This window comes from Ranitomeya variabilis, chromosome 2 (assembly GCF_051348905.1).
Source record: "Ranitomeya variabilis isolate aRanVar5 chromosome 2, aRanVar5.hap1, whole genome shotgun sequence".
Classification (NCBI taxonomy): domain Eukaryota; kingdom Metazoa; phylum Chordata; class Amphibia; order Anura; family Dendrobatidae; genus Ranitomeya; species Ranitomeya variabilis.
In genome coordinates, this window is record NC_135233.1 from 344,412,353 (window position 1) to 344,556,531 (window position 144,179).

The window sequence follows — 144,179 nt, forward strand, 5'->3', positions numbered from 1 at the left end:
TTCCATTATATCCTTCCTGAGCACCGGTGCCCAAAACTGGACACAGTACTCCATGTGCGGTCTAACTAGGGATTTGTACAGAGGCAGTATAATGCTCTCATCATGTGTATCCAGACCTCTTTTAATGCACCCCATGATCCTGTTTGCCTTGGCAGCTGCTGCCTGGCACTGGCTGCTCCAGGTAAGTTTATCATTAACTAGGATCCCCAAGTCCTTTACTTTACTTTATTCACATAATCCCTTTTAAAGACCTTTCCCTTTTACTTGGGTGCCCAGGGCCACGGATCGGGTCGCCGCCACCGTGACACATCCCCTTTAAGTACCGGACCCAGTACCGAATACCCCACGGCCTTGGCGAGTGTTCCACAAGCAGGTGGCAAGGTGCACCTAAACGTCTGGCCCCGCCATGGAGCACCAATCACCTGTGCTTAGTTTGAACAGTCATTCTGTGCCTACAGTCTTTCAGATCCCCCCAGAACATCCTTTTAATGTCTATCGTCAAGTGTAATCAGTCTCTTGCAGCAGACACCGATTAGAGAAAGTGGTGGAGTATCTTTTTTTCTAATTTCCTGCTCTCTGCTGTCTGTCATACCGCATTCAGACTAAACAGAGAGGTTAGAAGAAATTAGATAATGGCAGGTGCAATATAACCTGGGAAGTGAGGAAAGTTCCAGCTCCTATAGTTCTGGCAGAATACCAATAAATAAGAACCCCTTAATTTACATGAGCATAAGAAGCAGAACAGTTCCAGGACATATTAGACTGGTATGTACACCAAATGAAGTTTAACGTTCTGTGTGAGATGAGGACAAGACCGTGTTTTTCTACTGATTTTGCTTGAAAGGACCCAAGTAGGTTTTTAATAAAAAAAGTAAATGAATTAAAGAAATATACACAAGAGTGATCCAGTTATCTTGTAATACTCCTTACTTGGGCACTTATCCTCAAGCAGATTTTATTCTATACGGGCGTCATGGTGGGAGACAAGCGGCCTTACATCATTGTCCTTGACCTTCTATTCTCGAATTAGTTCTGACATCAAAGTGCACATTCTGGCGTGCGTCCCATCTCTTTCCTGCCATTTAAGCAACACAACAGTTCCCTTCACTAAATAAATCACTGTGGAAGGAAACTTATTTATTTAACCTGTGACACGTTCCTGATAAATCCTATCTGTCGTTCAGCGGCTTCTCAGGGCTCAGAATCGGCCTCTTGGTGCAGATTTTGGCGCAGTAGGGCTATGTGCACACGTTGCGGATTGGTGTGCGGATTTTTCCGCACTGTTTTTGCAAAATCCGCAGGTAAACTGCACTGCCGATTACCTGTGGATTTACTGCGGTTTTTGTGCGGATTCCTATTATGGAGCAGGTGCAAACCGCTAAGGAATCCGCACAAAGAATTGACATGCTGCGGAAAAAACACCGCTGCATTTCCGCGTGTTTTTTTTCCGCAGCATGTTCACAGCAGATTTTGTTTTCCATACGTTTACGCATGGAAAACTGCTGCGAATCCACAGAGTCAAAACCGCTGCGGATCCGCAGCAAAATCCACAATGTGTGCACATAGCCTAAACAACATGCGCCTCTATGGAAAAGAAGGCTAACATTACGGTTAGTCGGAGCCCGTTGCGGTGGAGTACGTTACTTATGGTATTGACTGAAACCAATGTCCCCACTGCCATGAGATCTTCCCGCAGCTCCTTCCTTGTTGTCCTTGGGTTAGTCTTGACTCTTCGAACAAGCCTGGCCTCGGCACGGGAGGAAACTTTCAAAGGCTGTCCAGGCCGTGGAAGGCTAACAGTAGTTCCATAAGCCTTCCACTTCCGGATGATGCTCCCAACAGTGGAGACAGGTAGGCCCAACTCCTTGGAAAGGGTTTTGTACCCCTTGCCAGCCTTGTGACCCTCCACGATCTTGTCTCTGATGGCCTTGGAATGCTCCTTTGTCTTTCCCATGTTGACCATGTTTGAGTGCTGTTCACAAGTTTGGGGAGGGTCTTAAATAGTCAGAAAAGGCTGGAAAAAGAGATAATTAATCCAAACATGTGAAGCTCATTGTTCTTTGTGCCTGAACTACTTCTTAATACTTTAGGGGAACCAAACAGAATTCTGGTGGGTTGAGGGGTTGAATAATAAATGACCCTCTGAAAAAACTTTTCACAATTTAAAAAAAAATAAACAAAGAAATAACATTCTTTTTTGCTGCAGTGCATTTCACACTTCCAGGCTGATCTACAGTCCAAATGTCACAATGCCAAGTTAATTCCAAATGTGTAAACCTGCTAAATCGGCAGGGGGTTGAATACTACTTGTAGGCACTGTATATTGGCCCTAGGTTACAGAGGAAATGCAACACTCCGGCACCATAATTACAGGGAGAAGTGTCATCAGTGCTTCCTATTACTCCATACACAGCGATTGAGAAAACATGGACGGTAATAAACCATCTCTGCCTTCTCTATGGGGAGTCTGACAGCTCCTGACAGCCGGAACGCTGCTCCCCAAAAGTCTTTGGGTGGTCCAGAAGCGGTTTAAAAGTAACGATCCTTTTAATTTATTTTTTCCCTAAATCAATAGCACACATAAGATATGCAATAAAGTTTCTTATTTTTATCAGATCAATCTGTTTCTTTCTCCCCCTGGAGGGATTATTCACTATTTCGCAGGCAAAAGTCTGTCTTCGGTGACTACAGACTTTCCATTACTCAGATAGATGACAGTTGGTGCTCACGAAGGTCTATGGAGAAGGGGAGGAGCTAGAGGAAGACCACAGAGATTCTGCTGCAAGTTCTCCTATAACAACAGTTACGCTTTACATAAGTGACCTTAAAGAGAATCTGGCAGCAGATTTTTGCTATGTAATCTGAGGACAGCATGAGGTAGGGGTTAAAACAATGAATTCAACTATGCGTCACATGTCCGGCTGTGTGCTGTTGTTTGCTTACACTGAAGCTTTAATCACCTGGTGATTATCATTGTCTGGACCACAGCAGCGTGGGCATGCTACACTGGCTCCGCCCCCTCCTGTGATGAGCAGCTCACTGTCTATAAACTCTGTACATAGACAACCTGGCGTGAGGGGAGCTAGCTTTCTCAGCTCGGCTGCATTGCTAACTCTAAAAACTGTGATTGTGTCACAACTGCTGTACCCAGTAATCTTCGTGATACATCATTGGATTCAGAGTCTCTACCCCTACATCAGGCTGCTCTCAAATGGGTAGCAAAAAACCTGCAGATGGATTGCTTTTAAGGTGGATAAACTGTAGGATCTCTCCGACTGCCAACCTTCAGTCATCCTCCGGTAGAAATTGGGCCACATTTAAAGCACCAACAGGTCAAGTATGTTTTTGTGCCGGACACAACCTCAAATGGACGCAGCGTCCATCTGAACTGCATTAAAGGGAATCTGTCACCTCAAATTGGCGGGCTATGTAAATGCCCTGTGTCCGGTCAGATGGGCGTTTTTTCGTCTTCTTTCCTCCACCCCATCCTTCCCTGTTGTCCGCAATATTTTTGGGAATTTGAGGTGTCCTCCATAGTTGGCGCGTGCGCAGTGCAATCTTCGATCGCGCACGCGCAGTATGCTTTGCACAACTGCGGGCAAAGCCGAAAAGCATTACTGTGCATGCGCCGCCGCACTATGTCCAGGGACACAGCGAAATACTTCTGGGACATAGTGCGGCGGCGCATGCGCAGTAATGCTTTTCGGCTTTGCCCGCAGTTGTGCAAAGCATACTGTGTGTGCGCAAGGCAAGATGGCATTGCGCACGCGTGAACTATGGAGGACACCTACTCAAATTGCCGAAAATATTGCAAACAGCGGGGAAGGATGGGGTGAATGAAAGAAGAGGAAACACCGCCCATTGGACCGGACACAGGGCATTTACATAGCCCCCTTAGTATGTTCAATCATACACAGATTAGTACTAATAAGGTATTTTTGTGAGGACACGGGCAGTGGTCCAGTGTCCTATCACTTAGACCAATGAACCTGGTTTAAAGACAAAAAAGCATCAACCAATGGCGCTTATCAGATGCCCAAATACATAAATCGGTGCCTTGGTTGCATTGATATTAGCAGTCAATCATATAATGAAAAAAACGGGGAGGGGTGCAAACAATTGGAAAAAGATAATAATGGAACAATCTCACCAATTGTCGAGGATAGGCGAGATGGAGCCCCCGTTGTGCTTCTATGGAGAAATCCGTTATAGCACGACCTCAGGAGACAATTCCCTGTCCATCCCTGCGGGGCTATCAATGAGTCTCAATCCCCAAGCTCCTGCCCTGACAAGGACAGTCCACAGCTACCCCTACAATATAACAAGCCCTGCACTCTCCCTATTAGAAGGTACCAACGCGTTTCTTTGCAAGCAGGATCATCAGGGGACTAGCTTGCATGGGAGATAAAGTGCTTCAGTGCTACAGATAGAGCTGCCACCCTCTATATGTCTATATGTCTGCAGTCTAGTATAGAGGGTGGCAGCTCTATCTGTAGCACTGAAGCACTTTATCTCCCATGCAAGCTAGTCCCCTGATGATCCTGCTTGCAAAGAAACGCGTTGGTACCTTCTAATAGGGAGAGTGCAGGGCTTGTTATATTGTAGGGGTAGCTGTGGACTGTCCTTGTCAGGGCAGGAGCTTGGGGATTGAGACTCATTGATAGCCCCGCAGGGATGGACAGGGAATTGTCTCCTGAGGTCGTGCTATAACGGATTTCTCCATAGAAGCACAACGGGGGCTCCATCTCGCCCATCCTCGACAATTGGTGAGATTGTTCCATTATTATCTTTTTCCAATTGTTTGCACCCCTCCCCGTTTTTTTCATTATATGATTGACTGCTAATATCAATGCAACCAAGGCACCGATTTATGTATTTGGGCATCTGATAAGCGCCATTGGTTGATGCTTTTTTGTCTTTAAACCAGGTTCCTTGGTCTAAGTGATAGGACACTGGACCACTGCCCGTGTCCTCACAAAAATACCTTATTAGTACTAATCTGTGTATGATTGAACATACTTAGTGGTACTTTTTATTGACACGTTTTTGGTGACAATTTTTCTAAATATTTCTTATCGTATTTATTAAAAGTTATGTTTTAATTCCTGCTTGAGCTATAATTCCCTAATTTTGGTAGGATCATGTGATTTATCATACATTATTATTTATTGCTATTTTCACATTTACATAGCCCGCCAATTTGAGGTGACAGATTCCCTTTAAGTCGCATCGTAATATCTCCATCAAGGAAATTGTGTCCAGAAGCCAAGAAAGCGCTAGTCCAGTGTGAATCCAGCAAATTAGGTGTTAAAACACTGCAAAAGTGATTGTAGCCTAAGGGTATGCGCACACGCTGCGGATTTTGCTGCGGATCCGCAGCGGATTTGACGCTGCGGATCCGCAGCAGTTTTCCCAGTTTACAGTACCATGTAAACCTATTGGAAAAAAAAACCGCTGTGCACATGCTGCGGAAAATTCCATGCGGAAACGCAGCAGATTATTTTCCGCAGCATGTCAATTCTTTGTGCGGATTCCGCAGCGGTTTTCAACCAGCACCAATAGGAAAGTGCAGTTGAAAGCCTGCAGAGGAATCCGCAGAAGAAACCACGAGAAAATCCGCAGCATGATCTGCAACGTGTGCACATACCCTAAGGCTTCCTATATAATGAGGCATGTGAGCTAGGGATCTTGTGATGTCAATGTGCCTCGTGATTTTCGGGGTAAAAAAAAAATCCCACGAGGTTGCAGGAAAAAAATAAACAGCGTACCTACATCATGCCGCAATTTGGAGAAGCCATAAACAGAGGAAATAAAACGAGTTGTGTATATTGTATTCAATAAAAATAAAATCTGCCATTTGCTTTTTTTTCTCCGAAATACAAGTAAAAAAAAATGCAAACAAAAAAATCCACAAAAACAGGTTTATAAATGGAAGACTCGCTTTAAAAAAAGGAAAAAAAAACATTGAACAAATTTGTTCAGGAATATCATAACCATCCTTGCAGCGCTTTCGTCCACACACGAGGCCAGCCCGCAAGTAACAAGCGCAGACCAGTCTGCAGGCAGAAAGGAGCCACATCCAGCGTGGACGCCGCTTAGAATTCTGGGACTGATAGTTCCCCATTCCGCATAGTGATGAGGATGAATGGCAAACTAAACTACATTTCCCGTCGTCCTTCAACAGTGGGCGTCTATTGGTGTGTAGCTCGGCGAATGAGTTCTCGTTTAACTCTGCGCAGTGCATCCTGGACAATGTAGTCCAGATTATGCATTCTGTTGGGTAATAGAGTATCAAAAAAACTACAACTGCCATGAGGTCTGGAGTGTAAAGAATTGTGCTGTCCAGATGAAATGTAAAGCTCAGTAACTCGTCCGCAAGGCGCCCCGGTCTTGCCAGGTAATAATGTGCTGCAGAACTGCTTTTCGTGGTAAAATGTCTCTTTATTTTATAGGCGGGGAATGTGTCATCATAGCTGCACTGAATTGCATTGCTACTACTTACAGTTATAATGCATCTGTTTTTTTTTGTTTGTTTGTTTTGCTTTTTCGCGTTTTTATGTTACAGTGGCTAACTTTGCAAAACCACAACTCCAAGCATGTCTTTAAAAGCCAGGAACTGCTGAGAGGTGTAATCTCACATTAAAGGGAACCTGTCACCACGTTTTTGGAAGATGGGATAAAAATAGAGTTAAATAGGGGCAGAGGTGGGCGTTACATTAGTGTGTGTGTTATGCGTTTATTACCAACCTAAGTTGCCGAAATAACTTTGCAAAGTCTCCGTTTTCGCCTGTCAATCAGGCTGGTCAGGTCGCATGGGCGTTGTCTTCCCCCAGATTTGGCGTAGTTTTCCGTTGGTGGCGTAGTGGTGTGCGCATGCCCAAAGTCCGGAATCCTCTTCCAGGGGATTTAAAATAGCGCGGTGTTCGTTATTGCATTGGTGATCGGTGGGCGCGGCCATCTTCCTTTGGCCGCGCGTGCGCAGAAGCGGCGCTCTGCTGGCCGCGGCTTCAGGAAAATGGCCGCCGCGATATCCATCTGCGCACGCGCGGCATCCCGCGGCCATTTTCCTGAAGCCGCGGCCAGCAGAGCGCCGCTTCTGCGCACGCGCGGCCAAAGGAAGATGGCCGCGCCCACCGATCACCAATGCAATAACGAACACCGCGCTATTTTAAATCCCCTGGAAGAGGATTCCGGACTTTGGGCATGCGCACACCACTACGCCACCAACGGAAAACTACGCCAAATCTGGGTGAAGACACCACGCCCATGTGACCTGACCAGCCTGATTGACAGGCGAAAACGGAGACTTTGCAAAGTTATTTCGGCAACTTAGGTGGGTAATAAACGCATAACACACACACTAATGTAACGCCCACCTCTGCCCCTATTTAACTCTATTTTTATCCCATCTTCCAAAAACGTGGTGACAGGTTCCCTTTAAAGGGAACCTGTCACCACGTTTTTGGAAGATGGGATAAAAATAGAGTTAAATAGGGGCAGAGGTGGGCGTTACATTAGTGTGTGTGTTATGCGTTTATTACCAACCTAAGTTGCCGAAATAACTTTGCAAAGTCTCCGTTTTCGCCTGTCAATCAGGCTGGTCAGGTCGCATGGGCGTTGTCTTCCCCCAGATTTGGCGTAGTTTTCCGTTGGTGGCGTAGTGGTGTGCGCATGCCCAAAGTCCGGAATCCTCTTCCAGGGGATTTAAAATAGCGCGGTGTTCGTTATTGCATTGGTGATCGGTGGGCGCGGCCATCTTCCTTTGGCCGCGCGTGCGCAGAAGCGGCGCTCTGCTGGCCGCGGCTTCAGGAAAATGGCCGCCGCGATATCCATCTGCGCACGCGCGGCATCCCGCGGCCATTTTCCTGAAGCCGCGGCCAGCAGAGCGCCGCTTCTGCGCACGCGCGGCCAAAGGAAGATGGCCGCGCCCACCGATCACCAATGCAATAACGAACACCGCGCTATTTTAAATCCCCTGGAAGAGGATTCCGGACTTTGGGCATGCGCACACCACTACGCCACCAACGGAAAACTACGCCAAATCTGGGTGAAGACACCACGCCCATGTGACCTGACCAGCCTGATTGACAGGCGAAAACGGAGACTTTGCAAAGTTATTTCGGCAACTTAGGTGGGTAATAAACGCATAACACACACACTAATGTAACGCCCACCTCTGCCCCTATTTAACTCTATTTTTATCCCATCTTCCAAAAACGTGGTGACAGGTTCCCTTTAACCAGTGAGCCGCAGGCGGCAGAATGCTATAAATGTACTGACAAACTGGGTTTTATACTTTTTCTCGTGGTTGCCCTCGGTAACAGACTACAGTTGGGGTCTGCTCTGTAGTCAGATACCTTAATCTACCCCGTATGTCCAGCGGTGGTCAACCAAATGTGTTTGAGGGCCTCCATACGGTAGATTTAATTTCTCTCCCCCTCCCTGACGTAAAATAAACTTCTGCTGGGAATGTCCAGTCCCTTTACCCAACGATCCACTGGTAATTGTGCACAGATGTGACAGCCGCACTATTAACATGCGTGGGTAGGAGGTGATTCCACGTAACATTGCTGTGTGACCTATACCAGTAGCCAACATCCCGATCACGGGACCCCCGGCTGGTGCCGCGGCTTCTGCTCTCTGGCAGTGTTGACCTTACATCACTGAGATGTGACCCAGTCTCCCGCACTCCCCCTGATTGATCGGGCTGTAGGCGGTGTTTCACCGCTGATGTTCGAGCGCAGTCCAATATTTTACACGCACCCAGAGACTTGATCAGATCTGAGCTGCTCCATAGTATAACATTGGGCCAAGTGCAGTCTGATAAAACATTGGATAGCACTCATGCTAGTTATGCGCTCGTGACCCGTACCTACCGTGCCGGCACTGGCTCTCCCGGGGAATAGCATCATGTGAGGTCGCGCGGTCCCTGTGGCCAATCTGCTCTGGCTTCACCCTCTCCTCCTTCGGACATAATTGACATCCGGAGGGATCAGCCGGGGCTCTCGCTTCCTCTGTCTGATTTGGTACGCGATCCCCAGGAGGGCGAGTACCGACACCACTGGAACGGCGCCGGTGGTGAGTATAGGTTTTATTATTTTACTGGGGGGGAGGGAAATAAAAGCAAAGTCACAGTAAGAGGAATTGGAAATTCCCTCAAAAATTTTCAGCGCAAAAAAAAAAAAAGGGGCAGCAGTTTAGGATGTATCCAACCCATGTAATAAAGATGGCGGCAACACAGGTGCAAAATTCTGATGAGACAACCGCCCACAGCCTACCTATCCATGGAAGGGGTGACTGCTTAGTATTAAAATTGTACAAAAACGGCTTGTATAGGGCGCTGGTCACACACAGGTAATGCACAGTGTCGGGCTTACAGCTTATTAGTGACGCCCATACTAAGATCAGGCGGCTGCCCAGCACTAAGTGCACACCATGAGAACAGAAACGCTAGTTTACAAGGCTAAAAGTGCTGGGCTTGGCTGTACCCTGAATATAAATAACGTGCCAAAAAATATATATGGGGTATATGGACAGCCCACCTGATCTAATAGTATGGGCGTCACTAATAGGCTGTAAGCCCGACACTGTGCATTATCTATGTGTGACCAGCGCCCTATACAAGCCTTTTTTATGTGCAAGCCAATACTAAGCAATCGCCCCCTCCATGAGCTGGGAGGTTGAGAGTGGTTGTCTCATCAGTATTTTGCAGAAAACTTTGAAATAAATATATAATCAGGGTTTCAAAACCATTCTCATAATAATCCCTATTCAAAAAAAATGTTTTATTGATTAATAGAACCCACAATTGGTTCACACCACAACAATAATTGTTGTGGTGTGAACCAATTGTGGGTTCTTTTAATCAATAAAAAAAAATTTTGAATAGGGATTATTATGAGAATGCTCATCAGTATTTTGCACCTGTGTTGCCGCCATCTTTATTACATGGGTTTGCTGCATCCTATGTTAGTTCTGAGACCTGGGCAGGTAAATACTGCTGCCTTCTTTGCTGGTGGGTAGGGGGGTTTACATAGGAGAAAAATCACTGACGTGTGAAGGAAGTATTAAGGTCGCCACACATATTGGGCAATGGTTGGTCATATGATTGGCCATCTGACAGCTGTCAGTTCCAGGACTATGGACACGAATGCTTGGCTCAGCAGAATGAAAAAAAATTAGTGAAAGCAAGGAATAAAAGAGGAAATAGTGTCTGCAAATGTTAACTTTGGGGGAACAACAGCACAGTTTACAACAATCACATATTAGAGTTGAGTAAAATGATTCGTAGAACCCTAATCCAGCGGCCATGTTTATAGTCCTTGTGGCCGCGTGACCAAAGTTCTGAAAACCTTCTTCTACCTATCTCTTGACTCCTCAATTCCCTGACCTCCAACTTCACAGCACTGGTCACTACTGAGCCAGTACATAAAGTGCAGCACAGATTCATCTCACATACGACTCCACAGCACTGGTCACTACTGAGCATGTACATAAAGTGCAGCACAGATTCATCTAAACTCAGACTCCACAGCGCTGGTCACTACTAAGCATGTACATAAAGTGCAGCACAGATTCATCTAAACTCAGACTCCACAGCGCTGGTCACTACTGAGCATGTACATAAAGTGCAGCACAGATTCATCTCACATACGACTACACAACACTGGTCACCACTAGCAGCACAGATTCATCTCACATACGACTCCACAGCACTGATCACTACTGAGCATGTACATAAAGTGCAGCACAGATTCATCTCAACTCCACAGGACTGGTCACTACTGAGCATGTACATAAAGTGCAGCACAGATTCATCTCACATACGACTCCACAGCACTGGTCACTACTGAGCATGTGCATAAAGTGCAGCACAGATTCATGTCAGCTAAAAGCTGAGATCCTTAGATCAGGAACAGAACAGACTTAGGACATTTCATAACTTTCCCAAATTCTTATGAAACTACAGCACATCCTGTACTGAACCCAATGTATTATGTATTTTAGGAGTTTGTCGGTCCATTTTATACCGACTTCACCAAAATGGACTTCGACTCCACATCCCTGCTAATCAGGGAAGCTGCATGGTAGGAGAAGGTTCACAGGACTTCGGTGGGCCACGCACTACCGACGTGGCCACTGGACTAGATTTCTGCAAATATTTTTGGTCAACTTTAGAACGTATGTTATGGAAATGCTGTACATGCTATTTTAGTTTTGGACAGAATGTGCAACTTTACTTTATATCGGAGTAGTTCACAATTAAACCATAACGATAGAAAGCAGATAGACCTCGGCTGTCTGTGGGTATGGTAAGCCAAACCTCCAACTCCGACTCTACTGCTCTAATCCTCGGGATCTGTGAGCAGCTTCTCTCCTATGTAAAACTGTATAATTTTGGCCTCATTCACACATCTGTTTTTCATGCCCTTTATAGTCTATGGGATTGACCATACGTGCAAGACAAATTATGAAACGAGTGTCTGCAAAAAAAAAAAAATGGAGACGTCCTTTTTTGATCCAAAGAGTCATGGACAAACTTGCAAATGCTCATCAATGGGTCATCAAAAAATAAATGGACAGTATGTAGATGTCATCTGACTGCTGTGCTTTTTTACTGTTTACTGGGTAGGGAAAGCTTGCAAAAAAAAATTATTTTTTTTGTATGCAAGAAAAACGGATGTGACACTGATGATAGAAAGTGAACACACTGACCAAAACTGGATACAGCCCAGTGATGAAAAACTCTCCTGTTTTTTTTACTTATGACATAAAAATCAGATGTCCTAAAGAGGCATTACTTTTGGCCTTTTGTAAAATTCTTGTTCCCTGAGCGGTGATCACGATTCCTTACACGCTTTCAGTGCTTACGTTCCCTTTCCTTATGATAATGGTTTTGGATCTGGTGCATTTTTTTCATCGTGAATATTCTTGGGTTCCAGTTTCTGGCATTTAGAAAGAAAAATCAAAACGGATCCAGAACAAGGAGATGGGAAGCCATCTGTATGGGAAAGTTTTCCTGTTTTTCCCATGTCTCCTGCTCTGGGTGAATAGAGATGACCAAAAAAAGATTTCCACGACCTCGTTTCAGTATCCTCTGCTGTACTCTGCGGTTGTTGGACCTGGGCAGTGCTAATCTATTTGTTCTTCTCTAATGGTGAAAAATAATGCTTTGCTACTTACCGGTAGCGGTGTTTTTTGGATACCATGACAGCACCTCTATAATCGTGGTGCTGTCATGGGAGACCGAATAAATGCTTAGCTACTTACTGGTAGAGGTGTTTTTCGGATACCATGACAGCACCCTTATCTTGGTGCTGTCATGGGAGACCGAATAAATTCTTAGCTACTTACCGGTAGCGGTGTTTTTCGGATACAATGACAGCACCACGATTATAAGGATGCTGTCGTGGAAGACCGAATAAAAGTGCAAGGCCGACATATCTCCTATATTTCACTGAGTGCCACCATATTTGCGTAGACCTCCTACTACAGCGCCAGGTTCTCCTACATTTTGCATTTTGGACCATAGGCGCTCATTTGCTGCCTCTAGTGGATAATCTCCGTAATGCAGAATAATGGAAACCGTTACTTGCAGATTTCACTTTTTCCAGGGTAAAATTGTCAGCAAAACTTTAACATGCACGTTACTTTGCAGATTTGCAGAGCCTGTGGAGGCCATAAATGGCTTTTTGTAGCCTCAGTCGCTTTCACTGTATTGCAGTGTAATAACTTACGTTACACCATGTGTTTCTCGTCTTTCCAGTTAACCTTTAACCCCTATTTGTAGACGATTCAGGAAAACACGCCAACACTCTGGTTTACTCATCAATCATATTTTATGCTTCCTCAGCAACCTTTGATATCTGAGGAGTAAAGATTCCCGGTTCTTCGGTAAGAGCTGGCTTGGAAGACGCCACCAGAGAAGGTTTGTAGGTTTATTTCTTTTAATTCCTAATTGTTAGTATACTTTTTTATGAATCTTTTTGTGAAATTGCGTTGCACTCCTTGCCTAGGAGCTCAGCCACTGTTGTTAGACTGCAGAGGTGGTCGGTAGTGATGAGCGCAAGTTCTCGTTACTGGACGTCTGCTGTCTCTTCGTTTAGGATCTGTAAGATTGACGGAGTAGTAGTTGTCATTCACGGCCACGCTCCATTTCATCCTGACTATTAGGAACGGGGCTCAGAACCCCCCATTGTGTTGATCTTTGGGGCCTCACCGATAATTTATCATTTATCCTGTAGAATAGAAAATCTTTTAATACGTTTGATCATTGCTTTACAACGTAGGCAAGATTTAGGGTGGTCCCGACAGTCTCTACTTATTGGCTGCTGCATTTATGTGACCTCTGCAGCCAGTGATTGTCCGCAGAGGTCATGTGTTTGGTAGAGAGATCAGTAATTATCAGTAGCGGTCATTTGAATGATGCATGAGACATCCAGGAAATGAGCAGAGACCGTCAGCAGCACCGTAGCAGTAAGTGATTGAAATTTCTGTTTTTGTTTTCTTTTTTGTTTTGTTTTTTTATTAACTAATTTCACGCTTTTGGTCATGTTTCATATATCAGAGACAATATTTGAAAGAGCTTGCCACGGTTTTATCACTTATGTCAACTGTAAGGCTATGTTCACATGTTGCTTTTTCTGCAGGCAAAACCTGCTTTCTTGGCAGTGAAGAAGCTGCTTACGAAAAGCGGGTTTTGCATCTTTTTTTTTATTTTTGGTGTTTTTTTGTTTTGTTTTGTTTTTTACTGCATTTTTTTTGGTGCATATTATATGTCATTTGTCTGTTAGTTTTATTCACCAAAAATGCAGTAAAACACCTGGTTGGGTTTTTGCACATACTCAGTTTTCTATGGTGAAAATAACGCTGTAAAAACGCTGAACGTGGCATGCTGCAGTATTCCAACACCCAGCAGTTTTCCAATTCAGACAAGAAAAAGAAGCAATTGTGATTTCTGAAATCTCATACCTTTTGCTGGTAGTGTAAAAAGCCGCTTGTAATTTGCATTAAAAAAAAGCAGCAAAAACACAAAGTGTGAACATACCCTTAAAAAAAACATTCAAAGAGGGTTCTGTCTTGTTAATTCGGTAAAGTTGCAAAGTAAAAGCAAGAACCATTGCTGCTTACCTCTTATAAAAGGATTATTACTTCTATGGTTTAATGCTCAGTGTCTAGGTTACCGGCCACCTCTGCAGCATAGCAGCAGTGGGCAGTTTTCCATTTCTGAATAATCACTTGCTACCTGGCCCAGGTTGATGAAGAAAGGAAGGGTGGAAAGGATACTCCGACTGGCGCCCATCGTCTGTAGTCAGCACCTCAATCCTGCTGGTCTGGTGGTATAATCATTCAGCGTGGGGATCGCGTGGTCGGCTGCATTAATCCTATTTCCCAGATCGAGGGTAGCACTGTGGCATTGCAGTGAGGATAATGCGATATTGCTGAGTCAGCTGTCCAAGTTAATCTTTAATATAAAGTCTTCAGAGCAGAAGAAAGCGGCTGAGACTGTGCAGAGGTCGTCTGCGTCCCTTCTGCTGTGTAATTCTGCCGGTAATGTGATTACGCGGGGGGCCCGGTCTGTCGGTAATGTGATTACGCGGGGGGCCCAGTCTGCCGGTCGCTTTTGATGTGCACTTTAAGATCATTAGGGGGGCATGGCTGAGGCAGCACCAGGCTGACGTATTAGCCGTGCCCGGTGGGCTTAGTGTAGCCAGCCTGTGCCTGCTCCATGGCCGCTGAGCTTTGCCTTCCGTCTTGGACAGATTAGACGACTACTGGCCTGGAGCCAAATTCTTTGGGTGTAAGTTCAGTCCACGCAGTTTGGTGTCTTCATGGGAACACGGTGACATGCGGGTCAGCTCTGCTGACATGTTAATAGCTTGTTGCTGGAGTGGTGACACAATTGGCAATGACATTTCAGATTTTTTTTTTTTTCCTGTCCTTCTTTCTGCTTATTTAGTCCTGTATTTAGCAGTTTACCCCCTTTCTCAGTAACTCTGTGATTTTCCGTTGGTCGCTCTCCTGCCCTTTACTTCTGTCTGGCACTGTTGCTTACCATGTTCTCATGACTTTACGTCCCGGGACAGCATGTGGTGTCGTAGGCTGGCATGGCTCTATCCACAGGCCAGGGGGCTTCTAACCAAGGGGGTTAAACGACAGCATCGATGGACTCCCAGATTGCAGAGATCTATTCCTTCGGCGGTACGATGGCTCAGCACAGCCTCGGAGGCTCAGGAATGCTCGTGGCTCCTGCAGGCGGATCATTTCGGTAAGTTTACACTTTTGGGAAATATGTTACTATCAGTCACTATTGACTCATCCAATTTCGGAGGTTTTTTACTCCTTTACCATCCCCCTGTCTTTTCCTTTGCCGGCCCCCCCATCCCTTCCTTTGCCATCTGTTCCTTGTATATGTGATGTATGGGTGGGATCTTACCCCACCACCTGCCCCAGATCTCTTTCTATTGATCACTAGATTCCTCATCACCCCCATCATATCACCATCTGAGAACCGTCATTCCCCTCCAGGGGTCACTCAACCCCCTTTCCCATTAAGGTCCTACCACAATGTCTATCCCCGTTAACCTGTGTGTTGATTTCCGGTCCATGACTGACGGTGCACCAGGCTCTTCCCGGCCTCATCTCGTTGTGGTCCTGGCTGCTCCCCACCATTGCCTTAGCTGTAAATTTATCCCGGGCTGCAGAATAAGAGATGCTGCTTACCATTTACTTGCACAAAAAATGAGTCTTATAGTCTGAAAAATGTTGCATTGTTTCCATTATTCTTGCTTCTTAACAGAACTGCTGTACTCCGGCACTTGCATGCGCTTTGACTACGTGTGGCTCCGGGATCACTGCCGCTCAGCCTCTTGCTATAACACCAAAACCAACCAACGCAGCCTGGACACGGCCAGCATCGAGCTAGACATCAAGCCAGCACAAGTGCGAGTAGATGAGACCACTCTGTACCTAACATGTAAGTCTTCAGCATAAGAGTTAGTTACAGGGAACATTTCTCCCATCTTTAGCCACAATCTGACTGTCCTTAAAGGGGTTATCCGGGCTGAAATAAAAGCCTCTTTATTACTCATGAATCGTCACGAGTCCCCTCCATTCCCCATGTAGTTGGGTGGTCACATGCCATGTAGACTCACCTGACTTCTCTAAATGGAAGAGAAGTAAAAGAACCTGGATAAGACTAGTCGGCACATGATCGCCCACGTGCATGAGGATTAAATATATGCACACAGCAAATTGTCACAGTTCGGCTGTCTGGTGTCACAGAGAGTGCCTGCAGATTTTTCATTTCAGCTCAGAAAATTCCTTTAAATAGAATATCTAGGATTGGGAAAAAAAAACCACAACAAAGGTCCTGCATTTTTTACATAAACAGCACCACTATTGTTGCTGGACTGTGTCTAGTATTAATAGCAGATCAGTGATGCCCGGCATTTCCAAGGATCAGGTGTTCTCAGTGTCTTTATGCAGCACGACCTATAGTACTACACTATTATTGTTCCTTCTCATCGCAGGGCCGGACGGACACATGACCCGGTACAGCCTGGAGTGGCTCTCGCAGCACAGCTATGAAGGACAGAAGCAGCAGCTCGTGCAGCCCAGGGTATTGTGGAATGAGAAGATCTATAGAGAAGCAAACGTCCCTGCCGTCAGCTACTCTGCTTTCCTGGAGACAAATGAGGGGCTGAGAGACTTTCTACAGAATTTCCTACTTTATGGTATTGCTTTTGTAGATGATGTTCCAGCTACTCGAGAAGACACGGAGAGAGTGGCGGAGAGGATAAGCCACATCCGGTAACTTCACGCTATGGAAGCGCTTTATGTGTTTTATTCAGCTACGTAAATAGTGAACGATAAAATAAGGATAAAGGGAAGTAAATGCTGAGCACAGGGATGGTAAACCACAGCCATCATATTGTTATATCTGAATTTTCCTGTTACCTACTAGGGGGGGCTTCAAAACTCCCAATGTTATTTTGGACTGAATTGGGTAGTCCGTGCTTAATATTTCATTATTTTAAAGAGGCTTTGAAAAATTTAGCCAAGAGTGAAGATTGGGTTAACTCTCCCAGCACTACATTGATACCCTCGACGAACTGGTTATTTCCCGCATTCATTGAATGCCATATATCATTTACGGGCTGTATGTGCCCCCCATTAATGCTGAGGACAGTGATTGGCTGCAGGGGTTCTGTGAATGATGTGCATTGTGATCATTGCAGGAGGTAAGCAAAGATCAGCAGAGCCATCTAGAGTGTGCGTGAGATTGAAGTGGTTGAATATAGGGTTTTTTCTTATTTCTACAATTCTCTTCCAAATCCTTTTAGAGGTTACAATTCCTTTTTTTTGCTAATATCTAGTCATGTAACCTTGTACAAATACATCTGTCCACCCCTTATAGCACCCAGCCTGTCTTGTAAATCATTGTCATACTTTAACTTCAACAGGGAAGAAAGGAGAGAAACTTCTATTACAGTTACTGATGATTACTGCACAGCTCTTGTCACACAGATATACTGTAGCAGATGACAGTTCAGACTTATGGCTGCATACCTATAAACTATTAGCTTATTTAGGTGACTATATAGAGGAGGATAATCAGTGTTACCAAAGCAGGCAGATATTTCTAGTGTCTTATATCAGAGCTGACTGCATGTGTTATTATGATGCCAGTATTTGTACATTATTATGATTATTTCTGTATTTATAATTTCTCTAGAGAGACCATTTATGGTAAAATGTGGGACCTCACTTCTGATTTCTCACGAGGAGACACTGCATATACCAAACTTGCCCTGGACCGTCATACTGACACTACTTATTTTCAGGAGCCTTGTGGGTAAGTTGATTTAGCTTGGAAATTATAGGAGCACTATTGTATCTAAAAGGGTCACCCGACCCTGATTTTTGTTTTCTATCTACCCCAGAATGCTCAAAATTAACACAGTGATGTATTCTGGGATTAGCCCTTTAAAGCACTTTGTTCTGCTGCTCCATGCATTGGACTGCAAAGTCAAGGATCCTTATGGTATTAAAGGGGTTGTTCCAACTTCTGTGCTTGGGATCAGTGTGGTTTACAGGTGCCAGCCTCCGCATTGATTAGCATGTTATCGTCACCTATCCCGTGGAACGATGATGACATGCTAATTTGAGACAACCCCTTTAAAGGGGTTTTCCCACAAGCAAAGTACTTTTTAATTAAGCGATCTTGAAATAAAAATAAGTTCCACAATTGGAGGTGTTCATAAAAAATGCTCCTGCGCTGAGATAATCCCATAAATGTGCCCCTGCTGTGTACTGTGAAATGGCCGTGTCTGACCGTACAGGAACATGGTGTGATCTTGGTTTGAACAGTCATTCTGTGCTGACAGTCCCTTAAAAAAAAAAAAAACTTTACAAGTTTGGTATTGCTGTAATTTTACTGACCTGGGTCATTTTTATTGCATATTAGACACTGCAAAAACTAAATAACAGCGGATTAACAGTTATTTATTATTTCTTTTCACCTTGTACCGCAATAGGAATTTGTGTCTCCCATTTTCCAACACATTATATAGTAAAATCTATGGTATTATTCAAAACTGCAATTCGTTTTAACAGAAAAAGAGGCCCTGTTTATGGAAAAATTTAAATGCAAAAAAAAAGAAGCCGTGAAAAATTGCCCAGTCATGAAAGGGTTAAAGGGTTATCCCAATCACCAAGATCCTAACTCAATATATAGTAGATGTAGTAATAATACTATTAGCAAATACCTCCAATTAGAAATGTAGTATAGTTCTTCTGATTCACGATGTCATTTACCCCATGTGCAAGGCATTGCAGTAGCTTAGGTATCCATAGTTACCACCACTAGCAACTCAATATATGAGTGGTCGTAACCATGGATACCTAAGCTACTGCAATGCCCTGCACATGGGGTAAGTGACATAGTGAATCAGAAGAACTATACTACATTTCTAATTGGAGGTATTTGTTAATATTATTACTACACCTACTACTTATTGGGGTAGGATCTTGGGCATGAGAATACCCCTTTAAGTTACTTGTGTTTTGGTTCTACTAACTGTAGACCACCTTAATCCCTTTCATGATCTAATCCTTAGATTTGCAGAAAATCCAGGATTCTGCGGTTCCTTAATCTCAGCCACATTTTTCATTACTAGAGCAGAATTCTCGGGGAGTTATGAAAACAATATTGCTGTTCTTTTACATCATCAAAGTACATTAGGGTTAATTTTTAACATTTTGATTTTTTTGGGGGGGGCAGGAGACTTGTTTTATCCCTATACATTACTATTAGTAATCCACGCGTTTCGGTGTTGCAGAATGCAGCTCTTCCATTGCCTGCGGCACGAAGGCACCGGGGGGCGCACTCTTTTGGTAGATGGCTTCTTTGGCGCCGAACAGGTGCGACAACATCACCCCGAAGAATTTGAAATCCTCAGTAACATTCCCCTGAGGCACGAGTATATTGAAAATGCCGGAAGGAGCCACAATCACATGGTGGGGATTGGACCAGTATTAAATGTTTACCCTTGGAATAAGGAGCTTTATATGATGAGGTAGGTGGCTCCTCACTGCGGCACATCTGCCCTATGTTACTCACCAGTTCATGGCTCCTCCATACTTGTTTGTATGGCTTTGAAGGCAGGGAAATGACGGGAACGTGTCCTGGTGGTTCTCCTGAAGAATTGGTGCAGCTGCGAAACGCGCTCAGAATAACCCGCATGATCTAATCCTTCATCACGTCTTCCGGATTTCTTGACTCTTGCATAGCATTGCAGACTATTACTCCTATCCTCCACCAGTTGTTCTTTTGTTCTTGTTCTGCTTTTTACTTTTATTTTTAACCAGTTCATGACAAGAGATAGAGAGATTATATTTTTTTCTTCATAAATAGGTACCAATAAAAGTAAAATGAATTGAGACATCATTAGGTTGTGTTTTTGAATATCCATATTGAATTAGGAGCCCCATATAATGCTCCATAAAGTTTATGATGGGCCCCATAAGATGCTCCATATTAAAATATGCCCCATATAATGCTGCACAAAGGTTAATAATGGCCCCATAAGATGCTCCATAGACACATTTGCCCCATACAGTGCCTCATAAAGGTTAAGGGCCCCATAAGATGCTGCATAGAGATATTTGCCCAATATAATGCTGCACAAATGTTGATTATGGCCCCATAAGATGCTCCATAGAGATATTTGCCCCATATGCTGTTGCTGCGATTAAAAAAAAAATTACATACTCCCCTTCCGTCACTCAGGGCCCCGGCACTTGCAATATTCATCTGTCCTCGTTCCATCGCTGCGCGCCGCTCCATCTTCAGCATCCTCTGCACTCACGTTCAGGCAGATGGTGCGCACTTCCCACGTCATCCCGCCCTCTGACCTGAGCGTCACAGTAGAGGACGCGGAAGACGGAGCCCGGCGGTGGAACGAGGACAGGTGAATATCGCGCAGTGCTGCTCACCCTCACCATTATGCTCTCCTGGTCTTCTCTGGGCACTAACAGCTTCCTCTTTTATTGAGCGGTCACCGGTACCTCTCATTATAGTAATGAATATATATATATATATATATATATATATATATATATATATATATATATATATATATATATATATATATATACAGAAAGAGATAGATATATGTGTGTGTGTATATATATAATAGAGAGAGAGAGAAAAAGATAACAATAAACAGCACCAAAAGAAAAAAAGGGGTGCAAAAAATCCTTCCAGGTGTGTACCAAACCTCATGCTATAGTCCAAAAAAACGAAGGCAGCACTCCAATAGAAAAAATAAATGTGATTTATTGGCCCATGTGCGACGTTTTGGTCCAAGATGTGGACCTTTCTCAAGCTATGTGTATATATACATATATATAATTTTTTTTTTTTCTTTTTTCAGGTACAACAACTATGATCGAGCCGTCATTAACACAGTACCCTACGATCTAGTGCGACGATGGTATTCTGCTCATCGCACCCTCACCACAGAGCTGAGGAAGCCTGAGAATGAGCTGTGGGTAAAATTAAAACCAGGCAAGGTGAGCGGAGGGGAAACGGAAATATCTAAACTTCGAGGATTAATCCATCTCAACATGTAATGGGGGCATCATCAACTGGGAATGAAATTTTATGCATTCTGTGACTACATGAATTCCTTATCTACATGTATGTATAGGTTAGATCTTCTGTAGACTCTTCGGGCTGGTGGCTTTTCCTACAATTTTCCTTAGGGATGCTTTCCCATGCTGACATGATAACATTGCATAGCTGCTGAAAATTGCTTGTGGTCATGCTACTATAAACCCTTAAAGGGTCTTTATAATTTGAAGTAACTTTCCAGAATAAGCTCCCCTGTGTGTGTGTGTTCATGAAGAATAACACTATTTCTGGGCATTTTATAACTTGAATCCTACATTTTCACCAGTTTTTCTCTCTGCAAGCTCTTTCTCTTAATTTGCAATTCACTCTGGGCTGGTGGGAGGAGACGAGCTGCTAAGATCTTCCTTACACACAGCACACACGGATAAATTCCTGCTCTTCTTTCCTTTTTTTAATTCAGATACAGTTTTATTTATTCAAATTCAAGGTACAAAGCAATAAAACCCAATTCGCAATGAGAACAACATTAACAATGGTCATTAGTTTCAGAAATTTCTTCCCTCTCTCCCCCCCCCCATTACATACAAGAGCAGCGAATAATGCATGGTGTAACCTACATTCGGGGTCATCTTCTCTCCACCCAAGGTGTCCACAGTGTCTCAAATGTTCTTATGCCTTTTCTCTTAACATAAATGTTTCTTTCCATATTCACAATAGAGTCAGACTGTCTGAAAAATTCAATGTTGGCGGATCTACATTTATCCAGTATCTGGCGATTAGTTTCAACGCAATATGTAGTAATCTAGCTATTGCCACCTTATATTTATTATGTACCTGGACCTCCTCCACATATCCCAGTATACACACCACAGGATCCCTCTAAATCCTACAACCATACGCTCCTCCTATGGCATTAAGCACCGCTGTCCAATATGGGTTCAGACATGGACACTGCCATAACAGATGGAGAATTCCAGCCCCCTCCACCCGGCACCGAGGACACTCAGAAGTCTGTCTCAGACCTGCTCTATACAGCCGTTCAGGAGTCCTATATACTCTATGGAGCACATATATCTGCGAGAGTCTGCCCGGGTCACTCGGCGATAATTTGGGTATATATTCCATAGTCACTTCCCATTTACCTTCCTCTATCCTTCCCAATTCCTCCTCCCATTTCCCCTGTTCTCTAATAGGATAATTCTATGCATTAGATCCTTATAAATGCCCGACACTACCCCTTTTGTTCCCCCCTCTGCGCAGACATAATCAATATGTCCTTGTGAATCTCCATATTTATCGTCTTGCTCTGTAACATAAGCATGCCGAAACTGCCCATATTGAAATCTGCAGACCTCCGGTAGCCCATAATCCTCCTGCAACTTTCCAATGTGCACCTGTCCCTTCGTATCCTGCACCTGAACCATGTACTGTATTCCCAGTCTCATCCAATTTTTAAATTCTCCATTTTAACAAATTGCGATAGAGTCTCGTTTTGCTATATTGGGGAAAAATTTGTCAATTGCTCCAAACCCCTAATCTTTATTTTCTCTTCGCCACGACAGCACCCACTGAGAGAGGGGATCCGCCCCTAGGAACAGGAAACCCTACGGAGAGATAAAAGGGGCGGTCCCCCTCGCTCCCACAGTTTGGTTTCCTGTTCCTACAGGAATCCACGGAGAAGAGGATGCCCAGCCTGGATGCCGCTTGCGCGGTTTACCTGAGAGGACGGCAAGGGCTCCAGAGCTGGATGCAGCGTCGGGGGTTCCTTTTCAGCTTCCCCCCTCTGCTGGCAGGCGCCGTGAGGCCAGAGCTGTGGGAGTTTCTGGCTCATGGGAATCCACCCGGGGATCGTCTGCGGGACCAAGCGCGAGAGGACCGCTTGTGGAGCGTTCTGGCAGCGTGGAGGTCCATTGTTTCCCCGGGAGGATTGCGGTATCCTCCGGGGTGAGGGAGGAGACAGACGGCACCTGCGCTGATTCCGGTGGCAGCGCAGGCGCTTAATGCAGGGCCGCGACCCGGAAGTGGTTAGCACTTCCGGGTTCAACCGGAAGAAGATGGCGGCCCCCATATGAAAAGGACGCCGGCGCATCGCCCCGGCGTCCACAATGGATTCATCGCAGATCCCTGCGATGCTTTCTGTAGAAGACACCGCCGCATCTACCCCACGTACTCGTGGCAGCAGCAGTCGCTCTAAGCAGAGCGGATCCTCAAGGAAAAAGTCGGACCAGGCTGGTCCTTTGTCTCGGTCTCCCCCTCGTCAATCGGTACTGTCAAGGCTTCACTGGGGTAAGTGTGCATCTACCCACATAGGCTGACTAGTGTTCCCTTTTCCTTCTACACACCCTAGGGAAAGAAAACTGAAAAAACGAAACACAAACAGTGTGCATTATGTCTCCAGCCCCTCCCGGATAGTTACCAAAAGAGGCTTTGTAAGTTATGTATTGATTCCACCTTGCGGGAGGAAGCCTCAGTTAAATCAGAGGACATCAGGCTTCTAATCAGACAGGAGTTACAAGCCTTACATAGTATAGATAAAGAACCGCGTGCCAAGGGTAAAAGAGGATACGAATCCCCTATATCTGATCCATCCTCTGACGTGGAGAAAGCAGACTCTGATATTTCCCACGAATATGTATCCTCTGAGGAAGACCAGGATACATGCTTTCCCACCGACAGTATTGACAACCTTGTCAGGTCTGTGTGTAATACGATGGGCATCGAGGATTCTAAAGTCCCCAGAACACAGCAGGATATTATGTTTGCCGGCTTATCGGAAAAGAAAAGGTCTTCTTTTCCGGTGATAGCAGCAATAAAAACTTTAGTTAAAAAAGAGTGGGAAAGCCAGGGCCAAAGAGGATTGCCTCCGTCCTCAAAAAGACGGTACCCCTTCAATGATGAAGAGTTTTCGACATGGACAAAAGCACCCAAAGTGGACGCTGCGGTAGCATCCACATCAAAAAAATCCTTGCTACCTGTGGAGGATTCTGGCTCATTACAAGACCCGTTAGACCGTAAAGCCGACTCACTATTAAAAAGAGCCTGGGAGTCGTGTACGGGAGCCTTCAGGCCATCTATCTCCGCTACTTGCACCGCCAGATCTATGTTGGTCTGGCTGAGTGACTTGGAGGAAGGACTTAAAAATGGTCTTTCTAGAGACAAACTGTTGTCCTCTATACCCTTAATTAGAGGAGCTACAGCTTTCCTGGCGGATTCATCTGCCGACTCTATACGCCTGGCGGCCAAATCAGCAGGTCTCACAAATGCGGCACGTAGAGCCCTATGGCTCAAGGGCTGGAAAGGCGATCCCCAGACGAAGTCCAAATTGTGTGGCCTCCCATGTCAGGGTGAGTACCTGTTTGGTACCAAACTGGACGAAATATTAACTAAGGCGGGAGAAAGAAAGAAAGGCTTCCCTAATAATAATTACCTTCCATTCTATAGGAAAGCATTCCGGAAGCCCATATTTAATAAAAGAAAAGATTTTAAAAACCAAGATCGCTGGACCCCTAGAGACACCAAACAGAGGGGTGCATTCTTTGGGAAGCTCCCTTTTAAAACTGAAGACAAGCCCCGTTAAGGCAGATCTACCTGTGGGAGGTAGATTATCCTCCTTCTCAAACCAATGGAGAAGAATAACATCGAACGTTTGGGCAAATAGCCTCGTCACCTCTGGCTTAAAGTTAAAGTTTGCCCGAGTCCCTTCGGACTCATTTCTATTGACTTCTTTAAAATCACAGTCTCAACAGGAAGCATTACAGCAAGAAGTAATGAATCTTCTATCCAAAGGAGTTTTGGTGGAGGTTCCATTTCTTCAGCAGGGGAAAGGGTTCTATTCCCCGCTATTTCTAATTACAAAACCTGATGGATCATTCAGAACCATCATAAATCTTAAAAAGCTGAACACCTTCTTAGAAAATCAAACCTTTAAAATGGAATCTATTCGATCCACCGTAAAACTCCTGTTTCCCCATTGCTTTATGGCGGTTCTGGACTTGAAAGATGCGTATTACCATCTGCCAATCTTTAGAGAACATCAACAGTTTCTCCGCGTAGCGGTTGTGTTGAATGGTTGTGTCCGGCACTTTCAGTATACGGCAATGCCCTTTGGGCTATCAATTGCTCCAAGGGTGTTCACTAAACTAATGTCAGAGGTTATGTCTTATCTAAGATTAAAAGACACACTCATAATCCCGTACTTAGACGACCTGCTAGTAGTGGGAAGATCCCCCTCACAATGTCAGCAAAGATTATGTCGTATGATTTCATCCTTGCAGGACTTAGGATGGTTAATAAATTGGGAAAAATCTAGGCTAATCCCGACTACTCGCCAGGTATTTTTGGGAATTATATTAGATTCTGTAAGTCAAAAATGTTTTCTCCCGGAAACTAAACAGATAACAGTTAGGAATAAAGTTCAGTCTATACTAGATAAATCTATAATTTCCCTCCGTGAAGGCATGTCCTTGCTTGGCTCCTTCACGTCATGTATCTCAGCGGTTCCATGGGCCCAGTTCCACTCGAGGTGCTTACAGTATACAATTTTACATGAGGAGATAAAATTACAAGGGCGGTTAGACGGTAAAATTTCCCTTTCTAATGACGTAATCCAATCCCTAACCTGGTGGCTACAACCAGATCATCTAGTTAGCGGGGTTCCCTGGGAGGTTAAACCCTCAAACATAATATTTACGGATGCCAGCCCTCATGGCTGGGGGGCACACTTGGGGGACCAGGTTGTCCAAGGGTTGTGGTCGGTTACGGAATTAGGCGACTCATCTAATAAAAAAGAACTAAAAGCCATCTATCATGCCCTATGTGAATTCCTCCCACAGTTGCAGGGAACACATACCAGGGTACTCTCAGACAACATGACATCAGTGGCTTACGTCAACCATCAAGGCGGAACGAGATCAGGCACTCTCATGTCTATAACCGAAAACATCTTGACTATAGCCGAAAATCGTCTTCTGTCCTTATCAGCACTTCATGTCCGAGGGATAGACAACGCAAAAGCAGACTTTCTCAGTCGTCATACCCTCCATCAGGGGGAGTGGGTGTTAAATCGTCGGATATTCAAGATGATAACTATAAAATGGGGTATGCCCGACATAGATCTCTTCGCTACAAGAGACAACAGGCAAGTAAAAACATTCGCCTCAATGTTCCGATCCGACAACCCCGATATTCTCGACGCCCTCCAGATCCCGTGGACATTTCAGAAAGCATATGCCTTTCCCCCAATGGTTCTTCTTCCAACGGTAATCAGGAAGATAAGAGAGGACAGAGCGAATATAATCTTAATTGCCCCATTTTGGCCAAAGAGACCATGGTTTTCCCTGCTCAGAGCCATGTCCGTCTCGGATCCATGGATTCTCCCAGAGAATCAAGATCTGCTTTTCCAGGGGCCCTTCAACCACCCTCATGTGAAGGGTCTACGGTTGACAGCCTGAGATTTGAGAGGCAGCTATTAAAGCTAAGGGGCTTCTCTGAGAAAGTAATTGATACCCTATTGCTGAGTAGGAAAAGATCCACTACATCAATATATGTGAAAGTATGGAAGAAATTTCTAAGCCTCTATCCCTCAGCCCTGTCAAAGGAAATTCCAGTCTCTATTATTCTTGAATTTCTTCAAAGAGGACGTGATTTAGGCCTTTCAGTTAATACCTTAAGAGTGCAAATTTCTGCGTTAGGGGCTTTGTATAGTCACAACGTTGCAGGAGATAGGTGGATATCCAGATTCATTTCAGCCTGCCAGAGGGCAGAACCAGTCCATATTCCCCATTCACCGCCTTGGGATGTTAATCTGGTCCTTGAAGCCTTAACAGATCACCCATTTGAGCCTCTACATTCTGCTCACATTAAACATGTCTCCCTCAAGACGGCTCTTCTTGTCGCCTTAGTGTCGGCAAGAAGTGCCTGTATGTCACTTACCCTATCAGTAGATCCTCCGTTTATGTCAATATTGCCAGATAGGATTGTCCTAAAAACAGATCCTTCCTACTTGCCTAAAATGTGTACTAAATTCCATAGATCTCAAGAAATTCTTCTTCCTACCTTCTATGATAACCCTACAAATCAGGAAGAAGAAAAGTACCATACTTTAGATGTGAGAAGGGCTGTAATAACCTATCTAGATAGGACTAGTCCCTGGAGGAAGAGCAGGGCTCTCTTTGTTTCCTTCCAGGGTCAAAGGAAAGGAGCTGGTGTTACGAAAGGCACATTATCCCGATGGATTCGGGAGGCGATATACCTGGCCTATTCGTCTAAAGGGGAAGATCCACCTGAGACTGTAAAGGCACATTCCACCCGGGCGATAGCATCATCCTGGGCAGAGCGAGGGGAGGTTCCAATAGAACTTATATGTAAGGCCGCAACCTGGTCGTCTCCTACTACCTTCTATAGTCACTATAGACTAGATTTATCTGCCTCCACTGACTTGTGTTTCGGTAGATCAGTTCTTAACACAATAATCCCCCCCAAATAACTATCTCTGAAAGTCTCTCAGTGGGTGCTGTCGTGGCGAAGAGAAAACACCGGATTACGTACCGGTAATGCTCTTTTATAGAGCCACGACAGCACCCCTTCACTTCCCTCCCTTATATATATTAGTTTGCATATGAGCACTATTAAGGGTGATTTGGTTCGTGTAAATATACGTACCGTATTTTCCGGCGTATAAGACGACTTTTTAACCCCCGAAAATCTTCTTAAAAGTCGGGGGTCGTCTTATACGCCGGGAATCGTCTTGTACGCCGGTGTATATGGTGGGTGGGGAGGGGGAGTGATCCTGATGACGAGGGGGCGTCACACAGGAAAGTGAGTAATCCCCATTACCTTATCCTAGCGGTGCAACGTGGGGGTGTCAGTGCTGGGAGCGGCTGTGTTCTGGTGCGGCGGCTCCTCTTCTGTGTGGGGCCTCTGTGCTGTGGGGTGGCGGCGGCAGCGGCGTATCTTTATCCAGTTGGGGCTCCTCCGGCATCTCCTTAGCCCTGGAGGCCCCGCCGCAACTCCATCGGTGCAATGTGGTGGCCTCCGGGAAAATGGCCGCTGCTCAGATTCAGATCTCGTGTCCCGAGATTTCGGGACGAGATCTGAATCTGAGCAGCGGCCATTTTCCCGGAGGCCACCGCATCGCACCTATTGAGCTGCCTCCGGGAAAATGGCCGCTGCATTGCACCGATGGAGTTGCGGCGGTGCCTCCAGGGCTAAGGAGATGCCGGAGGAGCCCCAACTGGATAAAGATATGCCGCCGCCACCGCCACCCCACAGCACAGAGGCCCCACACAGAAGAGGAGCCGCCGCACCAGAGCACAGCAGCCGCCGCACCAGAGCACAGCAGCCGCCGCCGCCACTCCCAGCACTGAGACCCCCACGCTGCACCGCTACGATAAGGTAATGGGGGATACTCACTTTCCTGTGAGACGCCCCCTCGTCATCAGGATCACTCCCTCCCCCCCCAAAAGGCACATATTCACCGGCCCTATAAGACGACATAGGGTGTATAAGAAGACCCCCGACTTTTAAGAAGATTTTATATTTTAACTGGTAAAGTTGGGGGGTCGTCTTATACGCCCAGTCGTCTTATACGCCGGAAAATACGGTAATTTAGTTGAGATAGAATGTTAATATAGAATGACATACTAAAACTGGTGGGCGGTTCCTCGCAATCTCTGTAACCCAAACTGTGGGAGCGAGGGGGACCGCCCCTTTTATCTCTCCGTAGGGTTTCCTGTTCCTAGGGGCGGATCCCCTCTCTCAGTGGGTGCTGTCGTGGCTCTATAAAAGAGCATTACCGGTACGTAATCCGGTGTTTATCAGCGATAAAGTAGGATACATCAAACCCATCTTCCTAAAACTTCCTGCCTCCAACCCCTGAACCAAGGGATCCCTCCCCATCACCTGCACCAAGACCCTTTGTATTGAACATGTCACAGACACATCCCTCCACCCTCATCTGTTGCCCCTGAGCAGCTAAGGCTATGTGCACACGTTGCGGATTTGGCTGCGGATCTGCAGCGGATTGGTCGCTGTGGATTTGCAGCAGATTTCCATGCGGTGTACAGCACCATGTAAACCTATGGAAAACCAAATCCGCAGTGCACATGCTGTGGAAAATACAGTGCGGAAACGCTGAGGTTTTTTTGTCAATTCTTTGTACGGATTCTGCAGCGTTTTACACCTGCTCCTCAATAGGAATCCGCAGGTGTAAAAACGCAGGTGAAATCCGCACAAAAAACTGCGTTTTACCTGCGGATTTTTCAAAAACTGAGCTGAAAAATCCGCAACATGGGCACATAGCTTAAGTAATAAATCCAAACGTTCAGAAGCGCCAGTCCCCCTCCATTCTTGGACCTCTGCAATATCTTACTGCGCTTCTTTCGTTAGTTAGCACACAGAGAGAAGCAGCAGAGGAGGAAATTAGACACAAATACTGAGCAGTATAGATGAGAATCCAGCTCTGGATGAGGTAAAAGACTTGTTGGAAAGCTCAGCACGATCTTTCTGTGTCTTTCTTTTCCTCACTCCTCCTTCCTTTCCCTCTTTGCAGTATATAACTTGACATCTCACTGAGCTGACAGTTCGTCTTGTCTTGAGGTGGATGGAGTTGAGTTGAGGCAGGGGTGAGGTGAAGAAGTGGCTCATAAGTGGAGAATGGAGCCAAAATTCTCCGATAAGATATATTACAAAGTTTCGTATATTTGCCTGTCGTATTGATCTTTGTTACTTTGTTCTATAAACATTTCCATAACTGTCTATGGACATGAAAGGCATAGCTGCAATACCACGCACAACTTGTGAACAAGTGTGGTGCTGTTTTCTGAAGAATGCCTCCAGTACTGTACTTTATTTAGTAAATCCTACATGTTTTTTTTTTCTTACCTACAGTATTTATATTTCAAAAACTACGAGAGGAAGGATAAATAAGGGAATGACGAAAAAACCATGACGAGTTCCAAAACCACAGAGAGTTGGATATTTTCTGCTCCAAAATCTGTGTGAACACTTCCCTTATTCTTCTGGGAGATAAGCAGTTGTTAGAGAAATGTGCCTTCTGGGAATAGATGATAAATGTGATTTGTAGGATATCCCCTTAAATTATGCCACTTAATGATCAGGCCAAAAAGGCATTTGATAACCAAGCAAAAATTTTTTTTTTTTTTTTTGTAAATTGAATTTGCACACCATGCATGCACACGTCTAATGGTGTGCAAGCAAATGCATTTCCCTATTGTGTTTTTTTATTTTATTATTTTTTGTGTTTATTTTTTATCTATAATATTAAAAGGAGTTTTATTCAGTCGCCATGACAGCACAACGAGAGAGGGGATCCGCCCTTCAGGGACAGGAAACCTACAGACATAAAAGGGCGGTACCTCTCCCTCGCATCAGTTGGTTTCCTGTCCCTGACAGCGGAACCTCTTCAGGCAGGCCTTATGAAGAAGGTCGAAGATTAGAAGGAATCCCACTCCTGACAGGCCGATACAGGTGGCAGGGGTCCCCCACCTCGGCTTAGCCAGGAGACTGGAAGCACCACACGGCAGGGGAACTGTTTGTGTCGGTGGCGGCAGGAAGAAGCAGCCTACATGTCGGGGCTGGCTTTTATGGTGGTCTACAGAGCCGGGTACCTGGTGATTATGGGGGCTCCTCCTGGGTAACTGCGCCTGCCGGGACCCTGCCGTCTGTCCGCGTCTCCGGGAGGCATGTGCATCGGTCGGGGGCGCCGCTCGCATCCTCGGTCGCGTCTCGCTGTGCTGGCTGCAGCCGCGGCCGGAAGTGACGCGGCTGGGCGGCGCGGTGTGATGACGCGACGGGGCATGCGCAGTTGCGTCCTTCCGGCCAATGGCGACGCTCCGGCGTTTTGGCCGGTTAGATCCCGGGGGAAGCGGCGATTGCGGCGGTCGCGGGCGGGGCCCAGGGGTAGAGCGGACCCTGTTGGTGGTGCCGATCTCGCCACTTCCTCTCCCTGCTGACCCCCATCCGGGGGTGGTACCTTTTCGGGGGCATTATTTAAGCGCTGCATGTAGGCCACAAGGTGTTCCTGGCCATTTCCCTGCATAATGGAATCGCCAGACGGAACTTCACAACAGCAGCAGCAGTGCAATGTGGAATCGGAGGAGCCTGCGGTGATCTCCCAGCGCCGATCCAGTGGCAGCAGTCGCACTGGTACAACCAGAAAGACTCAAAAGTCGGATAAGTCCTCAGGCCGTAAAGAAAACCCGGCTAGAAAGGACCCCCCGTCTACGGGGAGGAAATGCTTAACTAAATCCAAGCATAGACAGTGTGCCGAGTGTACTGAACCACTCCCTGATGGCCATAAAAAAACACTGTGTAGATCCTGTATACAGCGCCTGGTTGAGGAGGAAGCCCCTAACCTCACTTCTACACTAAGACAATTGGTTAGGCAAGAAGTGAGAGGCTCCATGAAGTCGCATAAAAAGGAGGCCAAAAAGAAAAAAGAAGAGATCCCCAGTCTCGGTGTCAGATTCGGACTCGAATGGACGGAGTTCTGACTCTCTCCCATCATCGGTCTCATCAGAGGACATAGAGTCCAGTCGAGCCTGTCTATCGCTCGACAGAATAAATAACTTAGTAAAAGCAGTCAACAACACGATGGGGATTAAGGAACCTCAGTCAGAATGTTCCATTCAGGATATCATGTTCAGGGGTCTGGATCGGAAATCCCGGAGGTCCTTTCCTGTAGTGGAAAAGATCAAATCATTGATTTCAAGGGAATGGAAGAAGCCCGAAAGGAAAGGGTCACTTCCTCCAGCCTTCAAAAGGAGGTATCCCTTTGAGGAGGAAGCATCATCCTCATGGGACAAAGTTCCGAAGCTGGATGCGGCAGTAGCCAGAGCATGCAAGAAAACGTCTCTTCCGTTTGAGAACTTGGGGATTCTGAAGGACCCTTTAGATAGGAAAGCTGATGTGTTCCTTAAGGGTGCTTGGGAAACAGCAGGTTCCCTGAGACCAGCAGTCGCAGCCACTTGCACAGCTCGGTCGCTGATGGTGTGGCTCGGACACTTGGAAGATCAACTCAAGAACAAGGTCCCCAGGAACGAGATCTTAGCCTCTATGCCCATTATACAGGACGCTGCTGCTTTCCTTTCTGATGCGTCGGCGGATTCTGTTAAACTTGCCGCCAGATCTTCTGCCTTGTCCAACGCAGCCCGAAGAGCGCTGTGGATTAAGTGTTGGCCGGGAGATTTACAGGCCAGGTCGAAGCTCTGTAACATTCCCTGCGAAGGATCACATTTGTTTGGGCCAGTGCTGGACGATCTACTGGATAAGGCCAGAGATAATAAAAAACGGTTTCCTTTCCTAAAGAGACCCTTCTTTAGACGGGACTATAATAGAGGCTGGTCTAACCATAGAAGATCTAACCGAGAATCAAACAGAGAAAATACCAGATTTGACAACACCAGGAGAAGAGGTAGAGGATACATGTTTAATTCCTCCCGAGACTATAAAAAGCCCCAATGACTGGCGGACCAGGTGGGGGGTAGGCTTTTGGCCTTCTACCCTGCCTGGATACAAATCACTAATAGTCCTTGGATTCTGAGCATCATAGAAGCAGGTCTAAGATTCGAATTCCATCAAGTCCCTCGAGATAAATTCAAACTGACACCCATTCGTTCTTCTCCTGCAGAACAATTGGCTTTGGAATCAGAGGTTCAGGAGCTTCTACAGAAAAGGGTCCTAATCAAGGTGCCTGTAGAAGAAAGAGGTAAGGGGTTCTATTCCCCTTTGTTCCTGGTCAAAAAACCTGACGGATCCTTTCGCACCATTATTAACTTGAAAGGCCTCAACAATTTTCTGTTAATACCGTCCTTCAAGATGGAATCTGTGAAGACGGCAATAAAGCTTCTTTTTGAAAACTGCTTCATGGTTGTCTTGGACCTTAAAGACGCCTACTACCATGTCCCAATACATGCAGATCATCAAAAATTCCTTAGGGTGGCGGTTTCACTTGTTGGCACAGTAGAACACTTTCAATATCGGGCACTTCCTTTTGGTGTCGCAGTCGCACACCGTGTATTTACCAAAATCATGGTAGAGGTTATGGCGCACCTGCATGAACAGAACATAGTAATAATTCCTTATCTGGATGACTTCTTGATTGTGGGTCATTCAGAATCACATTGTAAAGTCCAACTATAAAGAGTGATTGCAGTTTTGCACAAATTAGGATGGATTATTAACCGTAAAAAATCCCGGTTGCAGCCCTTAAAAACACAGGAATTTCTAGGTCTAGTTATAGATTCTAGTCGGCAAGAATGTCGCCTTCCAGAGTCGAAGGTTGATAGTATATATCAGCTCGTCACGAGGGTGATGAATAATCCTTTAGTCTCTGTAAGAAGTGCCATGTCACTCTTAGGTTCTCTTACGTCCTGTACTCCGGCGGTTCTTTGGGCCCAATACCACACCAGAACACTGCAGTGGGATGTCCTACATAACTCACGCGGTCCAGGGGTTCATCTTGACAGCAAATTCTTGTTATCCATTGAGTCCATCCGTTCACTAAATTGGTGGTCTCGCGTGTCAAACTTATGTAGAGGAGTTCCCTGGACTAACCATGTAACTAAAATAATTACTACTGATGCTAGCCCCAAGGGATGGGGGGCACACTTAGACAATAACTGGGCCCAGGGGCTTTGGTCCCATTCAGAACAAGACTCGTCTTCCAACCTCAAAGAGATTTTGGCGGTAGAGCGTGCTTTAAACAGTTTTCTTATACCCTTACAAGGGTCATCACGTCAGGCTGTTCTCGGACAACCAGGTAACCGTAGCCTACATTAATCATCAAGGGGGTACGTGGTCCAGTTCATTAATGGAGGTCGCAGATCGTATTTTCCAGGTGGCCGAGAATCACCTACTTTCCCTCACGGCACTTCATATAAAAGGGAAGTTCAACACCATGGCCGACTATCTAAGCCGCAACAAACTCAGGCAGGGGGACTGGTCTTTAAGCCCGACCGTCTTCAATCAGATCGTGCGCTTATGGGGATGTCCGGAAATAGACCTCTTTGCCAGCCAAGAAAACAAAAAACTACCTCAGTTCTGCTCCCTAAATCCCAGAGACAACCCGTACGCAGTGGACGCTCTCCTGATACCATGGCACTTCGGTCTCGCATATGCGTTTCCCCCTCTAAACTTAATACCAATAGTTCTGAGGAAAATTCGGGAAGACAGGGCCCGGATAATCTTGATAGCCCCGTTTTGGCCCAGGAGATCATGGTTTCCTTGGCTGAGGAAGATGTCCGTCACTCAGCCATGGATTCTCCCAGAATTGACAGATCTCCTCTCTCAGGGCCCAATACTCCATCCACGAGTAGCCAACCTACACCTAGCAGCGTGGAATTTGAGAGGTCGCTGCTGAGGGGGAAGGGGTTCTCTAGACATCTGGTAAATACGCTCCTTAAAAGTAGGAAAACCTCTACAACTAACATCTATGTCAGGATCTGGAAGAAGTTCTTGTCAGTTTCGGGGGCACAAATTGACCAGGAACCTTGCATCAATCAAATTCTAGAATTTCTACAAAAAGGTTTAGAATTAGGCTTAGCCACTAGCACTCTTAGAGTCCAAGTTTCAGCTCTAGGGGCGCTATACAATTCTAATTTGGCCAGCAATTACTGGATTTCTAGGTTTTTTAAGGCGGTTACTAGATCCAGACCTATTATTAAGCAAAGGATAGTTCCATGAAATCTAAATTTGGTTCTTTCAGCTTTAACGGAAACCCCGTTTGCACCCATTGATAGTATTCCAATCAAGATCCTGTCAATTAAAACAGCCCTCTTAGTTGCTCTCACGTCCACAAGAAGGGTTAGTGATCTGCAAGCGTTATCTAGACAACCGCCATACATGCAGTTTAGAGAGGATAGAGTTATTATGAAACCTGATCCCCTTTATCTTCCTAAAGTTGCTACAAAATTTCATAGGGTACAGGAGGTGGTTCTACCGTCATTCTGCTCCAATCCCTCTAATGATAAAGAACGTAAATTTCATTCCCTAGATGTGAGAAGATGCCTCCTTAAATACATTTCAGTTACAGATACCTGGAAAATAGATAACTCCCTTTTTATATCTTATCAGGGGGTCAGAAAGGGTCTTAGAGTATCAAAAAACACGTTAGCCAGATGGATCAGGGAGGCGATTTCTCTTGCTTATACGGCAGGTGGCGTGGAGATCCCAGAGGGTATAAAAGCTCACTCCACTCGAGCTGTAGCAACATCCTGGGCGGAAAGATCTGAGGTGTCGATTGAAGACATATGTAAGGCGGCCACATGGTCTTCTCCATCTACTTTTCTGAGACACTATAGGCTAGATCTGGGTAGCTCCTCTGACCTCACGTTTGGGAGAAGGGTACTTGAGGCTGTTATCCCTCCCTAATCCTCTTACTTCTCTGAAAGTCTCTCGTTGTGCTGTCATGGCGACTGAATAAATACGTACGCTACTTACCTGGTAGCAGTGTTTTTTCAGGAGCCATGACAGCACCCTTATATTCCCAACCCTATTCCGTCTCGGATAGCACAAACACTTTTGTTTTTTCTCTTTTAATTGATATGTGCACTTACTTAATATATTGTATCAAAGTTTATGCTGTTTCTGTGTTACTAACCAAGGTGGTCCTCTCATGCTCTGGAACTAACTGATGCGAGGGAGAGGTACCGCCCTTTTATGTCTGTAGGTTTCCTGTCCCTGAAGGGCGGATCCCCTCTCTCGTTGTGCTGTCATGGCTCCTGAAAAAACACTGCTACCAGGTAAGTAGCGTACGTATTTTTTGTGATTGTATGGGAAAAAATCAACAACGTGTGGTGAAGTTTTGGTTTTTTTTGGTTTGTTTTTTTTAGTGGTGTGGATTTATTTATTTTTTTTATTTATTATTAGTTTATAATTGTATACATATACAAGAGTAAATATGCTCCACCACACATTAACAGCGCTGATGTGGGTCTGCTGGGGCCCAGCAGTAGGAATGAGCGGACCCGTAGAATTTCGGGTTCGAGTATGCAACCCAAACTTTATTCCAAAGTTCGGATTGGGTACCAAAAGAGTGCCCGGACTTGGACCAGAACGCAAGCCCCATTAAAAAGAAAGAGATCCTGATCTTATGAAGTGAAAAATTCTCTCTTCGCCGAACATTGCAACTGGCTTCCTGGAGAATTCCGTGTTCAGAATTTGGCAGCGGACACTAACCGGTAGAAACCCTAAACTTTTTTAAATTTTGGGTTCACTCCTCTCTACCCGCCATCCCTTCTGTTCCCGGCAGACACACCAGAGATCATTGGGCCGCCAGGTCCCATAGAAGCGTTGGCAAAGCGGATACTTCTATACTCTATACTGTTGCCAGATTTTGCCCTACCCGTAAAAAAAAAAATGGAGGCATCTGATTTTTTTTTTTTTTTTTTTTTTATCGAGGCTAAGTAAACTTATACAAATTATTCTGGCTGTAATTATCATTATCTTATACTTTGCTGTGAATGCAGCTGATGTCTCCATATCAGAATTATGGGCTGTATGACCTGGATAAATCATAACGATTTATTCTGGTTTTCCAATGTGTCCGTAAAAAAAATAAATAAATATTGCTTGGCCTAAGCTGTCCAGAAAAAAATAAATAATGTCAAGTTGGCAACCGAGCACTATGTAAAAATTGGTAAAAGAGAAGACAGAAGTGGTACTACACCGCGTCTGTCTTCTCCATGAAGTCCATCTCTGCTCCTGTTTCTGCAATCCCGCCTCCTCTGTCCAGCACTTAGATATTCTGCTCTCCGCCATGAATGCCTTAGAGGGGTACTAGTGAACGGCCGTTACTCCATAATTACCACACGCTGTGAGGGGCCATCAGACAGGGCACTGCTGCTTGTAGCATGATTTGTGAATTTCAAGTTTAGCAGTTTCTCTCTTACAGGATGCCACGAAGAGGCGATGCTGATTGTGGCTTGTGTGCTGAGCAGGATGTGGAGATTTCTGTAAATTTAGTTTTTCGGTTATTGCTATCATAATGGAATATCTTGTGATAAAAAATGATATAAGAAATACGGGGGGAGGACGTTCAGTTTACATCACTTACATGTGAGGTCTTGATGTTTGCGTGACAAGCTGATGTTTTCATCGATACTGTTTTTGGGTATGTACAATGTTCTGATCACTTTTTATGTATTTTTGAAGTGACCAATAATGGCTCTATGCATAATATATATATTTTTTTTTTCAAAATTTTTGTGTGTGGGCTTCTCAGGAGCAATGCGATGACAACAAAGGAGCATTTAGTAAGCCCTCAGCTGCCATGGCAAACAAATGACTCCACAGCCTAGATCAGTGCTAACTCCGATCACACTGTCGGCACCTGGTTCATCTTGTGTTGGGAAGGGGATAAGTTCATTTGTAAAAACGTGTTCATATATTCTGACTTAGGGTACCGTCTCACAGTGGCACTTTGGTCGCTACGACGGTACGATCCGTGACGTTCCAGCGATATCCATACGATATCGCTGTGTCTGACACGCAGCAGCGATCAGGGACCCTGCTGAGAATCGTACGTCGTAGCAGATCGTTTGGAACTTTCTTTCGTCGCTGGATCTCCCGCTGTCATCGCTGCATCGGTGTGTGTGACACCGATCCAACGATGCGTTCGCTTGTAACCAGCGGCCCTGCGCTTAGTAACCCGATGTTTACCCTGGTTACCCGGGGACTTCGGCATCGTTGGTCGCTGGAGAGCTGTCTGTGTGACAGCTCTCCAGCGACCACACAACGACTTACCAACGATCACGGCCAGGTCGTATCGCTGGTCGTGATCGTTGGTAAATCGTTTTGTGTAACGGTACCCTTAGAACTGTGCAGTTTTTAGTTCGTGTCACTGCTTTTGCATGTTTTTGGCATTTGTTTTTTTCTTTTCGCTTTCTATCAAGTGTGACTTTCCAAGAGACTGTGATACTGCAGATTTTCTGTGCAGATTTACATACAGAAAATCCAGAGCGGAATACCGGAACCACGCATATGCTTGAGATTTCAGCTAATCTTATCCCTGTGCTGAGGATCTTTGTTGCACTGAAATTGACTTGTGGTCATCGTGTCCAACCCCCCGCTCAATGCAGGATTCACTAAACCATCTCAGACAGATGTCTGTCCAGCCTCTGTTTGAAGACTTCCATTGAAGGAGAACTCGCCACCTCTCGTGGCCGCCTGGTGCACCCATTGATCACCCTCACTGTCAAAAAGTTTTTTCTAATATCTAATTTGTATCTTCTCCCTTTCAGTTTCATTCCATTGCTTCTCGTGTTTCCATGTGCAAATGAGAATGATCTCTCTACACTGTGACAGCCCTTCAGATATTTATAGACAGATATTAAGTCTCTTCTTAGCCTTGTTTTTGCAAGAAAACATTCCCAGATCCTTTAACCGTTCTTCGTAGGACATACTTTGTAGTCTGCTCACCATCCTGGTAGCTCTTCTCTGAACTTGCTGCAGTTTTTCAACGTGTTTTTTTTTTTTAAATGTGCTGCCCAGAACTGGACACAGTATTCCAGATGAGGCCTGACCAAGGAGGAGTACATGGGGATAATTACTTCACGTGATCTAGACTCTATGCTTCTCTTAATACATCCTAGAACTGTGTTTGCCTTTTTTTGCTGCTGCATCACACTGTTGACTCATGTGCTGTCTGTGATCTATTAGTATGCTCAAGTCTTTTTCACACGTGCTGTTGCTTAGTTCTATTCCTTCCATTCTGTAGATGTAATTTTCAGGTTTTTTTCTTGCCCAAATGTAGAATCTTGCATTTCTCCGTTAAATACCATTCTATTAGTCGCTGCCCATTGGTCAAGCTTATCTAGATCCTTCTGAATCCTTTCTCTGTCTTCTCCAGTGTTAGCTATCCCTCCTAGCTTTGCATCATCTGCAAATTTGATTAGTTTACCTTCAGTTCCCTTATCTAGATCATTTATAAAAATGTTGAACAACACGGGCCAGGACAGAGCCTTGTGGTACCCCACTTGAAACACTCTTCTAATGGGATGTGCAAACATTTATCACCATGTTTTAAGTATGATCACTGAGCCAGTTATGAATCCACCTAATGGTAGCCCTGTCAATCCTATACTTGGTCATTTTTTCAATAAGGATAGTATGAGTTACCGTATTTTTCGAACTATAAGATGCACTTTTACCCTCCAAAAATGTGGAGGAAAATGGGGGTTGCGTCTTATAGTCCGGATGTGCCTGCTCTGGATGGGGAGGTGGGGGAGATGCAGCGGCAGAACAGCGGGTCACCGGAGGCAGGAGCCGGCGGCTGCAGCTAACTCCTGTGCCCGCTGCTAAAGAGAAATGAATATTCACTGCATTCCACACCCATGGGAGTGGAAAGCAGTGAATATTCATTTCTCTTGAATAGCAGACACGTTGTTAGCCTCAGCCGCCGGCTTCCTGCAGCCATGTGCCCACTACTTAAGGGAATGAATATTCACTCCTCTCCACTTCTATAGACATGGAATGCAGTGAATATTCATTCCCTTTAGTAACGGGCACAAGTGAACGCCTGGCAGCTGCAGGAAGCCGGCGGCCGCGGCAGGACGGAGATGGGGGCTCTGTATACCAGGATAGGGTTGAGGAGGCCTTGAATACCAGGATAGGGTTGAGGAGCCTTTGCATACCAGGATAGGGTTGAGGAGGCTTTGCATACCAGGATAGGGTTGAGGAGGCTTTGTATACCAGGATAGGGTTGAGGAGGCTTACCATACCAGGATAGGGTTGAGGAGGCCTTGCATACCAGGATAGGGTTGAGGAGGCCTTGCATACCAGGATAGGGTTGAGGAGGCTTTGCATACCAGGATAGGGTTGAGGAGGCCTTGCATACCACTCATACTATCACTTGTTATTGACCCTGGACTGTGACCTGACTTACGGCTTCGTCTTTTCCCTTGGTTATCTACGTACTCTCCTGGTATTGACCCCGGAACGTCTGACTCTTCTGCCTCTTCGTGAGTAGTGACTAGTATCATACTTTTCTTTTTTGAAGATGTCTTAGTAGTGGACAACCCCTATTAAGCTGTTTTTTCAGAGCGAATGAGGAGTTCAGGCTGCAGGGGATGAGAAGAAGTGGCTCATAAATTGTGAAAGCAGTTTTCTCTGATAAGATATATTACAAAGTTTCTTGTATCCAGTTAATTTATGCAAAGTGTTTAAACAACCCTGACTATCATAATAGACTCTGTAATTGTAGGTGTTACTCTAATCCTAAACGAATTCTTCTCATTTCAGGTACTGTTTGTGGATAACTGGAGGGTACTACATGGACGAGAGTCCTTCACCGGTTACCGACAACTCTGCGGTTGCTATCTCACCCGGGATGATGTCCTGAACACGGCACGATTACTGGGCCTTAAATCCTGATCATAAAATGATTAAAATATATTTTTTGTCAAATCATTTCAACCTAAGGGTTAACCCTACTGAACTGGCCCCATTACATTAGTTGGTCTTCCTTTCGAAGACTTTCAAAGTCATAAAGTATTTCTCATTTTCACTCCGCAGTTCACGTTCCTGTTGTCTAAACACAGGCTTTTCTATTATACAGTTTTTAATTACAGTCAGATAAATCAGTGAATTATTTACCGTCATTCGTCAGTTCCCTGTATAAATTCTGGTATGCCCGTGTTAATGTACCGTCATCCCGACAATGTGGTCGCACAAGCGGATGCAGCACTGAATCCGATCAGTGTTGAGTAATTATATGGAGACTCAAGGGTATGTGCACACAACGTTTTTTTCAGGCAGGTTTGGAGGGGGTCCGCTCCGAAACCCACCTAAAAACGGGGAAAAAAAGGCTCAAAAGAATGAACGTATCTATTTCTATATAAAAGTGACTTGCTGTATATATGTTTAGATTTTTGAACGTCTTTAAGCCACTTAAGGTTACTAAAGATGCCAAGGGTGAATTAAAAAAAAAAGTCCATAAAATGCCTATTTAAAAAAAAAAAAAAACGCCCCAAAACTGCTCAAAAAATGCTAAAAAAAGTTGAAAAATCATTCTGGAAATAACTAAAAAAAAATGCTGCTTAAAAAACGCTTTAGGGTTACAGATATCAAGGGGAAAAAAAGCAATTCCTGAAACTTCTGCTTGAAAACCAACATTTTTTGGCCACTTGAAAAAGACGCCATGTGCACATACCCCGAGCAGGCCAAATTCTTTTTACGAGCAAAATGATGGGTTTAGTTGGCTGCTAAGAGGAGCTGCATATGGTAATGCATGAAACGTATGACATTCCTAGGGTCAGGATGATCGGCTGTCTGGGACATTCTGCTCGTCAATAATCACTAGCCTACGTTAGATAATTAAGTGCCTTGTTCTATTGTATAGCCTTATATCTCACTGCCTACTGTCCTGTTATTAGATGGCAGATTACTAATGTGAAATAATGGTTTAAACATACCGTAATTGTTTTTCTGTTTTTTTTTGTTTTTTTTTCACATTCTCGTAATTTCAGCTTTGAAAGTTCTATGAAGTTTTTAGTAACTTTGGAAACCACTTGCACCACTTCTCAGTTACATCTTGTACTTTACTACCTTTATATAGTAGTAAAGAAAACCGGCAGCAGGATATCTTCACTTTGCTGTCAGACATATATAAGAACTTGGACCCCGATTAATCATGTCTGGCATTTTGCACACCAGTCTTGATGAAGTGTGTTAGTGTTAGATGCACCAAATTCATTAAGAGGCATACCTTCACAGATGGTAGTAAAGACAGACGGCGAACGGCTGGTTTTTATACACTGGGGGCAAGGGGCCAGATATTATACACAGAGGGGCGAGAGGCCGGTTGTTATAGACCAGGGGCTAAGGCCCAAATGTCATACCCCAAAGGCTGGATTATTGTACCCCGGGGTGAGAGACCGGTAGTTAAAAACCAGATGCTAAGGCATGGATGTCATACTCTGAGGGTGAGGGGCTGGATATTATACACCGGGGGTGAGAGGCTCGTTGTTATACTCCGAGGGCTAAGGCCCGGATGTCCTACTCAGGAGCGAGGAGCGGGGTATTGTACGGGGAGGGCAAGAGGCCGGATCTTATACACCAGGGGTGAGAGGCTGGTTGTTATACATGGGGTACTAAGGCTCAGATGTCATACTCCAGGGTGAAGGGCCTGATATTTTACATGTGGGGTCGAGAGGCTGGTTGTTATAAACCAGGGGCTAAGGCCTGGACGTCATACTCTGAGGTTGAGGGGCTGGATATTATTCACCAGGGGTGAGAGGCTGGTTGTTATACACGGGGTACTAAGGCTCGGATGTCATACTCCAGGGTGAGGGGCCTGATATTTTACATGTGGGGTCGAGAGGCTGGGTGTTATAAACCAGGGGCTAAGGCCTGGACGTCATACTCTGAGGTTGAGGGGCTGGATATTATTCACCAGGGGTGAGAGGCTGGTTGTTATACACGGGGTACTAAGGCTCGGATGTCATACTCCAGGGTGAGGGGCCTGATGTTTTACATGTGGGGTCGAGAGGCTGGGTGTTATAAACCAGGGGCTAAGGCCTGGACGTCATACTTTGAGGTTGAGGGGCTGGATATTATTCACCAGGGGTGATAGGCTGGTTGTTATACTCCGGGAGCTAAGGCGAGGACATAATACTCCAGGGAGAGGAGCAGGACATTATACAGGGAAGGCGAAAGGCCGTATCTTATACACCGATGGTGAGAGGCTGGTCGTTATATACTTGTGGGGGGGGGGGGGGGGCTAAGGCTCAGATGTCATACTCTGGGGCCAAGAGGCCATTATAAACCTGGCGTGAGGGCCCGGATGGTTATACACGGGGTTGGGTAGTGAAGGGCTAGTTGTTATACATAGGGGCTAGGGCATGGATGTTATAAATCAAGGGCGAGGAGGCGCTTGTTATACACAGGGGCAATGGTACTGAAACCTAAATTCAGTGATTAAGGTGTTAGATCCGGATTTTTGATCCATATTGTATGTTTCCAGCCTATTGTATACAAATAAGTTTAAACAAATAAATGTATGATAAAGTAGACATTCTCACACACAATCCATGTTCTTTTTTATTTTTTGGCCAAGTCACTATTTATTTTTAATTCTGTCATTCAGATACTGACATTACAATATCATTTTGCATGTTACCTACATCAATAAATGGTGAAAATTGTTGAGTGATGAAAGTTTTTTTGTGTATTTCCCAGGTGGTAGGAAAAATCCTTTTTATCTGGTGTGTGCAAATGCATGTTTACTGTGAAAAAAAGGAAACCATGAAGGAGCCGGTGCTGACATCAAGGAAACACTCAGCAGCTGTAAGGGGGGGAACTCCAGCATTCACATGTAAGAGACACTGGAGACCACAGACCACTGTGCGAGTCATATATAGTCATATATAACACTTCTGACCTCTAAGAATGGCTTTCTAATTTAAAAAAAAAGTCTGTATGTTTCCATCTGAAATTCTGTGTTTTTACAGCATTTATGCTGTTGTTGTTACCAGACAGATTGGCCAAAGTAGTTTGGGGTTACATGTCCATAGCGGTGCCACCATGGTGGTCCATGTTGGACAACATGTCATCACATTTCAATAGTCGGAGACACCATGGGTACAGTACGAATACTGAATTTTAAATTGATTTTCTGGGCTGGAAAATGCATGAGGGTAATGGGGCTAATTCAGAAATCTATAAGCTTCTGTTTCTCTCCAGCAGAGGGCTCTCTGTCTCCTTCACATCGGGTTCCTACGGTAACCCAGCGCACTCCCGCAAATGCATTCTCCCTCACCTTTTAGGCTAGCTCAGGTAGCTGCAAGCTGCCAGAATATTTAGGTTGTTGGCGTCCGTGGCACCATTCTGTTACATCACAAGAGTGAGTCTCCTGATCTATTCAATTCTGGCACAAAGGATCTCTTAACCTACTCAACACCTCTACATCACTGAGCTCTGCTACATCACCACAAAGAGTCTCTTAACCTATTCAACTCTACATCACTGATCTCTGCTTCATCCCCACAAAGTCTCTTAACCTACTCAACTTTACATCACTGATCTCTGCTACATCACTACAAAGAGTCTGTTACGCTACTTAACTCCCCTACATCACTGAGCTCTGCTACATCACTACAAAGAGCCTCTTAACCTACTCAACTCCCCTACATCACTTAGCTCTGCTACATCACCGCAAAGAGTCTGTTAACCTACTCAACTCCCCTACATCACTTAGCTCTGCTACATCACCGCAAAGAGTCTGTTAACCTACTCAACTCCCCTACATCACTTAGCTCTGCTACATCACCGCAAAGAGTCTGTTAACCTACTCAACTCCCCTACATCACTGAGCCCTGCTACATCACCACAAAGAGTGTTAACCTACTCAACTCCTCTACATCACTGAGCTCTGCTACCTTACCACAAAGAGTCTCTTAACCTACTCAACTCTACATCACTGAGCTCTGCTACATCCCCACAAAGAGTCTCTTAACCTACTCAGCTCTACATCACTGAGCTCTACTACATCACCACAAAGATTCTGTTAACCCACTGTACTTTACATCACTGAGCTCTGCTACATCACTGCAAACAAAAGGAAGAAAAAAACCTGCCTAGATAAATGGCAAAGCTTCAAATCAGCATAAACATCAAAAAGAGAATTTGGAAGCTATTTAGCCATAAAATCACAGAACTTTATTAAAGACATACATACAAAAAATGAATTAAAAAGGAGGCAGAGAATATGCAAATAGAGAACCACCAAGAGGTAAGATGATACAATGGTGTTTACATGAAATAACAAATTAATGAACTAGTGTTCTATACAAAAAATGCGCAGGATTCAGGTATAATTAAGTCCATAAAACGTGCTTCCCTTCATAAAAGTAGTTAGGGGTACTGTACGCATATGTATATATAAACACCCAAGCTTATTAATGATATTATGTCCTACCAACATAAAGTGGCTATGTGCTTTTATATTGAGACTATAATAAATCTTTCAAAAAGACGTTTGTCCAAAAAAAAAAGCCGGCTTGATATGTGTATAAAAATATAGTGGCCTAATGCTGTAACAGCTTGCTGCTAGTTGCAACAGTACATATAAATAAACCTAATCTTATATAATATAGTGTGATAGCCTTCATAAAGAGGATATAATCCTTCACATATCATAAGTTTATTTCATGACAACACATATCAGGCTTAAAGTGCAAGATAATGGCCCAAAAATAAAAAAAGGCTTAAGCACACGGCTAGTTCACATATAAAAGACTTTGCCAAGTGACATGTATTGCTTAGACGAAGCAATACGCGAAACGCGCGTCGGGCTGCTGCTACCATCATAGAGGTAATACCCCAAGCTATTATATTTTTTCCCCCTCATACATGTCACTTGGCAAAGTCTTTTATATGTGAACTAGCCGTGTGCTTAAGCCTTTTTTTTATTTTTGGGCCATTATCTTGCACTTTAAGCCTGATATGTGTTGTCATGAAATAAACTTATGATATGTGAAGGATTATATCCTCTTTATGAAGGCTATCACACTATATTATATAAGATTAGGTTTATTTATATGTACTGTTGCAACTAGCAGCAAGCTGTTACAGCATTGGGCCACTATATTTTTATACACATATCAAGCCGGCTTTTTTTTTTTTGGACAAACGTCTTTTTGAAAGATTTATTATAGTCTCAATATAAAAGCACATAGCCACTTTATGTTGGTAGGACATAATATCATTAATAAGCTTGGGTGTTTATATATACATATGCGTACAGTACCCCTAACTACTTTTATGAAGGGAAGCACGTTTTATGGACTTAATTATACCTGAATCCTGCGCATTTTTTGTATAGAACACTAGTTCATTAATTTGTTATTTCATGTAAACACCATTGTATCATCTTACCTCTTGGTGGTTCTCTATTTGCATATTCTCTGCCTCCTTTTTAATTCATTTTTTGTATGTATGTCTTTAATAAAGTTCTGTGATTTTATGGCTAAATAGCTTCCAGATTCTCTTTTTGATGTTTATACATCACTGCAAAGAGTCTCTTAACCTACTCAACTCCCCTACATCACTGAGCTCTGCTACATCACCGCAAAGAGTCTCTTAACCTACTCAACTCCCCTACATCACTTAGCTCTGCTACATCACCGCAAAGAGTCTCTTAACCTACTCAACTCCCCTACATCACTGAGCTCTGCTACATCACCGCAAAGAGTCTCTTAACCTACTCAACTCCCCTACATCACTGAGCTCTGCTACATCACCGCAAAGAGTCTCTTAACCTACTCAACTCCCCTACATCACTGAGCTCTGCTACATCACCGCAAAGAGTTTCTTAACCTACTCAACTCCCCTACATCACTTAGCTCTGCTACATCACCGCAAAGAGTCTCTTAACCTACTCAACTCCCCTACATCACTTAGCTCTACTACATCACCGCAAAGAGTCTCTTAACCTACTCGACTCCCCTACATCACTGAGCTCTGCTACATCACCACAAAGAGTCTCTTAACCTACTCGACTCCCCTACATCACTGAGCTCTGCTACATCACCACAAAGAGACTCCTGTCTTATTCAACTCTGCCACATTGCTGAGAATTGCTAAATTGCCACAGTGAGTTTCAGGACTTAATCAATTCTGCATAATTACTGGGCTTTCCTACTTCGTCACAAATGGTCTCCTGCCCTACTTGACTCTGCTACATTGCCACTGTGAGTCTCCTGATCCATTCAAATCTGCCACATCCCTGAGCTCTTCTACTTTGCTCAACTCTAATATATCTAAATTGAGCCATGTGACATACCCAGTGCTGCTACATCGTTGGGCTTTACTCTACCACTTATACATTCCATATAGGACTCTGTGATATACTCTGTTCTGCTTCGTTACTACACTGTGCCTCTATCACAACTCTGCCTCCTCAGCCTCCGGGCTTCCTACAGGAGTACTAGTCAATTCATCCAGCTGTCATCCAGTCTCTACAGCCTCTATTGTTCCGCTGGGACTGCTCTGCTGCACCAACACCATCAGTCCATGCTGCCTAACATCTGCTCAATCCGACCAAGGGCTTCAAGGATTCACTTTTTCAGGGGAAACATAGAAGCCTAATTCAGAAGGCTTGTCTGCAAATGCCATCCTGACCACAGATCTATTCACCGACCCATATGCATCATAGAGTCCATCAGAGCAAAAATATCTGCCAATCAAGATCCATGAAGAGATGGGATAATAACCCCTATGGGCACTGGCAGGATCGAAGATAATCTGATAACTTGTCTGACCAGTCACGTGAACAATAGCAAAGCAACTATTGGAGAAGGGGTTTAGGGCTAAAATGCAATTGCTTTACACCCTGACTTTCTTAGATTACGTACAGTTACCTTTTCCTATGTTGTACCTTTCTAACACCTTTCTAACATCTGTATGTAGCAGACCTAGGGGTCTTGCTTAATGTTGGCAGCCCTTAGACTAGAATATAAAACTTTCACACACGGTAGTAATACTATATACAGGTGCTTCTCGCAAAATTAGAATATTATCAAAAAGTTAATTTATTTCAGTTTTTCATTACAAAAAGTGAATCTCATATATAGAGTCATTACAGAGTAATCTATTTCAATTGTTTATTTATGTTAATGATTATGGCTTACAGCTAATGAAAACCTAAAAGGTTTTATCTCAGTAAATTAGAATACTTTATAACACCAGATTGGAAATTATTTTAAAATCTGAAATGTTGACCTCTTGAAATGTATGTTTAGTAAATGCACTCAATCCTTAGTCGGGGCTCCTTTGGCATCAATTACTACATCAATGCGACGTGGCATGTGCGCGCAATAGCGGAGTGTGAAATCGCGATTCACCCGCCGCTATTAACCTGTTAAATGCCGCTGACAGCGGCATTTAACTACCGCTTCCGGCCGCGCGGCCGGAAATGAGCGCATCGCCGTCCCCGTCACATGATCGGGGGGTCAGCGATGTGTCAGGACAGTAACCATAGAGTTCCTTGAGACCTCTATGGTTACTGATGCCGGCCTGCTGTGAGCGCCATCCTGTGGTCGGCGCTCATAGCAAGCCTGCAATTCAGCTACATAGAAGCAATCTGATGATCGCCTCTATGTAGCAGAGCCGATCCAGTGGTGCCAGCTTCTAGCCTCCCATGGAGGCTATTGAAGCATGGCACAAGTTAAAAAAAAAGTTTTTAAGAATATGAAAAAAATAAAAAAAAATGTAAAAGTTTAAATCACCCCCCTTTCGCCCCATCCTAAATAAAACAATAAAAAAAAATCAAATCTACACATATTTTGTATCGCCGCATTCAGAATCGCCCGATCTATAAAAAAAAAAAAAGCATTAACCTGATCGCTAAACAGCGTAGCGAGAAAAAAATTTGAAACGCCAGAATTACGTTTTTTTTTTGTTGCCGCAACATTGCATTAAAATGCAGTAACGGGCGATCAAAAGAACGTATCTACACCAAAATGGTATAATTAAAAAAGTCAGCTCGGCACACAAAAAATAAGCCTTCACCCGACCCCAGATCACGAAAAATGGAGACGCTACGGGTATTGGAAAATGGCGCTTTTTTTTTTTTTTTTTAGCAAAGTTTTACATTTTTTTTCACCACTTAGATAAAAAATAACCTAGACATGTTTGGTTTCCATGAACTTGTAATGACCTGGAGAAACATAATGGCAGGTCAGTTTTAGCATTTAGTGAACCTAGTAAAAAAGCCAAACCAAAAACAAGTGTGAGATTGCACTTTTTTTGCAATTTCACCACACTTGGAATTTTTTTCCCGTTTTCTAGTACAAGACATGGTAAAACCAATGGTGTCGTTCAAAAGTTCAACTCGCCCCGCAAAAAATAAGCCCTCAAATGACCATATTGACGGAAAAATAAAAAAATTATGACTCTGGGAAGGAGGGGAGCGAAAACGCAAAAACGAAAAAGGGCCGCGGCGGGAAGGGGTTAAAATCCGAAATGTTGACCTCCTGAAATGTTCAGTAAATGCAATCAATCCTCGGTCGGGGCTCCTTTGGCATCAATTACTGCATCAATGCGGCGTGACATGGAGGCGATCAGCCTGTGGCACTGCTGAGGGGTTATGGAAGCCCAGGTTGCTTTGATAGCAGCCTTCAGCTCCTCTGCATTGTTGGGTCTGGTGTCTCCTCTTCCTCTTGACAATACTCCATAGATTCTCTATGGGGTTAAGGTCAGGCGAGTTTGTTGGCCAATCAAGCACAGTTATACTGTTGTTTGTAAACCAGGTATTGGTACTTTTGTCAGTGTGGACAGGAGCCAAGTCCTGCTGGGGAATGAAATTTCAATCTCCAGAAAGCTTGTCGGCAGAGGGAAGCATGAAGTGCTCTAACATTTCCTGGTAGACGGCTGCGCTGTCTTTGGTCTTGATAAAACACAGTGGACTTACACCAGCAGATGACATGGCTCCCCGAACCATCACTGATTATGGAAACTTCACACTAGACCTCCAGCAGCTTGGATTGTGGCCTCTCCACTCTTCCTCTAGACTCTGGGACCTCGATTTCCAAATGAAAAGCAAAATTTACTTTCATCTGAAAACAACACCTTGGACCACTGACAACAGTCCAGTTCTTTTTCTCCTTGGCCCAGGTAAGACGCTTCTGGCGTTGTCTATTGGTCATGAGTGGCTTGACACAAGGAATGCGACACTTGTAGCCCATGTCCTAGATACATCTGTGTGTGGCGGCTCTTGAAGCAATGACTCCAGCAGCAGTCCACTCCTTGTGAATCTTCCCTTCATTTTTGAATGGCCTTTTCTTAACAATCCTTTCAAGGCTGCGGTTATCCCGGTTGCTTGTGCACCTTTTTCTACCACACTTTTTCCTTCCACTCAACTTTCCATTAATATGTTTGGATACAGCACTCTGTGGACAGCCAGCTTCTTTAGCAGTGACTTTTTGTGGCTTACCCTCCTTGTGGATTGTGTCAATGACTGCCTTCTGAACATCTGTCAAGTCAGCAGTCTTCCCCATGATTGTGGAGCTTCTGAAACAGACTAAGGGACCTTTTTAAACACGAAGCCTTTGCAGGTGTTTTTTGTTAATTATTCTAATTTACTGAGATAATGACTTTTGGGTTTGTATTGGCTGTAAGCCATAATCATCAACATTAACAGAAATAAACACTTGAAACTTTTTGTATTGAAGAACTGAAATAAATTAACTTTTTGATGATATTCTAATTTTGAGAGAAGCACCTGTATTTCTTTCCCTCCCAAATCTGGTAGAAAGTCTTCCCAGATGACTGGAGTGTGTCTGGGAATTTCTGCCCCTTCATCCAGAAGAGCATTTGTGAGGTCAGAGACTGATGTTGGACGACAGAACCAAAAAACTTGCCAGCATCTCCATATAGTGTGAACAGGTGCACGCGGCAATGACCGTATAACATGCAAAAAAAAAGGGAGGGGACACAGCAGCACTCTGTAGGGACCATTATATTTGCGAAAACGAGATCTAAACTATTTTGTTGGTGAATCAACTGTACTAAGAATATAAAACAAATAAGAAAAAGCTCTTACAAAAAAATGAATAAATTGGCCAATTCATGTGTGCCTGTCAACCACGGCAAGGTGGGACCTATCATCCTAAAACATGCCTCTCTTGGGCTATAAGCCTACAGTGTGAATGGGCAAACATGCCTCTTGGGTTTTAAACCTAGACATTTAAATGGGCTGCTAGGAACCGGAGCTAAACCAACCTCTTTATTCATCAGTACATCGTCTGTGACAGAAGGGGGCTGGCCACAACTCAAGTCATTGCTGACAGAGGAAACTTCTCTTCCAATCAGCCTAGTGCCAACAGTTATGATTCCACCACAACAAAAAATGTTCAGAACTCAAGTAGCTGTAAATCGCACCCACTATTAACCTTAAAGGGAATCTGTGAGCAGATTTTTGCTATGTAATCTGACAGCAGCATGATGTAGGGGCAGAGACCCTGATTCCAGTGATGTGTCACTTACTTGGCTGTATTTTGCTGTTACAATAAAATTAGTGCTTTATCAGCAGGACATTATCATTACAGGACTAGGTGTCTTGTGCCTCCTAGTCCAACCACTGCTCCACCACTGATTAGCAGCTTTCCGTCAATGTACAGTGTACACAAAAATCTGCCAATCAGTAGTGTGAGCGGGGTTTTCCACAGTTCAGCATTCTGAGCTCTGCTACATCTCCAGAAGAGAAAACTGTGATTCTGTCACACCTGCTGAACTTAGTAACGTAAGTGACATGGCGCTGGAGTCAGGGTCTCTGCCCCTACATCATGCTGCTGTCAGATTACATAGCAAAAACCTGCTGACATTCACTTTAACCCCTTCATGACCCAGCCTATTTTGGCCTTAATGACCTTGCCATTTTTTGCAATTCTGACCAGTGTCCCTTTATGAGGTAATAACTCAGGAACGCTTCAACGGATCCTTGCGGTTCTGAGATTGTTTTTTCGTGACATATTGGGCTTCATGTTAGTGGTAAATTTAGGTCGATAATTTCTGAGTTTATTTGTGAAAAAAACGGAAATTTGGCGAAAATTTTGAAAATTTCGCAATTTTCACATTTTGAATTTTTATTCTGTTAAACCAGAGAGTTATGTGACACAAAATAGTTAATAAATAACATTTCCCACATGTCTACTTTACATCAGCACAATTTTGGAAAGAAATTTTTTTTTTGCTAGGAAGTTATAAGGGTTAAAATTTGACCAGTGATTTCTCATTTTTACAACAAAATTTACAAAACCATTTTTTTTAGGGACCACCTCACATTTGAAGTCAGTTTGAGGGTTCTATATGGCTGAAAATACCCAAAAGTGACACCATTCTAAAAACTGCACCCCTCAAGGTGCTCAAAACCACATTCAAGAAGTTTATTAACCCTTCAGGTGTTTCACAACAGCAGAAGCAACATGGAAGGAAAAAGTGAACATTTAACTTTTTAGTCACAAAAATGATCTTTTAGCAACAATTTTTTTATTTTCCCAAGGGTAAAAGGAGAAACTGGACCACAAAAGTTGTTGTCCAATTTGTCCTGAGTACGTTGATACCTCATATGTGGGGGTAAACCACTGTTTGTGGGCACGGCAGGGCTCGGAAGCGAAGGAGCGCCATTTGACTTTTTCAATGAAAAATTGGCTCCAATCTTTAGCGGACACCATGTCGCGTTTGGAGAGCCCCCGTGTGCCTAAACATTGGAGCTCCCCCACAAGTGACCCCATTTTGGAAACTAGACGCCCCAAGGAACTTATCTAGATGCATAGTGAGCACTTTAATCCCCCAGGTGCTTCACAAATTGATCCGTAAAAATGAAAAAGTACTTTTTTTTCACAAAAAATTTTTTTAGCCTCAATTTTTTCATTTTCACATGGGCAACAGGATAAAATGGATCCTAAAATTTGTTGGGCAATTTCTCCTGAGTACGCCGATACCTCATATGTGGGGGTAAACCACTGTTTGGGTGCACGGCAAGGCTCGGAAGGGAAGGCGCGCCATTTGACTTTTTGAATGAAAAATTATCTCCATCGTTAGCGGACACCATGTCGCGTTTGGAGAGACCCTGTGTGCCTAAACATTGAAGCTCCCCCACATGTGACCCCATTTTGGAAACTAGACCCCCCAAGGAACTTATCTAGATGCATAGTGAGCACTTTAAACTCTCAGGTGCTTCACAAATTGATCCGTAAAAAATGAAAAAGTACTTTTTTTTCACAAAAAAATTTTTTTAGCCTCAATTTTTTCATTTTCACATGGGCAACAGGATAAAATGGATCCTAAAATTTGTTGGGCAATTTCTCTTGAGTACGCCGATACCTCATATGTGGGGGTAAACCACTGTTTGGGTGCACGGCAAGGCTTGGAAGGGAAGGCGCGCCATTTGACTTTTTCAATGGAAAATTAGCTCCAATCGTTAGTGGACACCATGTTGCGTTCGGAGAGCCCCTGTGTGCCTAAACATTAGAGCTCCCCTACAAGTGACCCCATTTTGGAAACTAGACCCCCCAAGGAACTAATCTAGATGTATAGTGAGCACTTAAAACCCCCAGGTGCTTCACAGAAGTTTATAACGCAGAGCCATGAAAATAAAAAAATATTTTTCTTTCCTCAAAAATGATTTTTAGCCCGGAGTTTTTTATTTTCCCAAGGATAATAGGAGAAATTGGACCCCAAATGTTGTTGTCCAGTTTGTCCTGAGTACGATGATACCCCATATGTGGGGGTAAACCACTGTTTGGGCGCACGGCAGGGCTCGGAAGGGAAGGCACGCCATTTGGCTTTTTGAATGGAAAATTAGCTCCAATCATTAGCGGACACCATGTCGCGTTTGGAGAGCCCCTGTGTGCCTAAACATTGGAGCTCCCACACAAGTGACCCCATTTTGGAAACTAGACCTCCCAAGGAACTAATCTAGATGTGTGGTGAGCACTTTGAACCCTCAAGTGCTTCACAGAAGTTTATAACGCAGAGCCATGAAAATATAAAATTATTTTTCTTTCCTCAAAAATGATTTTTTTAACCCACAATTTTTTATTTTCCCAAGGGTAACAGGAGAAATTGGACCCCAAAAGTTGTTGTGCAGTTTCTCCTGAGTACGCTGATACCCCATATGTGGGGGTAAACCACTGTTTTGGCACACGTCGGGGAGCGGAAGGGAAGTAGTGACGTTTTGAAATGCAGACTTTAATGGAATGCTCTGCGGGCGTCACGTTGCGTTTGCAGAGCCCCTGATGTGCCTAAACAGTAGGAACTCCCCACAATTGACCCCACTTTGGAAACTAGACCCCCAAGGGAACTTATCTAGATGTGTGGTGAGCACTTTGAACCCCCAAGTGCTTCACAGAAGTTTATAACGCAGAGACGTGAAAATAAAAAATGTGTTTTCTTTCCTCAAAAATATTTTTTTAGCCCAGAATTTTTTAATTTTCCCAAGGGTAACAGGAAAAATTTGACCCCAAAAGTTGTTGTCCAGTTTCTCCTGAGTACGCTGATACCCCATATGTGGGGGTAAACCACTGTTTGGGCACATGGCGGGGCTCGGAAGGGAAGTAGTGACGATTTGGAATGCAGACTTTGATGGAATGGTCTGCGGGAATCATGTTATGTTTGCAGAGCCCCTGATGTGCCTAAACAGTAGAAACCCCCCACAAGTGACCCCATTTTGGAAACTAGACCCCCCCAAGGAACTTATCTAGATGTGTGGTGAGCACGTTCAACCCCCAAGTGCTTCACAGAAGTTTACAACGCAGAGCCGTGAAAATAAAAAATCATTTTTCTTTCCTCAAAAAAGATGTTTTAGCAAGCAATTGTTTATTTTCACAAGGGTAACAGGAGAAATTGGACCCCAATATTTGTTGCCCAGTTTGTTGTGAGTACGCTGGTACCCCATATGTGGGGGTAAACCACTGTTTGGGCGCACGTCAGGGCTCGGAAGGGAAGTAGTGACATTTGAAATGCAGACTTTGATGGAATGGTCTGCGGGCGTCACGTTGCATTTGCAGAGCCCCTGATGTGCCTAAACAGTAGAAACACCCCACAAGTGACCCCATTTTGGAAACTAGACCCCAAAAGGATCTTATCTAGATGTGTGGTGAGCACTTTCAACCCCCAAGTGTTTCACATAAGTTTATAACGTAGAGCCGTGAAAATAAAAAATAATTGTTCTTTCCTCAAAATTATGTTTTAGCAAGTATTTTTTTATTTTTGCAAGGGTAACAGGAGAAATTGGACCCCAATAGTTGTTGCCCAGTTTGTCCTGAGTACGCTGGTATCCCATATGTGGGGGTAAACCACTGTTTGGGCGCACGTCGGGGCTTGGAAGGGAGGGCGCACCATTTGACTTTATGAACGCAAGATTGGCTGGAATCATTGGTGGCGCCATGTTGTGTTTGGAGACCCCTGATGTGCCTAAACAGTGGAAACCCCTCAATTCTAACTTCAACACTAACCCCAACACACCCCTAACCCTAATCACAACTGTAGCCATAACCCTAATCACAACCCTAACCCCAACACACCCCTAACCACAACCCTAACCCCAACACACCCGTAACCCTAAATCCAACCCTAATCCTAACCCTAATCCCAACCCTACCCACAACTGTAACCCCAACACAACCCTAACCCTATCCTTAACCCTAACCACAAGCCTAATCTTAACCCTATTTCCAACCCTAGCCCTAATTCCAACCCTAAGGGTACCGTCTCACATAACGATTTACCAACGATCACGACCAGCGATACGACCTGGCCGTGATCGTTGGAAAGTCATTGTGTGGTCGCTGGGGAGCTGTCACACAGACCGCTCTCCAGCGACCAACGATGCCAAGGTCCCGGGTAACCAGGGTAAACATCGGGTTACTAAGCGCAGGGCCGCGCTTAGTAACCCGATGTTTACCGTGGTTACCAGCGTAAAAGTAAAAAAAAAAAAACGTACATACTCACATTTTGGTGTCCTTCAGGTCCCTTGCCGTCTGCTTCCCGCTCTGACTGAGTGCCGCCGTACAGTGAGAGCAGAGCGCAGCGGTGACGTCACTGCTGTGCTGTGCTCTCACTTTCCGGCCGGCAGACAGTCAGAGCGGGAAGCAGACGGCAAGGGACCTGAAGGACACCGAAATGTGAGTATGTACGTTTTTTTTTTTTTTTTACTTTTACGCTGGTAACCACGGTAAACATCGAGTTACTAAGCGCGGCCCTGCGCTTAGTAACCCGATGTTTACCCTGGTTACAAGTGAACGCATCGCTGGATAGCTGTCACACACAACGATCCAGCGATGACAGCGGGAGATCCAGCGACGAAAGAAAGTTCCAAACGATCTGCTACGACGTACGATTCTCAGCAGGGTCCCTGATCGCTGCTGCGTGTCAGACACAGCGATATCGTATGGATATCCCTGGAACGTCACAGATCGTACCGTCGTAGCGATCAAAGTGCCACTGTGAGACGGTACCCTAACTCTAATTCCAACCCTAACCCTAAGGCTATGTGCCCACTTTGCGGATTCGTGTGAGATTTTTCCGCACCATTTTTGAAAAATCCGCAGGTAAAAGGCACTGCGTTTTACCTACGGATTTACAGCGGATTTCCAGTGTTTTTTTGTGCGGATTTCACCTGCGGATTCCTATTGAGGAACAGGTGTAAAACGCTGCGGAATCCGCACAAAATTGACATGCTGCGGAAAATACACAGCGTTTCCGCACGGTATTTTCCGCACCATGGGCACAGCAGATTTGGTTTTCCATAGGTGTACATGGTACTGTAAACCTGATGGAAAACTGCTACAAATTCGCAGCGGCCAATCCGCGGCCGATCCGCTGCGGATCCGCGGCCGATCCGCGGCAATCCGCTGCGGATTCGCAGCCAAATCCGCACTGTGTGCACATGCCCTAACCCTACCCCTAACCCTACCCCTAATTCTAACCCTAATTCTAACCCTAGTTCTAACCCTAACCCTAGCAGAAAAAAAAAAAAAATATTTTATTTATTTTTATTATTGTCCCTATGGGGGTGATAAAGGGGGGTCATTTACTTTTTTTTCATTTTGATCACTGCGATAGGCTATATCGCAGTGATCAAAATACTTCTGAAATGAATCTGCCAGCCGGCAGACTCTGCGGGCGCAGTGCGCATGCGCCCGCCATATTGGAAGATGGCGGCGCCCATGGAGAAGCCGGACGGACATCGGGAGGCCCGGTAAGTATGAAGGGGGGGGTGATCGGATCACGGGGGGGGGACCGGAGCACAGGGGGGGGGACCGGAGCACAGGGAGGGGGCACCGGAGCACGGGGTGTTGTGAATTTGCTTTTTGCTCCCTCTAGTGGTTACTAGTTTTTTGACTCTGGTTTTTCTGTCATTCCTTTTATCCGCACCTGGGTCGTTAGTTAGGGGTGTTGCTATATAAGCTCCCTGGACCTTCAGTTCAATGCCTGGCAACGTAGTTATCAGAGCTAGTCTGCTGTGCTCTTGTCTACTGATCCTGGTTCCAGTTATATCAGCTAAGTCTGCCTTTTGCTTTTTGCTATTTGTTTTGGTTTTGTATTTTTGTCCAGCTTGTTCCTAATCTATATCCTGACCTTTGCTGGAAGCTCTAGGGGGGCTGGTGTTCTCCCCCCGGACCGTTAGACGGTTCGGGGGTTCTTGAATTTCCAGTGTGGATTTTGATAGGGTTTTTGTTGACCATATAAGTTACCTTTCTTTATTCTGCTATCAGTAAGCGGGCCTCTCTGTGCTAAACCTGGTTCATTTCTGTGTTTGTCATTTCCTCTTACCTCACCGTCATTATTTGTGGGGGGCTTCTATCCAGCTTTGGGGTCCCCTTCTCTGGAGGCAAGAAAGGTCTTTGTTTTCCTCTACTAGGGGTAGCTAGATTCTCCGGCTGGCGCGTGTCATCTAGAATCAACGTAGGAATGATCCCCGGCTACTTCTAGTGTTGGCGTTAGGAGTAGATATATGGTCAACCCAGTTACCACTGCCCTATGAGCTGGATTTTTGTATTCTGCAGACTTCCACGTTCCTCTGAGACCCTCGCCATTGGGGTCATAACAGTTTGCCAGGCCAGTATTAAATGTTTAATGCATTGCAGAAGAGGGATTATAAGAAAGAAGATTCTGAGTTTTTTTTTTTTTTTTTTTTCTTCTTCCCCTTTACCTCAGAGTGGCTATGCTTGCTGCAGACATGAATGTCCAGACCTTGATTACAAGTGTGGACCAGCTGGCTACTCGTGTGCAGGGCATACAAGACTATGTTATCAGAAATCCTAGGTCAGAACCTAAAATACCGATTCCTGAACTGTTTTCCGGAGACAGGTTTAAGTTTAGGAATTTCGTGAATAATTGTAAATTGTTTTTGTCCCTGAGACCCTGTTCATCTGGAGATTCTGCTCAGCAAGTAAAAATTGTTATTTCATTCTTACGGGGCGACCCTCAGGATTGGGCTTTTTCGCTGGCGCCAGGAGATCCGGCATTGGCTGATCTTGATGCGTTTTTTCTGGCGCTCGGTTTACTTTATGAGGAACCCAATCTTGAGATTCAGGCAGAAAAGGCCTTGCTGGCTATGTCTCAGGGGCAGGACGAGGCTGAAGTGTATTGCCAAAAATTTCGGAAATGGTCCGTGCTGACACATTGGAACGAGTGTGCACTGGCCGCTAATTTTAGAAATGGCCTTTCTGAAGCCATTAAGAATGTTATGGTGGGTTTTCCCATTCCCACAGGTCTGAATGATACTATGGCACTGGCTATTCAAATTGACCGGCGGTTGCGGGAGCGCAAAACCGCAAATTCCCTCATGGTGTTGTCTGAACAGACACCTAATTCGGTGCAATGTGATAGAAAAACCGCAAATTCCCTCATGGTGTTGTCTGAACAGACACCTGATTTAATGCAATGTGATAGAATCCTGACTAGAAATGAGCGGAAAATTCATAGACGCCGGAATGGCTTGTGCTACTACTGTGGTGATTCTACACATGTTATCTCAGCATGCTCTAAACGTATAGCTAAGGTTGTTAGTCCTGTCACCGTTGGTAATTTGCAACCTAAATTTATTCTGTCTGTAACTTTGATTTGCTCACTGTCATCTTATCCTGTCATGGCGTTTGTAGATTCAGGTGCTGCCCTGAGTCTCATGGATCTCTCATTTGCTAAGCGCTGTGGTTTTACTCTTGAACCATTAGAAAATCCTATTCCTCTTAGGGGTATTGATGCTACACCATTGGCAGCAAATAAACCGCAGTATTGGACACAGGTTACCATGTGCATGACTCCTGAACACCGCGAGGTGATACGTTTCCTGGTTTTACATAAAATGCATGATTTGGTTGTTTTAGGGCTGCCATGGTTACAGACCCATAATCCAGTCCTGGACTGGAAGGCTATGTCAGTCTCAAGTTGGGGCTGTCGTGGTATTCATGGGGATTCCCTGCCTGTGTCTATTGCTTCTTCTACGCCTTCGGAAGTTCCGGAGTATTTGTCTGATTATCAGGATGTCTTCAGTGAGTCTGAGTCCAGTGCACTGCCTCCTCATAGGGACTGTGACTGTGCTATAGATTTGATCCCGGGCAGTAAGTTTCCTAAGGGAAGACTGTTTAATCTGTCGGTACCTGAACATACCGCTATGCGTTCATATATATAGGAGTCTCTGGAGAAGGGACATATTCGTCCGTCTTCTTCCCCTCTTGGTGCGGGATTCTTTTTTGTGGCAAAAAAGGACGGATCTTTGAGACCTTGTATTGATTATCGGCTTTTGAATAAGATCACTGTCAAATTTCAGTATCCTTTGCCGCTGTTGTCTGACTTGTTTGCCCGGATTAAGGGTGCCAAGTGGTTCACCAAGATAGACCTTCGTGGTGCGTACAACCTTGTGCGCATTAAGCAAGGTGATGAATGGAAAACCGCATTCAATACGCCCGAAGGTCATTTTGAGTACTTAGTGATGCCTTTTGGGCTCTCCAATGCGCCTTCAGTTTTTCAGTCCTTTATGCATGACATTTTCCGGAAGTATCTGGATAAATTTTTGATTGTTTATCTGGATGATATTTTGGTTTTTTCTGATAATTGGGATTCGCATGTGGAGCAGGTCAGGTTGGTCTTTAAAATTTTGCGTGAAAATTCTTTGTTTGTCAAGGGCTCAAAGTGTCTCTTTGGTGTACAGAAGGTTCCCTTTTTGGGGTTCATTTTTTCCCCTTCTGCTGTGGAGATGGACCCAGTCAAGGTCCGAGCTATTCTTGATTGGACTCAGCCCTCGTCAGTTAAGAGTCTTCAGAAGTTCTTGGGCTTCGCTAACTTCTACCGTCGTTTTATCGCTAATTTTTCTAGCATTGTGAAACCTTTGACGGATATGACCAAGAAGGGCTCCGATGTAGCTAACTGGGCTCCTGCTGCCGTGGAGGCTTTCCAGGAGTTGAAACGCCGGTTTACTTCGGCGCCTGTTTTGTGCCAGCCTGACGTCTCACTTCCCTTTCAGGTTGAGGTGGATGCTTCGGAGATTGGGGCAGGGGCCGTTTTGTCGCAGAGAGGCCCTGGTTGCTCTGTTATGAAACCTTGTGCCTTTTTCTCTAGGAAGTTTTCGCCTGCCGAGCGAAATTATGATGTGGGCAATCGGGAGTTGTTGGCCATGAAATGGGCATTTGAGGAGTGGCGTCATTGGCTCGAGGGTGCTAAGCATCGTGTGGTGGTCTTGACTGATCACAAAAATCTGATGTATCTCGAGTCTGCTAAACGCCTTAATCCGAGACAGGCCCGCTGGTCATTGTTTTTCTCCCGCTTTGATTTTGTTGTCTCGTATTTACCAGGTTCAAAGAATGTGAAGGCCGATGCTCTTTCCAGGAGCTTTGTGCCTGATGCTCCTGGAGTCACTGATCCTGTTGGTATTCTTAAAGATGGAGTTATCTTGTCAGCTATTTCTCCGGATCTGCGACGTGTGTTGCAGAGATTTCAGGCTGATAGGCCTGAGTCTTGTCCACCAGACAGACTGTTTGTCCCGGATAAGTGGACCAGCAGAGTCATTTCCGAGGTTCATTCCTCGGTGTTGGCAGGTCACCCGGGAATTTTTGGCACCAGAGATCTGGTGGCCAGGTCCTTTTGGTGGCCTTCCTTGTCAAGGGATGTGCGGTCATTTGTGCAGTCCTGTGGGACTTGTGCTCGAGCTAAGCCTTGCTGTTCTCGTGCCAGCGGTTTGCTCTTGCCCTTGCCTGTCCCGAAGAGACCTTGGACACATATCTCCATGGATTTCATTTCTGATCTTCCGCTATCTCAGGGCATGTCCGTTATCTGGGTGATATGTGATCGCTTCTCCAAGATGGTCCATTTGGTTCCTTTGCCTAAGCTGCCTTCCTCTTCCGATCTGGTTCCTGTGTTTTTCCAGAACGTGGTTCGTTTGCACGGCATCCCTGAGAATATTGTGTCAGACAGAGGATCCCAGTTCGTTTCCAGGTTCTGGCGATCCTTTTGTAGTAGGATGGGCATTGATTTGTCGTTTTCGTCTGCTTTCCATCCTCAGACTAATGGACAGACGGAGCGAACCAATCAGACTTTGGAGGCTTATTTGAGGTGTTTTGTCTCTGCTGATCAGGACGATTGGGTGACATTCTTGCCATTGGCTGAGTTTGCCCTTAATAATCGGGCTAGTTCCGCCACCTTGGTTTCGCCTTTTTTCTGCAACTCTGGTTTCCATCCTCGCTTTTCTTCGGGTCATGTGGAGCCTTCTGACTGTCCTGGGGTGGATTCTGTGGTGGATAGGTTGCAGCAGATCTGGAATCATGTGGTGGACAACTTGGAAGTTGTCACAGGAGAAGGCTCAGCGCTTTGCCAACCGCCGTCGCGGTGTGGGTCCCCGACTACGCGTTGGGGATTTGGTATGGCTTTCTTCCCGCTTTGTTCCTATGAAGGTCTCCTCTCCCAAATTTAAACCTCGTTTTATTGGGCCTTACAAGATATTGGAAATCCTTAATCCTGTATCTTTTCGTCTGGATCTTCCTGTGTCGTTTGCTATTCACAATGTATTTCATAGGTCCTTGTTGCGGCGGTACATTGTGCCTGTAGTTCCTTCTGCTGAGCCTCCTGCTCCGGTGTTGGTTGAGGGCGAGTTGGAGTACGTGGTGGAGAAGATCTTGGATTCTCGCCTCTCCAGGCGGAGGCTTCAGTACCTGGTCAAGTGGAAGGGCTATGGTCAGGAGGATAATTCCTGGGTGGTCGCCTCTGATGTTCATGCGGCCGATTTAGTTCGTGCCTTTCATGCCGCTCATCCTGATCGCCCTGGTGGTCGTGGTGAGGGTTCGGTGACCCCTCACTAAGGGGGGGGTACTGTTGTGAATTTGCTTTTCCAGGACGTCCCTCCTGACAGCACCACCAGGAGGTTGTCCTTCTTATCCTTGATAGGGACAGGAAACACAGAAGAGGTTAAATAGCCCCTCCCCACCTCCACCCCTCAGTGTTTTTCCTGTCCCTATCAGGGACAGACGCAGAGGAGCGATGGCACGGCTTACCGTGCTGAAGATCCACGTAACCGGTCGAGCAGGGCTCCCGGAGCAGTCTCATCCCTCTCCCGAGGGCTCTGAGCAGGCGGTGCAGGGCGCCGCATAATTGCGCTGATACCGCTGGAGGTCCCTCAGCGCCGGTCGAGCTGTGCTCCCGACTTCGGTGCATCCCTCTTCAGAGGGCTCTGCACCTTTTTGCTGCACCCGGATACCGGCGGTGATTCTCCCAACCCACGCCGGAGAGCGCGCTGGGTTGGGCCTGCGGGGGGCGTGCCGCGTCATCAGAGCGCGCCGCGTCGTCAGGGGTGCCGCGTCATCGGGACGCCGCGTCATCAGAGCGCGCCGCGTCTCTGGCGTGCCGCGTCACCGAGGCGACGCACTGGCGTGTGTGCCGCGTCTCTGGGGCGCGCCGCTGCAGCGACGCTGTAACCACCAATGGGAACTTCCGGTGGCGTTCCCGGGCAGCTCGGGGGACGCCGGAAGCAGGCGTCAGGCTGTATTATAACAGCTGAAGAAAAGAATCCCCGCCCAGCAGCAGTGGGCGTCAGAGACCCGCAGTAATCACCGGCAGCTGAGCTCGGAAGGAGGACGAATCAGATGTTTTGAAGACAGGTGAGAGCCCTATTTAATCAGAAACATCTGACTGCACACTGTTCCTAGAGAAATGGAGAGTGCAGATCATCAGGAAACCCTGTCCTCAGAGCTCGCCCCCGATCATGTAAGTTATACAAAGGGGGTCTGTATCACATATCATAACACAAGCTATAGGGCCTCTCTATGTCTATTGCAGGATAAGGGGATGTCCAACCGCCCAGCATCAGGCCAAAAGCGCAGGACAAAATGCCCTCTATGCTCCAGCAGGCTACCAGAGGGGCATAGCAAGAAAGTATGTGATAAATGCATGGCAGGACTTCTTAAAGGAGAACAGACTTCCCTCCTGGATAGTATTAAAACTATGATCAGGGAAGAAGTACAGTCCACAGTATCAGCGCTGTTGCCAGTCGATTCTCCCCGCCCTAAGAGACCTAGGTGGGAGCAGGATCTTAGTTCAGAAGAAGGGGAGCTTTCAGCCTACTCCGTATCCGATTCCATGGAGGGAGAACGCTCTTCAAATATCCTCACAGAGGAAAAGAAGAGATATCTATTTTCTTCTGAACACACTGAGACACTACTACAGGCCGTCAGAGATACCATGAGAGTAGAGGAGGCCACAGAACCCCTTACAGTCCAAGACGAAATGTTTGGGGGGCTCAGAGCTCGTAGAAGCAGAGTGTTTCCCGTAAATCGTCATATTCAAGAAATGATCTTAGAAGAATGGGGCGATGTAGGGAAAAAACTGATAGTCCCAAGAGATTTCAAATATCGCCTGCCCTTTGATCCAGAGGAGACCAAAATCTGGGAATCTGTTCCTAAAGTGGACATACCCGTAGCCAAGGTCTCAAAAAAGACCGCCATCCCTTTTGAGGATTCCTCGGGTCTCAAGGATCCTATGGACAAAAGATCTGAAGATCTCCTCAAAAAGGCCTGGGAGGCCTCGGCTGCTGTCATGAAAACCAATATTGCGGCCACCTCAGTTGCCAGATCAATGTCCCTGTGGGTAGAGAAGCTTGAGACCCAGATTAATAATAAAACGCCTAGAGACGAGATTCTAAAATCTTTACCACTCCTAAAGATGGCAACAGACTTTATGGCCGATGCCTCGGCAGAGTCAGTGCGGTTTGCTGCAAGGAACAATGCTTTATCCAATGCAGCGAGAAGAGCTCTGTGGCTCAGATCATGGTCCGGCGATACACAGTCAAAGAACAAACTGTGTTCAATACCCTTTTCTGGCCTTCACGTTTTTGGTCCAGTACTGGACGAGTTGCTTGAAAAAGCAGCGGATAAGAAAAAGGGTTTCCCAGAAGAAAAACCAAAAAACACGCCGCCCTTTCGTAGGTCTCGTTTCCATCCCAGACAGGACTATAGAGGGAAAGGGAAAGGTGGAAGATGGAGCTACCCGAAAGGTGGTAGAGGCAGAGGTACCTTTCAAGACCAAAAATCAAGATCTAATAAACAATGACGCCAATCTAGTGGGGGGAAGGCTTCAGTACTTCCTACAAGGTTGGCAAAACATCTCTCAGAACCCATGGATCCTAAGTTTGATAGAACGAGGATACAAAATAGAGTTCAGCCAAACACCTCCCAAAAGATTTTGCCTAACTCAGACCCAGTCTTTATCGACTCAGCAAAGACTTCTGAAGGATATTCAGGAACTTATCCAGATAAAAGCCATCATTCCGGTACCCCATGCCCAAAGGTTCAGAGGACACTACTCAAGTCTATTCTCCATAAAAAAACCAAACGGAGAATTCCGTACGATTATAAACCTAAAACCTCTGAATCGGTCAGTTACTTACAAACGATTCAAAATGGAATCTCTCAAATCTGCAATACCTCTAATCCGCGAAGGTTCAGTAATGAGCACATTAGACCTAAAAAGTGCCTATTATCAGGTTCCCATCTCCGCCTCACACCAACAGTATCTCAGATTCGCCATAAAAGACCAGGGCCAAATCCTGCACTATCAGTTCACATGTCTACCTTTCGGCATCTCGTCTGCTCCCAGAGTATTCACCAAACTCATGGCAGAAGTGATGGCGTTCTTGAGAGAGAAAGGGATACTTACCGTCCCTTATCTAGACGACATCCTGCTCATAGCGGACTCTCCACAACAGATGGAAGAGAACTTATCAACAACTATTTCACTCCTGGAAAAGCTAGGATGGCTAATAAATTTCAAAAAGTCAAGCCTCAAACCCGAAACAAGGAAATCATTTCTTGGGGTAATCCTAGACTCAGTTCAGGAACATACGTACCTCCCACTTCACAAGCAGGAGTCATTCAAAAAAGAAATCCAAAAATTACAAAAGCAAAAGCAAACATCCATAAGGAAAGCCATGCGAGTATTGGGCTTAATGACCTCTTGTATTTCCAGCGTCCAGTGGAGCCAGTATCACTCAAGACCCCTGCAGCAAGAGATCCTCTCGCTTTGGGACGGCAGGGACGTAACCCTGGACAACAAAATACGATTATCCCTGGATACAAAAGGTTCACTGTCATGGTGGACCATAACAGGAAATCTCGGGAAAGGAAGACCCTGGAGAACATCTCCGTCGGTAAATATCACTACAGATGCAAGTCACAGCGGCTGGGGAGCACACATAGAAGGGAATTACTCCCAGGGGACTTGGCCCGTATCAGTACAAACCAGGTCTTCAAATTACAGAGAACTAAGGGCAGTCTGGGAGGCCTTAAACGCATTCCAGGGAAGGTTAAAAGACCAACATATCCGTGTCTTTTCAGACAACTCGACTACAGTAGCCTTTCTACTTCACCAGGGAGGTCCAAAGCATCGTCACTTACAGGACCTATCGAACACAATATTCAGTTGGGCAGAGCAGACCGTCAGATCAATAACGGCGATACACCTGAAAGGAACCAAAAACCAGGTAGCCGACTTCCTAAGCAGGCAGAGACTATGTCCTACAGAATGGTCCTTAAACGACCAGATCTTCCTCCAGATAACCCAACGGTGGGGCTTCCCGGAAGTAGATCTATTTGCCTCAGGGAAGAACGCAAAGACAAAAAGATTTTTCTCACTAAACCCAGGAGACAGACCATCGGGAATAGATGCGCTAGCTCAGAACTGGGACATGAAGTTGGCTTATGCTTTTCCTCCATTGGCCCTAATACCGAGAGTATTGAGGAAGATTCAGGAGAGCCAGACATCAGTTATCTTGATAGCCCCATACTGGCCCAAAAGGAGCTGGTTTCCTCTTCTAAAGAGCATGTCCTGGGAGGATCCAATCCATCTACCAGCGGTACCAGACCTTCTGTCTCAAGGGCCCCTAGTCCATCAAAACCCGGGCCTTCTACAGTTAGCGGCATGGATCCTGAAAAAGACATCCTAAGATCAAAAGGCCTCTCAGAACCAGTCATTGCTACTATTCAAAACAGTAGGAAACCGGTAACTGCCGCAATATACAGGAAGATATGGAAAAAGTTTTGTTCTCAGAGTACAGTTCCTGTATCGGTCTCTCATGGTCCAGATATTCCAAAAATCTTAGACTTCCTCCAGTCAGGTTTCGATAAGGGACTAAGGCCTAGTACACTGAAGGTACAGATCTCGGCCCTCAGTTCCTTCTATGACTTCCAACTAGCCTCCCATCCTTGGATAGTGAGGTTCGTCAAGGCCATTCAGAGACTTAGGCCTACAATTCGCAGTTCAGTGCCCCCCTGGGACCTAAACTTAGTGCTAAATGAACTTTGTAAAGCACCTTATGAGCCATTAGGTCAGGCAGACCTGAAAGCCGTAACACTTAAAGCCCTTTTTCTAGTGGCAATAACGTCAGCACGTCGCGTTGGTGAGATCCAATCTTTCTCTATTAAACATCCATACTTAAAAGTCCAGGATGACTGTATCATCCTTAAACTAAATCCCGGGTTCCTTCCTAAAGTGGTTACAGACTTCCACAGAAGTCAAGAGATTGTTCTACCTACATTCTGCCAGAACTTCAGTAATGACAAAGAGCGATTTCTCCACGCTCTAGACGTAAAAAGAACAATTCTACACTACTTGGAGATTACAGATAGCTGGAGAATTGACTCTAACCTCTTCATCCAGATGACCGGGAAAAACAAGGGGAAAAAAGCATCCAAAGCTACTCTAGCAAGATGGATTAAATCTACCATCACGGCAGCCTATATCTCGGCAGGAAGAACTCCTCCAGAAAGTCTCAAGGCACATTCGTTGAGAGCAATCTCAGCCTCATGGGCAGAAAGCGCTGGGGCTTCTATGGACCAAATATGCAGAGCTGCAACATGGTCGAGGTCAAATACCTTTTGTAGACATTATAAGTTAGATGTAACTGTGAATCAACAGACTACATTTGGGAGGAAAGTCCTCCAGGCTGTAATCCCGCCCTAAAAAATAAAGGAGTTATTTGGTATTTCTCCTGGTGGTGCTGTCAGGAGGGACGTCCTGGAAAGTAGGAATTAGTCCTACCGGTAAGTATGTTTCCAGGAGTCCATCATGACAGCACCCCTTATATACCCTCCCTTGAGTTCCCCTCTGATATGTGATGTAAACATGGGAAGAAGGGAATTTCAATAAAATAGAGTTGCATCCATCCTGGTGTGGTACTTGGAAAATCACTGAGGGGTGGAGGTGGGGAGGGGCTATTTAACCTCTTCTGTGTTTCCTGTCCCTATCAAGGATAAGAAGGACAACCTCCTGGTGGTGCTGTCATGATGGACTCCTGGAAACATACTTACCGGTAGGACTAATTCCTACTTTTGCTCCCTCTAGTGGTTACTAGTTTTTTGACTCTGGTTTTTCTGTCATTCCTTTTATCCGCACCTGGGTCGTTAGTTAGGGGTGTTGCTATATAAGCTCCCTGGACCTTCAGTTCAATGCCTGGCAACGTAGTTATCAGAGCTAGTCTGCTGTGCTCTTGTCTACTGATCCTGGTTCCAGTTATATCAGCTAAGTCTGCCTTTTGCTTTTTGCTATTTGTTTTGGTTTTGTATTTTTGTCCAGCTTGTTCCTAATCTATATCCTGACCTTTGCTGGAAGCTCTAGGGGGGCTGGTGTTCTCCCCCCGGACCGTTAGACGGTTCGGGGGTTCTTGAATTTCCAGTGTGGATTTTGATAGGGTTTTTGTTGACCATATAAGTTACCTTTCTTTATTCTGCTATCAGTAAGCGGGCCTCTCTGTGCTAAACCTGGTTCATTTCTGTGTTTGTCATTTCCTCTTACCTCACCGTCATTATTTGTGGGGGGCTTCTATCCAGCTTTGGGGTCCCCTTCTCTGGAGGCAAGAAAGGTCTTTGTTTTCCTCTACTAGGGGTAGCTAGATTCTCCGGCTGGCGCGTGTCATCTAGAATCAACGTAGGAATGATCCCTGGCTACTTCTAGTGTTGGCGTTAGGAGTAGATATATGGTCAACCCAGTTACCACTGCCCTATGAGCTGGATTTTTGTATTCTGCAGACTTCCACGTTCCTCTGAGACCCTCGCCATTGGGGTCATAACAACGGGGGGAGCGGACAGGAGGACGGAGGAGCGGACAGAACGAATTAGGGGGGCGGACCGCGCACCGGAGCACTGGGGGGGCGATCGGTGGGGTGGGGTGGGGGCAGATTAGGTTTTCCAGCCATGGCCGATGATATTGCAGCATCGGCCATGGCTGGATTGTAATATTTCACCGTTTTTTTGGGTGAAATATTACAAATCGCTCTGATTGGCAGTTTCACTTTCAACAGCCAATCAGAGCGATCGTAGCCACGGGGGGGTGAAGCCACCCCCCCTGGGCTGAAGCACCACTCCCCCTGTCTCTGCAGATCGGGTGAAATCGGAGTTAACCCCTTCACCCGATCTGCAGGGACGCGATCATTCTGTGACACAGCATATGCGTCACAAGTCGGGAAGGCACCGACTTTCATGACGCATACGCTGTGTCACAGGTCGGGAAGGGGTTAAGCTGTGATGCCATCACCTCCAGTTCTTCTATTCCTGTTAATGTTGCTGCCTTTACTATCTTTTTGCTTATCTATTACATTTTTGCTATTTTTTTTTCATAGAACGAAACTTGGTGGCTTACTAATTCAAAACCTCTAAAATGTTTGCAATGACTGGATTTTTTCAGTTTCATATTCCTCATGCAGACGCGAGAAAGCAAAGCTGAAGCATAAAACCGGTTAAATGCATTTTGTCAATAGGTGACTCTCAGTAATATCAGGATACCTGAGGTTTGCATCAAGAATTTGTTAAAATTTTATTGAATCCATTCTTCCCTATACTGTACGTGTGAAATGTTCCCTGTGCAATTGGCTGCAACACAACCCCAAAGCATGATTGATACACCCCATGCTTAATGGTTGGCAAGATGTTCTTTTCCTGAAATTCTGAGCCCTTTTTTCTCCACACATACCTCTGATCATTGTGGCCAAAGAGTTCTATTTTAACCTCATCAGTCCACAGGACTTGTTTCCAAAATGCATCAGGCTTGTTTAGATGTTCTTTTGCATACTTGTGAAGCTGAATTTTGAAAATGCACAGGAGGGGTTTTCTGATGACTCTCCCATGAAGACCATACTTGTGCAGATGTCTCTGAACCGTAGAACAATGTATCACAACTCCAGAGTCTGCTAAATCTTTCTGAAGGTCTTTTGCAGTCAAGCGGGGGTTCTGATTTGCCTCTATAGCAATCCTACGAGCAGCTCTCTTTAAAACACTTTGCTATCTTCTTATAGCCTTCTCCTGTTTTGTGAGCCTCCACCATTTTCATTTTCAGAGTGTTAGGCAGCTGCTTAGAAGAACTCATGGCTGCTGGTTTTAGCCGCAAAGTTAGAGGAGGGTGGGTTTTTATAATGCTGGGAAATTTGCAATACCTGGCCTTTCCTAAAGATGAACGTGAACAAACCATAACCCTGACAAGCTAACTAAGGTCTGAAACATTGGTCAAAGTTATCTGAGCATACAAATCTCCATGGGTGGCCGAACTTTTGCATTGGCCCATTTTCCTTTATGTAATTTTTAAAATGTAAAACTAGGAAAAAAAATAAAAATGATATATATATATATATATATATATATATATATATATATATATATATATATATATATATATATATATATATATATATATATATATATATATATATATATAATTTGCCTAAATAACAAAGGACATGTGTCACCTTTAACTTTAGGCCTTTTGGAGACCATTTCAGCTTCGACTTGTTTAACTGTTCACAATAACAGTAATTTTGACCAGAGGTGCCCAAACTTTTACATGCCACTGTATATACAATATGCATGTGCTAGACCATTAACAAACATGAGACAAACACCTTCCTTTAAAAGCGGTAAACGGATAAATCATGCTATGGTGCCTATTTGTTTCTATTGCAGCAGGAAGAAGTGACCTGACTTCACCCCATTTGCCTTCATCTTCCTTCATTTGTGCAGCTTGCATGCAGCTGTGGGTTTATACATTCCCCCGTGACTACAGATAGGTGAACTGATCTTCCGATTATGGTCTCTGATCTAGGTCACGTCACGGTTTTGTTGTACACGACTGATACATTTATTTGTCCACTAAATCTTGAACTTTATAAATATGTTTGCTTGTCTGTGTTAGTAAAATGGTTCCCACTAGGGAAAAAAAATAGTTACAAGCTGAAACCTCAACCTTTATAATACAGGATAGTGACAGGACCTGTGACTAAGACTGAGGTCACAGAATATGAGAAAATGACCTTTTGTTCCAACAAGATGCTGTGTTATATATATATATATATATATATATATATATATATATATACTAGATGGTAGCCCGATTCTAACACATCAGGTATTCTAGAATATGTATGCGTAGTGTATAGCACAGCCCACGTAGTATATTGCACAGCCACGTAGTACATTGCGCAGCCCACGTAGTACATTGCGCAGCCCACGTAGTACATTGCGCAGCACACGTACATTGCGCAGCCCACGTTGTACATTGCGCAGCTCACGTAGTATATTGCGCAGCCCACGTAGTATATTGCGCAGCCCACGTTGTACATTGCGCAGCCCACGGAGGTACATTGCGCAGCCCACGTTGTACATTGCGCAGCCCACGTTGTATATTGCGCAGCCCACGTTGTATAGTTACGTAGTATATTGCCCAGCCACGTAGTATATTGCACAGCCCACATAGTATATTGCACAGCCACGTAGTATATTGCGCAGCCCACGTAGTATATTACGCAGCCTATGTAGTATATTGCGCAGCCCACGTTGTATATAGCACAGCCCACGTTGTATATTGCGCAGCCCACGTTGTATATAGCACAGCCCACGTATATTGCGCAGCCCACGTTGTATAGTCACGTAGTATATTGCCCAGCTCATGTAGTATATTGCCCAGCCCACGTAGTATATTGCCCAGCCCATGTAGTATATTGCCCAGCTCATGTAGTATATTGCCCAGCTCATGTAGTATATTGCCCAGCCCATGTAGTATATTGCCCAGCTCATGTAGTATATTGCCCAGCTCATGTAGTAATGTAGTATTTTGCCAAGCCCACGTATTATATAGCAATGTGGGCATCATATCCTTGTTAAAAATAAAAGAAATAAAATAAAAAATAGTTATATACTCACCTTCCGGATCCAAGCGAAGCGGTTACCGACGCTGCTCGTGCGCTCCGGTCCCAAGAGTGCATTGCGGTCTCGCAAGATGATGACGTAGCAGTCTCGCGAGACCGCTACGTCATCATCTCGCGAGATCGCAGCATGGACCGGTTACCGGAGCGTCGCAAGCGGGAAAGGCCTGTTGTCGATCCAGGGGCCGACGGACGGTGAGTATATAACGATTTTTTTATTATTTTTAACATTAGATTCTTTTACTATTCATGCCGCATAGGCAGCATGAATAGTAAAAAGTTGGTCACACAGGGTTAATAGCAGCGGTAACGGAGTGCGTTACCCGCGGCATAACGCGGTCCGTTACCGCTGCCATTAACCCTGTGTGAGGGCAGACTGGAGGGGAGTACGAAGCGGGCCCTGACTGCAGGGAGGAAGGAGCGGCCATTTTTCCGCCGGACTGTGGCCGTAGCTGATTGGTCTTGGCTGTTTTGCCACGACCAATCAGTGACTTGGATTCCATGACAGACAGAGGCCGCGACCAATGAATATCCGTGACAGACAGACAGAAGGACAGACAGAAAGACGGAAGTACCCCTTAGACAATTATATAGTAGATATATACAGCGAGTGAATTAAGTGTTAATCACGTCACAAATTTTTTTTATGTTAGAAAAGGTTAAGGTGCTATTGACATGAAATTCTCATCAGATGTCAGTAACAACCCATCCAATGCACTCAAAGAAATCAAACCATAGATGTCCATAATACACATCATGTTTGGAGGCCAAAAGGCACTGCGCATCACCCCAAAAGCACCATACCAATGATGTTTTGGAGGTCAAAACATTATGGTGTGGGGGGCGTGACTGTTTCTCAGCATCTGGCACTGGAAAACTTCATATAGTTGAAGAAAAGAGTAATGGACAAATGTACAGAGATATTCTTGATGAGAATCCGCTGCCATCTACCAGGATGATGAAGATGAAACCAGGGTGGACATTTCTGAAAGACAATGATCCCAAACACACAGTGAAGGAAACTCTCATTTGATTTCAGAGAAAGAAAATAAAGCTGCTAGAATGGCCGAGCCGATCACCAGACCTGAATCCAAAAGAAAATGTATGGAAGAAACTAAAGCTCAGAGTTCATAGAAGGAGCCCAAGGAAGCTTCAGGATGTGAAAAGTGTTTGTGTGGAAGGGGCCAAAATCACACCTGAGCAATGCCTGCGACTAGTTTCTCCATACAGGAGGCGTCACCACCAACAAAGGGTTTTCTACGATGTATTAACCCCTTAGTGACAGAGCCAATTTGGTACTTAATGACCGAGCCAATTTTTACAATTCTGACCAGTGTCACTTTATGAGGTTATAACTCTGGAACGCTTTATCGGATCCCGCTGAACAATCTGAGATTGTTTTTTCGTGACATGTTGTACTTCAAGTTAGTGGTAACATTTCTTCGATATTACTTGCGATTATTTATGAAAAAAATGGAAATATGGCGAAAATTTTTAAAATTTTGCAATTTTCAAACTTTGTATTTTTATGCCCTTAAATCAGAGAGATATGTCACAAAAAATAGTTAATAAATAACATTTCTCACATGTCTACTTTACATCAGCACAATTTTGGAAACAATTTTTTTTTTGTTAGGGAGTTATAAGGGTTAAAAGTTGACCAGCAATTTCTCATTTTTACAACACCATGTTTTTTTTAGGGACCACATCACCTTTGAAGTGATTTTGAGGGGTCTATATGATAGAAAATAACCAAGTGTGACACCATTCTAAAAACTGCACCCCTCAAGCTGCTCAAAACCACATTCAAGAAGTTTATTAACCCTTTACGTACTTCACAGGAACTAAAACAATGTGGAAGAAAAAAATGAACATTTAACTTTTTTTTGCAAACATTTTACTTCAGAACCATTTTTTTTAATTTTCACAAGTGTAAAAACAGAAATTTAACCACAAATTTTGTTGTGCAATTTTTCCTGAGTATGCCGATACCCCATATGTGGAGGTAAACCACTGTTTGGGCGCACCGCAGAGCTTGGAAGTGAAGGAGCACCGTTTGACTGTTTCAATGCAGAATTGGCTGGAATTGAGATCGGACGCCATGTCGTGTTTGGAGAGCCCCTAATGTGCCTAAACAGTGGAAACCCCCCACAAGTGACACCATTTTGGAAACTAGACCCCCCAAGGAACTTATCTAGATGTGTGGTGAGCACTTTGAACCCCCAAGTGCTTCACAGAAGTTTATAACGTAGAGCCGTGAAAATGAAAAATCGCATTTGTTTTCACAAAAATGATTTTTTCGCCCACAAATTCTTATTTTCACAAGGGTAACAGGAGAAATTAGACCACAAAAGTTGTTGTGCAATTTCTCCTGAGTACGTCGATACCCCATATGTGGAGGTAAACCACTGTTTGGGCGCACCGCAGAGCTTGGAAGTGAAGGAGCACCGTTTGACTTTTTCAATGCAGAATTGGCTGGAATTGAGATCGGATGCCATGTCGCGTTTGGAGAGTCCCTGATGTGCCTAAACAGTGGAAACCCCCCACAAGTGATACCATTTTGGAAACTAGACCCCTTAAGGAACTTATTTAGATGTGTGGTGAGCACTTTGAACCCCCAAGTGCTTCACAGAAGTTTATAACGTAGAGCCGTGAAAATAAAAAATCTAATTTTTTCTACAAAAATGATCTTTTTGCCCCCAAATTTTTATTTTCACAAGGGTAACAGGAGAAATTAGACCAGAAAAGTTGTTGTGCAATTTCTCCTGAGTACGTCGATACCCCATATATGGGGGTAAACCACTGTTTGGGCGCACCGCAGAGCTTGGAAGAGAAGGAGTGTCGTTTTACTTTTTCAATGTAGAATTGGCTGGAATTGAGATCGGACGCCATGTCACGTTTGGAGAGCCGCTGATGTGCCTAAACAGTAGAGACCCCCCACATATGACACCATTTTGGAAACTAGACCCCTTAAGGAACTTATCTAGATGTATGGTGAGCACTTTAAACCCCCAGGTGCTTCACAGAAGTTTATAACGTGGAGCCGTGAAAATAAAAAAATCGCATTTTTTCTACAAAAATGATCTTTTTGCCTCCAAATTTTTATTTTACCAAGGGTAACAGGAGAAAATGGACCCCGAAGCTGTTGTACAATTTGTCTTGAGTACGCCGACACCCCATATGTGGGGGTAAACCACTGTTTGGGCGCATGGCTGAGCTCGGAAGCAAAGGAGCGCCATTTGACTTTTCAATGCAAAATTGACTGGAATTGAGATCGGACGCCATGTCGCGTTTGGAGAGCCCTAATGTACCTAAACAGTAGAAACCCCCAACAAGTGACCCCATTTTGGAAAATAGACCCCCCAAGGAACTTATCTAGATATGTGGTGAGAACTTTGAATGCCCAAGTGCTTCACAGAAGTTTATAATGCAGAGTAGTGAAAATAAAAAATATTTTTTTCCCACAAAAAAGATGTATTAGCCCCCAAATTTTTATTTTCACAAGGGTAACAAGAGAAATTGGACCCCAAAAGTTGTTGTCCAATTTGTCCTGAGCATGCTGGTACCCCATATGTGGGGGTAAACCACTGTTTGGGCGCACGGCAGAGCTCGGAAGGGAAGGAGCGCCATTTTGGAATGCAGACTTTGGTAGAATTGTCTGCGGGCGTTATGTTGCGTTTGCAGACCCCTAATGTACCTAAACAGTAGAAACCCCCACAAGTGACCAAATTTTGGAAACTAGACCCCCTAAGGAACTTATCTAGATATGTGGTGAGAACTTTGAAAGCTCAAGTGCTTCACAGAAGTTTATAATGCAGAGTAGTGAAAATAAAAAAATATTTTTTTTTCCAACAAAAGATTTTTAGCCCCCAAGTTTTTATTTTCACAAGGGTAACAGGAGAAATTGGACCCCAAAAGTTGTTGTCCAATTTATCCCGAGTACGCTGATGCCCCATATATGGGGGTAAACCACTGTTTGGGCGCACGGCAGAGCTCAGAAGGGAGGGAGTACCATTTGACTTTTTTAGCGCAAAATTGGCTGTCGTGTTTGGAGACCCCCTGATGTACCTAAACAGTGGAAACCCCCCAATTCTAACTCCAACCCTAACCCCAACACACCCCTAACCCTAATCTCAACCCGATCCATAATCCTAATCACAACCCTAACGATAATCACAACCCTAACCCCAAAACAGCCCTAATCTCAACCCTAACCATAACCCTAATCAAAACCCTAAATCCAACACACCCCTAACCCTAATCCCAACCCTAACCCTAATCCCAACCCTAATCCCAAACGTAACACTAATCCCAACCCTAATCCAAACCCTAACCCTAATCCCAACTCTAACCCTAACTTTAGCCCCAACACTAACTTTAGCCCCAACCCTAACCATAACTTTAGCCCCCGTCGTCACAAAAAAAGTTCAATGTAACCTTTTTTTTGTACGTCGCGTCCGCCATTTCCGCGCATGCGTGGCCGTAACTCTGCCCCCTCCTCCCCAGGACATAGACTGGGCAGCGGATGCGTTGAAAAACTGCATCCGCTGCCCACGTTGTGCACAATTTTCACAACGTGCGTCGGTACATCGGGCCGACGCATTGCGACCGCCCCGTACCGACGCAAGTGTGAAAGAAGCCTAAGGCTACTTTCACACTAGCGTCGTACTCGGCCCATCGCAGTGTGTCGGGCCGACGTACCGACGCTAGCGTTGTAAGCGCCGCACAACGGGTGCAGCGGATGCTGTTTTTTCAACGCATCCGCTGCCCCATTGTGAGGTGCGGGGGCGGAGTTCCGGCCACGCATGCGCGGTCGGAAATGGCGGACACGTCGCACAAAAAAGTTACATGTAGTTTTTTTTGTGTCGACGGTCCGCCAAAGCACGACGCATCCGTCGCACGACGGATGCGACATGTGGCAATCCGTCGCAATGCGTCGCTAATGCAAGCCAATGGAGAAAAAACGCATCCTGCAAGCACTTTTGCAGGATGCGTTTTTTCTCCAACGACGCATTGCGACGGAAGCCAAAAAACGCTAGTGTGAAAGTAGCCCAACCCTAACCCTAACTCTAACCCTAACTCTAACCCTAACTCTAACCCTAACTCTAACCCTAATTTTAGCCCCAACTTGTCTTCTCCTGCCGGCCGGCAGATGGCGGGCGCACTGCGCATGCGCCCGCCATGATGAAAAAGCCGGCTGGCAGGAGAAGACAGAAGAGGACCCAGGGACCCCGGGTGAGTATGATAGGGTCCCCGAATCCCCCTATTTCTCTGTCCTCTGATGTGCGATCACATCAGAGGACAGAGAAATAACTGATCGCTTTTTTTTTTTTTTTGCGGTCGGAAAAAAGATGGCGGCGCCCATGGGGAGACACGAGGAGCTCCGGGGGAGGTAGGTGAGTATTGGGGGGCTATCTGGGGCTATCGGGGACCACATTTCTCTGTCCTCCGATGTGCGATCACATCGGAGGACAGAGAAATTAAACGGCAAATCGCGTTTTGTTTTTTTTTGTTGCGACCGCCGGTAAACGGTTAATTACCGGCGATCGCAACTCGGGGGTCGGTAAAACCCCCCCGAATCATGTTCTCTGGGGTCTCGGCTACCCTCGGCAACCGAGACCCCAGAGAAAATCCGACTCTGGGGGGCGCTATTCACTTTTTCCACAGCGCCGTTAATTAACGGCGCTGTGGATTAAGTACCCTTAGCGGCCGCCGTTAAAAGGCGTATCGGCGGTCGTTAAGGGGTTAAATAAATTTCAGTAAGCTTGTTCGATACTTTTTCCCTGTGTCATTTCTCATTATTACACATAATTTACGGACATCTATGGTTCTATGATTTCTTTGCCTCTGTGGATTGGATGGGTTGTTACCGACATCTGCTGAGAATTTCATGTCAATAGCACCTTTAGAAATAGATTTACTTAGAAAATTTGTGACGTGTTCATTACTTATTTCACCCGCTGTATGTATACATACAGTGGTATTTGATACGCTGCCGATTTTGCAAGTTTTCCCACCTACAAAGAATGGTGAGGTCTGTAATTTGTATTGTATGTATACTTCAACTGTGAGAGACACAATAAAAAACAAATCCAGAAGATCACATTGTATGATATTTAAATAATGAAATTGCATTTAATTGCAATTTACATTGAAGCTGGCTGTCAGTCAACCAGCGATTCGCTGCCCCCATGACTGAATCTGAATGCTGGCGGGAAAAATAAAGTTAATTTTCTCCCAACTGCATGCAGACGCCAGGCATCATAGTAAACGCTGTTAATCTGCAGAGTAACCGCATATCTGCAAGTTAACAGCGTTATTTCTGGTGACAGGTTCCCTTTAACATAGCACAAAAATGTACCAATGAAAATGCTCGCCACACGGGCACAGAACGGGTTCAATAGCTAGTTCTGGTATATACTCCCCCATCCTTGTATATGGCACAACAGCCTGGTATACGCTGCCCCAGTCTCTTCCCCCCATCCTACTATATGCTCCCCCAGTCTGGTACATGATCTCTCATCCTATTATATGCTCCCCCAGCCTGGTCACCCATCCTATTATATGGTCTCCCATCCTATTATATGCTCTCTCAGCATGGTATATGATCCCCATCCTATTATTGCTCCCCCAGCCTGATCCCCCATCCTTTTATATGCTCCCCATCCTGGTCCCCCATTCTATTATATACTCCCCCAGCTAGGTCCCCCATCCTATTATATGCTCCCCATCCTATTATATGCTCTGTCAGCATGGTATACGATCCCCATCCTATTATTTGCTCCCCATCCTGGTCCTCCATCCTATTATATGCTCCCCCAGCCTGGTCCCCCCCCATCTTTTTATATGCTCCCCATCCTGGTCCTCCATCCTTTTATATGCTCCCCATCCTGGTCCCCATCTTTTTATATGCTCCCCATCCTGGTCCCCCATCCTATTATATGCTCCCCCAGCTTGGTCCCCCATCCTATTATATGCTCTCTCAGCATGGTATATGATCCCCATCCTATTATTTGCTCCCCCAACCTGATCCCCCATCCTATTATATGCTCTCCATCCTGGTCCCCCATCCTACTATATGCTCCGCCAGCCTTGTCCCCCAATCATTTTATATGCTCCCCATCCTGGTCCCCCATCCTTTTATATGCTCCCCATCCTGGTCCCCTATTCTATTATATGCTCTCCCAGCTTGGTCCCCCATCCTATTTTATGCTCTCTCAGCATGGTATATGATCCCCATCCTATTATTTGCTCCCCCAGCCTGGTCTACAATACTTTTATATTATTATTATTATTATTTATTGTTATAGCGCCATTTATTCCATGGCGCTTTACATGTGAGGAGGGGTATACATAATAAAAACAAGTACAATAATCTTAAACAATACAAGTCATAACTGGTACAGGAGGAGTGAGGACCCTGCCCGCGAAGGCTCACAATCTACAAGGGATGGGTGAGAATACAGTAGGTGAGGATAGAGCTGGTCATGCAGCGGTTTGGTCGATCGGTGGTTACTGCAGGTTGTAGGCTTGTCGGAAGAGGTGGGTCTTCAGGTTCTTTTTGAAGATTTCGATGGTAGGCGAGAGTCTGATGTGTTGTGGTAGAGGGTTCCAGAGTAGGGGTGATACGCGAGAGAAATCTTGTATACGATTGTGGGAAGAGGAGATAAGAGGGGAGTAGAGAAGGAGATCTTGTGAGGATCGGAGGTTGCGTGTAGGTAAGTACCGGGAGACGAGGTCACAGATGTATGGAGGAGACAGGTTGTGGATGGCTTTGTACGTCACGGTTAGGGTTTTGTACTGGAGTCTCTGGGCAATGGGGAGCCAGTGAAGGGATTGACAGAGGGGAGAGGCCGGGGAATAGCGGGGGGACAGGTGGATTAGTCGGGCAGCAGAGTTTAGAATAGATTGGAGGGGTGCGAGAGTGTTCGAGGGGAGGCTGTTGTGAACTCTGTTTTCAGGCTCCCTCTTGTGGTCACAGGTGGTATTGTGTGACTTTTGTTTTGGGCTCCCCCTGGTGGCTTTGTTTGTTATCCTGCGGGTCTGTGGCTGATCAGCTGCCTCGTTATTCACTTGGGAGTTTCCTATTTAGCTCTGTTCCACTTCCACTTGTTGCCGGCTGTCAATGTACTCAATGCTATTCTGATTACTCCTGATTATCTTCGGTTTCAGTCTCTTCAGGAGAAGCTAAGTTCTGTTTAATTATGTTTTGCTCATCAGTCTGCAATATGATTTCTGTGTATGATGAGTTTAGTCCAGCTTGCTAATATGTGATTTCTTCTGCTGGTTTGCTCTGGGGTACAGAGTTGCTTCCCCCGCACCGTTAGTTGGTGCGGGGGCTCGAGCGATCTCTGCGTGGATATTTTGAATAGGGTTTTTAATTGACCGCACAGTTCCCTTTCTATTTCCTGCTTTCTAGTGTTAGCGGGCCTCATTTGCTAAATCTAATTTCATCTCTGCGTTTGTGCTTTCCCCTTAACTCACCGTTAATATTTGTGGGGGGCTATTCTATATCTTTGGGGTCATTTCACTGAGGCAAGTGAGGACTTTCGTTCCCTCTAGGAATAGTCAGTTTCTCAGGCCGTGAAGAGACGTCTAGGATTTTCAGGTAACGTGCCACGGCTGCCTATAGTTGTTTGCGGATAGGATCAGGTTGCGGTCAATTCAGTTACCACTTCCCCAGAGTTTGTAGTCGGTTTGGTTACTTAGCTAGTCCTACTTGTGATCCTTGCCACTAGGATCATAACAGTACAGCCGGCCTGTAAAGTGTTAATTGCATGGCAGAAGCAGGAGAAAAGAAGCCTTGAGAATTTTTTTTTTTTTTTTTTGCCGTGTGTCTAGCTGCTGTGTGTCTAGCTTCTCTCCTCCTCTTAATCTTGGTGTAGCTCTGAACTCAGCTGCTGATATGGATATTCAGAGTTTGGCCTCCAGTGTAGATCATCTTGCTGCAAGGGTACAAAGTATTCAGGATTTTGTTGTTCACAGTCCTATGTCAGAGCCTAGAATACCTATTCCGGAGTTGTTTTCTGGAGATAGATCTAGGTTCCTGAATTTTAAGAACAATTGTAAATTGTTTCTTTCTTTGAAACCTCGTTCCTCTGGTGATTCCGTTCAGCAAGTTAAAATTATAATTTCTTTCTTGCGTGGTGACTAGTGTTGAGCATTCCGATACCGCAAGTATCGGGTATCGGCCAATACTTGCGGGTATCGGAATTCCGATACCGAGATCCGATACTTTTGTGGTATCGGGTATCGGTATCGAAACAACATTAATGTGTAAAATAAAGAATTAAAATAAAAAATATTGCTATACTCACCTCTCCGACGCAGCCTGGACCTCACCGAGGGAACCGGCAGCGTTCTTTGCTTAAAATGCGCGCTTTTCCTTCCTTCCGTGACGTCACGGCTTGTGATTGGTCGCGTGCCGCCCATGTGGCCGCGACGCGACCAATCACAGCAAGCCGTGACGTAATTTTCAGGTCCTTCTAGGCATTCAGTATTTTAAAATTACGTTCCGGCTTTGTGATTGGTCGCGTCGCGGTCACATGGGCGATGCGACCAATCACAAGCCGTGACGTCACGGGAGGCAGGAAACGCGCGCATTTTTAAAATTACGTCACGGCTTGTGATTGGTTGCGTGCCGCCCATGTGACCGCGACGCGACCAATCACAGCAAGCCGTGACGTAATTTCAGGTCCTGAATGCAGAAATAGGCATTCAGGACCTGAAATTACGTCATGGCTTGCTGTGATTGGTCGCGTTGCGGTCACATGGGCGGCACGCAACCAATCACAAGCCGTGACGTAATTTTAAAAATGCGCGCGTTTCCTGCCTCCCGTGACATCACGGCTTGTGATTGGTCGCGTCGCCCATGTGACCGCGACGCGACCAATCACAAAGCCGGAACGTAATTTTAAAATACTGAATGCCTAGAAGGACCTGAAAATTACGTCACGGCTTGCTGTGATTGGTCGCGTCGCGGCCACATGGGCGGCACGCGACCAATCACAAGCCATGACGTCACGGAAGGAAGGAAAAGCGCGCATTTTAAGCAAAGAACGCTGCCGGTTCCCTCGGTGAGGTCCAGGCTGCGTCGGAGAGGTGAGTATAGCAATATTTTTTATTTTAATTTTTTAATTCTTTATTTTACACATTAATATGGTTCCCAGGGCCTGAAGGAGAGTTTCCTCTCCTTCAGACCCTGGGAACCATCAGGGATACCGTCCGATACTTGAGTCCCATTGACTTGTATTGGTATCGGGTATCGGTATCGGATTAGATCCGATACTTTGCCGGTATCGGCCGATACTTTCCGATACCGATACTTTCAAGTATCGGACGGTATCGCTCAACACTAGTGGTGACCCTCAAGATTGGGCCTTCGCATTGGCGCCAGGGGATCCGGCATTGCTCAGTGTTGATGCGTTTTTCTGGCCCTTGGATTGCTCTATGAGGAACCTAATCTTGAGAACCAGGCTGAAAAAGCGTTGTTGGCCCTCTCTCAGGGGCAAGATGAAGCAGAGGTGTACTGCCAGAAATTTCGGAAATGGTCGGTGCTTACTCAGTGGAATGAGTGTGCCCTGGCTGCAAATTTCAGAAAAGGTCTTTCTGAGGCCATTAAGAATGTCATGGTGGGGTTCCCTACGCCTGCAGGTCTGAATGAGTCAATGACTCTGGCCATTCAGATTGATCGGCGTTTGCGGGAGCGCAAACCTGCGCACTATTTGGCGGTGTCTTCTGAACAGACACCTGAGTCTATGCAATGTGATAGAATTCTGACCAGGTGAACGGCAAGATTATAGACGGCAAAATGGGTTGTGCTTTTACTGTGGTGACTCAGCTCATGTTATCTCAGCATGCTCTAAGCGCAAAAAAAGGTTGATAAATCTGTCACCATTGGTACTTTACAGCCTAAGTTCATTTTGTCTGTTACCCTGATTTGTTCCTTGTCATCTTACCCGGTTATGGCTTTTGTAGATTCAGGTGCTGCCCTGAGTCTGATGGACTTGTCATTTGCCAGGCGCTGTGGTTTTGTTTTGGAGCCTTTAAAATTCCCTATTCCACTAAGGGGAATTGATGCTACGCCATTGGCTACGAATAAACCTCAGTACTGGACACAAGTGACCATGTGCATGACTCCTGTTCATCAGGAGGTGATTCGCTTTCTTGTGCTGCATAATTTGCATGATGTTGTCGTGTTGGGTCTGCCATGGTTGCAGACTCATAATCCAGTCCTGGATTGGAAAGCAATGTCTGTGTCAAGTTGGGGTTGTCAGGGAATTCATGGCGACGCTCCTGTGGTGTCAATTGCTTCATCCACTCCTTCTGAAGTCCCTGCGTTTTTGTCAGACTACCAGGATGTATTTGATGAGCCCAAACTCAGTTCTCTACCTCCTCATAGGGATTGTGATTGTGCTATAAATTTAATTCCTGGTAGTAAGTTTCCTAAGGGACGACTTTTCAATTTGTCAGTGCCGGAGCATGCTGCCATGCGGAGTTATATAAAGGAGTCTTTGGAGAAAGGACTTATTCGCCCCTCCTCCTCCCCTCTTGGTGCGGGGTTCTTTTTTGTGGCTAAGAAGGATGGTTCTCTGAGACCTTGTATTGATTATCGCCTTCTAAATAAAATCACGGTCAAATTTCAGTATCCTTTGCCATTGTTATCTGATCTGTTTGCTCGCATTAAGGGGTCTAGTTGGTTCACCAAGATAGATCTTCGTGGTGCGTATAACCTTGTGCGTATTAAGCAGGGTGATGAATGGAAAACTGCATTTAATACACCCGAAGGCCATTTTGAGTACTTGGTGATGCCTTTTGGACTTTCTAACGCTCCTTCTGTCTTTCAGTCTTTTATGCACGACATCTTCCGCGAATATCTGGATAAATTTATGCTTGTGTATCTGGATGATATTCTGTTTTTTTCTGATGATTGGGAGTCCCATGTTAAGCAGGTCAGGATGGTGTTTCAGGTCCTGCATGCCAATGCTTTATTTGTGAAGGGCTCAAAATGTCTTTTTGGAGTCCAGAAGGTTTCTTTTTTGGGTTTCATTTTTTCTCCTTCTACTATTGAGATGGACCCAGTCAAGGCTCAGGCTATTCATGACTGGACGCAGCCTACATCTGTTAAGAGTCTTCAGAAGTTCTTGGGTTTTGCTAATTTTTACCGTCGCTTCATCGCTAATTTTTCTGGTGTTGTTAAGCCTTTGACGGATTTGACCAAGAAAGGTTCTGATGTTACTAACTGGTCTCCTGCGGCTGTGGAGGCCTTTCGGGAGCTGAAGCGCCGGTTTTCTTCGGCTCCGGTCTTATGTCAGCCAGATGTCTCTCTTCCTTTCCAGGTCGAGGTTGATGCTTCCGAGATTGGAGCGGGGGCTGTTTTGTCGCAGAGAAGCGCCGATGGCTCTGTGATGAAGCCATGTGCTTTCTTTTCAAGAAAGTTTTCGCCTGCCGAGCGGAATTATGATGTCGGTAATCGGGAGTTGTTGGCTATGAAGTGGGCATTTGAGGAGTGGCGACATTGGCTCGAGGGAGCTAAGCATCGTGTGGTGGTCTTGACTGATCACAAGAATCTGATTTATCTCGAGTCGGCCAAGCGGCTGAATCCTAGACAGGCTCGTTGGTCGTTGTTTTTCTCTCGTTTTGATTTCGTGGTCTCGTACCTGCCTGGTTCGAAGAATGTAAAGGCTGATGCTCTTTCTAGGAGTTTTGTGCCTGACTCTCCTGGAGATTCAGAGCCGGCTGGTATTCTCAGAGAAGGGGTGATTTTGTCTGCCATCTCCCCAGATTTGCGACGAGTGCTGCAGGAGTTTCAGGCGGATAGACCTGACCGTTGTCCACCGGAAAGACTGTTTGTCCCGGATAGATGGACCAGCAGAGTTATTTCCGAGGTTCATTCTTCGGTGTTGGCGGGCCATCCTGGAATATTTGGTACCAGAGATTTGGTGGCCAGGTCCTTTTGGTGGCCTTCCTTGTCGCGGGATGTGCGTTCCTTTGTGCAGTCTTGTGGAATTTGTGCTCGGGCTAAGCCTTGCTGTTCTCGTGCCAGTGGTTTGCTGTTATCTTTGCCTGTCCCGAAGAGGCCTTGGACGCACATTTCCATGGATTTTATTTCGGATCTCCCTGTCTCTCAGAGAATGTCTGTCATCTGGGTGGTGTGTGATCGTTTTTCTAAGATGGTCCATTTGGTGCCCTTGCCTAAGTTGCCTTCCTCCTCCGAGTTGGTTCCGCTGTTTTTTCAAAATGTGGTTCGTTTGCATGGGATCCCTGAAAATATTGTTTCCGACAGAGGATCCCAGTTTGTGTCTAGATTTTGGCGGACCTTTTGCGCTAAGATGGGCATTGATTTGTCTTTTTCGTCGGCCTTCCATCCTCAGACGAATGGCCAAACCGAACGAACTAATCAGACCTTGGAAACCTATTTGAGATGTTTTGTTTCTGCTAATCAGGACGACTGGGTGACTTTTTTGCCATTGGCCGAGTTTGCCCTTAATAATCGGGCTAGTTCTGCTACTTTGGTTTCTCCTTATTTTTTTAATTCGGGGTTTCATCCTCGTTTTTCCTCGGGTCAGGTGGAGCCTTCTGACTGTCCTGGAGTGGATGTTGTGGTGTATAGGTTGCATCAGATTTGGAATCATGTTGTGGACAATTTGAAGCTGTCACAAGAGAAGGCTCAGCGCTTTGCCAACCGCCGTCGCTGTGTGGGTCCCCGACTTCGCGTTGGGGACTTGGTGTGGTTGTCTTCTCGCTTTGTTCCTATGAAGGTCTCCTCTCCTAAGTTCAAGCCTCGGTTTATCGGTCCTTATAAGATTTTGGAAGTCCTTAACCCTGTGTCATTTCGTTTGGACCTCCCAGCATCGTTTGCTATTCATAATGTGTTTCATCGGTCGTTGTTGCGGAGGTATGTGGTGCCTGTGGGTCCTCCGGTTGAGCCTCCTGCCCCTGTGCTGGTTGAGGGAGAATTGGAATACGTGGTGGAGAAGATCTTGGATTCTCGTATTTCTAGACGGAGGCTTCAGTATTTGGTTAAATGGAAGGGCTATGGTCAGGAGGATAATTCCTGGGATGTCGCCTCTGATGTTCATGCGGCCGATTTGGTTCGTGCCTTCCATGTGGCTCACCCTGATTGCCCTGGGGGTTTTGATGAGGGTTCGGTGACCCCTCCTCAAGGGTGGGGTACTGTTGTGAACTCTGTTTTCAGGCTCCCTCTTGTGGTCACAGGTGGTATTGTGTGACTTTTGTTTTGGGCTCCCCCTGGTGGCTTTGTTTGTTATCCTGCGGGTCTGTGGCTGATCAGCTGCCTCGTTATTCACTTGGGAGTTTCCTATTTAGCTCTGTTCCACTTCCACTTGTTGCCGGCTGTCAATGTACTCAGTGCTATTCTGATTACTCCTGATTATCTTCGGTTTCAGTCTCTTCAGGAGAAGCTAAGTTCTGTTTAATTATTTTTTGCTCATCAGTCTGCATTATGATTTCTGTGTATGATGAGTTTAGTCCAGCTTGCTAATATGTGATTTCTTCTGCTGGTTTGCTCTGGGGTACAGAGTTGCTTCCCCCGCACCGTTAGTTGGTGCGGGGGCTCGAGCGATCTCTGCGTGGATATTTTGAATAGGGTTTTTAATTGACCGCACAGTTTCCTTTCTATTTCCTGCTTTCTAGTGTTAGCGGGCCTCATTTGCTAAATCTAATTTCATCTCGGCGTTTGTGCTTTCCCCTTAACTCACCGTTAATATTTGTGGGGGGCTATTCTATATCTTTGGGGTCATTTCACTGAGGCAAGTGAGGACTTTCGTTCCCTCTAGGAATAGTCAGTTTCTCAGGCCATGAAGAGACGTCTAGGATTTTCAGGTAACGTTCCACGGCTGCCTATAGTTGTTTGCGGATAGGATCAGGTTGCGGTCAATTCAGTTACCACTTCCCCAGAGTTTGTAGTCGGTTTAGTTACTTAGCTAGTCCTACTTGTGATCCTTGCCACTAGGATCATAACAGGAGGCCACAGAGCAGGAGGTTGCAGTAGTCAAGGCGAGAGATGATGAGGGCATGGACTAAGGTTTTTGCAGATTCTTGGTTGAGGAATGAACGGATTTGTGAAATATTTTTGAGTTGAAGTCAGCAGGAAGTGGAAAGGGCTTGGATATGTGGTTTGAAGGAGAGATCAGCGTCAAGGATTACCCCGAGGCAGTGAGCTTGTGGGACTGGGGAGAGTGGGCAGCCATTTACTGTAATGGTTAGGTTCGTTGGGGGGGGGGGGTCGCGTGAGATGGGGGAAAGATGATGAATTCTGTTTTGTCCATGTTAAGTTTCAGAAATCTAGCGGAGAAGAAGGATGAAATAGTGGACAGACATTGAGGGATTCTGGTTAGTAGGGAGGTGATATCTGGTCCAGAGATGTAGATCTGTGTGTCATCAGCATAGAGGTGATACTGAAAGCCATGAGATTCTATGAGCTGTCCCAGGCCAAAGGTGTAAATGGAGAAGAGCAGGGGCCCAAGGACTGAACCTTGTGGGACTCCGACAGATAGGGCGCCTAAGGTGAGGAGGTGGTGTGTGAGTGGGAGACGCTGAATGTCCGGTCTGTTAGGTATGATGAGATCCAGGATAGGGCCAAGTCTGTGATGCCAAGGGATGAGAGGGTCTGTAATAATAGGGAATGGTCCACTGTGTCAAAGGCAGCCGACAGGTCGAGGAGGAGGACAGAGTAGTGTCGCTTGCTCTTGGCGGTTAAGAGGTCGTTGGTGACCTTAGTTAGGGCAGTTTCAGTGGAATGGTGTGACCGGAAGCCAGATTGTAAGCGGTCAAAGAGGGAGCAAGAAGAGAGATGGGAGGACAGTTCAAGGTAGATGTGTTGTTCTAGTAGTTTGGAGGCATAAGGGAGAAGTGATATAAGGCGATAGCTAGATACAGGATGGGTCAAGAGAGGGCTTTTTGAGGATAGGTGTGATGGAGGCATGTTTAAAGCTTGAGGGGAAAACACCAGTTGTTAGTGATAGGTTGAAGAGATGGGTTAGGGATGGGATGAAGACTGTGGTGAAATTTGGGATGGGAGCGGGTCAAGTGCACAGGTGGTGAGATGCGATCTTGAGAGTAGAGTGGAGAGTTGATCTTCTGCAATGGTGGAGAAGTTGGTTTTGGAGGTGGAGGGCTGGGAAGTCAGGAGGAAGGGCTCTGGGGGTTGTTGACCAAAACTGTCTCTGATGCTATCAATCTTCTGCTTGAAAAATGAGGCAAAGTCTTCAGCGGAGATAAGTGGGGAGGGAGGAGGTGCTGGGGGACGGAGGAGAGAATTGAAGGTGTTGAATAACTGTTTAGGGTTGTGAGACAGGGAGGATATGACAGATGAGAAGTAGGTTTGTTTAGCTGTGGCGAGTGTGGTCTTGAAAGTAGTGAGGGACTGTTTGAATACGATGAAGTGCTCGTTGGAGTGGGATCTTTTCCATCTGCGCTCAGCAGCCCTGGAAGCTCGCCTCAGTTCTTTGGTCAGGCTGGTGTGCCAGGGCTGTCTGTTGATTTTGCGAGCTTTGGTATGTGTAAGTGGGGCAGCAGATTCCAAAGCTACAGCTATTGTGGTGTTATATAGAGTGGCAGCGTCATCTGCATTGTGTATGGAACTTATGTCTGTGAGAAGGAGGAGGGATTCAGAGAATGAATGTAGGTCAAGATGTTTAAGATTTCTGCGAGGGTGTGAAAGTTTGTGGGGTGGGGATTGTAGACATGGAGTGGAGAGAGATGAGAATGTGAGAAGGTTGTGGTCAGAGAGTGGAAGAGGTGGAAGATGCTCCCCATCCTGGTCCCCCAGCCTTTTATATACTCCCCATCCTGGTATATATGGTCCCCCATCCTATTATATGCTCTGCCAGTCTGGTCCCCCATCCTATTATATGCTCCCCATCCTGGTCCCCCATTCTATTATATGCTCCCCATCCTGGTCCCCCATCCTATTATATGCTCCCCATCCTGGTCCTCCATTCTATTATATGCTCCCCATCATGGTCCTCCATTCTATTATATGCTCCCCCAGCCTGGTCCCCCATCCTATTATATGCTCCACATCCTGGTCCTCCATTCTATTATATGCTCCCCCAGCCTGGTTCCCCATCCTATTATATGCTCTCTCAGCCTGGTATATGCTCCCCAGTCTGGTCCCCCATCCTGCTTTATGCTCCCCCATCCTGGTTCATGATCCTCCATCCTACTATATGCTCCCTCAGCCGGGTCCCCCATCCTACTATATGCTCTCAGCATGGTATATGATCCGCATCCTATTATTTGCTCCCCAAGCCTGGTCCCCCATCCTTTTATATGCTCCCCATCCTGGTCCCCCATCCTATTATATGCTCCCCATCCTGGTCCCCCATCCTATTATTTGCTCCCCGAGCCTGGTCCCTCATCCTATTATATGCTCTCGCAGCCTGGTATATAACGCCCCCCCGCCTGTCTGCGCTGCTGTTCTTCCATACATACATACATACAAACAAAACACTCCTACTCACCTTTCCCCCGCTCCCCTGAAGCGCATCGTCGGTGTTAAATATTTAAATAAAATTATGCCAGAGCCAGCGCGTGAGCATACCGTGCTATCAGCACCATTTTATTCAGGACACTGTGTGCGAAATTGTCTTAAATAAAATGGCGCTAGAGATCACAATACGCTGCAATCCTCCTCCAGCCTCGTCCTCATCCCTGTCACTTTGAGGTACAGGACCGCCGGTGTATTAACACTAGATGCGTCCTTCTGACTCCGGCCACACTATGCAGGCGCAGTCTGTACCGGCTTCAGACAGGAGGACGCATCCAGCGCTATATTATAGATACACACAAATGTAAATTGTGATCTCTTCACCCCATTAGGGTTTCATTCTTGTTGTTCAGTTTTTTCTCCCATTCTTCCCTAACTTTTTATTGTATTTTTCCATTGATATTGTCAGATAAGAACTTGATTTTTTGCTGGAAGAGTTGGAGTTTTTAAAGACATCAATCATGTTACCATATAGAGTGCTAAAAAAATGAGAGGGAAAAAAACTAAGTGAACTAACATGTAAAGCGCCATGTTAGAAATGGCCCTATAGTAATAAATAATAATAATGCATTATGAAAAAAATGCAAATCTGTCATTGTTTTTTCAGATTTTGTTTTATGTGCATTTAAAATGACCTGGCAATATGATTTTCTAGGTTAATGTGATTATGGTGATGCAAAACTTGTATAGTGTTTTTTTTTATTTTAGTAGTGAAAAAAATTCTAAAATTTGTAAAAAAATAAATAAAAAAATGTGTATATATATATATATATATATAGATAAGAAAAAATGGAACAGCACAATGCTCACCGGCGGGTACATGGCCTCCTGGGTAGAATGGTCCACTTCATCTACCCAAAATACATACCAAATAGAAAAAAGAAGGCAGCACTCCGAATCCTTTTCAAGTGAAAAAGTGCATGGTTTATTCAAACCCACATCTCTGTGCGATGTTTCGGCTCACTGAGCCTTTCTCAAGCAGTGGGTGTTAACAACAGTTGTGTTTTTATAGGCATAATCCACAATCATTTACATATTATAATAGCCATAAATATACATATTTGCATGATAATTCTTAAGTTACATCATATCCAAAAATCCTCTGTGCAATCACTAACATATGATAAAGTGCAATGTGCTAAAGTGCTATAACATATTAATCTCCACAGTTCTCTCATTAATAGTGTTGAGCATTCCGATACCGCAAGTATCGGGTATCGGCCGATACTTGCGGTATCGGAATTCCGATACCGAGATCCGATACTTTTGTGGTATCGGGAATCGGAATCGGAAGTTCCCAGTGTATGGTTCCCAGGGTCTGAAGGAGAGGAAACTCTCCTTCAGGCCCTGGGATCCATATCCATGTAAAAAATAAAGAATTAAAATAAAAAATAGGGATATACTTACCCTCTGACGCGCCCTGGTAGTAACCGGCAGCCTGCTTTGCTTAAAATGAGCGCGTTCAGCACCTTCCATGACGTCACGGCTTCTGATTGGTCGCGTGCCGCTCATGTGACCGCCACGCGACCAATCACAAGCCGCGACGTCATCCCTCAGGTCCTAAATTCCCTTCTAGGAATTTAGGACCTGAGGGATGACGTCACGGCTTCTGATTGGTCGCGTGGCGGTCACATGAGCGGCACGCGACCAATCAGAAGCCGTGACGTCATGGAAGGTACTGAACGCGCTCATTTTAAGCAAAGAAGGCTGCCGGTTCACAGCGGTAAGGTCCAGGCTGCGTTGGAGAGGTGAGTATATCAATATTGTTTATTTTAATTCTTTATTTTACACATTCATATGGATCCCAGGGCCTGAAGGAGAGTTTCCTCTCCTTCAGACCCTGGGAACCATCAGGGATACCTTCCAATACTTGAGTCCCATTGACTTGTATTGGTATCGGGTATCAGTATCGTCGAGATCCGATACTTAGCCGGTATTGGCTGATACTTTCCGATAACGATACTTTCAAGTATCGGACGGTATCGCTCAACACTACTCATTAATAATACTCTATTAAACTTCCTTCTGTAAAGTGTCACGTGCTGTAGTGTATATTATAATTTATATCTCTTACCCTGCCCGGGACTAAGCCAAACCACATGGAAGACGCTGCATATGCCGTTTCCGGTGTTCTATAATTCCCACTGCGCATGTCACGGTATAGCTCTGCCCTGTCTTGAGCTGTCAGCCAATTACAATACACGTGCGGCTCTCCTCTCCTTGCGCACACGCACTATTGTTTCATCGATGTCATGAATCCATCTTGGATGTGGCAAAGATTTCTTCTTATGTGCAACGTTTATATATGGGTACTTATAGTTTATCTTAGGCTGCATCCTCTTAAATATATATTTTTTAATACCATAAATCAGCTGTATATGTTTCTCAGATTCTAGATACTAATCGGCTAACACAGATATTTTTTCCACTCTGACAAACCGGACGGCACCTTACTCAGGCTGTCTCCAGTTGTCAATGGACCTCCATATTAATGTATAGCCCTCCCAGGCCACAACATCCCTATTGAAGGATCCATATAAGCGGATATATCTCTTGCCTAGTATCCAATTTTTTACTATAACGATTATTGCTGTAAGAATTTTTTCACTATAAAGATTTTTTCATACGCAGCAGTCTTTTTACCATGCACATATTTTATTCATTATTGTCACTGGCCAACAGTCCCACATTTGGCATAATAGATGGATTATAATGAAAAAATTATATAAAAAAATTATATAGAAAAATTATATAAAAAATTATATGCAAAAACTAAGGAAAAATCTTTAGTAAAAAATCTTTATAGTGAAAAAATTCTTGCCACGACCAATCAGCGACGGCCACAGTCCGGCGGCAATATGGCCGCTCTTTCCTCCCCGCAGTCAGTGCCCGCTCCATACTCCCCTCCAGTCATCCAGTCAGCCCTCACACAGGGTTAAAGCCAGCGTTACCGGAGCGCGGTGTAATGTACTCCGGTTACGCAGCTATTAACCCTGTGTGACCAAGTTTTTTCTATTGATGCTGCGTATGCTGCATCAATAGTAAAACGATCAAATGTTACAAATAATAATAATAATAAAAAAAAACGTTATTCTCACCCTCCGACGTCGCATCCTGTCTGCCGGCAGGTTCCGGTGCTAAGGATGCTATGGCAGAAGGTCCTGCCATGACGTCACGGTCATGTGACCGCGATGTCATCACAGGGCCTGCGCGAGAAGGACCTGCCATTACGTCACGGTCATGTGACCGCGACGTCATCACAGGTCCTGCGCGCCTGCGCAAGAAGGACCTGCCATGATGTCACGGTCATATGACCGCGACTTCATCACATGTCCTGCGCTGATAGTCATACCAACCCTGGGACCGGAAGCTGCCGCGTACACAGGAGCCAGGACTAAGGTGAGTATATGTTTATTTTTTATTTTATGTCACTGGCCAATATACTACATTACTGGGCAATATACTACATACTACGTGGCTGGGCAATATACTACGTGGCTGGGCAATATACTATGTTGCTGGGCAATATACTACGTGACTGGCCAATATACTACGTAGCTGGGCAATGTACTATGTTACTGGGCAATATACTACGTGGCTGGGCAATATACTACGTGGCTGGGCAATATACTACATGACTGGACAATATACTACGTGGCTGGGCAATATACTACGTGGCTGGGCAATATACTACGTGGCTGACCAATATACTACGTGGCTGGGCAACATATTATGTAACTGGGCAATATACTACGTGGCTGGGGAATATACTACGTGGCTGGGCAATATACTACGTGGCTGGGCAATATACTACGTGACTGGGCAATATACTACGTGGCTGGGCAATATACTACGTGGCTGGGCAATATACTACGTGGCTGGGCAATATACTACGTGGCTGGGCAATATACTACGTAGCTGGGCAATATACTACGTGGCTGGCCAATATACTACGTGACTGGGCAATATACTACGTAACTGGGCAATATACTACGTGGCTGGCCAATAGACTACGTCGCTGGGCAATAGACTATGTCACTGGGCAATATACTACATGGCTGTGCAATGTACTACGTGGACATGCATATTCTAGAATACCCGATGCGTTAGAATCGGGCCACCATCTAGTATATATATATATATATACATTTTACTTTTGTCTCCATTTTCTGAGAACATTTTCCATAACTTTTTTACTTTTTTGGCAATGGAACTGTGTGAGGGGCCTGCTTTTTGTATGCCAAGTTGATATTTTTATTGACACCATTTTTTCATTACATTTTTTTGGCATGGTCCCACCAACTAAAAAATGCAAATACACCTGTCCCATGTTGTTATTACCCTCCTCCCTTTAAACTCTCTCCCCTACTTCCTTTTTCTTACCCTCCCTTCTTTTCCCAATTATTATTAAACACTTTTACAATCAGTAATATATGATTAATGATATAAAAATGAAGCAAATGAAAATCGTTTGATAAAAAACGTAAATATGGATTTTTCTTTTGTTTTCAGGGTTCAGTGTTTTATTTTTTAATACTTTTATATTTTGATAGACCTGACTTTAGTGGACACAATGATTCCAATTACGTTTATTCTTATTATTTCTTTATTTTAAAACTGGAAAATGGGGGGTGATTTAAACTTTTATTTTTTTATGTTTTTAAAAACTTTTTTGTGTTTTTATATTTCATGGAGATTCTACTTAAATACGACTCATAGTTATGAATGGAGGATGAAAAATTGTCTTTTATAGCAAATTCCATCTGTACATGCAGCTATGGGACACGGTCATCACAGAAATGTAAAAAAAACTGCAAACATTTCTAAGTAAAAACATATTTAATAAATGAATCAAGATGAAAAACAAGATCAAAATGTAAAAACCCAAAGGAGAAAAAAAACATTTTACAAAATATATCGGTGGACTGTATAACAGTTCATCATTTAATGCTCTGACTCTGTTGGAGTCATATGAAAAGAAGCCTGTATTCATCTGAGACGGCTTCGATTAAATTCATTATCATGAAAATTCATTATAAACTACAAAGTCTAATAATTGTGCTACAGAAACAATCAATATACAGAAACCTCTCAATGATATGTAAAGAGCAATACTGCCATATTTCAATATATAGCTTATGGACAAGCTGATTCAGTTTTCTTTTGCTCTAATTGTGAAAATTTTGCCAAATTTTGCAGGGAACTCTTCTTCCTCAAGTCATCAGTCTTTAAAGGGAATCTGTCAACAATTTTTTTTTGCCCAATCTGAGATTAGCATGACATGCAGATAGAAGCTCTAATTTCAGTGATGTATCACTTACTTGGAGTAGTTTTGATAAAATCAATGTTTTATCTGCTGCAGTTTAGCTAGTCCTCCTCCGAGGAGCTTCAGATATGTAGTCCTCAATACTCAAGATTGGCAGCTTTATGCCTTTGCATATTTATGACAGAAAGCAGTCAATCAATGGTGCAAGTGGGGGTTAGAAAGACCTCATCAGTGAGACATCTAGCAAATAAATCAGTGATATTATCAAAACTACAGCAAGAAGCCCAATAAGTGACACATTGCTGGAATCAAGGTCTCTCTCCCTATTTTTTGCTGCCCTCAGACTAGGAAGCTTAAATTTAATGACGGATTTCCTTAAAATTAACAGATGGAGCCCCTGTTGAGTTTTTAATATTCAGATTTTGCTAATTGTGGATGTTGGGTAAATATCGCTTACTGTCCTCCAAATGGCAACTGTTTCTTTTTAAAGACATTTTCATACCGACGTATTTGGTGCCACCAGTTGTCGAAAGCCATAAAACACACTATTTTGGCACCACTGATCTCACTTTAGGATGAAGTAAGGTTGCTGATTGAACATAATCGATGGTTCCTTCATAGCATTCCGATATTTCTCCTTCACGTTAACTTGATGTTCTGGTGCTTGGTCTGTTTGTTGAGAGTCTGTGGTTTGCATATATTTGGGTTGGTTTCCCTACAGGTTAAGTGGGCAGCGAACTTTGCAGAGATCCAGGTCATAGTCGGGAGAAGTCGTTGTGAAGGTCCAGGACATATGGAGAACAGGAAAGTGAAGACATCCAATGTGAGTCTCCGCCGGTGAAGAGATGTTATGTATTTTTGAGGTACGGATCATTTGGTATTCGCTTTTGCCGGCTTCATCAAATCTTTCAAAATAAGTTTACCATGAATTGAATATTCCTTATTATACTCTGGACTCTCTCCAGACCCCAGAGCATAATAAATGGAAGATGTTAAAAAAACAAAAAAACTCATCACCTCACCGCTCACCTTTCCAGCTGCCCCGCTGTCAGACGTCTGGTTTTCTTCTTTCTGGCATTGTGCCATATCTCTGTCCTTATCACTTCCGTCCCAGCCACTGCGTGTTATAAAGTCAGGCAAACAATGTATGACACACCGTGACTCCCAAGGCATGATCGCGGCTGGAAAATCTGGCCTAAAATGAAAAGGTCACAAATACGGTGTGCAACGGTGGGAAGAAGAGGACCGGACAGTGGGCAGCGAGCAGTTGGATGGCAGGAGCGGTGAGTGGTGAGGTGAAAGTTAGGTTTTTTTTTTGTTATTTCTTTATCATTTGTCAGGTTTACCAAATGGTTTACCAAATGGCAGTTTGGAATTTTTATTATTTCAATCGCAAATCGAATTCAAATTCAAGTGTTCAAATTTACATGGAAGGGCTCATCTCTAGTATGTATCATGATATCATCACCGTAGGGTGGTAATATTGGTCTTGTGTATTGTAATTTTTATTTACTCACAGACGTATTGACTTGCTTATATCCAACTCAGTCATGCTGCAATTTTTTCTTCGCACAGAAAAATTGGACATGTCCATGGCTCCAGAGAATAAGATTGGTTATTGTGCAATCCAATGTTTTGGTTGAGTGCGATCCGATGTTTTGTTGGAATTCACTTGGCCCGAAAATATAATCATGTAAACAAGTCCTTACTTTTTACCAAATGTTTTCCAGTATATCAGTGTATCAGTGCTAAGACAGGCTGGCTGAATGGTATGACAGACTTTACTGGGCAGAGGATGTGGTTGCCGGTGTGATTTTTGTGCCTGTACCCAACCAAAGACCAACGGTCCGTCACCCACCAAAGCTTGGAGATATCAACTTTTATCTGGAAGTAGCACTTAGTATAAAAATATCAGAAGGTTTCCTCCTGGGTCAAAAAGGTCATGTATGTTGACGTCTCTTCTTCGAATGTAGGTGTTGATACAAGTTTGGACACTTTGAGGATACACGAGAGCATGTAACACATCTCCATATGGTGCAAAGACTCTTAAGGTCCTCTCAGTACACACACGAGAATCACAAGGGAGGTTGCATAAATCAGTTTTCCCTTCACTAACCCACGCAGGGTTTTTCCATGTGATCAGTGACTAACAGGTGCTACCATAGGCACTGCCTGTAAACATTGCAGCGTCCGGATTCACATTTCAGTTACAGATCTGTTGCCGTTTGACACTCTGTCCTGATTGTTCATCATGAGTTTGAGCTTTCCTTGAATGGTGCAAATGACAACTCTCTTGAAGCTGTCTGACAAGAAGAAATAGATCACAGGGTCCAGGCAGCTGTTGAGTGTAGATAAACAGAGCACTAACTCATTGGTGATATGCAAAGTCTGTTTCCAGGGCAGACCGGGGATGATATTAATCTGAGCCAAAACGTAGGGCACGCGAACTAAGTGATAAGGGACAAAACACACAATAAAGATGACTAGAACAATGAAGGACTTTTTCATCGCCCTGTTACTGTTCCTTTTCGTTTGGGGTTGGTTCTTCACCAAAGAGGCTCGGTGGAGTTTAGCGGAGATCTTTGCATAAAAATAGACAAAAAGGAAAAGAAGGACAAAGAAAGCCATGACAGCGGTCAGGTTGATGGCAGCCGACACATTCCCCTTCTGCTTGAAGTGGAAGCACTTTTGGCAAGGTTCATTTCCTTTGTTTTCAAATAAGAACGGGACAATGAATACCACATTGATCATCCACACCACATGAGTGGCCCAGGAGCTCCACTGAACGCTGTGGATCTTGTACTGTTGTAAAGGTCTGATTATTTTAAGATACCGATCCATACTTATGAGGCTCAGAAACATGATACTTGCATACATGTTCAAGTAGAAGAAGGCACCTACGACATGGCACAAGAGAAAAGGACCATTACTGTTCTGATACGCAATACGGAAAGGTAAGCAGAGCGCTAAGAGCAGATCGGCTATGGCGAGGTTCCGCATGTATATAGTCATAGAAGTACATCGTTGACAATTTGTCCCAAAAGCAATAAGAGCCAAAATATTGCTCAGGAGACTCAGTCCACATACAAATGAGTAAACTACAGGGAGCATCCAGGACAAGATTCCATCTTGGATATCACAGCCATTAAAAGGAGGCGATGAAGACACATTGAGATGACGAGAGAGAGGATCAGAAGTCTCCAGAGTCCATGTCTTAATGGTCACATCACTCAACGTTGAGTTCGTCAGAAGATCCATTATCTGTGAACGGAGAACAAAAAAGATCTTAGACGTGAAAAGTACTGTGTCTGTCAGGCTCATCAAATGTGTTATGACGGGACTTTCCATCCTAGTATGATTACCATTTCATCAAACTGAGTGCAACTTGATGGATTCTGACCCAATCGAATCACAGTTTAGATTTACACAAAAACAGCAGAGAAATCTCTGAGTATTATTTGGTGAAGAATAACCAAAAACCTAAAATTCCAAAATGTAATATTTTTCAAATGTCTCTAGCTGAGAGCAAAATATAATGAGCTTTCTCATGGATGCATTTTTTTAACAATGAGATGCAACCTTATAGAACTATCTTTTTTTTTTCCTTTTTGATAATGTTTAGATTAGGATGATTTAGACCTGCTCTTACTTACATCTATCTACCGATCTATCTAATATCTATTATTGCATGTATTTATCAGATATCTACGTAACTAAGATCTATATATCCGTCTATAATCAAAGGTAAAAAGACTACACTCATCTTCAAGTAAAAAAGCGACATTTTTATTAACTCAGTATTATAGCGACACTTCGGCTCCAAACACAATACCGAGCCTTCCTCAAACTGTTTACATGGTGTATTCAGTATATGAATATTGTATATATACAGTATGTACTGTATATATACAGTATACTGTACTGTGTAAAAAATGTGGCAGATGTGAAAAAATAGAAGTATTAATCGTTCACGGAATCAAAATGCAAAGTGAACAAACATAAGAGAAATCTAAATCAGATCAATATTTGGTGTGACCGCCCTGTGCTTCAAATCAGCATCAAAGCATCAATTCTCCTACACACACTTGAACGCAGTTTTTTATTTTTAAACAATAAATTTTTATTGAAAGTTTTCGGTTTACATATAAGAGATAATTAAGGTAATCAAAAAAATCAGAATAAGTCTTTACATACAATCTGAACAATAGTGCATGTGGTTAACTGACTTGCAATCATACAACCTAACCAAAGTAAGGGGAAGGGGGAGTAGGGGAGGGGAGCCCGAGTGAAGGGGTGTATAGCGTCTGAGGGGTATGGTAGGTTATTCTGAATCCGACTGGGTGTAGTTAGTTAGGTATAGTACCGGTGTGGCAAAAGGGGTATGGTTGGTGTATTCTGCCCAGGGGAGCCATATTTTCTCGAATTTGCCAACTTTGTCCATTAAAATAGCCGACAATTTCTCGTTGATCATGTACCAGGTGAGGCGTGTTTTGACCGCGGAAAAGTCTAAGTTTGTTTTTTTCCATGCCAAAGCAATGATTTGTTTTGCTGCCAAAAATATAAATGAGATAAGGGATCGGGTATGATTAGGGATATTGGGGATGCGTTTGTTGAGTAGCGCCTCCCATGGGTTTTTTTTAAGGTTGATGTTCGCTATGGAAAAAAACAAATGGTATATCCTAATCCAGAACCTTCTGACAATCGGGCAAAGCCACCATATGTGGAACATGTCTCCTGTAGAATTGCATCCCCTGAAGCAACTTGGGGAGTGGTTAGCCACAGCTTTAGCTACTCTAGCAGGGGTCAGATACCATCGGGTTAGCACTTTGTAGTTGGTTTCCAGCATGAGTGTATTTAACATTCCTCCAGTAGAAGAGGACCAAATTTGAGACCATTCCGAATCAGTCAGGGTAGATCCGATGTCCGACTCCCAACGAACGGTATATTTCAAACAATGCCTATGGGAAGGGGCATTAATGTATGAGTAAAGGAGAGAAATAATCCCAGAGGCATGTGGGTTTTGGCGACACTTTTGTTCAAATGGGGTCATGGAGTAAGGAGGGGTAGAATTTTTTAATAAGGAGTTGACAAAATTCTTTAATTGTAAGTAACGAAAGATTTCTCCGGGGGGGAAGTGGTATTTTTCTTTTAAGGCCGGGAATGGGATTATCCCGTCGATATTGAACAGTTGATGAACCTTAGTTATGCCGGCTTCGATCCATCTATAAAAACTTTTGATAGATCCCACGCCTGGGGGGAATAAGGTATTACCCCAAATGGGAGCTAGGGGTAAAAAGGGTGAGATCAGTTGTGAGGAATATTTTAGAGTGTCCCAGATTGTAAGAGAATGCTTTATAATGGGGTTCGAGATGTGTTTGCGTTGAGTTGGGAGGATCCATAGTACTGTGTCAAGCGTACTAGGTTGCATTTCGAATGCTTCCAGGGAAAGCCATAATGGGGGTTCGTTATAAGCATGGTATAAAGTCAGTTGGCCTAATTGTGCAGCGCGGTAATATTTCAAAAGGTTGGGGACTCCCAAACCCCCTTTCAGGTGGTGACGGTATAAAGTAGCCTTGTTAACCCTCGGGATGCCTCCCCTCCATACGAAGGTGTCTATAGATCTTTGGGCCATTTTAAGAAAGTGTGAGGGGATAGGAACAGGCAGAACGCGAAATAAATAGAGCAGTTTGGGGAGGATTGTCATTTTTAGCGCGCGTACACGGCCCAACCAAGAGAGATGCAGTTTCTCCCATGATTGGAGCAGGAGGCGAAGTTTCCTAAGCATAGGAGGATAATTAGCCGCATAAAGGGAGTCTAGGTTAGCTGTTAGTTTAATCCCCAAATAGTCCAGGTGGTCAGTGGCCCATTGGAACGGAAAGTTGTGTTGAAGAAATGATACAGTAGGTCGCGAAAGGGATATGTTCATAGCGTAGGATTTGCTGGTGTTTAAGTGGAGGCCTGATATAGTTTCGAAGCTTTCTAGAGTAAGTAGGAGGGCCGGCAAAGATGTCTTAGGGGACGACAAAAGTAATAGCATGTCATCAGCAAATAAAAGAAGTTTGTGAGAAACTGACGCCACTTCCACTCCCTGAATCTCAGAATTAAGGCGCATATGAATAGCTAAAGGTTCAAGCGCCAAAAGAAACAACAGGGGTGAAAGGGGACATCCCTGCCTGGTCCCCCTACCAATAGGGAAGTATGTGGAAGAAAAGCCATTGTAACGTACGTAGGCCGAAGGGGAGCTATAAAGGGCGTGAATCCAAGAAAGAAAGTGGTCGGGAAACTTCCATCTCCGCAGCACAGCAAACAAATATGGCCATGAGATAGAGTCAAAGGCTTTCTTGAAGTCTAATGACAGTAGCATACTTGGTATGTCACGGTGTTTGCAGAGGTGCAACAGATGGGAGACCCTCCGTACGTTGTCTGAAGCTTGTCTCCGAGGGACAAAACCCACTTGATCTTTGTAGATTAGGGTACCTAGGCCAGAGTTCAGTCTTTGGGATAGTATTTTGGCTAAAATTTTGAGATCTATATTGATAAGGGATATTGGTCTATAGTTAGACCAGAGTAGGTCTGTATTGGGTTTAGGTACCATAGATATTGCTGCAATTAGAGAAGCTGCACCTGGCTTATTACCTTCTCTTAGGGAGTTGAAATAATTAGTGAGATGGGGCATCAGAATTGGAGCATATTTCTTGTAATAGAGGGCCGTAAAACCATCGGGGCCAGATTTTTTGTTGGCTTTCAATTGTTGAATGGCTAGTTCAATTTCACTTGACGTTACGGGTTGGTTGAGGAGTTCAATCAAATCAGAGCCGAGAGCCGGAAGGGGAATAGAATCTAAAAATTTCTCTATTGTTTCTGAGTTCGAGGTAGTTGGGGCCCTGTACAGCTGTTTGAGTTTTTGTTGGAAGAAGTGGGAAATTTGTTGTGGGTTAGATGTGATACCCGTAGGTGTACGTATTCGAATAGGGGGCCTGGGTAAGGGTAGGCATTTTAAGCGTCGGGACTTGAACGCAGTTTTTGAAGGAACTCGGCAGTGACTTTGTTCCAAACATCTTGGAGAACTAACCACAGATCTTCTGTGGATGCCACTTGTGGAAATCCTTCTGTGTCCTCATGTAACCCCAGACAGACTGGATGATGTTGAGATCAGAGATCTGTGGGGGCCATATCATCACTTCCAGGACTCCTTGTTATTTGTACAGGATAGTCCTTAATGACAATGGCTGTATGTTTGGGGCTGTTGTCCTGCTGCAGAATAAATTTGGAGCCAATCAGATGCCTCCCGGATGGTATTACATGTTTGTGACGACACAGCATTTATTCTTAATTATGCCAGACATATTGTTCAAAGTGGGACAAGATACATAAGCCATTGTTCATATGAGCCTGCACATTGACAGTTGTGTATATTGACTTGTTGTTAATTTGTTGAAGGCCTGTTGATTACCCATTGTATCAGCCCCTACAATTTATTCTTCTAAATAACCTTGGAGGACAAACACGCAGGTTAATTGAACAATTGACATTTGTTAATATGTTATATGACTACTGATTACTTATTGTATCAGACCTGCAGCTAGTTGTTCTGCAAACATTGAAGGACCAAAATATAATAATAATCTTTATATATATAGCGCCAACATATTCCGCAGCGCTTTACAGTTTAACAGTTTCAAACACAACAGTCATAAGTAACAACGTTAACAATACAATAATTAAAGCAAAATAAGACGACCCTGCTCGTGAGAGCTTACAATCTACAATGAGGTTAGGGAGATACAAAGTACAGGTCTGTATTAACAATGATGTATTTACAATGATGCTCCAGCCATCTTCAGGGGGTGGGGGATAGATGGAGATAGTGAATGGACTACACACACACACAAACATAAAATGAGTTTGATTAGTGAACGTGATAGGCTGCTCTGAACAAATGTGTTCTGAGGGAACGCCTAAAACTATGTAAATTGTGGATGGTCCTAATATCTTGGGGTAGAGCATTCCAGAGGATTGACGCAGCACGGGAGAAGTCGGGAGTGGGAGGTACGGATTAGTGCAGAGGTTAGTCGAAAGTCATTTGCAGAGCGCAGTGGTGGGTTAGGCCGATAGACAGAAACGAGGGAGGAGATGTAAGGGGGTGCTGCACTGTGGAGAGCTTTGTGGGTGAGAACAAGTACTTTGAATTGGATTCTATAATGAATGGGCAGCCAGTGTAACGACTGGCAAAGAGCAGACACATCTGAATACCGATAAGTTAGATGGACGACCCTAGTTGCTGCATTAAGGATATACTGGAGTGGGAAAAGTCGAGTGAGGGGGAGGTCAATTAATAGAGCGTTACAGTAGTCCAGGCGGGAGTGGATCAAGGCGACAGTGAAGGTTTTTGTTGTTTCCATAGTGAGAGAAGGGCGGATTCTACAGATGTTCTTTAGGTGTAAGCGGCACGAGCGGGCAAGAGATTGTATATGGGATGTGAAGGAGAGATCGGAGTCAAAGATAACACCCAGACAGCGTGCCTGCTGCTGGGGTGTTATTATGGTGCCACCCACGGAGAGGGAAATGTCAGATTTAGGGAGGTTAGTAGATGGCGGGAGCAGAAGAAGTTCAGTTTTGGAGAGGTTGAGTTTATGTAGTTTAATTAACACTCAAACAATGAGAGATGACCTCCTCCCACCTCCCCCTAAATCTGATAACGGCCTGAAGGTCAGCTGTGGGTACAAAAGGGACCCCTCTCCTTCCACAGAGAGACTCTAGAGAACAGCAGCCAAGGCATCATGGCTCCAACCGGAGGAATACAGATCTGATTTACTGCCCTCACTGAACCTATGGAGACGTTTGAAGAACCCAGGTTATGACAATCAGGTCACCTGGCCATATACCTCAATGGACTGTCAGCTTCCTATGCTTGCAGCTGTCTTCTCTCTGTGGGTGCATGCCAAAAGTGAGGTGTCACCAGTGGCGTATCTAGGGGGGGGCAGCCGGGGCATGTGCCTAATGCGGCGGTCCGCAGTGTCTCCCCTGGCAGCTGCATTCTGCCGCCCCCGGAACTGGGAGTCAGCTGTTCTCTGTGCCGACTGTCAAGCTGACAGCCGGCACAGAGAAGCTGCAGCGTGCCAGCTCCCAGAGATCAATTGTACTCTCGTCTAACAGCTGCGAGTACAATTGAGGCTCTGACCGCTGGGTCACAGCGACGTCAGCAGCGTGATCAAGTCATGTGATCACGCTGCTGATGTCACTATCCGGCGCGCAGGAGAAAGAACAGACTCGGTGGTAAGTGCTCCTGTAGTTGTGGAGCTGAAGACACCGAAGATTCAGCGTGGGGTGGGTTTATGGGGAATATTTACTCAGTGTGTATGTGTGTGTGTGTTTATTTATTCAGTGTTTGGGGGGGAGATTTATTTAGTGTGTGTGTTGGGGAGTCAGGAGTTAATCAGTGTGTTGAGGGGTTAGGGATTTATTCTGTGTGTGTGTGGGGATTTATTCTGTGTGTGTGGGGCGATTTATTCTGTGTTTGTGGGGGGATTTATTCTGTGTGTGGGGGGATTTATTCTGTGTTTGTGGGGGGATTTATTCTGTGTTTGTGGGGGGGGTTATTCTGTGTGGGGGGGGGATTTATTCTGTGTGTGCGGGGGGATTTATTCTGTGTGTGGGGGGGGATTTATTCTGTGTGTGTGGGGGGATTTATTCTGTGTGTGGAGGGGGATTTATTCTGTGTGTGTGTGGGGGATTTATTCTGTGTGTGGGGGGATTTATTCTGTGTGTGTGGGGGGATTTATTCTCTGTGTGGGGGGGATTTATTCTGTGTGGGAGGGATTTATTATGTGTGGGGGGGATTTATTGTGTGTGGGATTTATTCTGTGTGTGTGGGGGGATTTATTCTGTGTGTGGGGGGGATTTATTCTGTGTGTGTGGGGGGGATTTATTCTGTGTGGGGGGGATTTATTCTGTGTGTGTGGGGGGGGATTTATTCTGTGTGTGGGGGATTGTGTGTGTGGGGGATTTATTCTGTGTGAGGGGATTTATTCTCTGTGTGGGGGGGATTTATTCTGTGTGTGTGTGTGTGTGGGATTTATTCTGTGTGTGTGTGGGATTTATTCTGTGTGTGTGGGGGATTTATTCTGTGTGAGGGGATTTATTCTCTGTGGGGGGATTTATTCTGTGTGTGGGGGGATTTATTCTGTGTGTGGGGGGGATTTATTCTGTGTGTGTGGGGGGATTTATTCTGTGTGTGGGGGGGATTTATTCTGTGTGGGGGGGATTTATTCTGTGTGAGGGGATTTATTCTGTGTGTGGGGGGATTTATTCTGTGTGTGTGGGGATTTATTCTGTGTGTGTGTGGGATTTATTCTGTGTGTGGGGGGGATTTATTTGTGTGTGTGGGATTTATTCTGTGTGTGTGGGATTTATTCTGTGTGGGGGGGTTTTATTCTGTGTGTGTGTGGGGGATTTATTCTGTGTGTGTGGGGGGATTTATTCTGTGTGTGTGGGGGGATTTATTCTGTGTGTGTGGGGGATTTATTCTGTGTGTGTGGGGGATTTATTCTGTGTGTGGGGGGGGATTTATTCTGTGTGTGTGGGGATTTATTCTCTGTGTGAGGGGGATTTATTCTGTGTGTGAGGGGGATTTATTCTGTGTGTGTGGGGGATTTATTCTGTGTGTGTGGGGGGGATTTATTCTGTGTGTGAGGGGGATTTATTCTGTGTGTGGGGGGGATTTATTCTGTGTGAGGGGGATTTATCCTGTGTGTGTGTGGGGGGATTTATTCAGTGTGTGGGGGGATTTATTCAGTGTGTGTGGGGATTTATTCAGTGTGTGTGGGGATTTATTCTGTGTGTGTGTGGGGATTTATTCTGTGTGTGTGGGGGGATTTATTCAGTGTGTGGGGGGATTTATTCTGTGTGGGGGGGGATTTAGTCAGTGTGTGTGGGGGGGATTTAGTCAGTGTGTGTGGGTGGGATTTATTAATTGTGTGTGGGGATTTATTCAGTGTTATTCAGTAATAAAAAAATTAATAAAAAGGGCGTATGTAATATTAAAATACATAAGAAAAATGTTATAGATGTAAATGTTTTATACAAGTGCTGCTTTAATTCCTTTGTGGATATCTATCTATTATCTATCCATCTATCTATTATCTATCTATCTAGACGGAGGAGTAAAGCTTGAGCTGCAGGTAGCCGCAAGGTACCACTCCAGGGCAATCCCCGGTACTGTAGCAGCTGACCCTACGGGTCACTCACGCAGACACGGACTCAAGCTCCGTTCAGACTACACCGGTTCTGGATCCTCAGGCAGAACGAACACTGACACGGAGTCACAGACAGGGTTGGATTTGGAGACTGATATAATAGTCCAGACATTCGGAGTACTGAGATAGGTGCATGTTCAGACACACTGGTCTTGGGAACTGGTTCAGGCACTGGACACACATGAACCAGGGGAACAGGTTCAGACACTGGCTACACATGGACCAGGGGAGCAGGTTCAGGATTTGGCTTCACGAAGACCAGGGGATTGGGTTCGGGGACTGGTCATCCACGGACCAGGGGTGCAGGTTCAGGCACTGGCTGCACAAGGACTGGGGTTTCAGGTTCAGGACCTAGCCACACAAGGACCAGTGGTTCGGGTTCAGGACCTAGCAACACAGGGACCTAACAACTCAGTAGTTCCACACTAACTCACTAATGAATCAACATTGCTTATGCACCACCCTATTGGGGAGGGTGCCTTTTATACAAGATGCCTCCCAGCTATTGGCTGGGGCATGTTTTAGCAAGTACAGGCACCGCCCCTTTAAGAATAGAGGAGCACAAGCCATTGGGAAGTGCACAGACACAGGGAGCATGCTGGAGACCACGCTGCACAGCCAGGGAGGAGTTGGCGTCCCTACATAGGGGGAGGAAGGAGAGCCATGCAGGGACGCCGGCATTAGAGCTATAAATAATGTGAAAATCTCATGACAGCTGATGATGTGTTTCCAGGAAAACAGAAGTGGTTGTGTACTATGTGCAACGAGTATCCATGAGAGAATAATATGAATTTTACTTGTAATTCAGACAAACGTGTACTGATGTAATGGGGGTTTCCACTTTACATCATATTCTGACTTTTCTGAAAAGAACAATGGGAAGGTGGTTGTAGTGGGCTGGAGCCTACAGAGTCAATACTTACGTCATCGAGGTCACGGTGTGCTTAGGCATGGAAAATATTTAAGTTACACATATAGTGTTGAGCATTCCGATACCGCAAGTATCGGGTATCGGCCGATACTTGCGGTATCGGAATTCCGATACCGGGATTCCGATACTTGCCGCGTATCGGATACCGGAATCGGAAGTTCCCAGATTCAAAATGCACAAATTCAGCCAATGAGAATGATTCCAAGTGTGGGCACATCCTGTTTAGCATGGAGGGCATGAAACTACTGGCATGGCTGTGATTGGCTGCTGAAATGATGTCATGATGCAGTTTAAAAGTCGCTGGCGCCATTTTGCGATCACTCTGCTGTGAATTCAGTTAGTGACAGGATGCTGTTTGCTGACTGAGGGACAGTTTAGAGATAGCGATTTGCTTCTTTGTGCTTTCCAAAGGCTAATTTAGCAACCGCTGTGTTCACCTACTATTCACCTTGCTTTTGCCTTGTAGCGCTGTTTTCACAGCGATCTGCAAGGTCTGTGTGTGTGTGTGTGTGAGTGCAGCCCACTCTCTAGTCTGAGTGCAGCCACATAGGCCATCCATAGCTGGTTGTATTCAGTTCAGGGAGGGTGGTTCATTGCCTCATACTGTTCTTTTTTTTCTTTTTTTTTTCCAAGTAGTGTAGTCTGCTGCTAATTTTTTCAAAAAATTCCTATTAGTGTCTTTCCACCCGTCTCCAGCTAATTTGTGGAAAAACACTACATAGGATAACGTAGAGGAGGGTTTTTGGGCCTTGCAGCGCCGTTTACGGCTGTCTGCACGGTCTCCGTGTGACTGCAGCTCGCCCTGTAGTCTGTGAGCAGCCATAGCCTGGTTGTCTCCAGCTCAGGGTTGTTCACTGCGTCATACCGCCAAATCAATTTTCATTTTGTTTTAAGTAGTGCAGGCTGCTGCACATTTTTTCAAAAAAATCCTATTAGTGTCTTTCCACCCGTCTCCAGCTAACTTGTGGAAAAACACTACATAGGATAACGTAGAGGAGGGTTTTTGGGCCTTGCAGCGCCGTTTACGTCTGTCTGCACGGTCTCCGTGTGACTGCAGCTCTATCTGTTGTCAGTTCAGCCCCAAAAAAATAAATAAATAATAAAGTTCACCAAACACACCAGTGACACCACTTTACATTTGTGTAGGCCACATTAGCTCATATTAAAGTCTAGTCCACACTTTAGAAAATTAGTGTTTCTTATACCTGTTAGGAGGAGTTGCTCAGGAATAAGCACACAAATCCGTTAGTACTTTTCTGCTTATCTTTATCAGTCAACCAAGATGAAGAAGGCAGTGAGTAAGGCACGTGGGCGTGGGCGCGGAGCAGGGAGGGGACGTGGGGATTCTGTGCCTGCTGCGGGCACCGGTGACTCATCAGCACCCACTTTCACCAGGCAACAGTCATTCATGCGCAGCTTTGTGTCAGAGCGCCGTACACCGCTGCTGCGTGAAGAACAAATTGAAGCCGTTGTCGGATGGATGGCAGCTAATGCATCAACTTCAATTAGTGCCACATCCTCTCAGACACAGAGCACTGGAGAACAGCCATCTGTCTCTTCACCACCTGCCAAATTGCCCAGGCAGGCAGAGAGCCCAGGACAGGAGCCGTCTCTACTTCTGTTCTCTGAATCTCTTGGCTTGGAAACAGGGGGCCAGCCAAGCAGCATTGGAGAAATGGAAGAAGAGGCAGGGTGCAGTGATGCCCAACAGCTTTTTCTCTCTTCCTCTGAAGAGGCGGGTGGGCCAGTGGCTCCGGTCACCACATCGCAGGCCGCATCAGCTGATGATGACACTCAGGTGCCACTTACTGGTGCGTGCTCTGCTGCTGAGACTACCCAGGAGGAGCAGTTGGGGACAGAGCGTAGTGTAGATGATGAGGTCCTTGACCCATCTTGGCGTGAGGGACAGGAAGGTGGTGGGAGCAGCTCTGAGGAAGAGATTCCCCGTACGGCCCAAAGAGGGAGGGGGAAGACTGCGGATCCTGCAGCCTCCGCTTTGGCACCCGTTAGGAGCATGTCTCTTCCAAAAGCCAAAAAGGGCGCTCCCAAGACTTGCAGTGCCTGGTCCTTTTTTGACACAGTTGCAGATGACATTTGCTATGTCAGATGCAAGGTGTGTCATCAAAAAGTCAAAAGAGGTCGAAATGTCAGCAACCTCAATACCTCCAACATGTGGAAACATGTGCGCAACAGGCACCCGGCGGAGTTAGAAAAACACACTGAAGAGCTAGGCCAACCAACAGCGGCAGCTACCACCCCTTCAGCTCGTGTTGCCTCTTCCTCCAGCTCACACGCAGCTGGTTCGGCTTCCTCCCAGGATCGCCGTGGAAGAACCTCTGGCCCTGTTGTCCAGAGACCCGCTGTAATTCCACCCGCAGCACCACTTTCCCAGTCATCCACACACTCCCAGCCCAGTCTACAGCCATCGGTAGTACAGGCATGGGAGAAAAGGCGGCCTTTCTCGTCAAACCACCCACGAGCACAGGCTCTGACTGCAGGCATTGCCAAACTTCTGTCACTGGAAATGCTGTCATTCAGGCTGGTGGAGACTGACAGCTTCCGTGACTTGATGTCATTGGCAGTCCCACAGTACAATGTGCCCAGCCGCTTTTACTTCAGCAGGCAAGCCGTCCCTGCCCTGCACAAGCATGTGGAGGGACACATAAAACACGCGCTACTGAACGCCGTCAGTAGCAAGGTCCACCTCACCACCGATGCGTGGACCAGTCAACATGGACAGGGGCGATACCTTTCCCTCACTGCCCATTGGGTTAATGTCGTTGAGCCGGGTACAGACCGTGCGAGTGGCGCAGGACGTGTCCTGCCCACTCCAAGGATTGCAGGAATCCATTCTGTACGCATTGACTCCTCCTCTTACACCAGTTCCTCAGAATCATCGCTGCAGGAGCCGTCACAGTCCACCTCCACATGGACCCGTGATGAACGTGTACCTGTTACGACCGACATGAGCACAGCCGTGGCCAAACGTCAACAGGCCGTCTTGAAATTAATTTTTTGGGGGAATCGTAGCCACACAGCGCAGGAGCTCTGGAATGCCATCAAGCAGGAGAGCGATGTGTGGTTTGTGCCAGCGAATCTCCAGCCAGGCATGGTAGTGTGTGATAATGGCCGAAATCTGGTGGCAGCTCTGGGCCTCGGCAACCTCACTCACATCCCATGTCTGGCACATGTGCTCAATTTGGTCGTGCAGAGCTTTTTGAGGGACTATCCGGATCTTGATGCACTGCTGCACAAGGTCCGCCTAGAGTGTGCTCACTTGCGGCGTTCCAGCACGGCAAAAGCGCGCATTGCGGCTCTGCAGCGCCGACACCGCCTGCCGGAACATCGCATCATATGTGACCTACCTACCAGGTGGAATTCCACGTTACATATGTTGGAGCGGTTGTGTGAGCAGCAGCAAGCTGTAATGGAGTACCAGCTGCTTCAGGCGCAAAGAAGTCGCAGTCAGCGCCGTACAGACTTCACAACCACAGAGTGGGCCACTATGAATGACGTCTGCCAGGTTTTGCGTCCCTTTGATTATTCCACGCGGATGGCGAGTGCAGATGATGCACTAGTCAGCATGACTGTCCCCCTTATCTGCCTGCTTGAAAAATCACTGCAAGCGCTAAGGGATGATGTTGTGGAAGAGGTGGAGGATGAGGATTCAGCATTTCCATCATCTTCTGGACAGTCAGCGCCATGTGGTTCCTCACAAACGCGTAGGCAGGGGACAGTTTGTGAGGAGGATGAGGAGGAGTCAATGGAGGAGGAAGACATCCGTCCAGAGGAGGGAGTTACACAATTGTCCAGTAGTCAGTGTGTACAGCGAGGGTGGGGTGATGACGAGCGGGCAGAGATCACGCCTCCAGCAGGGGACAGCGTTTCTTGGGCAGTTGGCAGTCTGCAGCACATGGTGGATTACATGCTGCAGTGCCTGAGAAACGACCGCCGCATCGCCCACATTCTCAACATGTCTGATTATTGGGTGTTCACCCTCCTCGATCCTCGCTAGCGGGACAACGTAGAAAGCCTCATCACACCGTTGAACCGGGAGCGAAAAATGCGGGAGTACCAAGACACACTGGTCAATTCCATCATCTTCTCCATTCCAACTGAGAGAAGTGCTGCTAGTGCATTCCAAAGCAGCTCAGTGCGTCCAGGCAGTGGTGGAGGCTCTGCACAAAGAGGGAGCAGAAGCAGTGCCTCTGCCCAAGGCAAGACCAGTATGGCCCAACTGTGGCACAGTTTTCTGTGCCCCCCACAAAAGTCTACACCATCACAGATGGCTCCAGTCAGCAGGAGGCAACGGTTCCGTCAGATGGTGACAGACTACATGTCTTGCCCTCTTGCTGTACTCCCAGACGGCTCTTCCCCTTTCAAGTTTTGGGTCTCAAAGCTGGATACATGGCCAGAGCTAAGCCAGTATGCATTGGAGGTGCTGTCTTGCCCTGCGGCCAGTGTATTATCGGAACGTGTCTTTAGTGCTGCAGGTGGTGTACTAACTGACCGTCGCATGCGACTATCCTCCGATAACGTTGACCGGCTTACTTTCCTGAAAATGAACAAGGCCTGGATCTCGCAGGAATTTGCCACTCCTCCTCCTGATTAAATAATTAGGTCACTGTATACGTTATCCAGGTCTCCTGTTGTGTTCATCTTTCTACCACCTGAACTTAAATTCCTGGGCTCCAACACCGCCAGTTGAGGCTCAGAAGTGCCGTCTGCACAGTCAAAACATACGACCCAGTGTTATTGGGTTTCAGTAACGTCAGCTGATCCCCAGCTGTGTAGCCGGCAATGTGTCATGCGACCGCCACGCTGACACAACAACTGAAATGTAAGGGAATCTGTCCCCCCCCCCCCCCCCAAGGCGTTTGTTACTGAAAGAGCCACCTTGTGCAGCAGTAATGCTGCACAAGGAAAAGGTAGCTATTTTTGTTTAGCTCCTTGCACACGCAGAACTTAACACTTATAAAATGTGTCCACTGATACCGTAAAACCGTCCCGGAGGTGGGACTTTCCTTCGTAATATGACGCAGCACAGCCGTCATTCCTACCCCCCCGGCGCCGCGCCCCGGCTCCTCAGCGTTGTTTGATTCCGTCCCGGAGCCTGCGCTGTTATGTTATCCCGTGGCCAGGCACACTTAGCGCTGCCCGTCTTCTGGCATCATTTGGTGTCAGGCTGGCTGCGCCTGTGCGGCCGCGCTGGCCGAGAGCCCGCCTCGCAGTGTCTTCTGATTTAATCCCACTGGGGGCCTGGGATCCATGGACATGCGCAGTGCATATCTGAACCTCCACCTCTCACTCATCTCCCTATGGCTTCTTCAGACTGTTCGGTGTCAGCTGGTCCCTAATAGCATGCCACGGCCGTGACACCGCACAGTCTTAAGAAGCCGTAGGGAGGGGAGTGAGAGGCGAGGATATGCACTGCGCATGGCCATGGATCCCAGGCCCCCAGTGGGATTAAATCAGAAGACACTGCGAGGCGGGCTCTCGGCCAGCGCGGCCGCACAGGCGCAGCCAGCCTGACACCAAATGATGTCAGAAGATGGGCAGCGCTAAGTGTGCCTGGCCACGGGATAACATAACAGCGCAAGCTCCGGGACGGAATCAAACAATGATGAGGAGCCGGGGCGCGGCGCCGGGGGGGTAGGAATGACGGCTGTGCTGCGTCATATTACGAAGGAAAGTCCCACCTCCGGGACGGTTTCACGGTTTCAGGGGACACATTTTATAAGTGTTTAGTTCTGTGTTTGCAAGGAGCATGATGAAAAGAGCCACCTTTTCCTTTTGCATCTTTTGTGCTGCACAAGCTGGCTCTTTCAGCTACAAACGCCTTGGGGGGGGGGGGTTAAAGGTTCCCTTTCGACTTTCTCAGGCTTCGGCCTACATTGTGTTCCTCTGCTTTTCCACCTGTCCCTGGGCTCCAACACCGCTAGTTGCCGTCCAGAAGTGCTGTCCGCACAGTCCCAACAGTCGCTCCTCTGTTATTGGGGTTCAGTAACGTCAGCTGTTCCCCAGCTGTGTGTGTGGCAATCCCTCCTACCTCCTCCACCTCCTCCTCCTCCACCTGTCCCTGGGCTCCAACACCGCTAGTTGTTGCCTGGTAGTGCGGTACGCACAGTCCCAACAGTCCCTCCTCTGTTATTGGGGTTCAGTAACGTCAGCTGTTCCCCAGCTGTGTGTGTGGCAATCCCTCCTACCTCCTCCACCTCCTCCTCCTCCACCTGTCCCTGGGCTCCAACACCGCTAGTTGTTGCCTGGTAGTGCTGTACGCACAGTCCCAACAGTCCCTCCTCTGTTATTGGGGTTCAGTAACGTCAGCTGTTCCCCTGCTGTGTGTGTGGCAATCCCTCCTACCTCCTCCACCTCCTCCTCCTCCACCTGTCCCTGGGCTCCAACACCGCTAGTTGTTGCCTGGTAGTGCTGTACGCACAGTCCCAACAGTCCCTCCAATGTTATTGGGGTTCAGTAACGTCAGCTGTTCCCCTGCTGTGTGTGTGGCAATCCCTCCTACCTCCTCCACCTCCTCCTCCTCCACCTGTCCCTGGGCTCCAACACCGCTAGTTGTTGCCTGGTAGTGCTGTACGCACAGTCCCAACAGTCGCTCCTCTGTTATTGGGGTTCAGTAACGTCAGCTGTTCCCCAGCTGTGTGTGTGGCAATCCCTCCTACCTCCTCCACCTCCTCCTCCTCCACCTGTCCCTGGGCTCCAACACCGCTAGTTGTTGCCTGGTAGTGCTGTACGCACAGTCCCAACAGTCCCTCCTCTGTTATTGGGGTTCAGTAACGTCAGCTGATCCCCAGCTGTGTGTGTGGCAATCCCTCCTACCTCCTCCACCTCCTCCTCCTCCACCTGTCCCTGGGCTCCAACACCGCTAGTTGTTGCCTGGTAGTGCTGTACGCACAGTCCCAACAGTCCCTCCTCTGTTATTGGGGTTCAGTAACGTCAGCTGTTCCCCTGCTGTGTGTGTGGCAATCCCTCCTACCTCCTCCACCTCCTCCTCCTCCACCTGTCCCTGGGCTCCAACACCGCTAGTTGTTGCCTGGTAGTGCTGTACGCACAGTCCCAACAGTCCCTCCTCTGTGATTGGGGTTCAGTAACGTCAGCTGTTCCCCTGCTGTGTGTGTGGCAATCCCTCCTACCTCCTCCACCTCCTCCTCCTCCACCTGTCCCTGGGCTCCAACACCGCTAGTTGTTGCCTGGTAGTGCTGTACGCACAGTCCCAACAGTCCCTCCTCTGTTATTGGGGTTCAGTAACGTCAGCTGTTCCCCAGCTGTGTGTGTGGCAATCCCTCCTACCTCCTCCACCTCCTCCTCCTCCACCTGTCCCTGGGCTCCAACACCGCTAGTTGTTGCCTGGTAGTGCTGTACGCACAGTCCCAACAGTCCCTCCTCTGTTATTGGGGTTCAGTAACGTCAGCTGTTCCACAGCTGTGTGTGTGGCAATCCCTCCTACCTCCTCCACCTCCTCCTCCTCCACCTGTCCCTGGGCTCCAACACCGCTAGTTGTTGCCTGGTAGTGCTGTACGCACAGTCCCAACAGTCCCTCCTCTGTTATTGGGGTTCAGTAACGTCAGCTGTTCCCCAGCTGTGTGTGTGGCAATCCCTCCTACCTCCTCCACCTCCTCCTCCTCCACCTGTCCCTGGGCTCCAACACCGCTAGTTGTTGCCTGGTAGTGCTGTACGCACAGTCCCAACAGTCCCTCCTCTGTTATTGGGGTTCAGTAACGTCAGCTGTTCCCCAGCTGTGTGTGTGGCAATCCCTCCTACCTCCTCCACCTCCTCCTCCTCCACCTGTCCCTGGGCTCCAACACCGCTAGTTGTTGCCTGGTAGTGCTGTACGCACAGTCCCAACAGTCCCTCCTCTGTTATTGGGGTTCAGTAACGTCAGCTGTTCCCCTGCTGTGTGTGTGGCAATCCCTCCTACCTCCTCCACCTCCTCCTCCTCCACCTGTCCCTGGGCTCCAACACCGCTAGTTGTTGCCTGGTAGTGCTGTACGCACAGTCCCAACAGTCCCTCCTCTGTTATTGGGGTTCAGTAACGTCAGCTGTTCCCCTGCTGTGTGTGTGGCAATCCCTCCTACCTCCTCCTCCACCTGTCCCTGGGCTCCAACACCGCTAGTTGTTGCCTGGTAGTGCTGTACGCACAGTCCCAACAGTCGCTCCTCTGTTATTGGGGTTCAGTAACGTCAGCTGTTCCCCAGCTGTGTGTGTGGCAATCCCTCCTACCTCCTCCTCCTCCACCTGTCCCTGGGCTCCAACACCACTAGTTGTTGCCTGGTAGTGCTGTACGCACAGTCCCAACAGTCCCTCCTCTGTTATTGGGGTTCAGTAACGTCAGCTGATCCCCAGCTGTGTGTGTGGCAATCCCTCCTACCTCCTCCACCTCCTCCTCCTCCACCTGTCCCTGGGCTCCAACACCGCTAGTTGTTGCCTGGTAGTGCTGTACGCACAGTCCCAACAGTCCCTCCTCTGTTATTGGGGTTCAGTAACGTCAGCTGTTCCCCTGCTGTGTGTGTGGCAATCCCTCCTACCTCCTCCACCTCCTCCTCCTCCACCTGTCCCTGGGCTCCAACACCGCTAGCTGTTGCCTGGTAGTGCTGTACGCACAGTCCCAACAGTCCCTCCTCTGTTATTGGGGTTCAGTAACGTCAGCTGTTCCCCAGCTGTGTGTGTGGCAATCCCTCCTACCTCCTCCACCTCCTCCTCCTCCACCTGTCCCTGGGCTCCAACACCGCTAGTTGTTGCCTGGTAGTGCTGTACGCACAGTCCCAACAGTCCCTCCTCTGTTATTGGGGTTCAGTAACGTCAGCTGTTCCCCTGTTTTGTGTGTGGCAATCCCTCCTACCTCCTCCACCTCCTCCTCCTCCACCTGTCCCTGGGCTCCAACACCGCTAGTTGTTGCCTGGTAGTGCTGTACGCACAGTCCCAACAGTCCCTCCTCTGTTATTGGGGTTCAGTAACGTCAGCTGTTCCCCTGCTGTGTGTGTGGCAATCCCTCCTACCTCCTCCACCTCCTCCTCCTCCACCTGTCCCTGGGCTCCAACACCGCTAGTTGTTGCCTGGTAGTGCTGTACGCACAGTCCCAACAGTCGCTCCTCTGTTATTGGGGTTCAGTAACGTCAGCTGTTCCCCAGCTGTGTGTGTGGCAATCCCTCCTACCTCCTCCACCTCCTCCTCCTCCACCTGTCCCTGGGCTCCAACACCGCTAGTTGTTGCCTGGTAGTGCTGTACGCACAGTCCCAACAGTCCCTCCTCTGTTATTGGGGTTCAGTAACGTCAGCTGATCCCCAGCTGTGTGTGTGGCAATCCCTCCTACCTCCTCCACCTCCTCCTCCTCCACCTGTCCCTGGGCTCCAACACCGCTAGTTGTTGCCTGGTAGTGCTGTACGCACAGTCCCAACAGTCCCTCCTCTGTTATTGGGGTTCAGTAACGTCAGCTGTTCCCCTGTTTTGTGTGTGGCAATCCCTCCTACCTCCTCCACCTCCTCCTCCTCCACCTGTCCCTGGGCTCCAACACCGCTAGTTGCCTGGTAGTGCTGTACGCACAGTCCCAACAGTCCCTCCTCTGTTATTGGGGTTCAGTAACGTCAGCTGTTCCCCTGCTGTGTGTGTGGCAATCCCTCCTACCTCCTCCACCTCCTCCTCCTCCACCTGTCCCTGGGCTCCAACACCGCTAGTTGTTGCCTGGTAGTGCTGTACGCACAGTCCCAACAGTCGCTCCTCTGTTATTGGGGTTCAGTAACGTCAGCTGTTCCCCAGCTGTGTGTGTGGCAATCCCTCCTACCTCCTCCACCTCCTCCTCCTCCACCTGTCCCTGGGCTCCAACACCACTAGTTGTTGCCTGGTAGTGCTGTACGCACAGTCCCAACAGTCCCTCCTCTGTTATTGGGGTTCAGTAACGTCAGCTGATCCCCAGCTGTGTGTGTGGCAATCCCTCCTACCTCCTCCACCTCCTCCTCCTCCACCTGTCCCTGGGCTCCAACACCGCTAGTTGTTGCCTGGTAGTGCTGTACGCACAGTCCCAACAGTCCCTCCTCTGTTATTGGGGTTCAGTAACGTCAGCTGTTCCCCTGCTGTGTGTGTGGCAATCCCTCCTACCTCCTCCACCTCCTCCTCCTCCACCTGTCCCTGGGCTCCAACACCGCTAGTTGTTGCCTGGTAGTGCTGTACGCACAGTCCCAACAGTCCCTCCTCTGTTATTGGGGTTCAGTAACGTCAGCTGTTCCCCTGCTGTGTGTGTGGCAATCCCTCCTACCCCCTCCACCTCCTCCTCCACCTGTCCCTGGGCTCCAACACCGCTAGTTGTTGCCTGGTAGTGCTGTACGCACAGTCCCAACAGTCCCTGCTCTGTTATTGGGGTTCAGTAACGTCAGCTGTTCCCCAGCTGTGTGTGTGGCAATCCCTCCTACCTCCTCCACCTCCTCCTCCTCCACCTGTCCCTGGGCTCCAACACCGCTAGTTGTTGCCTGGTAGTGCTGTACGCACAGTCCCAACAGTCCCTCCTCTGTTATTGGGGTTCAGTAACGTCAGCTGTTCCCCAGCTGTGTGTGTGGCAATCCCTCCTACCTCCTCCACCTCCTCCTCCTCCACCTGTCCCTGGGCTCCAACACCACTAGTTGTTGCCTGGTAGTGCTGTACGCACAGTCCCAACAGTCCCTCCTCTGTTATTGGGGTTCAGTAACGTCAGCTGTTCCCCAGCTGTGTGTGTGGCAATCCCTCCTACCTCCTCCACCTCCTCCTCCACCTGTCCCTGGGCTCCAACACCGCTAGTTGTTGCCTGGTAGTGCTGTACGCACAGTCCCAACAGTCCCTCCTCTGTTATTGGGGTTCAGTAACGTCAGCTGTTCCCCTGCTGTGTGTGTGGCAATCCCTCCTACCTCCTCCACCTCCTCCTCCTCCACCTGTCCCTGGGCTCCAACACCGCTAGTTGTTGCCTGGTAGTGCTGTACGCACAGTCCCAACAGTCCCTCCTCTGTTATTGGGGTTCAGTAACGTCAGCTGTTCCCCTGCTGTGTGTGTGGCAATCCCTCCTACCTCCTCCACCTCCTCCTCCTCCACCTGTCCCTGGGCTCCAACACCGCTAGTTGTTGCCTGGTAGTGCTGTACGCACAGTCCCAACAGTCCCTCCTCTGTTATTGGGGTTCAGTAACGTCAGCTGTTCCCCAGCTGTGTGTGTGGCAATCCCTCCTACCTCCTCCACCTCCTCCTCCTCCTCCTGTCCCTGGGCTCCAACACCGCTAGTTGTTGCCTGGTAGTGCTGTACGCACAGTCCCAACAGTCCCTCCTCTGTTATTGGGGTTCAGTAACGTCAGCTGTTCCCCTGTTGTGTGTGTGGCAATCCCTCCTACCTCCTCCACCTCCTCCTCCTCCACCTGTCCCTGGGCTCCAACACCGCTAGTTGTTGCCTGGTAGTGCTGTACGCACAGTCCCAACAGTCCCTCCTCTGTTATTGGGGTTCAGTAACTTCAGCTGTTCCCCTGCTGTGTGTGTGGCAATCCCTCCTACCTCCTCCACCTCCTCCTCCTCCACCTGTCCCTGGGCTCCAACACCGCTAGTTGTTGCCTGGTAGTGCTGTACGCACAGTCCCAACAGTCCCTCCTCTGTTATTGGGGTTCAGTAACGTCAGCTGTTCCCCTGCTGTGTGTGTGTCAATCCCTCCTACCTCCTCCACCTCCTCCTCCTCCACCTGTCCCTGGGCTCCAACACCGCTAGTTGTTGCCTGGTAGTGCTGTACGCACAGTCCCAACAGTCCCTCCTCTGTTATTGGGGTTCAGTAACGTCAGCTGTTCCCCTGCTGTGTGTGTGGCAATCCCTCCTACCTCCTCCACCTCCTCCTCCTCCACCTGTCCCTGGGCTCCAACACCGCTAGTTGTTGCCTGGTAGTGCTGTACGCACAGTCCCAACAGTCCCTCCTCTGTTATTGGGGTTCAGTAACGTCAGCTGTTCCCCAGCTGTGTGTGTGGCAATCCCTCCTACCTCCTCCACCTCCTCCTCCTCCTCCTGTCCCTGGGCTCCAACACCGCTAGTTGTTGCCTGGTAGTGCTGTACGCACAGTCCCAACAGTCCCTCCTCTGTTATTGGGGTTCAGTAACGTCAGCTGTTCCCCTGTTGTGTGTGTGGCAATCCCTCCTACCTCCTCCACCTCCTCCTCCTCCACCTGTCCCTGGGCTCCAACACCGCTAGTTGTTGCCTGGTAGTGCTGTACGCACAGTCCCAACAGTCCCTCCTCTGTTATTGGGGTTCAGTAACGTCAGCTGTTCCCCTGCTGTGTGTGTGGCAATCCCTCCTACCTCCTCCACCTCCTCCTCCTCCACCTGTCCCTGGGCTCCAACACCGCTAGTTGTTGCCTGGTAGTGCTGTACGCACAGTCCCAACAGTCCCTCCTCTGTTATTGGGGTTCAGTAACGTCAGCTGTTCCCCTGCTGTGTGTGTGGCAATCCCTCCTACCTCCTCCACCTCCTCCTCCTCCACCTGTCCCTGGGCTCCAACACCGCTAGTTGTTGCCTGGTAGTGCTGTACGCACAGTCCCAACAGTCGCTCCTCTGTTATTGGGGTTCAGTAACGTCAGCTGTTCCTCAGCTGTGTGTGTGGAAATCCCTCCTACCTCCTCCACCTCCTCCACCTGTCCCTGGGCTCCAACACCGCTAGTTGTTGCCTGGTAGTGCTGTATGCACAGTCCCAACAGTCCCCCCTCTGTTATTGGGGTTCAGTAACGTCAGCTGTTCCCCTGCTGTGTGTGTGGCAATCCCTCCTACCTCCTCCACCTCCACCTGTCCCTGGGCTCCAACACCGCTAGTTGTTGCCTGGTAGTGCTGTACGCACAGTCCCAACAGTCCCTCCTCTGTTATTGGGGTTCAGTAACGTCAGCTGTTCCCCATCTGTGTGTGGCAATCCCTCCTACCTCCTCCACCTCCTCCTCCTCCACCTGTCCCTGGGCTCCAACACCGCTAGTTGTTGCCTGGTAGTGCTGTACGCACAGTCCCAACAGTCCCTCCTCTGTTATTGGGGTTCAGTAACGTCAGCTGTTCCCCTGCTGTGTGTGTGGCAATCCCTCCTACCTCCTCCACCTCCTCCACCTGTCCCTGGGCTCCAACACCGCTAGTTGTTGCCTGGTAGTGCTGTACGCACAGTCAACAGTCCCTCCTCTGTTATTGGGGTTCAGTAACGTCAGCTGTTCCCCTGCTGTGTGTGTGGCAATCCCTCCTACCTCCTCCACCTCCTCCTCCTCCACCTGTCCCTGGGCTCCAACACCGCTAGTTGCCGTCCAGAAGTGCTGTCCGCACAGAGCCAAACACCTCGCCAATGTGTTAGTGGGGTTCAGCACCGCCAGCTGTTCCCCTGCTGTGCAGCCGGCAACGTGTACTGCGACCGCCACGCAGGCACAACAAGTTAAATTTAAGGGAACCTGTCCCCCCCCCCCTCCAGGCGTTTGTTACTGAAGGAGCCACCTTGTGCAGCAGTAATGATGCAAAGGGAAAAAGTGCCTCTTTTCGTGGTGCTCCTTGCACATGCTGATCCTAACACTTATGAAAAGTGTCCCCTCCTACCGTGATACCGTCCGGTAGGTGGAACTTTCCTTTGTGATGTGACGCAGCACAGCCGTCATTCTTACCCCCTTGGCGCCGTGCGCCGCCTCCTCAGCGTTGTTTGAATCAGTCCCGGAGCCTGCGCTGTTAGGTTAGCCCTTGGCCATGCACACATTTTGCGCTGCCCGTCTTCTGACATCATTTGGTGTCAGGCTGGCTGCGCCTGTGCGGCCGCGCTGGCCGAGAGCCCGCCTCGTACTGTCTTCTGATTTAATCCCACTGGGGGCCTGAGATCCATGGACATGCGCAGTGCATATCTGAACCTCCACCTCTCACTCATCTCCCTACGGCTTCTTCAAACTGTGCGGTGTCAGCTGGTCCCTAATAGCATGCCACGGCCGTGACACCGCACAGTCAGAAGAAGCCGTAGGGAGATGAGTGAGAGGTGGAGGTTCAGATATGCACTGCGCATGTCCATGGATCTCAGGCCCCCAGTGGGATTAAATCAGAAGACAGTACGAGGCGGGCTCTCGGCCAGCGCGGTCGCACAGGCGCAGCCAGCCTGACACCAAATGATGTCAGAAGATGGGCAGCGCTAAGTGTGCCTGGCCACGGGATAACATAACAGCGCAGGCTCCGGGACTGATTCAAACAACGCTGAGGAGGCGGCGCACGGTGCCAAGGGGGTAAGAATGACGGCTGTGCTGCGTCACATCACAAAGGAAAGTTCCACCTACCGGACGGTATCACGGTAGGAGGGGACACTTTTTATAAGTGTTAGGTTCAGCATGTGCAAGGACCATAATTAAAAGAGCTAAGTTTACCTTTTCCAGCATTAGTGCTGTACACGATGGCTCTTTCAGCTACAAACGCCTGGGGGAGGGGTTAAAGTTTCCCTTTCAACTTGCTCCAGTGCAGGCTTCGGCCTACACTCTGCTCCCTCTCCTCCTCCTGCTGACCCTGGGCTCTAACACCGCCAGTTGGGGCCCAGATGTGCTAGCTGCACAGAGCAAAACACCAGCCAATGTGTCAGTGGGGTTCAGCACCGCCAGCTGTTCCCCTGCTGTGTAGCCGGCAACGTGTCCTGCAACAGCCACGCAGACACAAGAACTGAAATTGAAGGAAATCTGTCCCCCCTCCCCCAGGCGTTTTTACGTTTTACAGCCACCTTGTACGACAGTAATGCTGCATGTGTGCAAGGTGGCTCAGAAACTTATTCTCCTTGCCCATGTTGAAGTGAACACGTCTAAAAATGAGTCCTCTGCGACCATTAAAACGTCCCTCAGGTGTGATTTTCCTTTGTATTGACACGCAACAAGCTCCTTGGTAGCGCTGCCCGTCTTCTGATATCATTGTTTGGCTGCCTGCTCCTCTGTGGCCGCCTTGCCCCACACAACACCCCTCGGTGTCTTATTTATTTGGACTGCGAGGGTGTGATTGATGGGCATGAACGGTGCATCAGTTCGCCTGTCCCTCATCTCCTTCCGCCTTCTTCAGACTGTGCGGCTTCATGGCCGTGGCATGCGATAAGGGATCAGATGACGCCGCACAGTCTGAAGCGGGTGTAAGGACCCGAGTGTGAGAGGCGAACATATGTGCTGCGCCAGGCCCTGAATCCCAGCCCCGCAGTGTTTTAACAATGTTAAGACACTGCGGGGCTGGGATTCATGGTCATCGCGAACCGCACCAGCCGACATTAAATGATGTCAGAAGATGGGCAGCGCTAACAGCACTAGGCCAGGGGATAACACGACAGCGCAGACTCCTGTACAGCAAATAACAACGCTCAGGAGGCTGCACCCAGCACCAAGGTGGGATTCTTGACATCTGTGCTGCGTCTCATTACAAAGGGAACTCGCACCTCCAACACAGTTTGACTGTATAAAGGGCTAAATGTTATACGTGTTTCATTCAGCGTGTGCAAGGAGCAAAATTAAAAGAGCAACCTTTGACTTGTGCAGCACTACTGCTGCATAAGCTGTGGCTCTTCTACTTTGTAACCCCTGAGGGGGGGTTAAAGGTTACCTTTGAAATTGGTTCCATTAGGCTTCGGCCTACACTCTGCTCCCCCTGCAGAGCCCGGGCTCCAACACCGCCAGTTGGGGCCCGGTACTGCTAGCTGCACAGAGAAAAACACCAGCCAATGTGTCAGTGGGGTTCAGCACCGCCAGCTGTTCCCCTGCTGTGCAGCCGGCAACGTGTCCTGCAACTGCCACGCAGGCACAACAGACCCAAAGCTGCCGCCAGTGCAGGCTTCGGCCTACACTCTGCTCCATCTCCTACTCCTGCTGACCCCGGGCTCTAACACCGCCAGTTGGGGCCCGGTACTGCTAGCTGCACAGAGAAAAACACCAGCCAATGTGTCAGTGGGGTTCAGCACCGCCAGCTGTTCCCCTGCTGTGCAGCCGGCATCGTGTCCTGCAAGAGCCACGCAGACACCAGAACTGAAATTGAAGGGAACCTGTCCCCCCTCCCCCAGGCGTTTGTACGTTGTACAGCCACCTTGTACAGCGGTAATGCTGCATGTGTGCAAGGTGGCTCATAAACGTATTCTCCTCGCACATGTGGAACTGAAACAACGTCTAAAATGTGTCCTCTGTGTGACCATTTAACCGTCCCGGTGGTGTGACTTTCCTTTGTAATGACACGCTGCAACCCCCTTGGTAGCGCTGCCCGTCTTCTGGCATCATTGTTTGGCTGCCTGCTCCTCTGTGGCCGCCTTGCCCCACACAACACCCCTCGGTGTCTTATTTATTTGGACTGCGAGGGTGTGATTGATGGGCATGAACGGTGCATCAGTTCGCCTGTCCCTCATCTCCTTCCGCCTTCTTCAGACTGTGCGGCTTCATGGCCGTGGCATGCGATAAGGGATCAGATGACGCCGCACAGTCTGAAGCGGGTGTAAGGACCCGAGTGTGAGAGGCGAACATATGTGCTGCGCCAGGCCCTGAATCCCAGCCCCGCAGTGTTTTAACAATGTTAAGACACTGCGGGGCTGGGATTCATGGTCATCGCGAACCGCACCAGCCGACATTAAATGATGTCAGAAGATGGGCAGCGCTAACAGCACTAGGCCAGGGGATAACACGACAGCGCAGACTCCTGTACAGCAAATAACAACGCTCAGGAGGCTGCACCCAGCACCAAGGTGGGATTCTTGACATCTGTGCTGCGTCTCATTACAAAGGGAACTCGCACCTCCAACACAGTTTGACTGTATAAAGGGCTAAATGTTATACGTGTTTCATTCAGCGTGTGCAAGGAGCAAAATTAAAAGAGCAACCTTTGACTTGTGCAGCACTACTGCTGCATAAGCTGTGGCTCTTCTACTTTGTAACCCCTGAGGGGGGGTTAAAGGTTACCTTTGAAATTGGTTCCATTAGGCTTCGGCCTACACTCTGCTCCCCCTGCAGAGCCCGGGCTCCAACACCGCCAGTTGGGGCCCGGTACTGCTAGCTGCACAGAGAAAAACACCAGCCAATGTGTCAGTGGGGTTCAGCACCGCCAGCTGTTCCCCTGCTGTGCAGCCGGCAACGTGTCCTGCAACTGCCACGCAGGCACAACAGACCCAAAGCTGCCGCCAGTGCAGGCTTCGGCCTACACTCTGCTCCATCTCCTACTCCTGCTGACCCCGGGCTCTAACACCGCCAGTTGGGGCCCGGTACTGCTAGCTGCACAGAGAAAAACACCAGCCAATGTGTCAGTGGGGTTCAGCACCGCCAGCTGTTCCCCTGCTGTGCAGCCGGCATCGTGTCCTGCAAAAGCCACGCAGACACCAGAACTGAAATTGAAGGGAACCTGTCCCCCCTCCCCCAGGCGTTTGTACGTTGTACAGCCACCTTGTACAGCGGTAATGCTGCATGTGTGCAAGGTGGCTCATAAACGTATTCTCCTCGCACATGTGGAACTGAAACAACGTCTAAAATGTGTCCTCTGTGTGACCATTTAACCGTCCCGGTGGTGTGACTTTCCTTTGTAATGACACGCTGCAACCCCCTTGGTAGCGCTGCCCGTCTTCTGGCATCATTGTTTGGCTGCCTGCGCCTCTGCGGCCGCCCTGACCCACACAACGCCCCTCGGTGTCTTATTTATTGGGACTGCGAGGGTGTGATTGATGGGCATGAGCAGTGCATCAGTTCGCCTGTCCCTCATCTCCTTCCGCCTTCTTCAGACTGTGCGGCTTCATGGCCGTGGCATGCGATAAGGGATCAGATGACGCCGCACAGTCTGAAGCGGGTGTAAGGACCCGAGTGTGAGAGGCAAACATATGTGCTGCGCCAGGCCCTGAATCCCAGCCCCGCAGTGTTTTAACAATGTTAAGACACTGCGGGGCTGGGATTCATGGTCATCGCGAACCGCACCGGCCGACATTAAATGATGTCAGAAGATGGGCAGCGCTAACAGCACTAGGCCAGGGGATAACACGACAGCGCAGACTCCTGTACAGCAAATAACAACGCTCAGGAGGCTGCACCCAGCACCAAGGTGGGATTCTTGACATCTGTGCTGCGTCTCATTACAAAGGGAACTCGCGCCTCCAACACAGTTTGACTGTATAAAGGGCTAAATGTTATACGTGTTTCATTCAGCGTGTGCAAGGAGCAAAATTAAAAGAGCAACCTTTGACTTGTGCAGCACTACTGCTGCATAAGCTGTGGCTCTTCTACTTTGTAACCCCTGAGGGGGGGTTAAAGGTTACCTTTGAAATTGGTTCAATTAGGCTTCGGCCTACACTCTGCTCCCCCTGCAGAGCCCGGGCTCCAACACCGCCAGTTGGGGCCCGGTACTGCTAGCTGCACAGAGAAAAACACCAGCCAATGTGTCAGTGGGGTTCAGCACCGCCAGCTGTTCCCCTGCTGTGCAGCCGGCAACGTGTCCTGCAACTGCCACGCAGGCACAACAGACCCAAAGCTGCCGCCAGTGCAGGCTTCGGCCTACACTCTGCTCCATCTCCTCCTCCTGCTGACCCCGGGCTCTAACACCGCCAGTTGGGGCCCGGTACTGCTAGCTGCACAGAGAAAAACACCAGCCAATGTGTCAGTGGGGTTCAGCACCGCCAGCTGTTCCCCTGTTGTGCAGCCGGCATCGTGTCCTGCAAAAGCCACGCAGACACCAGAACTGAAATTGAAGGGAACCTGTCCCCCCTTCCCCAGGCGTTTGTACGTTGTACAGCCACCTTGTACAGCGGTAATGCTGCATGTGTGCAAGGTGGCTCATAAACGTATTCTCCTCGCACATGTGGAACTGAAAACACGTCTAAAATGTGTCCTCTGTGTGACCATTTAACCGTCCCGGTGGTGTGACTTTCCTTTGTAATGACACGCTGCAACCCCCTTGGTAGCGCTGCCCGTCTTCTGGCATCATTGTTTGGCTGCCTGCGCCTCTGCGGCCGCCCTGACTCACACAACGCCCCTCGGTGTCTTATTTATTGGGACTGCGAGGGTGTGATTGATGGGCATGATCAGTGCATCAGTTCGCCTGTCCCTCATCTCCTTCCGCCTTCTTCAGACTGTGCGGCTTCATGGCCGTGGCATGCGATAAGGGATCAGATGACGCCGCACAGTCTGAAGCGGGTGTAAGGACCCGAGTGTGAGAGGCGAACATATGTGCTGCGCCAGGCCCTGAATCCCAGCCCAGCAGTGTTTTAACAATGTTAAGACACTGCGGGGCTGGGATTCATGGTCATCGCGAACCGCACCGGCCGACATTAAATGATGTCAGAAGATGGGCAGCGCTAACAGCGCTAGGCCAGGGGATAACACGACAGCGCAGACTCCTGTACAGCAAATAACAACGCTCAGGAGGCTGCACCCAGCACCAAGGTGGGATTCTTGACATCTGTGCTGCGTCTCATTACAAAGGGAACTCGCGCCTCCAACACAGTTTGACTGTATAAAGGGCTAAATGTTATACGTGTTTCATTCAGCGTGTGCAAGGAGCAAAATTAAAAGAGCAACCTTTGACTTGTGCAGCACTACTGCTGCATAAGCTGTGGCTCTTCTACTTTGTAACCCCTGAGGGGGGGTTAAAGGTTACCTTTGAAATTGGTTCCATTAGGCTTCGGCCTACACTCTGCTCCCCCTGCAGAGCCCGGGCTCCAACACCGCCAGTTGGGGCCCGGTACTGCTAGCTGCACAGAGAAAAACACCAGCCAATGTGTCAGTGGGGTTCAGCACCGCCAGCTGTTCCCCTGCTGTGCAGCCGGCAACGTGTCCTGCAACTGCCACGCAGGTACAACAGACCCAAAGCTGCCGCCAGTGCAGGCTTCGGCCTACACTCTGCTCCATCTCCTCCTCCTGCTGACCCCGGGCTCTAACACCGCCAGTTGGGGCCCGGTACTGCTAGCTGCACAGAGAAAAACACCAGCCAATGTGTCAGTGGGGTTCAGCACCGCCAGCTGTTCCCCTGCTGTGCAGCCGGCATCGTGTCCTGCAAAAGCCACGCAGACACTTGCTCTTGTACCTTCTGCTCCCCATCCTGGTTCCAGTACCGTCAGCTGGTTCCGGGCAGAGCCTTTGGCTTAGGTGCCTCCCTCTGGGTATCCGAGTTCCACCAACGTTAGGTGGTCCTTGGTAGTGCTTTCAGGCACGGGTACCTCCTGCTTAGTAACCGGGTTCCAGTAACGTCAGCTGGTCCTCGGTAGTTCCATTGGCTCTTGGACCTTCGGCTACCCATCCGGGTTCCAGCACCGTCAGCTGGTTCTCGGCACTGTCTTTTGCTCTTGTACCTTCTGCTCCCCATCCTGGTTCCAGTACCGTCAGCTGGTTCCGGGCAGAGCCTTTGGCTTAGGTGCCTCCCTCTGGGTATCCGAGTTCCACCAACGTCAGGTGGTCCTTGGTAGTGCTTTCAAGCACGGGTACCTCCTGCTTAGTAACCGGGTTCCAGTAACGTCAGCTGGTCCTCGGTAGTTCCATTGGCTCTTGGACCTTCGGGTAGCCATCCGAGTTCCAGTTCCATCAGCTGGTTCTCGGCATTTTCTCAGCCTTCTTGTACCTTCTGCTACATTTCCAAGTTCAAGAGACTAAACACGATGACCCGGAAGACCACCCCTAAAATGACGACGACACCAGAGACGACAACCACCGTGATGACGACGACCCTGGAGACGATGACCCTGAAGACCACCCCGATGACGACGACCCCGGAGACGACGACCCTGAAGACCACCCCGATGACGACGACCCCGGAGACGACGACCCTGGAGACGACGACGACCTGGAAGACCGAGAAGCAGAAGAACAAGAGGCTGCAGAACAAAGAGCAGAAGAACATTAAGCATAACACTAAATATCAGAGCAAAAAATATTATCTAAATTATAAGCAGAAGAAGACTAAGCAGTGTATGGGGGTGAGTCCGTTCCTCCTCGTGGTGCCCCTGGATAAAGCCTGATGCTGCAGCCCAAACTGAACGCGGACAACTGTAACTGTTTTGTGACAGGCAGAACGGAAGGTGTAATCTTCAAACTTTTATAGATAACAACTACGGGAATGCCTGTCACAAATAAGAATATGATGAAGAAGTAGAATATGATGAAGATAATAGTAAAATAAAAAAAATATGAACAATGTAACCAAAAAAATAATAGGTAGAAGATGAAGAAGAAGATGAATAAGGTGAAGAAGTTGATGTCAAAGAAGCTGATGATGAGGATAATGAAGAAGAAAGTGTGGGAGAAGTAAAAAAGAAGGTGAAGGGCGTGGAAGTAGTGAAACATCAATATCTGACAAAATTAAAAAAAAATTAACATAGTCAAAATCTTTCTAACGCCGAACGTCATAAAAAACAAAACAAAATCCTGCTATTCTATTAGATTGGGCTAAACCTCTGTGCCTTTAATGTCTCCGCCACGTCCCCCAATACATCCTACATTATTCTTAGTTGTTTTCCTTCATGTAGAATGAACCTACAAGTTTATAAAGGGTTTATTTTAATTCCGATATTTTCGTCCCATTGACTTGCATTGGGATCGGGTATCGGTATCGGATTAGATCCGATATTTTGACGGTATCGGCCGATACTTTCCGATACCGATACTTTCCGATATCGGAAAGTATCGCTCAACACTATACACATATAAAAAAGTATATTAGTTATTCATATAACCCAGTTTCATTTCAGGTGTGTCAGTCATGTAAAATAACATGCTGTAAGCTGGAGAGAAAGTGGTCAGACTGCAGGGGGAGACTGACCCATCAGAGCACGAGATGGAAGATTCACATTGCTTAGTCATCCTCCTTACCACACAACGAGCGCCATAAAAACAGAACCCAAAGAAACAACAGCAGAATTGCTTTTTTTATTAAACTATTTAAATATTTGTTCCTGTTTTTCAATACTTTATATGGTAAACTGAATGGTGTCATTCCATAATATAACTCGTCTTCCCAAAAACGTACTCTGCTACGGCTATGTCGATCGAAAAAGAGAAAAGTTATGGCTCTTGGAACAAGAGGAAAAAATGAAAGCGCGAAAATGAAAAAATATCTCAGTCCTCAAGGACTTAGAAGACAAATAGTGATCTGTCACATCCCACAGAAGATCATTTCTAAATCTTCATAAAAAAGGGAGGTCCGGAGCGTGCATCAAGTGAATCCTCCATAGACTGGTTCAAAATAATAATTATGGATAGTTATTGAGCTAGTTTGATAAATGTGATATACAAACACTCAGAAAATCACTTTTTTATAACACTTATGCTGTGTTACCCATGTAAAATCACTCCAAAGTTCCTCCCACTAGGTTTCTCCATAATATATGACTTGTCCACTGCCTGTTGTCAAGTGCAATCCATCTCCAGCAGCAGAGATTAGATGGATTACAGAACGCTGGGCGGGCATGTCACCATTTTTCTGCCCTATTCCTGTCATAGTGTATACAGGCAAAACAGAGAGGCTTGCTTTCATTCAGGGCAGTCAATCCATTATACAATGGCAGACACAATGCACTGTGGGAAGTGAAGGCAAAGGAAGTTACTGCTCCTATGGTACTGGCAGAATGTTAATAAAGAGGAATTGTCCACTCAAAAAGCATGGATAGCAGCATGAGAATTAGGCCAGTTCCTGGACATATTAGACTGGTATCGCCATCAAAAGCATTTTTAACTTATTGTTGGAAATGGGGGCAGCAAGATCACGTTTTATTACAAGTTTTGTCATCACATATACTGTTATTGCCCCACACCCACCATTCTTGGCAGTACCATATAGCTGTTTGGGGCAAATTACAGATTGCAGTTAAGCTTTACTTCCCAGACCAATTGCACTTAAACTTATCTCAACTTCATAAATTTGTAAAATTGCAAAGTGATTGTAGAAACAAGCAAATTTGCAACCTCCCTCTTATTTAAAATCCTCTCCATTCTCAAGAATGGAGAGGGTCTAGCAGAGGTGGCCGGTTTCCTAGGCAAGGAGCGCGCACATGAAAGATCTTTGCAACAACAACTTGTAAGCTTAGCTCTGACGCTGGCCTGATCACTGGATCTGACCGGCGTCAGTGCCCCTGCGCTCCTCTGAACTGCTACAGAGGCAATGTCGTCTCTGTCTGCAGCATCAGAGAGAGTAGCCGCTCGTCCAAACTGTCAATCACCAGGAGCGCACCAAACAGGAGGTCAGGAGGCAGGGGAGCAGTTTGCTCCTGAAGAAAGAAAATTGGACAATCCTTTTAAAAAAAAAACCTGTTACCTTCATTGATCTGCAAATGCACAGAATGTGAAGTGTCACATAGTAAAAACATCTTTGTAAACTTAAAGCCCCTCTTGAACTGGACAAGACCCCACTCAGCGCTACCACTTTCCCACAAAGGGACTATTTGATTTCCAAGAAAAAAGATCCCGAACGATATTGTCATAGCATTAAGTAGGAGGCCATGATGAGCGAACTGTCCATGTCATCTACCCAACAGATGTACGATTTGGCATGGGAAACACTTTTTTACAAGAAAAGCAAGAAAAGGACTACAACAGCTGCATCATTTACAAGTGCATGTAAAGCCCCTGGTCAAACAGAGGGTCTTCTCCTGGTTGAGCAAACAGGTCTGAGCAAATACACCGTGGAGGGTCAATGGCCGGGAACAGTGATACTATTCTGAAAAGAGACATCATTTTACATATGTAGAGACTTCCTCATAGCAAATACCTGAATAAACAATTCTGTGCATCTATGGTCTGAACACAGAAGAATTACTAGGACTGAGTACACACTGGTGTTCCCAAAATCCATGATCTAATCACCATGAGAAGAATAGATCCCAGGAGGTTTTTATTCCAAGCTGGATTAAGGGCATTGACGAGGAAAGAAATGGCAATTAGGGTCTGGATTGTACTAGAAATTGCCCATAGCCGTTGTCTGAGGAAGCGAGAATATTATCCCACGGGATTGGATGATAAAAACATGCAAGATGATGGAAAGCGTCCTCCTATATTTTATTAATAAAATTATTATATAAACGGCACATTAAAGCCATGTAGAAGTGTGTGACAGAAGGACACATGCCTGGTGGGAATTTCTCTTTTAAGGCCACGTTCACACGTTCAGTATTTGGTCAGGATTTCACATCAGTATTTGTAAGCCAAAATCAGAAGAAAAGTAGAATAGAAACACGTCACCACTTCTGTATTTATCATCCACTCCTGGTTTTGGCTTAACAAATACTGAGGTAAAAACTGACCAAATACTGACCGTGTGAGCGTGGCCTACTGGTTAAACATTAATAGGTAATTAATGAAGAGTACAAAATTGACTATTGATTCAATGCAAATACATTATTGATCATCTAGACTGGAGGACGACAATACTCCGAAATTATTTCCAGTAAAATCACAAAACGATTTATTAGAGAAGAGCAATATGATTCACGGGAAATCAAATTCTCTTCAAGTTTAAAAAAATTATAATATGCGCCAAATTCCAAATCTTGGCCGGCAGGCTTGATTCTTTTTAGGGCCAAGAACAGGATTAAAAAAAAATCGAAAACGTTGTATTCACCTTATTCTTCACCTGTCCTTGCACCACAGCTTCACACCCGGCCTTTCGTTGTCTCGTTTCCTCCTGTTGGCACCAGTCTTCTCATCTGTCGTCCCTCTACAGAGCTAACTAGGTCTCAAGTAGTGTCATGACACCACATCTGGAATAGTGAGCGACAAAGGCGCCAAAGAGTGAAGACAGACGAAAATACCATGGCCAGAGGGAAGAAGCGAGCCAGAGGGGAAGCTGTGGAACCAGGACAGGTGAAGGGCGAGGTGAGCATAATGATTTTTTTATTTTTTAGCCCCTACTTTTATTGTGCTCAGGGGTCTTGAGAGAAATCGGAGCACAAAAACATTGAGTTTTCCAATAATTCAATTTGCTTTGAAAAAATGTGATGTGATTTGATTTTCCTAGGTGCATTTGAGCAAACCTGGAAAATGTAATTTCAGTTGTTTTGCTCATCTATAATATTTAACTATCTATCTATATATATGCACTCCATTCTGGCATTTCTCACTCATTCTGGCCCCACCCTGGTATATGTCCCCCATTCTGCCATGGTTCTTTAATGTACAGAAAAAAAATAAACAATTACACTCACCATGGATGAACATAGAAGTCATGGGGCCCCATAGCAGAAGTATAATGCTCTCCCCATAGTCCGCCATATAGTATAATGCACCCCTCATAGTCCTCCATATAGTATAATAGACCCCCATAGTCCTCCATACAGTATACTGAACTCCCCATAGTACTTCATATAGTATAATGCATGGCCCATAGTCCACCATATAGTCTAATGCACCCCTCATATTCCTCCATATAGTATAATGCACAGCCCATAGTCCTCCATACAGTATAATGCATGGCTAATAGTCATCCATGTAGTATAATATACCCCATAGTCCTCCATACAGTATGATGCACACCCCACAGTCATCCATATAGTGTAATGCACAGCCCATAGTCATCCATGTAGGATAATGCACAGGCTATATTCATACATGTAGTATAATGCACAGACCATAGTCATACATGTAGTATTCTGACCATGGGCACCATGCACTCACTGATTTATAAAAAAATACTCACCTCTCATCCGCTCCCCCATTGCGTGGTGTCCTGTTCTGAAGTTGGCAGTAGGCAACACACTGCCAACGTCACTGCCATACGTCCTCGGTCACGTGCACCCCAGTGTCAGCTGCAGGCCTCTGACTGGCAGGCAGCATGTATTGCTGCACACAGACCCGATGGGTGTGTGTGCCGCAAAACACTTCAGCTGAAAGTGCTTCCGAGGATGTCATCCAGCTGAAGTATTTGCTGGCGTCGGCAGGCCCCTCACCCACCGGGCACTGTCGCAGCAGCGACTGCTGCAACTGTGGACCTTACACCCCTGTATCTATCTATGTATCAGTTTATCTTATTTCTCAATAATTCCCCCATTAGTATAGTAACATTTGGATGATGAGCACTTTGGTCACAAACCAAAAGTTTCTGGCAGATCTGACATGCAGCAGTACTGTATATATTATTCCATATATTATCCCCATACCAAGAGACCATATTTGAATGGTTAAATCTTGACATTCTTTATGTCCGCTAACCATACATGGTTGGATTTTGCGGATTTAACCATAATGACCAATATTAGTGCAATTTAATTTCCATTGAGGAGTTGTGTGCGGCAGGTTATTATGATCAATACAAACAATAAGCTATTGATACAATATCAGTAAATCCCAGCACTATTACTATGGAGATGTGCAAAACAGATCATGATAGGAGTTGGGATGTAGCAGTGATCTATGATCTGTATTACATGATGGTGATCAGTACACTGAGCGTTCTCCAATCTTATAGAAAACGTTCCAGTTTCTACAATCTGCTCCTCACCCTGACACCAGGGGCTGCTCCTCACTACTGAGACATCAAGGGCTGCTCCTCACTCCTGAGACATCAGGGGCTGCTCCTCACTCCTGAGACATCAGGGGCTGCTCCTCACTACTGAGACATCAGGGGCTGCTCCTCACTGCTGAGACATCAGGGGCTGCTCCTCAATGCTGAGACATCAGGGGCTGCTCCTCACCTTGACACCAGGGGCTGCTCCTTACTGCTGAGACATCAGGGGCTGCTCCTCACTGCTGAGACATCAGGGGCTGCTCCTCACCTTGACACCAGGGGCTGCTCCTCACTGCTGAGACATCAGGGGCTGCTCCTCACTGCTGAGACATCAGGGGCTGCTCCTCACCTTGACATCAGGGGCTGCTCCTCACTGCTGAGACATCAGGGGCTGCTCCTCACTGCTGAGACATCAGGGGCTGCTCCTCACTGCTGAGACATTAGGGGCTGCTCCTCACTGCTGAGACATCAGGGACTGCTCCTCAGCTGAGACATCAGGGGCTTCTCCTCACTGCTGAGACATCAGGGGCTGCTCCTCACTGCTGAGACATCAGGGGCTGCTCCTCAGCTGAGACATCTGGGGCTGCTCCTCATCTGAGACATCAGGGACTGCTCCTCACTGCTGAGACATCAGGGGCTGCTCCTCAATGCTGAGACATCAGGGGCTGCTCCTCAGCTGAGACATCTGGGGCTGCTCCTCATCTGAGACATCAGGGACTGCTCCTCACTGCTGAGACATCAGGGGCTGCTCCTCAATGCTGAGACATCAGGGGCTGCTCCTCACCTTGACACCAGGGGCTGCTCCTTACTGCTGAGACATCAGGGGCTGCTCCTCACTGCTGAGACATCAGGGGCTGCTCCTCACCTTGACACCAGGGGCTGCTTCTCACTGCTGAGACATCAGGGGCTGCTCCTCAGCTGAGACATCAGGGGCTGCTCCTCAGCTGAGACATCAGGGGCTTCTCCTCACTGCTGAGACATCAGGGGCTGCTCCTCACTGCTGAGACATCAGGGACTGCTCCTCAGCTGAGACATCTGGGGCTGCTCCTCATCTGAGACATCAGGGGCTGCTCCTCACTGTTGAGACATCAGGGGCTGCTCCCTCACTGTGGCATCAGGGGCTTCTCCCTCAATTTGGCATCAGGGGCTGCTCCTCACTACTGAGACATCAGGGGCTGCTCCTCACTGTTGAGACATCAGGGGCTGCTCCTCACTGCTGAGACATCAGGGGCTGCTCCTCACCCTGACACCAGGGGCTGCTCAGAAGTGACCTGGAGACCGGAGCGGGAATCCCCTCATCACCTGCTCCCCTCCCCCTGACTGCTGCTGCTTTCTGCTGCCCTTGTGTCATGTAGAGAGGAGGGGACATCACAGGCTTCACCCCTTCTTGTTTCACAGCTCGGAGCTGCGCTGTACAGTGATAGAAGCAGCGGTGATGACAAGAGGCGCTGAGTCAGCTGAGGCTGAACTATCTACAATATACAGAATATGTGAGAGCTAGTGGTGCATCTCATATACGGATTCTGTCCTACTACAATGGTTCCGAATGTGTATAACGCATTTTGTGAGGGTAGGAACTTTATCTCTATTAACTTTCTATCTATCTATTATCTATCATCTTTCTATCTATTTATCTATTATCTATTATCTATCATCTATCATCTTTCTATCTATCTATTATCTATTATCTATATATTATCTATTATCTATCTATCTATTATCTATCTATTATCTATATATCTCCTATCTATCTATCTATCTATCTATCTATCTATCTATCAATCTATCTATCTATCTATCTATCTATCTATCTATCTATCTATCTATCTATCATCTATCTAAATAAAATAAATAAAAGAAGCAGCAATAGTAGTATTACCAGATGCCCACATAAAGAAGATTACCAATCTGACATCTCCAAAAATTATTATTATGATTCTACCATGACAGTGTTTGCCAGCAGCAGCAGTAGACGTAGTAGAGAGTTGTAATAGAGAGGGGCCCCACAGCAACAAATTATGGTGCTGGGTTTAGCCCCCTTTGCTTCCCCTCCACACTCTTTCAGAGAGTGTTGGGCCAATCTCCATCACCTTGTTTGCTTAAATGCAGTTCCACTGGAAGGTCTTGCACAGGCTTTCTTCCAGAACCATAGGGGCTGGGACTGACCAGGGCTGACCCCCTCTCTACAGCGGCCATTACAGCAGCTGCATGGTCTCCTTTCATTATATGGGTTTTAGGGTTTTCTACTACATAAACTCTCTTGTTCTATGAAATTTGTACACAAATAACACAATAATAATTAAAAAAAATTACATAAAAAAATCTGTTTAATTACTCTGCCTTCCTATAAAGTTATAGCGGGCGAGTTATAATAAGGGGAATTTCTGAGGTCACTTTTTTGGAGTGCGCTCACTTTTCTTTTCCAACTTACTTTGTGCCAAATTATCAAACTTGCACACGTTGTATGCAAACAAAATGAGGATTTGTAAGTGGAGACACAAAAAGACCCCCTGATGGTCGGCAGGCCCTCCGACATATGCAAATATAGGTTTATATGTATATAGGGAAAGCCAATATCAACAGATGTCAGGGAAAAAAAAAACTCTGAATCTGTAATGGCACAAACTTGTAAAACATTACATTGCTTTACCCCAAAAATGGACACCATAAAGTAAAACAAAAAATGAAATAACTTTTTCTAAGTCACATCACCTTTCCATATATCAAAAAATGCCATAAAAAAGCTAAACATCCCAACGAAAATAAAATCATGAATCAATGGTATATATATATGCTAATCATATTATTAAGATAAAAACAATTTTATATGAAAATACTCTTGAACCATCTGACTCTATAATATTAATATTTCTGGCAGTATAAAAAAATGAAGATTTTCAGACACTTTAAGAATTTCTTGCAGCCTCCTCATTAATGAAATCCGGAGTAGACTCATGAAACAATATTGCAACTGTTTTTTTTTTTACAAAACTGCTAGTGATAAATGTATCTAGAAACCTCCCATCCACTTTCACCAAGAGAGATCTGAACTGTTGCAAATTAGATGAAAAATTGTGAAAAATAATGTTAAATTTGGTGCATGCAAGAAAAGAAAAAAAGGTGCAAATTTCTCCAAAAACGTGCTGGTAAAATGACTAATGACTGGACCCCAACGTCCGTGACATCAGCCCTCTGACAGATATAGACAAATAGTGATATACACATGGATTGATCCCTCACCGTAGGAGTCAGTTCTTGACATTAGGGTCGATATGAGGAATCTCCTCTATTCTGCTCCACATCTGGTTGCACTGAAGGTCAGTTGCTCCTTTACAGCCCAATAACTGGTATAGATCTGTGACCATCTGTCTGCTGGGGATCCAGCTCACACATCCTTTGCAGTCTGAGAGCCTTCTGACACTGTGCAATGTCCAGAAAATGCAAATCAACTGGAAGGTGGTCTACATTGCCATAAAAAAAGTGTAGTGTCAACTCCTCAACAATAGGTCAAGGCGTAACCTGGGGCTTCAGGGCCAAACCCAAACCTACTTCCATCACTTTACAGGCGCTGTTATATTAAAGTAAGCTTTTGTGAGGTACCAGCAATATACAGCATAGCTGGAGAGGAAGGAAGTGTATTTTTAAAGTACCAAATAAGCACTGGAACTGATAAGAAAACCAACGTTACACCCTCAAGATCAAAGATAAAGTTGGATTTTCTTGTATAGAACCTGCAGATTATGGTCCTCAGAATTGTCTCCTAGATTGGTCGCTGTTAGTGGTCGCTGATGTTACAGGAGAAACCAGAAAAGCTGATGCTGACCCAGAAGAAGTGCAGGACTTGTAGTTGACTGCAGGTCTGATGATGGTCCGGTTTGGGGGTGAGACGAAGAGTAAGAACTTTACATGGAAGATTATGTCAAACTGGCCAAGAAGGTCCTTCAATGGTGACGGATGAACCCAAACTATATAAGTACATGCATGATGTAGACGTCCACCAAATGCAATGTAAATGGAACCCAACCTACATTTATAATGCTGGAATGGCAATATTAGGCACCACGGCTTAGGTATCACTGCCACATCAGCACTGTCTACAGCTATGCCCCAAGTCACAGCACCTCAGCATAGTTACTGTATATTTAGAAGACCATTGAGGAACAACTCCAGAGCATAAAAGAATGACCCCAAACCAGCATTTTTGGGTTTGACTTCCATAAATATCCTATTTTGCTATTTGGATTCTGGGACTGTCCAGGCAAAAAAGGGACTGATGAATATTAGTGTTAGGGCTCGCTTCTGAACAGCACTCGGGCGAATGTTATTCCATGGGGCAGTGCCGATGACCGATTTTTTCCACTGCATGCTGCGATTTCACTTTGAAATTTCAAGACACTCACCATTCAAGTCTATGGGTGCACGAAAACCATCGGACTGCACTCGGATCACATCTCATAGAACGGAGAAGATGGAGACATTTTGCTCCGATTCTTTCATCTGTGCCGACACTGAGCAGATGCTGACCGGAGTTTGATCAGAGTGTCATTAGCATTTTCTTGGAGGAGAATATAGGGCCGTCTGACCATATCCTTAGAAACAACCAGGCAGCGGAGTGTCTACTGGGCAGCTCCCACCCAGCTCGGCCCCTCCCTGTTCAGTTTGATTGACAGCTCTCTACCTTTTTGCACATTTGTGAAGAGACCTGTTGTAATTTACCTTTTGGCTCCCTCTAGTGGCTACTAGTGATTTGACTCTGGGTATGTCATTCATCCCTTGTATGCTCACCTGGGTCGTTAGGTCAGGGGTGTTGCTATATAAGCTCCCTGGACCTTCAGTTCAATGCCTGGCAACGTTGATATCAGAGCTATCTGTAGTGCTCTTGTCTACTGATCCTGGTTCCTGTGTTGATTAAGCTAAGTCCGCTTTCTTGCTTTTTGCTATTTTGTTTTTGTTTGCATTTCTGTCCAGCTTGTATATAATCTGTATCCTGACCTTGCTGGAAGCTCTAGGGTGGCTGGTGTTCTCCCCCCGGGCCGTTAGACGGTTCGGGGGTTCTTGAATCTCCAGTGTGGATTTTTGATAGGGTTTTTGTTGACCATATAAGTTATCTTACTACATTCTGCTATTAGTAAGTGGGCCTCTCTTTGCTAAACCTAGTTCATCCCTGTGTTTGTCATTTCCTCTTACCTCACCGTTATTATTTGTGGGGGGCTTGTATCCTACTTTTGGGGTCCTTTCTCTGGAGGCAAGAGAGGTCTTGTTTTCCTCTTCTAGGGGTAGTTAGCTCTCCGGCTGGCGCGAGACATATAGCGACCAACGTAGGCATGTTCCCCGGCTACTTCTAGTGTTGGCGTTAGGAGTAGATATATGGTCAACCCAGTTACCACTGCCCTATGAGCTGGATTTTTGTACTTCGCAGACTTGCTGATATTTCTGAGACCCTCGCCATTGGGGTCATAACAGTTTGCCAGGCCAGTATTAAATGTTAAATGCATTGCAGAAGCGGGATTATAAGAAAGAAAGTTCTGAGTTTTTTTTTCTCTCTCTCATTTTTTTTTCTTTTCCCCTTTACCTCTGAGTGGCTTGTGATTGCTGCAGACATGAATGTCCAGACCTTGATTACAAGTGTGGACCAGCTTGCTGCTCGTGTGCAGGGCATACAAGATTATGTTACCAGAAATCCTATGTCAGAACCTAAGATACCGATTCCTGAACTGTTTTCCGGAGACCGATTTAAGTTTAGAAATTTCAGGAATAATTGTAAATTGTTTTTGTCCCTGAGACCCTGTTCCTCTGGAGACTCCGCTCAGCAAGTGAAAATTGTTATTTCTTTTTTACGGGGCGACCCTCGGGATTGGGCTTTCTCGCTGGCGCCAGGAGATCCGGCATTGGCTGATATTGATGCGTTTTTTCTGGCGCTCAGTTTGCTTTATGAGGAACCCAATCTTGAGATTCAGGCAGAAAAAGCCTTGCTGGCTATGTCTCAGGGCCAGGACGAGGCTGAAGTGTATTGCCAAAAATTTCGGAAATGGTCCGTGCTGACCCAGTGGAACGAGTGTGCATTGGCTGCAAATTTTAGAAATGGCCTTTCTGAAGCCATTAAGAATGTGATGGTGGGTTTTCCCATTCCCACAGGTCTGAATGATTCCATGGCCCTGGCAATTCAAATTGACCGGCGGTTGCGGGAGCGCAAAACCGCAAATTCCCTCATGGTGTTGTCTGAACAGGCACCTGATTTAATGCAATGTGATAGAATCCTGACTAGAAGTGAGCGGAAAATTCATAGACGCCAGAATGGCTTGTGTTACTACTGTGGTGATTCTACACATGTTATCTCAGCATGCTCTAAACGTCTTACTAAGGTTGTTAGTCCGGTCGCCATTGGTAATTTGCAACCTAAATTTATTCTATCTGTAACTTTGATTTGCTCACTGTCATCGTATCCTGTCATGGCGTTTGTGGACTCAGGTGCTGCCCTGAGCCTTATGGATCTGTCATTTGCCAAGCGCTGCGGATTTGTTCTTGAGCCATTGGAAAATCCTATCCCTCTTAGGGGTATTGATTCTACGCCATTGGCAAAAAATAAACCGCAGTTTTGGACACAGGTTACCATGTGCATGACTCCCGAACATCGGGAGGTAATACGTTTTCTTGTTCTGCATAAAATGCATGATTTGGTTGTTTTGGGTTTGCCATGGTTACAGACCCATAATCCAGTCTTGGACTGGAAGGCTATGTCAGTGTCTAGTTGGGGCTGCCATGGAATTCATGGAGATTCCCTGCCCTTGTCTATTGCTTCTTCTACGCCTTCGGAAGTTCCGGCGTATTTGTCTGATTATCAGGATGTCTTCAGCGAGTCTAAGTCCAGTGCACTGCCTCCTCATAGAGAATGTGACTGTGCAATTGATCTGATTCCTGGCAGTAAGTTTCCTAAGGGGAGACTGTTTAATCTGTCGGTACCTGAACATACTGCGATGCGTTCATATATCAAGGAGTCTCTTGAGAAGGGGCATATCCGTCCTTCTTCTTCCCCTCTTGGTGCAGGATTCTTTTTTGTGGCCAAAAAGGACGGATCTTTGAGGCCTTGTATTGACTATCGGCTTTTAAATAAGATCACTGTCAAATTTCAGTATCCTTTGCCGCTGTTGTCAGATTTGTTTGCCCGGATTAAAGGTGCCAAGTGGTTCACCAAGATAGACCTTCGTGGTGCGTACAACCTTGTGCGCATTAGGCAGGGCGATGAATGGAAAACCGCATTCAATACGCCCGAAGGTCATTTTGAGTACTTGGTGATGCCATTTGGGCTCTCTAATGCACCTTCAGTTTTTCAGTCCTTCATGCATGACATTTTCCGGAAGTATCTGGATAAATTTTTGATTGTTTATCTGGATGATATTCTGTTTTTTTCTGATGATTGGGACTCGCATGTGGAGCAGGTCAGGATGGTTTTTGAGATTTTGCGTGAAAATTCTTTGTTTGTAAAAGGCTCAAAGTGTCTCTTTGGTGTACAGAAGGTTCCCTTTTTGGGGTTCATTTTTTCCCCTTCTGCTGTGGAGATGGATCCAGTCAAGGTCCGAGCTATTCATGATTGGACTCAACCCTCGTCAGTTAAGAGTCTTCAGAAGTTCTTGGGTTTTGCTAACTTCTACCGTCGTTTTATCGCAAATTTCTCTAGCATTGTTAAACCGCTGACGGATATGACCAAGAAAGGCTCTGATGTAGCTAACTGGGCTCCTGCTGCCGTGGAGGCTTTCCAGGAGTTGAAACGCCGGTTTACTTCGGCGCCTGTTTTGTGCCATCCTGACGTCTCACTTCCCTTTCAGGTTGAGGTGGATGCTTCGGAGATTGGGGCAGGGGCCGTTTTGTCGCAGAGAGGCCCTGGTTGCTCTCCTATGAGACCTTGTGCCTTTTTCTCTAGGAAGTTTTCGCCGGCAGAGCGAAATTATGATGTGGGCAATCGGGAGTTGTTGGCCATGAAGTGGGCATTTGAGGAGTGGCGTCATTGGCTCGAGGGTGCTAAGCATCGTGTGGTGGCATGATGTAGACGTCCACCAAATGCAATGTAAATGGAACCCAACCTACATTTATAATGCTGGAATGGCAATATTAGGCACCACGGCTTAGGTATCACTGCCACATCAGCACTGTCTACAGCTATGCCCCAAGTCACAGCACCTCAGCATAGTTACTGTATATTTAGAAGACCATTGAGGAACAACTCCAGAGCATAAAAGAATGACCCCAAACCAGCATTTTTGGGTTTGACTTCCATAAATATCCTATTTTGCTATTTGGATTCTGGGACTGTCCAGGCAAAAAAGGGACTGATGAATATTAGTGTTAGGGCTCGCTTCTGAACAGCACTCGGGCGAATGTTATTCCATGGGGCAGTGCCGATGACCGATTTTTTCCACTGCATGCTGCGATTTCACTTTGAAATTTCAAGACACTCACCATTCAAGTCTATGGGTGCACGAAAACCATCGGACTGCACTCGGATCACATCTCATAGAACGGAGAAGATGGAGACATTTTGCTCCGATTCTTTCATCTGTGCCGACACTGAGCAGATGCTGACCGGAGTTTGATCAGAGTGTCATTAGCATTTTCTTGGAGGAGAATATAGGGCCGTCTGACCATATCCTTAGAAACAACCAGGCAGCGGAGTGTCTACTGGGCAGCTCCCACCCAGCTCGGCCCCTCCCTGTTCAGTTTGATTGACAGCTCTCTACCTTTTTGCACATTTGTGAAGAGACCTGTTGTAATTTACCTTTTGGCTCCCTCTAGTGGCTACTAGTGATTTGACTCTGGGTATGTCATTCATCCCTTGTATGCTCACCTGGGTCGTTAGGTCAGGGGTGTTGCTATATAAGCTCCCTGGACCTTCAGTTCAATGCCTGGCAACGTTGATATCAGAGCTATCTGTAGTGCTCTTGTCTACTGATCCTGGTTCCTGTGTTGATTAAGCTAAGTCCGCTTTCTTGCTTTTTGCTATTTTGTTTTTGTTTGCATTTCTGTCCAGCTTGTATATAATCTGTATCCTGACCTTGCTGGAAGCTCTAGGGTGGCTGGTGTTCTCCCCCCGGGCCGTTAGACGGTTCGGGGGTTCTTGAATCTCCAGTGTGGATTTTTGATAGGGTTTTTGTTGACCATATAAGTTATCTTACTACATTCTGCTATTAGTAAGTGGGCCTCTCTTTGCTAAACCTAGTTCATCCCTGTGTTTGTCATTTCCTCTTACCTCACCGTTATTATTTGTGGGGGGCTTGTATCCTACTTTTGGGGTCCTTTCTCTGGAGGCAAGAGAGGTCTTGTTTTCCTCTTCTAGGGGTAGTTAGCTCTCCGGCTGGCGCGAGACATATAGCGACCAACGTAGGCATGTTCCCCGGCTACTTCTAGTGTTGGCGTTAGGAGTAGATATATGGTCAACCCAGTTACCACTGCCCTATGAGCTGGATTTTTGTACTTCGCAGACTTGCTGATATTTCTGAGACCCTCGCCATTGGGGTCATAACAGAGACCTGTCAATCATGTGAAGCCGGCTGTGTAGAAGCCACAGGGAAACCGCCAGTGGACACTTATCTCCGTGGCCAACGCTTTGCCGCCTCATTGTAGAGTAAATCGTCTGTGTAATGAGGGAGCCTGTCGGTATTTCGTCCTGTCTGTAATTTGGGCAGCACAAATTTGCCGACAGGTTTGCTTTAAAGGGAATCTATCACCCCAAAAATTGTTTATGAGCTAAGCCCACTGGCATCACAGAATGCTGTAGATAAGCCCCCGATGTAACCTGAAAGATGAGAAAAAGAGGTTAGATTATACTCACCCAGGGGCGTTCCCGCTGTGGTCTGGTCCAATGGGTGTCGCAGTCCGGTCCGGCACCTCCCATCTTCTTACGATGACGTCCTCTTTTTGTCTTCACAATGCGGCTCTGGCGCAGGCGTACTTTGTTCTGTTGAGGGCAGAGCAAAGTACTGCAGTGCGCAGGCACCAGGAAAGGTCAGAGAGGCCCAGCGCCTGTGCACTGCAGTACTTTGCTCTGCCCTGAACAGGGCAGACTAAGTACGCCTGTGCTGGAGCCGCAGCGTGAAGACAAGAAGACGTCATCCTATGAAGATAGGAGGCGCCGGACCCGGACAGCGACACCCATCGGACCTGGACCGCCCCTGGGTGAGTATAATATAACCTGTTTTTCTTACCTTTCAGGATACATCGGGGGCTTATCTACAGCATTCCAGAATGCATTACGGAATACTGTAGATAAGCCCTTGATGCCGGAGCTAATATACAATTTTTGGGGTGACAGACTCCCTTTAAATAGATATAATTAATAGAAATAGCAATTTGTTTGCAACAACAGCAAAACGACTGATACTTTTGAGAAAACGCAATGGTATTGAAAATTGATCTAGATTTTGAGACTTTATCTCCATTATTACGAGTCACTTATTAGGCTACGTTCACATTAGCGTTCGGCGCCGCAGCGTCGGGCGCCGCAGCGTCGCCGCATGCGTCATGCGCCCCTATATTTAACATGGGGGCGCATGGACATGCGTTGTGCTGCGTTGTGCGACGCATGCATTTTTTTGGCCGCAAGCGTTGGGCGCAGAGAATGCAGCAAGTTGCATTTTTTTTGCGTCCAACTTTCGGCGAAAAAGGACGCATGCGTCGCAAAATGCAGCGTTTTAGCGTGCGTTTTGTTGCGTTTTTGTTTGCGTTGTGCGTTGCGTCGCCGACGCAGCGGCGCACAACGCAAATGTGAATGTAGCCTTAATTACACTCCCTTCAATTTCCTAGGACTACGGCTAAAAAATGCAAAACACATAGACGGAGCGTCCTCAGCTGTTACTTGCACCTGGCCGTCCGTGTACTCCTTACAGCTCTTACTGTCACAGGGCCCTCTCCATTACTGTGTTGTTTCAGTTGTCTTTTTAGAGAGTGAAGTATAAATCTTCCAATGTAAAGAGTAATATTTGGATGAAACTGATCCAACGATTAATTTATCAATATATTTGTGTCACATTATATTATTATGCTCGGTCTAAGCATATTTAAAGGGAACCTGTCAGCAGGATTGTGCACAGTAAACTACACACAGTGTCAGGTCGGCGCCGTTATACTGATTAAAATGATACCTTGGTTGATGAAATTCGCCTTGTGGTTGTTGTATAATCTTTATTTGAAGTTTTCAGTTAATGAGATTCTCGTGCTACAGGGCATCATGTGGGCGGTGCTGTGGGCGGGGCTTCATGTGGTGCTCTGCTTATATATTCATCTGTATGGCTTATGACAGGTCACTGATCCTTCATTGACCTGCCCCCTATTTTACATACTGCATAGAATATTGTGTGGGCTTGGAAAAAAAATTAACATCCAGCATTTTGCTGCAGCCTATTTTTATTCCTTCAGCAAAATGGCCGCATGTGCAGTAGCATCTATCGGTAAGAGATAAATGCTAATGCACAGGCGCAGCCGCCGACGCCATTTTTCTAAAC

The 144,179-nt window shown here is 46.3% G+C and overlaps 2 protein-coding genes across 4 annotated transcripts; one reads left to right on the forward strand and one right to left on the reverse strand.

Annotated features, from left to right (window-relative positions):
* Positions 1 to 6,251: 6,251 nt before the first annotated feature.
* TMLHE (trimethyllysine hydroxylase, epsilon) lies at positions 6,252 to 43,299 on the forward strand. 3 transcript variants are annotated; one of them, XM_077285439.1, is made up of 9 exons: positions 6,252 to 6,397; positions 12,854 to 12,928; positions 15,087 to 15,268; positions 15,800 to 15,976; positions 16,533 to 16,812; positions 17,738 to 17,857; positions 19,344 to 19,580; positions 20,940 to 21,078; positions 40,397 to 43,299. In XM_077285439.1, exons 3-9 carry the CDS (start codon positions 15,088 to 15,090, stop codon positions 40,526 to 40,528), a joined length of 1,266 nt encoding a protein of 421 aa, XP_077141554.1. In that variant the 5' UTR covers positions 6,252 to 6,397; positions 12,854 to 12,928; position 15,087; the 3' UTR covers positions 40,529 to 43,299. The 3 variants fall into 3 exon arrangements, with proteins under 3 accessions (XP_077141554.1, XP_077141555.1, XP_077141556.1); XM_077285440.1 differs by lacking the exon at positions 12,854 to 12,928 and having other exon boundaries at positions 6,289 to 6,397; XM_077285441.1 differs by lacking the exons at positions 6,252 to 6,397; positions 12,854 to 12,928 and adding an exon at positions 14,413 to 14,550.
* Positions 43,300 to 93,351: 50,052 nt separating this feature from the next.
* LOC143805782 (putative G-protein coupled receptor 34) lies at positions 93,352 to 136,272 on the reverse strand. The gene is made up of 2 exons (XM_077285443.1): positions 135,928 to 136,272; positions 93,352 to 97,363 (listed from the first exon to the last, which is right to left on the reverse strand). Exon 2 carries the CDS (start codon positions 97,358 to 97,360, stop codon positions 96,299 to 96,301), a length of 1,062 nt encoding a protein of 353 aa, XP_077141558.1. The 5' UTR covers positions 97,361 to 97,363; positions 135,928 to 136,272; the 3' UTR covers positions 93,352 to 96,298.
* Between the last annotated feature and the right edge of the window lie 7,907 nt (positions 136,273 to 144,179).

Coding starts and splice junctions, on each gene's coding strand:
- TMLHE (XM_077285439.1), top strand. CDS start 15,088: ATGTGGTGTCGTAGGCTGGCATGGCTCTATCCACAGGCCAGGGGGCTT. Junction 19,581..20,939: donor AAGGAGCTTTATATGATGAG/GTAGGTGGCTCC, acceptor TTCTTTTTTCAG/GTACAACAACTATGATCGAG. Junction 21,079..40,396: donor TAAAATTAAAACCAGGCAAG/GTGAGCGGAGGG, acceptor TTCTCATTTCAG/GTACTGTTTGTGGATAACTG.
- LOC143805782 (XM_077285443.1), bottom strand. CDS start 97,360: ATGGATCTTCTGACGAACTCAACGTTGAGTGATGTGACCATTAAGACA.